A 144,179-nucleotide genomic window follows, 5' to 3' on the forward strand; every position below is an offset into this window, starting at 1 on the left:
GTCGACAACTGCACCCAGAATTCCATGCTTTACTAAGGTTTATGCTAGTCAGACTGTGCCATCAAATATAGGAAAGATGTGCTCAATGAGACAATATAAACCTCTCAAGTTTACATCGGAAACAATAAAATCATGCAAGCTTGTCGCAGTCCCTGTAATGTATTTTAGAGTTTGCATTCGAGATCACTTTGAAGCCATGATGATGAAAAATGCGAGGAAAAACTTGACAAGCTTATATTTTCAAAAGTTGCCGACTGTGATGATAATAGCATTTGATTATATTTTCAAAAGTTGCTGACTGTCAATATAATAGCATTTGGTTATTTCTCATGTTTGGCTCTCTTTATACATCCTGTCCTAACATTTCAATATGGGCATCACATTTTTGTCCATGTGACCTCCAAATTGTCTGATTGGAGTTCTAAACTAGAAGTTAAGGGTGCAAAATGACACATTCCTGCTGTTCGCAGCTAACCTTCAACGGAGCTTTTCAGAACTCATTTTTGTGGCCCTTTAATCATTATAAATAAATACGGTGCAACATTGGTGGAGCAAGCTAATCTCCACACCTTGTGTTCAAAATACATATTGACCTCTACGGGAGATGGCCATTGAAGAGCTTGCAACCCACATTAGGTTATTAGCAGCAGCGTGTTTGCAACTAAACAGATCGGAGAGGAAAAAAGATCAATTATATTAACGTCCTTCGGAGGCCAAACTTGGATGTAAAGGACAAATCAGATACATCATTAATTGCATTCCACTTCAGGCATCGTGCCATGCAAGCTAATAAGACGAAAAAGAAAGCTAAATTTTGAAAACACTCCTATGACTTGTAAGAGTTTAAAATGCACTGAATTTTACAATGAAGAACACCATGTGTGACGTGTAATGTGGTGTAGTGAGAGGGATGTGTATCTATGTTCGGGGCTCGGTGGTGGATTCTTGAATTCTTGCACGCACGCACACTCACGCGCGCGCGCACACACACACACACAGAGGAGAAGAAGAGAGTTTTAACGTCGTAGGAAACTATCCCAGAGACCTTAAAGATCTAGCCGACGAGGAGTTGAACTCAAGACCTGTTATTCAAGAGGGAAATGGCACAACCAATCTACCACACTCGGGTGATAGAAAGGTTATACCATTTTCCTCTTTTTATTAGCGTGCGCACACACCCACCCACACACCCGAGAGAGAGAGAGAGAGAGAGAGAGAGAGAAATAAACATCCATAGCTTGCATACGTACGATCAGAAAAACAAAATCAAATCTCATGTAAAGAATGATGATTACAAAGAATTGTGGAGACGACTGATTGCAAACAAAGAACACCCCTACAGGCTTCCTTGAGAAGCCCAATTTACACAACATGTGATACAAGAGAAGAGGCTTTACATGTGATACACAGCATCCAGTTTCTCACCAATAAGCTCGGAATCAAACCAGCATTCAGTGTTCTAGCACTCCACAATCAGCAATCGTTACTTTCCGAGTGGTTTTCCCTTCTGCGGTGCCACATTCATTGAGAGCATCCAAAACCTCTTTCCCTGCAACAAACAAAAAGTTTTGTTAACGATGTGAACATCAGCTTTGCTTGATGATATGCTAACTTTGCAAAAACAACTGATGACACCACCAACTTGTGGATAGATCATATTGCAAATCAAAATCCAAAGGTCAGAAAAAAGTACGCTTAGGAAAATTGGTTGCAGAGACAAGGGAGCATGGTACCATGTCCACGAGTATAAGAGCAGCCTGCACAAAGGCCGTGAATATGAACACACATGGGTTTTCTCATGTGAATCTTTTGTATCACCCACATGTGAAATGTGCAGCCACAAGCATTCACAATCTCAATCGAAGTTTAAGTATATTATATTAGGCCTTGACTGCACATAATATAAACAGTTTTGAGTAAGGCGAACCCCCGTCCCCCTTCCTTTTGTCCCCAAGAGGCCTTCAGAGCCAACAACTGGTTACAGATGAGCCAGAGCAAGACGACTGCAAACCTCTACCTATTCCTAGCCGACCTTGGGAAAGTGTAGCAATGGACTTCAGTTTTTATCTTCCCAAGACTCAGAGTGGGCATGATGGCATTCATCGACCGATTCACTCACTTCATCCTGGTAAAGATTTTTGACACAGATTAGTACACACAGGATCTCAATACTTCTTTTGCAAAGGTGCGGGAGGCTTTGGAAAAGTCTCAACAAGGCATAAGAAGGCAACAGACAAGCATCGACGTGACTCGCAGTGGAAGGAGGATAATTGGGTGCTTTTACGGTTTGAGAAGGCATGCCTACGAAAATGGAAGGGTTAGGAGTGGCTTTTCCCAAAGCTGGCCCTTTCCAGATTCAAGAGAAGATAAATGATGTATCCTTTAGGCTCAAGTTACCAGATACTTGGAAGATTCACAATGCATTTCATGTGAGTCTATTGAGACCTTTCATAGGTGAAGTGCTAGTGGACAGGGCGCTAGAGGAGCAGCCCGAAGTGGAAGAGACATAGGAGATTCTCATTCCCGAACAGGTCGTGGCTCACAAGGAAAGGAAAGTGAAAAGTAAGCTGACACACCGGTACTTAGTCAAGTTCAGGAACTATCCGGCTTTGGATGCCAAGTGGACGGAGGAGGAGGACACTCCTCAGATATTAGAGCTTTACCTTGAAGCTTTTGGTTTGGCACCGACTATTTCAAGAGTTACCGATAAATCAACAGGTTGAATCTAGTGCGGTGCAGACTGCACAAGAGGGAAGTTACTCCGCTCCTTTGTCACAGGTTACCTCGATGGAATAAAGTCACTGATTTCTTTTGAGATTTCAGGGATATTGATAGGCTAACAGTATTCTGTTGAATGACTTCATATAAAGTACTTTGAAATGAGAATTCCTAAAATGAATCTGTTACATGTGCTCTCTCATGTGTGTATTGTTTGAGTGCATGTTTGAAAGACGAAATGATTGTAGCATTTCTATCTTATTCAACTGAGGGGTGATGTGGATATGATAGTAACGAGATTTAGTCAATCAAGACATCCGTCAGAGAGCAGCGCCGTTTGGATGTGATTGCTAAATAAGTTACAATGATCATGATTCTCATCTAAGATCTCGATAGGGACAGTGATATGAATGTGATTTCATTTCAGTGATTTGTCATCTTCGTGCAAGTGCTGGATATATCTGGTCTAGTACATCGGTACTTAGAGTCAGTGTCTTTTGAACGAGGTTGTCTCTGTTTTGCAGGTGTAATCAAGGGCGATTACAATTCTTTCAAGAGGGAGGTATGTCACAAAGTGATGATGTGGCATGGCATGAAGGACGAAAGGAAGGGCCAAAATCCTACCAAAGAGGCAAAAGATGTTTTACCAACTTACAAAACTCTTTCGAGTTGCCCACAAGGGGTTAGGTTTAAAAGACTTCCCAACTTATGGTACCCCCGTCCAAGGGGCCTAAAACCTTAAAAATAAAGTTGGACACCAAAACTTGCGCGCGAAATAATGACGTGGCAATCTGTACGCAAATCACCCTGACATGCTGACGTGGCGCACCGTACAGACAGCCCAAGAGGGCGCTAGCTTTTGGTCTCCATATGCTTTTAAACTATTGCTTGTCATATATTGCTTTTGGCTAGGGACCTATATAAGAATTGCCAAGGCCTCTCTTCGGAGACAAGCTTGGAAGCACTGTGAAGAGAGCAGACCCTCGGACATTGTACTTGTTGAAGCATAATAATAAAGAAATACCAAGAAGGGGCGCTAGTCTTTGGGGCCAGTACTTCTGGGCGCGGAACTTCGCCGTGACGTGTCGTCTCTCCTTTAGTTTCTCTCGTGTGTGTTGCATTAGATCATTAGCTTGGAGTGTCCAAGTTTATTACATTGCACATAAGCACCACCAGTGTCTGCAGGGTGTAGGCACTTGGGAGTGTTCGCATAATCTAGCATAGTACCAAGCCTAGGTAGTTTCACTCCATAGGAAGCACCTCTTATAAAAGGGTTTTAACTTATTATTAAGTGGCATTAATCTAGCAGTCCCAAGGATTTTCAGCCAACATGCTTGACCCAGCTTTATTTGCCTATATGGGGTCACCGGGGTACCTACAATACAAGTAACGGCAGCACCTCAGTACCTCTAGCGTTTTGCTAGCAATAGACTCCCATAGTGTTTTACTCTCAGCAAGACCAGCATCCTCACCCGGTGTTTTTCTAGCATCAGCACCTTCAACCTCTCCTTGCATTTTTCCACCATGCAACCTCATCGCCATCTCCACCAGAACTTAGCGTTTTCAGCCCTCGGTACCAGATCAGCCCTAGCGACAGAAAATCAGCCAGCGTTTCTACTTTCCAGAACCTAGCCATAGCACAGCAGATCAGCCAGCGTTTTCAGATTTCAGCCCATCTACATCGTCATCATCAGCACCCTCGACATCGTCATTAGCAGATCAGCCCATAGCCTCGTCAAGTTGCACATCCAACCCCTAGCGTTTTGCATATTAAGCCATTATCCTTGCAGAACCAAGCATCAATAGCAAGATCCCATCAGCATCTCAGCATCTAGGACCATTGTATCAACAATAATACAATCTAAAGCAAATACCTCTATAGCGATCGAGGGGGGCCCTTGGAGGAAGGTTTGGGCAGAGTTACCGAGGAACGTGGGTGAAGGGGTTTGGGATGCCGGAACGCATTCCGAGGCTCGGCACTGGCAGGGAACGTCTTCGAACGGACAAGCGTTCCGGCAAGCAAGATCGAACAAGAACGAGCCATCTGGAACAGACCGGAACGAGCAACAGGCAGGCAAACTCGTCAGACTGCCGAATTCAAGTCAAGAGTCATATTTCTGGCCAGCAGTAAAAAAACGGGCAGAGTTTTAAAACGACGGTTTTTTTTGAAAGTGAGCAAGGCCCTATATAATGCAACCCCCCTCACCTCTTCCCTTCACAACTTACAAGTGAATGCATCATTGCGTTGTTCTAGCCTCTTCCCTCTCTCTCGAGTCTCCCTCCCTCCCCCCTCCCCCTATCTCTCGTCTTCCTACCTCTATCTCTCTCGAGCTCTCAAGGCTCAAGCCTATACGACGCACATACACCATTGAAGATTCAAGAAGCTCTCATTGCTACAAGGCCTCTCTCTCTCTCTCTCTCTCTCTCTCTCTCTCTCTCTCTCTCTCTCTCTCTCTCTCTCTCTCTCTCTCTCTCTCTCTCATCCATGGCCTCTTCTACTCATACAACCCCCTCCACCCATGCAAACACTCAAAAGCCGAAGGTATGGTCGTGGTGGGATGAAGTGACTTCGGAGGGCACCTTGTCGGCAGTGGGAGGTGCTCAAGCATGGGCATGCAAGCTATGCTGTCACAAAGTGATGACGTGTCTCCCGAGAGCATGTGGGAAACCCTGACTGCTGCTGGAAACCCTAACCCTAAAATCTGCCAGAAACCCTAAAACCAGCAAAAACCCTAACCCTAACCCTAACCCTAAAAGGGCAGCAGAACAGACTTCCGTGATGCTGACGTCGCAGGATTCCATAAATTGCGGCGCATTTTACGGCAGCCAACGATCAAGCTTTTTCTACGCAATTTGAGATGAGAGAGAGAGAGAGAGAGAGAGAGAGAGAGAGAGACTTTGCTTTATTTTTATTAAAGCTCTAGAGAGAGCTTGTGAGAGAAAAGAGTCTTGCTTTATTTTTAAGCTTTTGGGGCTCTGCTTTTAGCATCCCTTGTAAACTTTAAATAAGTGGTTTGGGCTCCCACTCTACAGAGCATATGGACGCAGAGTCTGAGAGTGAGACCCGAACCACTCTTGTACTTTGAACACTAATTAATACATAACGAAATACCGAACGGGGCGCCAGTCTTTGGGGCCAATATCTCTAGGCACGGAACTCCGCCAGGCCAGTGCAAATCTATTGTGAACTGTGAATTTGTTTTGAAGTGGTTATTTGGTGCTGTCGTGATTGATTCTTGACTTGGAGGGTCCAAGACTGTTACAGTGCTATCAGAGCACAACCGATTTCTCTTCTACGGGAAATCCGATCCCAATTATTTTTTTCTGCGGCACCTATGGCTTCACGCAAGGATCAATCGACTTCCTCTGCATCCGGAGATGCGGGCAGGGATCGCAACGAAGATTCCGGCAGAGAGTATGGCCATCCTCGGCCTACTCAGGCGGAACAACGAGAGATGAAGCGTCGTCAATTGATCGGCGATGCAACAAAGATGATGCTCAATTTTGCGAAGGACCCGAAATTGGCAAAATATATGAGCAAGACTTCTTTTCAGGAAATGCACGAGCAGTGGCAGACAACCACAACACCACCCCCGAAACCCGCTCTCAAGAAACCTTTTGCTCACAAGCAATATTCAGAGAAGGAATTAGAAGAGGTGGTTGATGCACGGATTGCGCAGCTTTCTGACGCGCAGAACAAAGCTAAAAAGCGCGGCAAAAAGCAGAAGAAAGGCACTGACTTCCAGGGTTATTTGGGTCGTCAGTCAACTTTTGATAAGACAAAGAAACAAAAGAAGCGTGTTCAATTTGAAGGAGTACCCAGTTCTTCTTCTTCTTCTACTTCTTCTTCTCACAGTTCTTCTAGCTCTTCAGATTCGAGCGAAGAAGACAAAAAAGGCAAAAAGCGAAGCAAGAAACAACGCTTCGAAAAGGGCAAGAAAAAGGCAAAGAAGTCTAAATCTCGCCCAGTGAGTGACAGTTCTACAGAGGACTCGTCTACGGATAGTTCAGACTTTGATGACGGCAAATTTTATGCGACAAGAAGAATTTTTATAAAGCCAACCAGCATAACTCTCTGGAAGATCAAAGCAAGAAAGTCTGAGAGTTTAAGGTGGACAATTGATCAAATTTGACACTTTTTCAGGATACAAAGATGCTTCGAAGGCTTTGTCTTTTATATAGCAGTTTGACATCGCTTTCGCGGGAGGATGCTACTCAGAGCACTCCAAGATTCGGAGAGCTACCTCTTATTTTAAGGGGAATGCTCGAACTTGGTGGTCCACGCTTCTTTTAAACAAGGCTGCGCCAGTTAAATGGCTGAAATTTAAGAAGCTTTTTATTTCTTCTTGGCTGACGGAAGAGTATGAACGCGATATACGAGCTGCATTGAACCATCTTCGGATGACCAAGAGAGATACAATGGATGCTTATTGCGAGAAATTCTGGAGCTATTTTCTACCCGCCTCTTCATTCAAGAAGATCTCGTTCAGAGAACAGATTGAGCGGTTTACCTTGGGTCTACCTACAGAGATCCGAGATCACTGCTTGGAACAGAAGTCAGCTTCTATTCAGGAGTTGATGAGTCATGCGAAACGGGGCTTTGCCATTCACTCTGGCAATCTGACCTACCCCGCCAACGAGGTCATGACACAACGAGCCCATCAGACTTCAGCGAATGAAAGTAGAAAGAGAAAGAGCAACCCAAAAAAGAAGGATGCACGACCCAAGCTTACTCCGCAAGAGAGAGCTCGCTTCATCAAGGAGGGGAAGTGCTTTGGATGCAGGGAACATGGACATATCTCCGCGAAGTGCCCTAAAAAGGCACAGAAAGAACAGAATGACAAGGACGACGACAAGCTTGAGAGTTCGAGAGCAACTGAGGAACGTGGAAGAAAAGGCAAGATGAAAACAAGACTGGTTCCAGATTGTGTGGGTACCTATCCCAACACCATGGACGAGAGTACAGAACTTTGTTGAGCTTGGGACAAAGTGAAAGACCAAGAAGCCCTGATCTTCTTTGATGGAGGAGCCAACGCCAACTTCATTTCACCAAAATTGGCGGCGCGGCTCGAGATCACTCCCAATCGGATGGGACCACTTGCGGAGGCAGTTCTAGCGGCACCAGCACGGACGTAGCCATTACACCTTTCATTGGCAAAGTTTGGTTACATTGTCAGGGGTATGTGGGACATGAGGACTTTCTCATAATGCCTTTGGAAGGTTGTCATGTTCTCTTAGGGATTCCCTGGTACCACAAGAACAACGCCGTGGTCGATTATCAGGCGAGGAAAGCGAGGCAGAACACGGAGACCATCTGCTTCAGGTCTTTCAGGTATTACGAGATCACAAGTTAGTGATTAATGCAAAGAAAAGTGAATTTTTCCTACCAGAGATACACTTTTTGGGACACATTGTCTCAGCAACAGGAGTGCAAATGGATCCGGCCAAGATAGAGACTATTCGTGATTGGCCCGATTTGAGGAATGTCCATGAAGTTAAAGGCTTCTTGAGACTGTGTTCGTACTATAGGCGGTTCATTCGAAAGTTTGCAGAGGTTGCTTCCCCTTTGCATATCTTGGCACAGAAAGAGTCCCTTTCTCGTGGGGACCCACAGAGGTGACTGCCTTTCAGACATTGAAAGAGAAATTGACTACGGGACCAGTTTTGACTTTGCCGGACTTGCAGAAGTCATTTGAAGTATATTGTGATGCTTGTGGTCGTAGTCTGGGTGTGATCTTAATGCAAGAAGACCATGTCATTGCTTACGAGAGCTAATTGTTCTCAAGGCCGGAGATGACAGCACAGATTTCTGAGAAAGAGCTTTTGGCGGTTATCCATGCTCTTACTCAGTGGCGGCATTACCTACTCGGAGCAGATTTTATTGTCTTTATAGACCATCAAAGTTTGCGCTACTTCTTGTCACAGAAGCAGCTTTCGGAAAACCAGATGCGGTGGGCGAACATCTTGTCATGGTTTCACTTCCAGATTGTCCATGTGCAGGGACAGAAGAATGTGGTGGTAGATGCTTTGTCTCGGAAGCCGTTGGTTCTGGCTATTTCCGCAATACATTATAGGAGCTTCGAGGATATGGTCGACCAGTATGCCACAGATACAGATTTTGCAGACGTTTTCACACGGATATGGGATGGGAAGACAGTAGCGGGATATTCCATTCAGGATGGCTACTTGATGAGAAAAACCATGTTGTGCGTTACACAGCAGTTGAGGAAAAAGGTTATAACTGAATGCCACTGTCCACCTTTTACGGGTCACCGCGGCATTGCTACCACCATGAAAGGGGTAGAGAGATACTTCTTTTGGCCGAGACTCAAGAAGGATGTGGAAGAGTTTGTGCACACTTGCTTAGTATGCCAGAAGGTCAAGTTTGACAGGCATAAAGCACATGGATTGTTACAGCCTTTACCCATACCCGCCCGCCCCTGGGAAGGTATTGTAATGAATTTCATTTTTGATCTCCTGAGAACACAAAGTGGTCACGATGGTATCTGGACTGTTATTGACAGATTTAGCAAACAGGCTCATTTCATTCCAATGAAGAAAACAGTCAAGCCGGATCACTTAGCAAGACTATTTGTGGCCCAGATCTTCAGATTACGTGGCATGCCTGAGACGATTGTCTTCGATAGGGACCCCGGATTTACGAGTTTGTTTTGGAAGGCAATTTGGGAGAACATTGACACGCGGTTGCAGTTCTCGTCATCGTTCCACCCGCAGACTGACGGGCAATCTGAGATTGCCAATTCAGTGGTTTTAAATTTATTGAAGTCTTATATCTCGGATCAGAAGACTCAATGGGAAAAGTACCTACCTTTGGTGGAATTTGCCTACAATAACATGATACACTCTTCGATGGGGAAGGCGCCATTTGAGATTGTTGAAGGTGCTGCGAAGGTTCCACCCTTCCTAAGCACGAAAGATAAGATTTTTGAAGCAGATGAATATACACGAGACTTAGATACGGCTTTTGCCAAGGTTCGCGAGACTTTGCAGAAATCTCAAGAACGACAGAAAAAGGTAGTGGATCGCCATCGTCGCGACTTGAAATTGAAGGAGGATGATTGGGTGCTCTTAAGTTTTGAGAAGGCACGTCTGAGAAAGAAAAAGGGAAAGGAGAGGCTTTTTCCAAAGCTTAGTATGCCATACTACGGACCTTTCCAGATCACTGAAAAGATAAATGATGTCTCCTTCCGACTGAAACTGCCTGATACTTGGAGGATTCACAATGCATTTCATGTGAGTCTCTTGAAACCTTTTAAAGGTGATATGCCCGATGATGGGGAGCCTGATGAGCAACCCGAAGTGGAAGAAAACAAGAAAATCCTTGTTCCTGAACAAATTTTGGCACATGAGGATACGAAGAATAAAGGTAAAGTCCGAAGGCGGTTCTTGGTTAAGTTCAAGAACTATCCTGCATTGGATGAAGTGGATGGAGGAGGAGGACCTAGCAGATACTCCTTGGATTGTGAAACTTTACCTCGATGCTTTTGGTTTAGCATAGTCTACTCCAAATGGAACCCAAAATTCAGCTTGGCCGGAGATCTGGTGCAGTGGAATGCACAAGAGGGGAGTCACTCTGTTCCTTTGTCAACAAATGCCTTGATTTAGATACTAGAGTCACTGATGTCTCTTCGAGCTTCAGGGATACTGAGAGCTGACAGTATCCTACCGTATGACTTTATGAAATGGAATTCCTGATTATGATACTGATTTGTTCTTGACTTCTCTAACGTGCAGGAACTGATACACGAAATGACTGCAGCATTTTGGTCTGATTGATCTCGAATAGACATGGTTGCAATAGGGGTTAGTCAATCGGACATCGATGAGGTCCCAATTGGATCTAGATGCGATTGCTAGCTACATTGCCGATAAATCATGGTCAAAGATCCGAATGAGTGTTGACTGTCATGTGATGTCCTGTGATGTCATGTGATGTGACTGTCGATTGGTACATGTGCTAGATGTGTGTTCCTAGTACATAGGTACTAACAGTCAGTGTCTGCTAAGACAGTTTATGGCCTGTCTGTTTTGCAAGCGTAATCGAGGGCGATTACAATGCTTTCAAGAGGGGCGTATGTCACAAAGTGATGACGTATCTGCCCGATAGCATGTGGAAAACCCTAACCCTAACGGCTGCTGAAAACCCTAATTCTGGAAACCCTAACCCTAACCCTAAAACCCAAAAACCCTAAAATCTGCCAGAAACCCTAAAAGGGGAGCAGAACAGACTTCCATGATGCTAACGTGGCAGGATTCCGTAAACTGCGGCACATTTTACGACAGCCAGTGATCAAGCTTTTTCTACGCAATTTGAGAAGAGAGAGAGAGACTTTGCTTTATTTTTATTAAAGCTCTAGAGAGAGCTTGTGAGAGAAAAGAGTTTTGCTTTATTTTTAAGCTTTTGGGGCTTTGCTTTTGGCATCCCTTGTAAACTTTAGATAAGTGGTTTGGGCTCCCACTCTGCAAAGCTCTAGATGCAGAGTCTGAGAGTGAGACCCGAACCACTCTTGTACTTTGAACACTAATTAATACTAAAGAAATACCGAAAGGGGCGCCAGGCTTTGGGGCCAATATCTCTAGGCACGGAACTCCGTCGTGCCAGTGCAAATCTATTGTGAACTGTAATTGTTTTGAAGTGGTTATTAGGTGTTGTCGTGATTGATTCTTGACTTGGAGGGTCCAAATCTGTTACATATGCTCTTACCATCGGAAAGGGGGCCACGACAAGGTGAGGACACACTTTCTTCGAGTGTCGGGACATGAGGTGAGATTTTGCATCAACGTAAGTGCTGAGAAGCGGAAGGAGCTTGAGGAAAAGGATCGGCAATTCAACACTGAATTCAAGCCCGCATGCAAAGTGGTCGACCCAAAGACCCTCATTTTTCCTTCTTCGACTCTACCCGGTGGGTCTTCATCCCGCCCAATTCGTCACAAAAGACCCTTGTCACCTCTTGGGACCCAAAGAAGAAGGAAGAGGTGGATTATTGGGTGTTTTTTATGCCTCCCGTTCCGCATCATTCCCGTTCTGGACCTCTAGCCGTTCCCCCGTTCCGTGTAACTCTGGGTTTGGGACCACAGTATCTCTCCTCTTTCTTAGTCTTTGCACATCTCTCTCATGAAGTAAAAGGAACCTTGAGTAAGCATTGAGCACTCAGCCTGAGTTACATCACCATAAATCACTTCCGCTACACATTACATTGGTATCAAAGATCTTTGGCAGTGTTCGGTATCATCACTAGAGACAAGACCTAAAGAATCTCTCTCATATTTTTTATCAAAGAAGCTTGGTGCCCTTGCCTCAGACTTAATAGCTAGGTGCCCTTGCCTTACACTTAATAGCCACTTCCACCCTTAGTCCATAGCCGATCGGGCTCGCTCACTTCTTCATCGCTCTATCTTAAGGGCCATTAAGCCATAAAGAACCACATAAAAAAAAATTATTGCACGTAAACTTGGGCATGTCGATCTCTCTAATCTGTGTAGAGTGGGAGGTAGCCCAGAAAAGAAGGGCTTGCGCAACCTCCCCTTCCACATTGCGGCAAGCCAATCGACGTGAGGTGGGAAAACGTAACCTTTGTGTGAGCCCAGGGCCGCCAACCCACAAGAAGGAGTTGAGCTTGGGTAAGAGAAAAGCCTTCTTAAACACAGATTGCAAGCGCTACCAAGAACCCCAAGTATCCAAGTACCCCAATACTCAGTGCATGGTCATCACCAGAAGCGGAATGGATACTTTGTATGAAGGTGATGAGAGTGGAATTGGAGAAGAAGAAATCCCTACACCAAGAGGATCTTCCTCCATCCCCCACATCTACACCATGGATTGCACCAACCTCTATGGAGACTTTGATGAAGTCCATGATGGAGATGAAGCTACAGCAGGAGACTCAGTGGGCCGTTGTCAAAAGGGAAACAATGGCTTTAGAGAGGGAACGCGAAGCTCTACATATAGCTACTAAAGAAAAGAGCGTAGCTATGGAGCAAGAACATGAGGCTCAAAGAGACCAACGCATGCAAGAGTTGGTCTATCAGTTCCTCTCCTAGAGGGTCGATCCTTCCAAAAAGACCGGCAAGTCATCACGTAACCTAGGTAGAGACGACGACTCCAACCACCGAGTAACTAGGAAGTTGACTTTCAGTAAGTATCATGGCTTCTATGATTTATTCTTATCATCAATTTAATGCTTACTTTGCGACCAACAAGAAGAACAATAACAGTAAAGTGTTGAGACCCTACAGATATTTGTCGGGTAATGCCATTAATGGGTATCAAGCATGGCAGGACGCACACATGGTCGCGCATCTTGAGCATGCAAGGGAGGGCGTATGTAATATTTTAGCTACGGCTACAGATATATGAAAATGATCTTTGTGCACACAAAATGAATATATGAATTTATTGGTACCAATTAGTTATGAATGTGTAATTTTCCGGTGCAATGTGCCATCTGGAAAATTATCGGTGTTTGGATAGTATGATAAGTAGAACACTAACCAGATGCAGTGCAAAATAGATCAAAACAAGCGTATGAATAAGATGGCGTAAGGTGCAGCGGAAGTGAATGTTGAACTTTGCTCAAGATAAGTACTCCGAATTGTGCTCAAGGGTTCCTTTTACTTACAAAAAGGAGAGCCTTCCGTTCCTTTAGTGAGAGAGTGCAATGATCACAAACAAAGTGAATGACACTGTGAATGAAGGTGCTGAGACTGAGTGAGAGAGAGAGAGAGAGAGAGAGAGGAATACAACACCAGATGGTTGTCAAACCCTCCTCCAAAGGCCCCCCTCTCTATGGCGAGAGAGGTCTATGCTGCTGATTGCACAAATCTGGTACAATGGTCTAGATGCAATGGACTTGCCGACAATGTTGACGACAATGATGACCACAACAACGACGGACTGAAATCTCAAAACGCCTGCAAATGTTGACTTTCTGTTCAATACTGACACTGTGTCGACGAGGACGGCGATGGCGACGACGCGACGACGATGCGCTGAAAATGCAAATGCTGAAATCTGCAGACAGAGGGCTGAAACTGAAAACGCTAGCTGGTCTGACGGTACGGCGAGGATCTGCTGCGGGTAGGTGAGAGCTGTGAGGCTAGGGACGCCTTGGGACGGGATCTGCTGTGTCTAAGTGCTGAAAACTGAAAAACGCTGATGCAATGGCTGTCTGACATCGGAAAACTGCAAAACGCTAGTAAGGTCTGCAATCTAGAAAACGCCATGCCTGATCTGCAAAAACGTTGGTCTTGATCTACTATCTGCTAACGCCAGGGCTGATCTGGTACTACTGAAAATGCTAGGCTGAAACTGTAGCCAAAAACGCTATCTGTTCTATTGTTGGCTGGAAACGCTAGGCCACCTGGCGGTCTTGCTGAGAAGGTGCACTACCAGTTGCTGGAACTTCTGTTGCCTCTTCTGCTAGAGAGTGCTAGCGCTAGGTTTCTTTTATAGAACTTAGCAAATTTGCCCTACCCAGTTTCCCAACAAAGTAACTTATTAATAATAAAGTGAAAATGGATAAAATAGGAAAAATGGGTTCTGTGCACTGTAAAATGCTCATGATGGATACTGACTGTCATGTTGATGATCATGTTGTGTGCAACCAGAGGATATGCAACTACTCTAAGTGCCTAGACATGCACGGCCTGCGCACGGGCTCACAAAGGTGCAAGAACACTTCCCAAGCTGACCTGAACCCTAGACCTGCACATAGGGTTAGATGTGTACGCGACATCCCCTCCTTTTCAAAGTGAGGTACTGGTACCGAACTGTATGGGGTCGACGGAGAGCGCCAACAATGTCTGCAATCCTAGGAAGGACTCTTCGCTGGCCCACTCTGATGCGTGGGTCGTGCGATACTTGAACTTCATGAAGGTCTGCAATGCTTGCTTCTTTGGGCCGCCGTCGAAAGCGACTGAAAGCAAGGTTGATGTGTCCGTACTGTACGTTCTGTATATGTACGTACTGTACGTTGTTTCGTACAGGAAAATTTTTTATGTACGTAAAAATACGTACCATTGGTAAAAAATAGGACATTCAACACTTTTCTACATTTAAGAGACCTCAAACATTCAAGAACCAAAACAAACCACTTTGCATGTACTAATTTCAAAACACACATCAGATACATCATACTTGACACAAATTATAAATCCGAGCATTGAGCCACAAGCGGCAATACTAAAAGCACATTGTACATATGGCATACTGCGAGAAAAGATGGATCATGGTCCACATACAAAACTGTGTCAACAAAAAAGGCTCATACTAGAGCATACAAGTAACAAATGTCTGATGTCAAGACTCAAAAGTAACAAAGACTAAGCAATAACAAACTGTCTGGAATCCTCATCAGATGAGGATGATGACTCTGCTGAAGAGAGCAAGTCCCCATCTGTCAGGACGTTGCCCTCTTCATCATACTCTGGCTCTGCCATCATACTCTGCTGTCCTGGATCATCATCCTCCCTAGGCTGAATGAGAGAAACAGCCTCATTTGCCCGTCTCCGAGGAGTACGGACAGGAAGCTTTCCTCGCCGAATGGTCTCTCGTCGTACAATCTCTGGATCTGCATCTCGCCCGACTAACGGAAGACTGAGAACTCGTGCACGTGACCTCGTCACACGTCAATCCACACTCTCCAGCTCTCTGTGTAGCATGCGAATAATCTCCTCCTGCTCGTTCCTCACAAGCTGCTGCTGCTGCTGCTCAGTCTCCTCTACACTCTCCTCTGATACCAAGTGCAATTTTGATGGATCTGCCTGTTAAATAACAAAATACAATTCGTATTATTAACAACGTAGAAAGTAGTAATTACGAATATTCGCGTATACAAACGCGTTATGCTAGCCCAAAGTTTCAACTTTCAAACCTGCTTGGGTGTCCCCAAAGCGTGGTAATCTCGCACAAGCTTCATATTTGCTCGGCAATAGACCAATCTCTCTAGTTGTGTAGTGCTGAGTCGATTGCGGATCTTCGTGTGAATAAGCGAATAAGCGCTCCAATTGCGCTCGCATGCACCAGCAGAGCAATCCTGCATGTGGCATGTGTCAATGGTGACAAATTACAATGGACATGGTCATAGACAATGCACAATGAACCATGTACGCAAAATGTAACGAATCACGGTAGAAAACTTTACCTGTGAGAGGAGACGTAAAGCGATACGAGTGAGCTTCGGAAGACCTTGTCTTCCATAACTCTGCCACCATGTAAGAGAGAATTTCGTTGCCTCTGGCCTCAACACCACAGCTCTATTAAATGATGGCCCTAAATTATTCTCATAGCTAGCGATCTCTGCATCAATGTCCAGCTGATCATCTTCCTCAAACATTCTACCAATGTACTCATCCTTGCCTTTTAGCAGACTCCTCTCATTAAAGAGTTCTGGCTTCTTGTAGAAAGAATGAAGCAATGCAGCCATCGCATGAATGGGCCTACTCATAAATGTCCATCGCTTATCTACAATAGCCAAGATCTCTTCTCGGCTGTAACTCAACAATGAACATTAGTTAATAGGCTGAATTTTGAGTCTTGACACTATGGAATCAACAAGGTGCAATACATTATAGTATTACACTATATAGATTAATCATTAATCATTACGAAAACAAGTACAATGTACATAGTAGTAAGTACATACCGATCCAGCGCCAATGATCTACAGCCTCTGATGTGTGTCTTCATCTCATGGAAGAGATGATAGACTAGGCCCATGGTGGAGCCCTCCATGTCTGTGACGCGTAGCAACACATAAACTGGTTGCAATGCTGCGATCAAACCCTGCACCTCCATCCAGAAGGACTCATCAAGCACCCGCCGCTGTATGTATCTAGTGGACGACTCCTGCGCGTGACGCATATCTCTCCACTTCGGGTCCACTACTGTCTGTAGAAGTGGATCCCTCAATGCATAGAGTCTCTGCAACACAAGATACATATATGCAAATCTAGTCTTTGAGGGCCGCACCATCTCAAGTGTACTGTGACTCCTAAAGATAGCCAATGCCTGGTGCTTTTTGCGGAAAAACATAGTCATTTTTGTGGCATCAGAAACAATAGGCGACACCCATGTTAACTTCCCTATGTCCTCCATCAACAAGTCAAGACAATGAGCTGCACATGGAGTCCAGACAATGTTGTTAAACTCGGCCTCAATCATCTCACCCATAGCCTTGCAATTGGAGGCATTGTCAGTAACAACCTGCACCACATTCTCTGGGCCAACCTCAAGTATAGCCTGCCGGATGTGCTTATAGATAAACTCACCTGTAATCCGCTCTCCAGCCTTTCCTGCATCAACAGCACGCAAGAAGTATGTGCCAAGGCAAGACGACACAAGAATATTAATGATGTGTCCCCTACGAATGTCACTCCAGCCATCTGAAATGATGGTGCACCCAAACTGTCCCCAACCTGCCTTCACTGGTACCAATGCCTTATCTATCAATGCTTTCTGCTCATCAAGCATAGTAGTCCACATCTTAGTGTATTCCAATCCCGACCAAGATTCTGTGTGTCCAACCTGGGCTATGGCTCTGACCATCCTCTTCCACTGCTCAGTCCTCAAGACATGAAAGGAGATGTTGCACTCAATGAGAGTGCGAGCAATCTCCATTTCAACCACTTTCTGGCGCTCCTTTACCCAAGAAAGAGAGGCCACTCGAGAAGGCAAGGTAGTCTGACTCTGCCTCGGTGCATGCATCTCTTCATCATCCTGCACATCGACATGAATGGTACGAGCCCTCTTTCTATTGCCAGAGAGCTGCTCCTCCTGAACCTGTGAAGAGGAACCACCCAAGTCTCCCACAAGAGCATCATGGAGAGCATCCTGTGTCTTCTGACTACCTTTCACCTTTTCCGCTGCAAACATTGCTGGAAAACATTCAGCAATCAACTTATCCTTAATGTCCTTTGGTACTTCCTTGCACCCTCCACAGTTATTGGTTGTGCCAATGCTTGTCAAGTGCTTAACCACACGAGAAATGGTACTGGTGAGCTGAAAGTTACAGTACTTGCATTGCCATCATCGCGTACCACTCCCAGCTTGCCCTGGCGTGTTGATGATGCGGATGACATTGGTGTGCTCCTTCCAATACGGGTTGCATGGCTTAGGCATGTTGGCTCCTAAGATTTCTGTCTGCACATTGCAAGTGCGCAATACATATGAAAAAAAATAAGCATAAAGGTCTCGCGTGACGCGGAGAGAGAGAATAGGGAGGGAGAGAGCGAGAGAGAAAGAGAGAGAGGGGTGCTCAGTCTTTACCTTGCGTGTTGCAGCTTACTCCTGCGTTGCTCTGCGTTTTCCTGCTCTCTGTTTTTCGCTCTCTGGAATCGTGTGTTTTTCGCTCTCTGTAATCTGTAATCTTTGGGACTTTAATATTAGCCAAACATCAAATGGCCAGGCCCATCATATAGGCGCCCTAAAAAAATACACTCGTCGGCTGGCGAATTCTCGAAAACCAGGAAAAAAAAAATACTCACGCACGGATTGATCTGTACAGTACGGCCGTACGGTACGGATCGGATCCGTACGTACGTATACATCAACCCTGACTGAAAGTCATCCGTTTCGGCTTCAATGCTCCACCTTCAGCTACGGTCGTGGATCTACCTTCTTCAAGAATCTCCGAGGAGAAAAAGTCATGAAATCACTTCCAACACAAAATCATGAACATACCCATTCCATGTACAGTGACTAGAAAAATACTAGTCTTCCTAAAAGACTGTGTCACATGACACATCGAACCCTATGTGTCCGTGGACAAGCTATAGCATGATCAGGGTTCAATCAGTCCAATCACTCTAGATTAGAAGTGATCTGGCACTTTTGTGAGTCTATTCGTAGACCGTGCATGCCCAGTCACTTAGTGTAGATGCATATCCTCTGGTTGCACACAGCATGATCATAAGCATTCCCATCAGTATCCTTCAAGGGAATTTTCCAATGCATTTAGTCTATTTTTGACATTTTTTACTTATTATTTTTAAGTGACTTTTGTTGGAAAGTAGGTAGGGCAAATTGAGTAAGTTTGTATATAAGCAAACCTAGACTAGCACTAAATGGCAGAAGAGGCAGCAGGAGCTCCACCGCTCAACAGGCAACTTCTCAAGCAACACTCCTAACTCTAGGCGATTCTACCCCCAAGCAGAGTCTCCCAGCGTTTTCCTCAAGAAGCCATCGCTAGACTTCAACCTTGGCGTTTTCCATCAAGCATCATCGCCACCCAGTCCTTGCCCTAGCGTTTTGCATCAGATCTTCACCGCAAGAAGTCTCAGCCCTAGCATTAGTAAAAAGCCTCATCGCCATCAAGTTCTGGCCTAGCGTTTTCAGCAGATACAACCTCAACATGCAGCGTTTTTCAGCAATAAAGAACCTGCAGTTCAGCCCTAAAAGAGTAGCAGGCTCAGCCCAAAGAACATCAGTTTTCAGCCCTACAGTAGATGCAGATTTTCAGCCCTAAAGACCAGCAAAATCAGCGTTTTCCATAGCGTTTTCGGCAACAGCAGATTTCAGCCCATAGCGTTTTTGGACAGCAGATAAAAGATTGCAGATTTCAGTCCTTAGGTCGGTGTCGCCATCCCTGTCGTCATCGTCGACATAACCTAGACTTGCATCAGTCACAAGCATTCACTTTGTACCAGATTGTGCAATCATAAGTAGACCACTCTCGCCGACGAGAGTGGGGCCTTCGGAGAAGGGTTTTACAACAGTCTTTGGTGTCGTATTCTCTTCTCTGTCTATCTCTCAGTCTCATACACTTGCACGCACAGTGTCCATCCACTTTGTCGTGATCATAGCACTCTTCATTAAGAACGGAAGGCTCTCCCTTCCATAAGAACTAAAAGGAACTCTAGCAGGCTACAGTGTCACTTTCACAGGACACTTAGTTTACAGCTGGTCTTTGGTCAGTTGGTCTTTGATCTGGTCGGTTCACACTAGACGGACTCGCTGGGCAGAGACGTGGCAAGGATACGGTGGTCTAGTGGACATCGTGGCCAGGTCACCACCGCCACCCAGTGGGGATAGACTTAGATGATGTTCTTTATGAGCCGTTGGTGGCTCTTCATGATTGGTACATATGAGTAGTCGTGTTGGGCCAGTGGTTTTATCTGGTATGTAGTCGTCTAGAGTGAGTGAGTCCGTACACAGAGCACGTCTTCACCATCCCTGCACATCTGAGCCTCGACACCCCATTGTACCTGTGAGTCCTGGGCTGGAGCTGAGTGCGCTGCCACGCTAGAGTCTGTATCAGTCTTTGAGATAGTCAAGTCATATGTTCTGGTCTGCTGATGCGTCTTTGTGAGCTCTGTTGATGTCTATTGTTTCCTTTCTGTTCAGCCTGTTTGAGTGAGATTCGGTCTGTTTGAGTGAGATTGTCACGCACGTTGCACTGAGGACCACCCACTGTAGAGAGTACGACACATTATCCGCGCTACAAGTGCTCTCATTTTGGCGATCACGGTGGGACCTCAAAGGAAGTCTCACTCTTGTGGAGATACAAATCGTGAAGATAATTGGTTGTTACCTAGCTCCGCACACTTGCTTGCACTGTGTCTGCTGGTCTGGTCCTCTCTCGCCTTGGTTCAACCAGTCCTAGTCCTCGTCCTTGGTCCAATGTCCTGGTCTAGTGCTCGCCCTGTCCAGTCCTCCTCGTCCTGCCAGCTAGGTGGTCTAGTCACTGGTCCTGGACCAGGTGGTCTAGTCACTATCCTCACTTATCCTGTTTTAGACATGTGTTGTTCAGCCCATAGTTAGAGTCTTCTTGCCCAAAGCTTGGTTGGATTGGTGGTCACTGCATGACACATACAAGGCGGTCAGTTGAGCGTCAAAGCGCACTACTAAGCCCTCTAAAGCGACCTGTGGTATCTAGTAGAAGTCCATTAACCTCATCACCCATACCTCCACATACAACATCCCCCATTCCTTCATCCTGCTCCACATCTTCCAGATCACCTTCTCCAGCAAAGCTCTCTCCTATTCTACTACAACAGGCTATTGAGTAACAGGCTCAACAAGGGGCCATGGAGGCGTTGGCTAGTGTGTTGGCCAACGTAAACATCAAGTTTCCCACCTTCAAAGGACTCTCTTCGGAAGATGCTGACGACCATGCACGGAGGTTCGTATCTCTCTGTAGAGGCCGTGGTGTTAACAGAGAAGATGCATATCTGGTACTTTTTCCATCCACCTTGGACGGCTTAGCAGACAAATGGTACAGCCAGTTTGCAGAGAATCATTTTGCAACTTGGGCAGACTTAAGGCAACAGTTTTGTGCAGCTTTCACGCCGGGTGACTACCAAGAGAAAGTGTTGGATGAGTTGGCCAACATGGTGCTCCAGCCAGAGGAGACTTTTGCAAAGCTTATGACCAAAACCAAGTCTCTGGTTGCCAAGCTTCCCCAGCAACCCGGTGAATTCATGGTTAAGAAGTGGGTGGAGAAGGCGCTCCCCAAAACCTCTCAGCAAAAACTCCAAGAGAGCCTCCGACCCGGCGCCACGCTGGAGGAATTCATCGCAGCTGCTACTAGGATAGAGGGGGCTAGGAAGTTGTTCAACAACTCTCCTCACAGAGATACTCCCTCTGTGTTCTCGGAAGGTAGTCCTGCTGATCCATTGACTTCCTTGCGCAGGGAACTTGAAGCCCTCAAGCTACAACGCGCTCTCCAAGAAGAGAAATCAATCTCTCTGAGACAAGAGAAACCATCGCACCTTGAGGCTTTGGATCAAATCAAGAGAGAACTAGAAGAGCTTCGATCTCAACGGGAGACTAAAGCTATGGTATGGTGCAGCTCTTGTCGCTCTCCTGGACATCCTCCACAGGACTGTCCCCTTCGGACTTATTGCCACTTCTGCGAAAAATCTGGGCACGAAGATAAGGATTGTTACTATATCAAAGGATTGCGGCAAATACAGCAAAGTCTGGGTTCCTCTCTCCAACAAGGGCTAGCACCTGCATCCAACATGGTCTCACCCTATGGCCATCAAAACCCGTTGCCCCCTCTGCTGACAACACCCCCAATGCAGCAAGGTATGCACAACAACTTTGCACCCCCCAGTTTTTTTCATGCTAGTACTCCCTTAGTTCCCCAAAGCTTCTACACCTCAGCCTCCAACGCCATGCAACAACAAGAGCAGCGACCACCTCGTCCCCCATTTTGTCCGTCCAATCGGCCAATCTTATGCTACAGATGCGGTGAATATGGGCATTACCAAAGTAAGTGTCCTTTACCTGAAGGGTCTCCTCCTTGCAGACATTGTTCGGAGTCTAAGGACCACTACAGTAAAGATTGTCCCAAACAAAGGGCATCCTCATCTTCAGGCCCGAATCAAAACCAACAAGAGTTTACATTCCCGAAAATCAATCTAATCACAGTGAACACCACCCCTCAGCCAGCACCTGCTACACATACAGTTCGGCCACAACAAGCAGCAAAGCCTACTGGCGTACTCACTTGAGCACAAAGAGCAGCCCTGGGTTTAAGTTTGCCAACGGGACCATCCTGTCCAACCTTTCCGCAACCTGTTCAAAATGTAGAACCCGTAAGTGGTGAAAAGAATAGGCCAATCTCTATGCTTTCGGACATTGATGGAGCCTTCCTGGCAACAGTGGCTGACTTGCAACAGGTCAAAGTTTCCGAGGAGGCCCAGATTGTAGGAGCTAGGCCCACAGCGGAAGCAATCTTGAAGAACACCTTCCAGCAAGTGTCTCTTTATGAAATGCTCCGGCTAGATGCAACCCTTAGAAGTGACACCCTTTCAATAATTCAGTCTTTGTACCCTGGTCCAGGGCCTAGTGGTGGACACCTACCTGTGCAACCCTTGGAGTCTTACATGATTTCATATCCAGCTGCTCCCCTCACCGACTATAAAAGTCCACGTCTTACAGTATCTATTCTTGGGCATCAATTCTCAGGCGTCATAGTGGATGGTGGGTCTGGAATCAATCTAATGCCGGAATTTACCATGTCAGCCTTAGATCTGTAGCCTACCCGCCCTGCTCCATTCACTGTTACATTGGCAGACCAGAGGACAGTCTACCCTGTGGCATAGTAGAGAAGGTGCCTTTGAAGGTACAAGACTTCACATTTAGCTTGGATTTTGTGGTGGTCAGTCTTCCTCAGGTGGAGGGAAGATTCCCTTTGCTGATTGGTAGACCATGGTTGCGGCATACTAAGGCACTTCATGATTGGGAAAACGACGCGATGTGGATACATACTCCTGGCTCCCAAATGCAACCAATCCGGCTCGAAGGAGGGATGGACCCAGTGGCTCGTCACAGCTCATTGTCAGTACAATCCAACCCCGACCCTGACCAGCGCATCCCACCCGACGGGTCTGACGAGGACCTGCTACAGTGGTTAGAAGCTACCACATCGATGCCATGCTACATGGTCTCTATTCAAAACTCAATTGTGCCACCAGTAACACTCTCTCTTCCAACTCCTCAGGAGGACACAGATGTCCAAAGTACTACAGCGGACAATACAACAGTCGAAGAAGTAAGTGTGTCAGCCCCAAATTCTCATGCTTCGAATGACCCGCCGATGGAAGCCCTCGGTCTCGGGGAACCTATAACACATCACCGAAGGGGGAAGAAATCTCCTCTGCAGGAACTCCCCGAAGATTCCCCCCTTCCCGTAGCATCTCCCAAGTCGGACCCCCTTCAAAAGCATTCTGTTATGTCAAGGTCTGAAGATTTACCCTTTGAGGAGCTTCCACCTGGATGGTTACAAGAAGGGTATGCGGAGTTTCCAATCGATCAAACACCTGCACATGATGTCTCGAAGCTCCAGGAGGCAGCTCACCTCTCATCTTCAGAAGCACCCTCTCCTACTACACCCCCTAACCCGGTCAGAGAAGTCAACCTGGGAGATCCTGACAACCCTCAGCACGTACTCTTAGCAGCTTGGTTATGGGAGCATCCCGCAGTACTCAATCAGGTAGTCTCTTTCATACACTCTTTTAAAGATGTTTTTGTTTGGTCCTACAAGGATTTGGAGGGGATCCCACCAGAATTGGGTGTCCACACTATACCTCTGGTTGAAGGGGCTAAGCCTGTAAGAGGCCGAGCTTACAAGCTCAACCCGAAGTATGCTGAGGCGGTCAAGTCAGAGATAGAAAAAATGCAAGAGGCAGGGATCATTGTACCTGTGGAGCACTCTGAGTGGTTATCACCCATGGTGATAGCGCCTAAGAAGCAGTCCAACAAAATCCGTGTGCGCGTAGATTACCGTGCTCTGAATAAGGTAACTATCCCAGATGGTTTCCCAACACCTTTCACTGAGCGTGTGCTCGAAGATGTAGCAGGGCATGTATTGTACAGTTTCATGGATAGGTTTAGTGGGTACAATCATTTGGGAATCCATCCAGGTGACCAACTGAAAACGGCCTTTGTGACTCCCTTGGGTATTTTTATCTACACTAGAATGTCTTTTGGGTTGGAAAATGATCCACCTTCTTTCAATAGGGCGGTATATCTCATCTTCTGTCCTCTGCTTACGGATCATCTTCGCATCTTCATGGACGATTTTTCGACCTTCTCAGGTGCTCAATGTTCAACCCCAGTGGAAAATCTAGACGAACACCTCGTTCAGCTCTCCGCTGTCTTCCTCAGGTGCAGAGAGGCACGCCTAAAGCTAAATCCTAACAAATGTCATTTTTTGGTTACTGAGGGCACACTTCTAGGCCATGTGGTGTCTGCTAAAGGTTTAGCGCCTGACCCAAAGAAGATCGTGGCAATCTTAAGGTTACCACCTCCCATCAACCCAAAAGGGGTGCAAGGCTTTGTAGGCCACACAGGTTATCATCGCAGGTTTATACGCATGTATGCACAGGTAGCTCAACCCCTAACCCGCCTAACCAGTGCTGATGTTCCCTTTCAACGATCAAATGCAGAGGCTGAAGCTTTTGCATACCTTAAAAAACGCCTCACTGAAGCGCCTATCTTAGTAGCTCCCGACTAGTCTCTCACCTTTCATGTGCATACAGATGCCAGTCAACTGGCTGTGGGTGCGGTGCTGACTCAGCCTAGTAAGGAGAACAACCTGGATTGCCCTGTTCACTATGCGAGTCGCCTACTCACCAAGGCAGAGCGCAACTATAGCACCACAAAAAGGGAAGGTTTAGTTATTGTGTATGCTTTGCAAAAATTTCGGCATTACTTATTAGGAGTACACTTCACAATTATTACTGATCACCATGCCCTGCGATATCTGCTCAACAAGCCGCAGGTTGCAGGTAGAGTATGGCGATGGCTACTCTTATTTCAAGAGTTTGATTTTGAAGTGGCACTCAGGCCCGGCAAACATCATGTCCTTGCCGACCACCTTTCTCGCGTTCACACTGGTGAAGAAGCAACAGGGGTTGCTGACGACTTTCTCGATAGCTCTCTTTAAGGTGGATACCACTCCGGAATGGTACGGCGATGTTTTGCATCTGCTTTCTACTGGCCTATACCCAGAGAACGCTTCTCCACTTCAGAAGAGACGCCTGTTGCTCAAGGCTAGGCCATTCACTCTGATTGGGGGCCAGCTATACAAATCAGGGCAAGATGGTGTTCTGAGGCGGTGTGTCTCCCCTCACGAAGTCGAGTATATTTTGGAGGATGCTCACAGTGGTCCCACTGGTGGCCATTACCCTAGTCATATTACTGCACAGAAGATTCTCCAGCGTGGCTTATGGTGGCCCTATATTTTTCGCGATGCAATTGCCTATGTAAAGGTATGCGATGTATGTCAGCGCTGTGACCCTAAACCAAGCAAGCAGTCAAACCGTCCTCTGCAGGTCTCTATGGCATGGCAACCCTTTGAGAGATGTGTAACCGGCCCGTGAGGCGGTAGGCGTTGGCTTTCACCCGAAATTCTTTACTTTAGACACACACAAAGAGCACTTTGCAAAGAGAACGTGCAACGGGAATTAACACTTGAGTACACACACAACTCGGACGCTAGAATGCCTCGAGCAAACGCCGACAACCTGTAGGCCCCAAAATTGGCGCCCCTTTCGGTATTTCTTTATTCTTTGAGAGGGTAAATTACAAAGTAAGGTCCTAGGAATCCTTTACCTGTATAACATTAGATACTACCTGATTTGGCCAAATTTCAGCAACATAGCAGCCCCAAAACTTGCGCGAAACCAATTCCCCAGCTGGAACTCACTTCCACTGGCATAAACCCTCTGATTCCAACTCAAAAAGAGCAATTACAGCTCGCTGGAATTTCTGGTTTTTCACTTGTTTTGAGCCCCAACACTTCCCAGAAGTGTTCTCTGACAATTGGGCACTGTTCCCAATGCATCTGGCCTCCATACGGCTGCAAAACAGTAAATTTCAGACCGCTGTATTTTCTGGTTAGGACCTGTTTTTTACCTAATTTCAGCTGTAACTGTCCCTGCACTGTTCCCAATGCCTTGGACTATGTGCCCCTTGATTCTTGCATGATTCCAACCACAAAACAGTCCCAAAATCAGCAATAAAACAATGCTGATTTTTGTGTGTTTACTTGAGAGGTTATCACCCTCTCGTTTCCCTGCTTTGGAGTAGTAGTTAGCTACTCATGTTCCTGTTCAGGGAGGCTCTTGCCTCGGCAATCGCGCATGAACCCACACAACTGTACATTGGTCAATCTGATGAGCCCACTAGAGAGGCATAACCATAAAGAATAGGGGAGAGAGAGCAGTGAGAGGTGTGCATGTCATGACATCCTGCACCTCACTGTACATAGAGGGTAAGCCAGCACTCCATTGAAGCTCTCCCACCTGTGACAGCACTCAAAAACGAGCTCACAGCTGAAAATCACGTTTTTGCCTTCTCTTTAAGTAGTAAACTGGCCTCAAAGTGCCAAGTGTCACTCATTTGTGCATTTTCCCGCTTTAGACCCTCGGGTCTAAAAATATCTCACCTGCAGCCTCCGTTGACTTGGCCACAGAGTAACAAAATCATCCCCATGTCAAACTGCACGTAATGACGCGAAGACATTTTGCCGTCCAAAAATAGCAGTCCCTAAAATTTAGGAGTTTCTGCCATTACATTCTTCTAGGTCATCTGACCCTCTTTGTACACAGCAGCCACACCCAGAACTGAAATGTAACCTATGTAGCAAAGGATTCCGCTTTGGCTGGCCAATGACCCCACTTTGGCTAACATAGTCTTTGTCCAACCTTGGTGCTCTTTAGCCCTCAGGCCTAGACTCTCTCTGAACAGTTCCACACTGGCTATGCAATGCAAGGCAGTTAGATTTCCAAAGGGGTGTTTCCAAAAGGAAAAACAGACGAAATTCCCCAAAGAAAGAGAAAATAAACAAAAATGGAATTGCCACTGGCTGGTGACATATCCCTCTCTTGAAATCTCAAACGTCCTCGTTTGCACCTATGTCGTACATGCTTACAGTCAGCACTCGGGTGTCCGGACACCGTGTCGACACATGTACGACACATACATGCTCACAGTCAACACCTAGCTGACACATGTATTGCCTGCGTGTGAACCTTGTCCCAATGACATAATGGAAGCGTCACACTCTGCCATTGCTTTGAGTCCATAACTTTCCAATGACAAAATGGAAGCGTCACATTTTGCCACTGTCTTTTAGTACACGTTGGATCCAGTAACGTTTCGAGCATACCCAAACCAACAGTTTAAGAATGCAGTTACACATGTACTCTTCAATAGAAATAATTGTTGTACCCTTGACAAACTGATAAGAAATACTCACTTCTATAGCACTAAACAAACTTTTGGACATTCCATAAGAGCAATTGCCAAACTGACAATCTGTACAGCTCTAACATTCACACTTCATTTGAGCTCACTGTAAGTAACATGTACATCATTTCTTTCAGAAGCCATTGTCACACTGACAATCCATGTAGCTCTGAATCTCAAGGGGTCAAGGTAGGTTGCAAACCAAGGTTTTAAGTTCCCATACTTTTAGTGACTCTGCGAGTTCACTTTTTTCCATCCACTTGACATCCAGAGGTGAATAGCTTTTGAACTTTACCAAACAGCACCTTGCAACCTTGCCTTTTCTTTTCTTTCTTTATGTGCCAAAATCTCTTGCGAGACCAAGATCTCGTCAAGTTCCTCAACTTCCGGATGATCTTCAGCTGGCATATCTTCTGGCACATCACCCATATAGGGTCTGAGAAGACTCACGTGAAACGCATTGTGAATCTTCCAACTCTCAGGCAATTTCAGCCTTTATGCAATATCACTGATTTCCATACTGAGCATCGAAAACAATCTTTCTCTGCTCTTCATCTTGATCTTTGGAGATTAACCTGTGATCTACCCTTATGCTGTCACTTTTATTGGGCGGAGAATTCTCTTTTTGACCCAATTTTGGCAACATGACTGTAGTAGAAACCTTCACAACCAAAAATCCACATATCCAAGTGATTATCCACGCATAATAGAGCACTTTTACAAACCTGTCCTAGAAATTCAGCACGCTAAATACTCTGTTTTTAGCTCCTAAAATGCTCCAAATCACTTGTATTACTGTCCTCTAGCTTCCCCGAAGCTCTTGGGACAAAAAAGCATCAAATAGGGTCAAAACCCTAAATCTGCAAAAAAAATACAGCAAGCTGTATTTTCTTCTTTCGGGCTCTGTTTTGCGTGCCAATCGCACCAATTCGTAGGCTTTGATCTTCTGCATCAGTAGGACTACTTGCCCTTTGATTTACACGAGATTTCTCGCAAGAAATCTTGTTAAATCATCCTGTACCTGTTTTGAATTAGCCTTTAGCTAATTCGATACCTGTATGAAATCATTCCAAGTGGAAGGAGTCTGTCTATTACAAAACGGGAGCATACACGAGCACTTAGAAAATCTGAAAATTATAATACTTTGCAAACATGAGAGAAGGGAGAAGATCGACACAGTATTGGTGACCAGAAGATGGGCTGGTCCCCCCCCCCCGTTAAGAGTATTCTTTTATTCAGGGAGAATTCTTATACAAGCACGAGAACCCGAGGAAACCCCTCCGTTCTATAATCTTAGACCCGAAGGTCATGCTTTCCCGTAAAGGGCTTGGGCACAAGGCCGTTCCTTCCCGTAAGGGACTTAGGCGTGAGGCCGTACTTTCCCGTAAGGGACTTGGGCGTAAAGCCGTACTTTCCCGTAAGATGGGAGGTTCCTGCAAAACAAACCACACAAAGCAACAATTCTCAATGCGTATCAACACTGTATACCTGTCACTCCTTACTCGGAAAAGCGACCTCCGTACTCAGTCGTCACACGAACACTTGCAGTTTCCGTCGCCAGTCTCTCCTCCAGAATCCCAACTCTAGCACTTTCTGCTGCTTCTGGCATGTCTAGAAACTGAACGCTGACTGTCCTTTTATAGGCCCTGGCACCCGGCGGGAATAGGGGCCCAAAAAGCAGAGCCTGGCGCTCCTAGAGAGAGGAGAGAGAAAGATCGCAAATTCACCCCCCCCCCCCCTGCGTAGCTTTTTAGCGCTGCCTTTTTTTGAGGGACTTTCTTTATTTTATTAATAAAGGCCTGGTCACTTAAAAGTGACCGGCCACTTTAATAAAATAAAGTGTGAACCTGTTCAAACTTTAAAAACTCACTTAGTTAATGAAAACAATGCTGCACGGACACGTTCCAGGCGTCCCCGGGTGCAGGACACGACACAAATGCAATGCAGAAACAGACTCCTCGCGGGAAAACATCTGTCCTCCCGCGACTGTTCCTGCTTTTCGCAAAAAGCTTCATTGAACCCATCTTTATTCTTGTGCTTGCGTTCTTACGCGTATTTTCTTAGTCAGTTCGGATTTCCTCCTTAGCCTACGGGATGCCCCCTTACTGATGCACCCGTCACCCATCATGTGACGCATCAAGGGCACTCGTAACCCGGCCCTTTCCACCGAACTTACGGAAACTCCTTCGCGATGTTTACCGTCACCCATCAAATGACACATCAGAGTTTGTCCGTTCTTGATGGCAATTCCTGTAGCTACAATCTTTTAACAGTTCTTAGTGCACATAATAAAATATCCTAAAAAGAGATTAATCATTAAAAAATAAGAACATAGTCCAATTAGCAACATCCCTCTCGCTTCTAAACAGTTGACCTCAACTGTAGTGCTTGGATGTATACCTCCAGTATCTCGGGATAAGCTGCTAATTCCTCCTGCGTCATCCACTGAGCATCTAGATTCGAATAGTTCTTAAACTTAACCAAATACTTGCGTGTTATCTTTCCGGATTTGAGAGACCGCTCCTGATGATTTACTATCTGCTCCGGTTGGAGTATTTCTTCTGTTTCCTCAACCTCAGGAGGTTCCTCAGCACTAGGCTGGCTTGGAGGCGGTCCCACATACGGCCGGAGTAAACTGACATGGAAAGCATTATGGATCCTCCAATAAGGCGGTAGCTCTAATCGGAAAGTGACATCATTCACTCGCTCAATGATCTTAAACGGCCCATAATAACGGGTAGAAAGTTTTACCACTTTCCACTTATGAGACGCTTGTTTCTTAAGTCTTGCCTTCTCAAACTTGAGTAAGACTAACTGCCGACTGTTAAGTCGAGATTCCTCCTGTGCTTGTCTGCAACTTTCTTATGCTTTTCCTGAGAGCGTAGAATAGCTCTCCTAACTTGCCCGTAGGCGGTGTCCAAATCCCGGACAAATTCATCTGCTGCAAAGATCTTATCCTTAGTTAAAAGGATCGGTGGAAGCAAAGGCTTACCATAGAGAATCTCAAAAGGTGCTTTCCCTATCGATGAGTGTATGGTATTGTTATACGCATACTCGACAAGAGGCAAATATTTCTCCCAGTCAAATTGCCGGTCTGACACATAAGCTTTTAACATATCCAATACTGTGGAATTGGCTACCTCACTTTGCCCGTCTGTTTGAGGATGGTAGGCAAATGAAAAATTCAGCGTTGTACCAAGATTATCCATCAAGGCATGCCAAAAATTTCCTGTCATGCGAGGATCTCGATCGCTCACAATAGACTTAGGCATTCCGTGATGCTTAAAGATCTGTGCTAGAAAGACCCTAGCCATATGATCTGCTTTGATCGTTTTCTTGACTGGTATAAAGTGTGCTTGCTCGCTAAACCTGTCCACAACGGTCCACATCGCGTCATTTCCAGTCTGAGTTCTAGGGAGGTCCATGATAAAGTCCATGGCAATACTTTCCCAAGGTTCATTAGGCACAGGCAATGGTTGTAGCAACCCAGGCGTCTTATGCCGATCATACTTCACTTTTTGGCAAACCAAGCATTCCCTAACATACTTATCAATGTCTGCTCTAAGGTTAGGCCAAAAGAAGTATCTTTCCATTGCTAAGGTCATAGGGAGAGGGAGAATACCCCGATGACCCGCATAAGACGAAGCATGTGCTTCATCCATGATCTTCTTTCTTAATGGTTCCGCCACACTTATGGCCTGATGGTGGTAGAGATAACCGTCCCGAATGGAGTAGGGAAACTCATTCTCTCCATGATGTAGCTTTCCCCAAATGGTGGAGAAATCTGGATCATTCGGATACAAATCCGGTAGTGCTTCTAATTCTTGGTGATACACCGAAGTGATAGCGTTCACCCTTGGCCGCCTAGACAATGCGTCCGCGACCACGTTCTTACTCCCAGCCGTGTGAAGGATCTGGAAGTGGAACATAGAAAAAAGTTTGCCCATCTCATCTGCTTTTCAGATAGTTTCCTTTGCGTAAGAAAATACCGCAAACTTTGGTGACCAATCTTGATCACAAAATCCGCTCCTAGAAGATAGTGCTTCCAGTTGGATAAGGCGTGAATCACAGCCGTGAGTTCCTTTTCGTAAATTGATGCATGCAACTCTCCATCCTTAAGCCGTCTGCTTTCGTAGGCCACTGCATGGCCTTCTTGGTTTAACACTGCTCCGATGCAATCGCCTGAAGCATCGCAGTGAACCTCAAATGGTTTCCTTAAGTCAGGCACTATCAAAATAGGTCCATGGCTTAGTAAGTACTTGAGCCGATAAAAAGCTCCTTGTTGTCTCGATCCCCATCTGAAAGGAATCTTCTTCTTTGTCAAATCATGAAGTGGTCCTGCTACATGGGCAAATCCTCGGACAAACCTTCGATAATACGAACATAATCCTAGGAAGCTACGTACATCATGTACCGTAGTGGAATAGGCCAATCTTCTACCACTCAGATCTTGGCAGGATCCATACTCACTTGATTGTGAGAGACTATATGGCCGAGATAGTGTATCTCTGAGAGAAAGAACTCGCTCTTCTTTGCATTCACATGCAACTCATGCTTTCGCAATTCTTTAAACACTAGGTCCAAGTGTTTCCGATGTTCCTCTTCTGACTTAGAGAAGATGAGTATGTCGTCAAAGAATACTCCCATAAAAGCTCGATACAGGCTGAAAATGCGGTCCATCATGCGATTGAACGTCGCAGGACCATTGGTCAAGCCGAAAGGCATTACCAAAAATTCATATAGTCCAAAGGTTGTGCGGAAAGCAGTCTTATGGACATCCTCAGGGGCGATCCGTATCTGATGATACCCACTCTTTAAGTCTATGCGACTAAAGACACTTGCACCCTGCAACTTATCAAGTATATCATCAATCCGAGGGATCGGAAAGCAATTCGTGATCGTGATCTTGTTTAAAGACCTGCAGTCTATGCACATTCGAAACATGCCATCTTTCTTCTACACCAGTAAAACTGGAGAGCAGTCGGGTGAAGCACTTGGCCATACTAACCCTTTCTCTAGCAGCTCGTTGACTTGCTTCAAAATTTCCTATTGTTGAGCAAGACTCACCCGATAAGGGGGTTGATTGGGAGACGAGCTACCCGGTATGAGATCTATGCGGTGATCTTCCGGGCGTACCGGAGATAGTTCATCAGGGAGTGTTTCCGTGAAACAATCTTCGTACTTTTCAATAAATTGAAAACGCTTAATTTCCAGACTAGAGAGTGAATCCCCACTAGTTTTATCCTTCTCACGTGCAAAAATCAAGTAAGCAAAAACACACTTCTTCATTTCTTTCTTAATGAAGATATGACTTACAATTGGGAACTGCCAATCTCCTGCATCAGCTTGAATCTTTATTTTCCTACCCCCATGATCAAAAGTGAGGGTCTTTTCCACATAATCGGGAATAGGTGTCATGTGGAAGTGCCATGGCATACCCAAGATGATATGACATCCCTCGATGGGTGCCATCAAAAATGATTCGCGGTCCTTGTACTCGCCAATCCGAAGATTGAGTTGTCCTTGCACGGGAGTTGCATTGGTTGTCAACCCCTTGAATGCCGATCCGGATGTAACCGGTGTGCCAAGTTGAGCCGGTGTGAGGCACAATCGTTCCGCAGTATCCAGGGAGATGGAGTTATCTGTGGATCCTGGATCATAAAGAATCAGTACTCGCTGGTTGTTCAAAGACCCCCAGCCCTCCAAAAGTTGACACTTCCCTTTCTCAGATTCTGTGTTTCCTTGAACATCTGGGATTGAGTTCGAGCTTGGCGGTGCGGGTTCCTTCCTTGCTTTCTCTTGCCTCGTAGAGGCTTGTTCTTGTCGTTGCTGCTTTAGCGCGCAATCCGGTTTCATATGTCCTTTCTCGCCACAATAGAAGCATCTTCCTTCCTCTCTGAAAGTTTGAAGTTGAGTAGGAGAAAGATACTTAGTTCGCTTGCCATTGCCCTCTGGCTTCTTAGAATGGTCATCGTCCCTAGATGGAGGTTCTTCCTTGGCCCCCTTGGTCATCGTAGACCCCTCTTTGTCTTGCACGGTAAGTGCTATGCTCCATTTTTCTGGGCGTCCCAGTTGAGTGCAAATCCTCAGCAATGATTGCTGACTCCATCATCCTCTAAAGAGTGTCATGCGGATACACTTTCATACTCTTTCGAAGCTGCGGTTGGAGACCCGCTTCGAACTTTCTTTTCTTTTCCTCGTCGGCAATCTTCATGAAGGGAGTGACCTTCAGAAGAACCGACCAATACTTGTCCACATAAGTCGTTACTCTTTCATGTTCCTTCTGGGCAAGCCAGTCCCATTCCTTCCGTATGTCCTGCTCGAAGTCGGGTGGAAGAAATTGTTCATAAAATTCAGATTCGAAGCTCTCCCAAGTTCTGGCCTGAGAACCTTCCACAATCTTGGCTAACCACCAATTACTAACCGCTTCCTTGAGGTGCATCCCCACATGGCGTAATTTGGATCTTTCTGTGAAGTGCCCATTGGTAAAGGCGACCTCAAACTGTCTGATGAAGGACACTGCTTTGGAGATGTCTCTCCATCCGTTGTAGGTTTCGAACTTCATGTCCTTGTCGCCCGATTTGAAGACTCTCATGCAATGTTGAGACTTGCAACCATGCTTCTTGAATCGAGGCTTATATTTAGGTTGATGTAGGGTAGTGGCAGTAGTAGCGGCTTCCTTCTTCTAACGAGATGATCGAGAAGTAGAAGTATAATCAGGAGAGTAAGATGGAGATGAGATAGAGATGTCCTTGCTCTCGTCTAGCAAAGAGAGCGCTTTTTCCTGGCCTTTCCTTGAAGTAGGCAGTTCATTCCGATCCGAAGATCCTTTGTGCACCTCGGCACGCTCTTCTTCTCTTGCCTCCTGTGGTCTCACGCCAACAGTGTTGTCTGGATGCTTCGCTGCATCAATTCCATTCGTTTTCTTCATTCCGCCCAAAAGCTTTTGGACGTCTGGCAACAGTAAGATTTGTTGCAGCTCCGCAAGCTGAGCTTGCACTTGTTGAAGCTCCTCTTCAACGCTTCTCCCTTGGCTCGACATGGTTCTTCCTGTTCTTCCCGGAATCGTCCTTCTTTGCAGAGAAAGAGAGGAGTCCGAGCTCTGATACCACTATCAGGAAACAGGAGCGTACACGAGCACTTAGAAAATCTGAAAATTATAATACTTTGCAAACATAAGAGAAGGGAGAAGATCGACACAGTATTGGGGACGAGAAGATGGGGGACCCCGTTAAGAGTATTCTTTTATTCAGGGAGAATTCTTATACAAGCACGAGAACCCGAGGAAACCCCTCCGTTCTGTAATCTTAGACCCGAAGGTCGTGCTTTCCCGTAAAGGGCTTGGGCACAAGGCCGTTCCTTCCCGTAAGGGACTTAGGCGCGAGGCCGTACTTTCCCGTAAGGGACTTGGGCGTAAAGCCGTACTTTCCCGTAAGATGGGAGGTTCCTGCAAAACAAACCACACAAAGCAACAATTCTCAATGCGTATCAACACTGTATACCGGTCGCTCCTTACTCGGAAAAGCGACCTCCGTACTCAGTCGTCACACGAACACTTGCAGTTTCCGTCGCCAGTCTCTGCTCCAGAATCCCAGCGCTAGCACTTTCTGCTGCTTCCGGCATGTCTAGAAACTGAACGTTGACTGTCCTTTTATAGGCCCTGCACCCGGCGGGAATAGGGGCCCAAAAAGCAGAGCTTGGCGCTCCTAGAGAGAGGAGAGAGAAAGATCGCAAATTCACCCCCCCCCCCTCCCTGCGTAGCTTTTTAGCGCTGCCTTTTTTTGAGGGACTTGCTTTATTTTATTAATAAAGGCCTGGTCACTTAAAAGTGACCAGCCACTTAAATAAAATAAAGTGTGAACCTGTTCAAACTTTAAAAACTCATTTAGTTAATGAAAACAATGCTACACGGACACGTTCCAGGCGTCCCCGGGTGCAGGACACGACACAGATGCAATGCAGACACAGACTCCTCACGGGAAAACATCTGTCCTCCCACGACTGTTCCTGCTTTTCGTAAAAAGCTTCATTGAACCCATCTTTATTCTTGTGCTTGCGTTCTTACGCGTATTTTCTTACTCAGTTCGGATTTCCTCCTTAGCCTACGGGATGCCCCCTTACTGATGCACCCGTCACCCATCATGTGACGCATCAAGGGCACTCGTAACCCGGCCCTTTCCACCGAACTTACAGAAACTCCTTCGCGATGTTTACCGTCACCCATCAATTGACACATCAGAGTTTGTCCGTTCTTGATGGCAGTTCCTGTAGCTACAATCTTTTAACAGTTCTTAGTGCACATAATAAAATATCCTAAAAAGAGATTAATCATTAAAAAATAAGAACATAGTCCAATTAGCAACACTATCCTTGTAACAACAGTGTATTCCACCACTGACCTGCATTTTTTTTCAAAAAAGTGGCAGCTTTCCTGACTTTAAATGCTCCTTCCAACAAATGCTTTGTCAAAATGTTCGAGGAAAGAGAAAACCTTTGTCCTCTCATCAAAGCCATTGAATGTGTCAATGGACTCACTGATCATCTTCTTCTTTGTATGGCTTTAGCTTATCTATTGACTCTAAATTGTCAAAAGAGACTGTTTGCATAATGGGTACAGCTGTGGGAGCCATCTGTACTCCCTGGCCAGTAAATGTTGATGTCCAGGTGTCATATTCACTGATGGGATTGAAAAACCAGCCATACCCAAGTTGCCTTGTGACACCCCAAACTGACCTTGTGTGCCCTGAAATCCTGGGTGCAAACCAATGTTTGCATACATCGGGTTGGGCACCATGCCTTGCATACCCCTAAACACTGTTCCTGGCATGCCAAAACTGCCTTGAACTTGATGTGCTATTGATGAAGATTGTATGAACTCCATAAATCTTGGATTCTCCATCAATTGTTTGAACATGGTCACAGCAGTAACAACCTGCGAAGCTTTCTCTGCTTGGCCCGAGCTCTCGCCAATTTCATGTGCACTTGGAATAGGCTGTCTATCCTCTAAAGAGAAACCCTCTTCCTCGTTGCCATCCATCCCGTATCCAAAGAAAGACTCGTAGCCTTTCTCACCTATATCCAAAGAAAGACTCTCGTAGCCTTTCTCACCTGTAAATCCAAAGAAAGACACGTAGCTTTTCTCACTTGTATCCAAAGAAAGACTCTCGTAGCCTTTCTCACCTGTAAATCCACTCGATCTACTTTCAAACTCTCTGTGTTTTCAAGGTCATCCCAAACTCTCTCTGTGTCTTTAACCCAAACTGACCAAGGCTCACATTTTGAGGAAAAAGTGATTTTTGAGGAAAAAGTGATTTAATCCCGTCGATGGAACCATGTAACCGGCCTGTTAACTTCAAAAAGGGCGGTAGACTTTACTTCAAACCTTGATTTAGCTTTCACCCATTATTAGTCGTCTATTCTACCTGTGTTATAATGACACAAGAGAGGGGAATGGGATACAGATGCTAGAATGCATCTGTATGCGAGTCAGACACTATATTGGCCCCTAAATAGGCGCCCCTTTCGGTATTTCTTTATTCTTCAACAGAGGGAATAAAAGCTGCGGTTCCCTACAAGCTGCCCCGCACAACCTTGGCTGAATTTCAATTGTTCTGGCCCGATTTCGGCAGCATAACTGTACTAGGACCCTTCACAGTCAATATTCCCACGCATTAGATGACTTTCCCGATGCATACGGACACTCTGCAAAACCTGGCGAGAATCTGCAGCACGCTGAATTCTCTGTTTTCTGCCCTGAAAATGCGCCAGATCACTTGTACAGCGGTCCCCTCGCGTCCCCAACCTCCTGGGGGTATTAGGGTCCGTTCAGGGGCAAAACCCTAAACCTGCAAAAATACACAGCAGGCTGTAATTCACTGTTTCGGGCTCCGTTTCGCGTGCCGGTCACATCCATAGCAAGTCCTCGAGCTCCTGCACCTATAGGGCTACTTGCCCTTTGAATCGGACGAGATTTCGCACGTGAAACCTCTCCGAATTACCTGTACCTGCGGGGGATTAGCCGCTAGCTAATCCAGTACCTGTGCAAGAGGCTCTTGCCTCGCCAATCATGCATGAACCCACACAACTGTACATTGGTCAATCTGATGAGCCCACTAGAGGGACATAACCATAAAGAATAGGGGGGAGAGAGAGCAGTGAGAGGTGTGCAGGTCATGACATCCTGCACCTCACTGTACATAGAGGGTAAGCCAGCACTCCATTGAAGCTCTCCCACCTGTGACAGCACTCAAAAACGAGCTCACAGCTGAAAATCACGTTTTTGCCTTCTCTTTAAGTAGTAAACTGGCCTCAGAGTGCCAAGTGTCACTCATTTGTGCATTTTCCCGCTTTAGACCCTCGGGTCTAAAATATCTCACCTGCAACCTCCTGTCACGATTGTGACTAATGTTGCAGTATTACTTCTCTTCCTAGTTGCAGATACGCGAAGTGCCATGCCAAGCAGGACCCCTACGCTTGGATGGTCACACCCCTTCGCCCAAAGGACGTGTCACTTCGCCAAAAGCCACACTCCTTCGACAAATGGTCACGACTCACACCCCTTCGCTCTACGGGTGCGACTCTTCGCCCAATGGTTGCAGCTCTTCGCCGAAAGGATGTGTCTTTACGTCTAAAGTCATGTCTCTTCACCAGGAGACGTGCCTTTTCATTTATGTCTCTTCGTCTTCTATATAAGGAGCCCTTGTATCACACATTCAATCAATAAAACACAGAGTCTTCTAAGTCTTGTTCTAAGTAGAGTACAAGTTTCTTAAGTCTTAATCATGAGTTTTACTTAATTAAGGATTAGCACCTAGAATCCTTACAGTGGTGTCAGAGCAAATTTTTTCCCGGGACCCGAAGGTTGTGAGCCTCTCACCCTCGCCGGTACTCTCCTCCCCCCTTCCCGGAGCTACATGGAAGCAGAAGAACGGTGGTACGCATGTGCATACGAGCATATGAGGTAACCTAAACCTTATTTCTCAATTCTGTAAACAGAAAACAGAACACAGATGTGTGTGCGCGCGCACGTACCCGTGAATGGTGATGCTGGTGGCCAAACTGTTTTCCGTGCGAGGGATGTACCCTTTGGCTGCCCCTTTGTGTTCGCACCCTTTCCCGCCGGCGTGCCTCTACGTGCTCGCACCCCTTGGCATATGATCTGCTGGCTGCCGTGCCCCTTAACATATAACCTGCTGGCTGCCTCACCTTTTCGACATACCTCCTCCCCAAGCGCTGGCTGCAGCCTGCGAATCATCACAAAACGCTGGCTGAAAACTCTTCGCTGGCCTGAAATTCTGAAACGCTGGACTGAAAAATTCCCAAGCGGCAACACTTTCTCCAAGCGGCAAAAATTTCTCACGCTGGAATTCTTTTACGCTGGGCAGATTTTAACGATGGCAGCTTTCTTTTATGCTGGGCAAATTTAACTATCCTAAAGTTTAAGTGACCGGCCAAATCTCATAATTAAAAGGCCCATGTGAAAGCACCTTTTGATTTTTATTTTTTTTTAAACAAAAGGACAAACCACCAGATTACGATGGCTGAAAGCCATCGTTTATAGCAAGCGTCTCACTCTCTATCCATCTCCCTCAACGCTGGCACACTTTCCGCCACCACTTTGCGCGTTCGATGGCAGACAAATTATTCGATGGATCCTTGCCGTATCTCTCGTATGTAAACGAGGTTCCAGAAGAAGACTTGCCGGGGAATCCTTGTCCTTCACAAGAGATCATTGTCATTCCAGACACTCCAGAGAAAGCCCGAACTCGAGCCAGAGATTATCATTATTCTCGATTCCCCGACTCCAAAGCCGAAACCCGTTCCAGACGCAGTTTCCGCTCCCAGCTTATTCAGAGAAACGGTTACTTTCGCTCAACAGTCGGCATGGCCGAATCACAAGTTGGCGACGATAATATTTTACCCGAGAACCCGATAGCAATTTTCAAAAAGCAGATGACAACAATTTCATCAAGCCTCGCATCGATTCACACTCGCTTGGATCAGATGCAAATACAAACCTCTGCTTCCAACAGATCATCAACAATATCAAGATGGGCTTACTTAGTGGCACATATATCCGACCCTAGTCAAGTACTCGATCGTGAACGCCGCGACGCTGGACAAGTTCCCCCTCGCGAGCCATGCCCTACATTTAAGTCTTTCTTATCTAATGGTGGTAAAGTTGAAGATTTACTGATCCTTTCCTTGTGCAAGAGGATCCTTCAGAGGTCTAAGAGGCAACAACTCCCTCGACCTCCCCCTTCTCAATTGGAAGCCTTAATACCCGCTGAGAAAGCTGAAGATTCAGAAGATTTCGATTCTTGTGTGACAACAGACAAGCATATAAACCCTTCTTTGGCCGTGATTCAGGGAGGAAAATTCGCCTCGTCACCGCCCTTGCAGAATACAGTCTTTGTCTCTAAACAGATACCAAATGCTATGGTGAATGATAATTCTTCAAACTTGAAGACTCCAGTCCTTGCCTTCAGTGGTGCAAAGGATAAAACGGATACAAACTCTTGCAGCACGACTTCAGTCGTTGCACTTGAATCTTTGGACACAACTTGTTCTATTGATAAACCTTTACAGATAGAAATACCTCCAAAAACTACTCTGTCTCAGTCTACGACATCCCTTCAAAAGGAGTTTATTGCATAGTGACAGGGAATGGCCATTTTCAAGTCCCCGGTCCCCGTTCCCATCCCAATTTCCCGTTCCAGATCCTCGTTCCGTGTTTCAAACGTGAGCAACCGAAACAGGGAATGGCATTTCATGCATGTTGCCGTTCCGATTTCCCGTTCCGAGTAACTATGGTTTATTGTTCCAGACAAACCAATGGAATACTTTACAGATTTCCAACTAGTGGTCATCACTCAAAAGAAAACTCAAGTCAATTTACCAATAATTTCACTCGAAGCAGATACAGATTCAATCTTTTATTGGACAAAGCTCGAAGTTATAAATGACTTTGACAAAGGCAATAATCAAGTTGCAGATGTGATACTCATACTTTTGACAAAGATGAGACAAGTTGCAGATATGATTAGATTTCAATTTGGCAAAATAATCATGGTCAATAACACTGCCATGACATGGGACTTAACAGAAAGTGCTTTGGATGCAAAAGCACTACAACAATACATTTCCTTCTCCCGGAGTTTTCTTCAATTACCCTGGGTTTTATTTAAAGAGGGAGGGAAAGTCACGATTGTGACAAATGTTGCAGTATTACTTCTCTTCCTAGTTGCAGATACGCGAAGGGCCATGCCAAGCAGGACCCCTACGCTTGGATGGTCACACCCCTTCGCCCAAAGGACGTGTCACTTCGCCAAAAGTCACACTCCTTCGACGACTGGTCACACCTCTTCGCTCTACGGGTGCGACTCTTCGCCCAATGGTTGCAGCTCTTCGCCGAAAGGTGTGTCTTTACGTCTAAAGTCATGTCTCTTCACCAGGAGACGTGCCTTTTCATTTATGTCTCTTTGTCTTCTATATAAGGAGCCCTTGTATCACACATTCAATCAATAAAACACAGAGTCTTCTAAGTCTTGTTCTAAGTACAGTACAAGTTTCTTAAGTCTTAATCATGAGTTTAAGTACTTAATTAAGGATTAGCACCTAGAATCCTTACACCTCCGTTGACTTGGCCACAGAGTAACAAAATGATCCCCATGTCAAACTGCACGTAATGATGCGAAGACATTTTGCCGTCCAAAAATAGCAGTCCCCAAACTTTAGGAGTTTCTGCCATTACATTCTTCTAGGTCATCTGACCCTCTTTGTACACAGCAGCCACACCCAGAACTGAAATGTAGCCTATGTAGCAAAGGATTCCGCTTTGGCTGGCCAATGACCCCACTTTGGCTAACATAGTCCTTGTCCAACCTTAGTGCTCTTTAGCCCTCAGGCCTGGACTCTCTCTGAACAGTTCCACACTAGCTATGCAATGCAGGGCAGTTAGATTTCCAGAGGGGTGTTTCCAAAAGGTAAACAAACGAAATTCCCCAAAGAAAGAGAAAATAAACAAAAATGGAATTGCCACTGGCTGGTGACAAGATGGGGCATAGATTTTGTAGGTCCAATTACTCCCTCTACCCAACCCGGCAATCGGAAGTATCTCTTGGTGGCTACAGATTACGCAACAAAGTGGGCAGAGGTACTGGCAACAACGAACTGCACTGTCACTACGGTAGCCAAGTTTCTCTACGAAGATATTTTGTGCAAGTTTGGATGTCCCTTGGAAATCACCAGTGACAGGGGTAGTCGCTTTGTGAATGAAACAATTTCTACCTTGCTTGCCAACTACAAGATTTTTCACCGAAAATCTTGTTCCTATTACCCTAGAGCAAACGGGCAGGCAGAAAGCACTAATAAGGTTCTGATAGCACTCCTGCGGAAAGCATGTCATCTTCATCCCTCGACTTGGATCCACGGTACACTTTGGACATATCGAACTTCTTTCAAAGCCACAACCAATCACACCCCATTTCAATTGGCTTTCGGTTTGTAAGCGACAGCACCTTTCGAATTCAACTCAGGATCTCCGCAAGTGGGCAGTCTTCGTGCCAATGGAGATTTGGGGTCGGCATCTGTCTCTCGTCTTTTCCTTTTGGATGAAAGCCGAAGTTTGGCTTCACTGGCTCTGGAAGCAGAGCAGCTTCATCGTAAAGCCTGGCATGATCGCCATCTCAGAAAGCCGCAAATAACGCAAGGAGCACTGGTGCTACTTTATCAAGCCAAGTTTCTGAAAAAAGCAAAGAAGTTGGTCCTAGCATGGCAAGGACCATATAAGGTGATGGAGATTCTACCCCACGGAGCTGTACAATTAGCCACTCTCAAAGGAGTTCTCTGCCGTTAGTCAAGGGATCTCGGATCAAATGCTATCATGCTTAAGCTGCAGCTCAAGGGTCTAACCGGTCTACAATCATGTGTTGAGCTTGTCGATTCCTGAACCTTTAAATCATAGTTACCCGGAACGGGAAATTGGAACGGGGAACGGGGAACGGCAACATGCATGAAATGCCATTCCCTGTATCGGATACTCATGTTTGAAACACGAACGAGGATCCGGAACGGGAAATTGGGATGGGAACGGGGAACGGGGAACGGGGAACTGAAAATGGCCATTCCCTGTTACTATGCTTTAAATAACTTCAGAATCACTATCTTCGGCATCCTTGCTGTTCCTTTTCATCTTATTTCATACACCCTCTCCTTAAACCGCTCTCCTTCTGCAGACTCTGTTAAGCTCAATGGGTTTGATTCCGGAATTGGATCAACTCTACCCTTCACTCTCTATCTTCAATCTCTGCCCTGTGTAAATCCCTTGTGTTGGGTGTGTAGGAATGATTCTAGTTTGGGGCATAACCTATTCTCCTTAACCCCGACTCAGTCCTTTTTCAAAGCACAGAATTCTTTGATCTATAGCGTCTCATGTGAAACTCGGTTCTCTTACTATGCATAAATGCATGAGTATTCTTGAGTGGGGTATTTATGAAGGTTGCTGTTGTACTTGTACCTGCTGTGTATTGCTTCTGCTGTCCTCTCACTCCTTCCCTTTGCTTTCTTCTTCTTTTGCTTTGTGAGTGCCTTGAAAATACCATTAACCCCTCACCTAACCTAACCCTGATGAATTGTTGCGTAACGGTCTTTCTATAACCAAGTGGGGAAGATTGGCTATGCCGTTTCCTTTTCCTCTTCAATAGCACCCTCTTCAATAGCAAGTCTTGCGTTCAACTCCTCGGCGTGATCTTTATGATCTCTGAATAGTTTCCTGCACGTTAAAACTCTCTTCTTCTTCCTCTACCACCCTCTGTTTTCACCCCTAACCCTCCCCTTTCCCTCGCCCTAACTTAACCCCTATTCCCTCGCCACTCGCCCTCTCCCATTCCCTCGCCCCTCGCCCCTCGCCCTCGCCCTCGCCCTCGCCCTCGCCCTCGCCCTCGCCCCCTTATCCCCTATAGCCCTCGCTACCCTTATCCCCTTCCCCTCGCCCTCGACCCTCCACCTCGCCCTCGCCCCTAAAGCCCCTCAAGTCCCTCGCCCTCCTCAGCCCTCGCCCTCGCCCTCGGCTCTCTCCCTTTCCCTCCCCTCGCCCTCGCCCTAGCCCTCACCTAACCCCTCGCCCTCGCCCCTAAAGCCCCTCAAGTCCCTCGCCCTCCCAGCACCCTCGCCTCTTGGCTGCTGCGCCAAACGCAATCAAAAAAAAAGACCAGAAAAGCACATTAAAAAATAAAAATAAAAAAACATCTAGAAAGCGAAAGCTTACTTACCTGGCTTTAGCTTCAATTTAAACGTAAATCAACCTCAATTCTTCATATCAAAGGCGCCAAGCGTACTCCTGACTCCAACCTCTTCCCATAGCTAGGGTGCCTCCCAAGCTCCGTCACCCTGCTACCCAAGTTTCTCAGTGGAAGTCACCAAGTTTCTCAAGTTTCTCAGTGGAGGTCCTCGGCACAGTTTATAAAGATGGTTCGTACTCGGAATAAAGAAAAGCATCTCCAATAAGAGGAAGAGTCCTCTGCCTCTGGGGATAGCTCTGACAGTAAATCAGACTATACTCCTAGTTCACAGGAATCTTCAGAGGAAGATTCATCACAATCAGTCACTGCTGACAAGGTCACCACTCTCCAGGTGCCTTGCCCGTGTGGTGCCCTCTCCAAGGTACCTTTACTAATGATATATCATTTACAGGCGCCCAACCCGGCACTCAAGGATGTGTTCTCTCAGCAGCAAATGATACACTTGGGCCTTCAAAATTTGTCTCAAGCCGATTTGTCCTACAATATCTCTACTGCCAAGCTAAGTTCCCTCTTCCAAAGCTGAATAGTACTACGCTTACAATGGAGGATATCGGACAAGCTATGGGAATATTGAATGTGCTGACACCTCTGCAGGTAACCAAAACCTTCTCGAATCTCTCACCAGAAGAAACTGCAAATGCTTGCCAGGAACTTTTCCTGGACTCCCATCCAGATTATCACAGGAGTCAGCAATTCTATTCAGTGTTACAGTATTATTTTTTACTGCGCGCACCGGACAGAACAGGGGTTCCATCTTCTCCAAGTTCTCCAGCAATATGCGATGCTTTTTTTTTGTCTGTACCACTGCCTGCCGTATCCATTTCACCATCTGCTGTTTAAAGCACTACAGGACAGGGCAAAGCGTTTTCGGACTCAACGTAAAGGGAAAGCGGAAAGGTTCAATTCCTATGCAGCCCCTATTATGTATTGGGTAGTGCAAATTATGCAGCAAAAGGGAGATGCAACAGCTGTTCTCACCCTGCAAGATGATCCAAAAGAACAAGACCGTTCCAAAATGACCAAAGGAAAAGGCATCTTACGCAAGAGGGCAAAGGTACAAAAAGATTCGTTTGAGCAACTAGCAACACTACCCTTCTCCGAATCACGGGTCAAAATCTCTGACGTCCATACTACAACACCAACAGTGCATATGTCTACTTCTGTGGCCACCTCAACTTTCACACCACCTCTTGTGAGTAGTGTTGTAGTCACTAAAACACAACCTCCAGTTGTGTTGCCAGCACCACGTACTACTCCTAGTGTAGGGGTACTGCAGGGGCATCTAGCTCTGGGACACCTACATCTGAAAAGCATGACATATATGAGAATTTTGCACCTCAGGCGGACAGACTTTTAGATGCGGACAGAAGAGCCATTGCGACGATTATGAATGTAGCCCTCTCATTGCAAGGTAACAACGGTCTGCATCGGGCTTGCTATGACAATATGCAAAAGGAAGTGCAAGCTCATCTTCAACGAGCGATGGATAGGGACAATTTAATTGCTACGGCTCAAGATCGCATAAAAATCTTAACTCAACAGGTAGTGGACCTCAAACATATCGTCCACACTCAGCAAAAACAGTTAAAAGAGGCAAATGATATGGCCGCAGCAATTCAGGACCTCTCTCCTGTGGTACATACACTATGTCCCTCATCTGCAAAATACCAGACAGTTCCAGCTACAGCTACAACTACAACTACAACCCCCGTTTCTACGCAAGTTCCTACTATGGCAACACAGATACAGACAGACGTTTCCAAAGCCCATTCAGGGGATTCTCAAACAGCAAAGAAGGCAAATCCCACCAATATGGAGTCTAAGCCAACAGGATCGGTCTCATCACAATTTCATGCACCCTCTATGGCCTCCCCCTCCTAGTCCCCATCCTTTCCTCAACACTTCTACGGCTTCCCTGGATTCCAACAACCTGTTCCACCCTCTCAGCCTAGCCAGTCTTTTCCTGGGTTTCCACCAGCTCCACCTACTCACCCTACGCAGCCTGCTGCTCCTCATGGGGTGGCTACTCCATACCCGATGTACCCTCCTCATGGCCACTACCCCTCACCATACACTTGGCCTCCATCTCCTTTACGCACCTTTCTATCAGCCTCCTCCTCCTCCTCCATCATCCGACCACCAACAGTAGATCGCCGATATTTCAGTTCTTCAGTTCCGCTCTCCGGAACAGGCAACGGTCTTCTTGTGGGCAACCTGTAGCAGGCTACAGTCACTTTCACAGGACAGTTAGTTTACAGTTGGTCTTTGGTCAGTTGGTCTTTAGTCTGGTCGGTTCACACTAGACAGACTCGCTGGGCAGAGACGTGGCAGGGATACGGTGGTCTAATGGACATCGTGGCCAGGTCACCACCGCCACCCAGTGGGGATAGACTTAGATGATGTTCTTTATGAGCCGTTGGTGGCTCTTCATGATTGGTACATATGAGTAGTCGTGTTGGGCCAGTGGTTTTATCTGGAATGTAGTCGTCTAGAGTGAGTGAGTCCGTACACAGAGCACGTCTTCACCATCCCTGCACATCTGAGCCTCGACACCCCATTGTACCTGTGAGTCCTGGGCTGGAGCTGAGTGCGCTGCCACGCTAGAGTCTTTATCAGTCTTTGAGATAGTCGAGTCATATGTTCTGGTCTGCTGTTGCGTCTTGTGAGCTCTGTTGATGTCTATTGTTTCCTTTCTGTTCAGCCTGTTTGAGTGAGATTCAGTCTGTTTGAGTGAGATTGTCACGCACATTGCATTGAGGACCACCCACTGTAGAGAGCACGACACGTTATCCGCACTACAAGAACCTTGAGCAAAATATGGAACACTCATCTTGAGATAGAACAACATTCATTCCGCTGCACCTAACATTGGTATCAGAGCTTTGGAAGTGTTCTGTATCACTCAAGGAAAGAACCACAAGAATCACAAGGATTTTTTGCTTGTTGCGGTCGCACGAATCCAAGTTCGCTTGGGCGTGTCGATTCCTAATCGTGTTTTGAAGAGTGACAAGAATCCTAGGAAAGAAGGGCTTGTCCAGCCTCCCCTTGTGCCTCTTTTCACTCATTGAGAGCAGACCGTGCACTTAGCGGCCGACCAATCGACGTGAGGTGGGAAAAAGCAACCTTGGTGTGAGCGCAAGGCCGCCAAGGGGTGCGTCCGCGGAAAAGAGTAGAACTCGGGTGAAGAGAAGATCCTTCTCAAACACAAATTGCAAGCGAAAGAAAACCTCAAGACCCTCAAGAACCCAAGTTCCTCGTGAACTTAACTCGAAGCGGAATGGATACTTCGCATACAGGTGATGAGCATGAGAGAGGCGACGAAGAGTTCTCCCCACCAAGAGATTTTTCCGACCCTCCCCCTTCGCCATCTACGCCTCGAGTTGTACCAACTTTCATGGAGGCGATGGTCAAGTCGATGTTGGACATGATGGCCCAACAACAAGAAGCGACTCGCGAAGCGACTCGCCTTGCGCTGGCACAACAAGAAGCGAATCGAATTGCGCTGGCACAACAAGAAGAGACTCGCATTGCTTTGGAACGCGAGCGCGAAGAACGAAATGAAAGAAATGCCATGAAACAAGCAACAGATCGCATTGCTTTAGAACGCAAGCGCGATGAACAAAACGAAAGAAAAGCACAAAGAAAGGAGGAACGGGAAGCTCAAAGAGCGGCCTTGGAGGCCGAGCGTGAGGCTCAAAGAGACCTCCTCACTCAAGAATTGGTTCGACAAGTACTTGCCTCGAAGTCCGAACCAGCCAAAGATCATGGGAGTTCCTCAAACGGCGCAAGCCACGATGCAAACTCCAACAATCCAGTCACAGAGAAGTTGACTTTCAGTAAGTATGATGGTAAGATGGATGCTACGATTATTCATTCTTGGTTGCATCAATTTAATGCTTATTTTGCGACAACTAAGAAGACAGGGAATAGCAAGGTTTTGATGGTAGCCATGTACCTTGCAGGTGATGCCATCAATTGGTACCACGCATGGCAAGAGGCATAGTTAGCCGTGCACCTAGAGGAAGCCGACGAATTCACGCCCCTTTCCTTCAATTGGGCTGATTTCTAAGACAAGCTGAAGGCGCGGTTTATGCCACCTCAATACCTCGCACAATTGAAGGACGATTGGCGCGCTCTCAAGCAAAATGGTATGCCAGTTATGTCTTTTTCTAATCGTGTTTTGTAGCTAGGTACCCAATTACGCAAGTCGGATGATGAACGCAAAGAGGCATTCCTTTATGGATTGGACGAGTATATCAAGTACGATGTCGAGGTGCTCGATCCAATCGATCTCAATAAGGCGGTAGCGATTGCTCTCGCACTGGAGATGAAGCACAACAAGGGCAAGCCTAAGGAGAACAAGACTTCCACAAGAACCTCTCAGACTTCTCAGAACCCTCTGAACGGTAAGAACGGTAAGAATGGTAACTCTTCTAACCAATCTTCCAACAGTCTCTTTGAAAAGAATTCTTCCAATGAACCTAAGGGTAAGGCTAACACAATTGCTAAACCTAAGCTCATTCCAGATGAAAAGGTAGCACAAGGAATTGTAGGAGGATACATCACGTCGGAAGAGCAAAGCACTTATTCTAAGGAAGGTCGTTGTTTTCATTGTCACATTAAGGATCACATAAAAAGAACATGTCCTAAGCTTGAATCGAATGAATCTAAAGATTCCACAGAACCCACTTCCACTGTCAATGCAATTACTGATAACACGACTGTGTCCCAAGTTTCTCTTGACCCTCCCATTGATGATTCTCTCATTAAATGTTATGGTCATATGTCGGGACAGCATTGTTATATTGTTTGACCAAGGTAGTATGCATGATGTGATCAGTCCCTCTCTTGTTGAGAGAGCCCACCTAGAAGTTAGTCAGAAATCTCCTCTCGAGGTCTCTGGCTTTGTTCCCGGTATGGACTCTCTCATCACACAAGAGTGCCTTGGTGTGTTGTTTACAATTCAACAAGCTGCTTTCAGTAGAAGATTTTTTGTATCTCCTCTCTCAACATGTGATATGATTTTGGGCATTCGATGGTTTCGTGAGCTTCACCCTCTCATTGATTGGGAGGCTAACACTTCCACTCTCTATGCCAAAAGTGACTCTCCCATTGTCATTCGTGGAGAGGAAGTTGTTCATTCTCCCTCTCTCATTGCTAATGTGCAGGACAAGATTGAACGGATTCAGGAGAAGGAGACTCTCTCAGTCTCTTCTTCTCCAAAGCATGACCCACAAGATTTGCATGATTATGAGAAGCATGATGAATTGGATGATAATGATGAGCATGATGATTTAGATGACATTGACAAGCATGATGATTTGCATGATCAAAATGTGATTTCTCACAAGCATGATGAGTTGCATGAAGATGTGATTGTTCACAAGAAGGATGAGTTAGTTTATGCTTTTTCTAGCGAAGCTAACCTCGTTGCAGATTCAATCAATCACGAAGGATCAATCTTGGCTCTCGAGCCTAGGTCCAAAGAACCCCTTCAGGAAGAACCGATCTTGGCTCTCAAGCCTCGGTCCAAAGAACCCTCACAGGAAGTATTATGTGTTCGCATGATTGATACACACGCATTGTTCGAGTGTTTCATTCGTGATCGTTTCCTGTATTTTGGTCAGCGTCTTTATGTGATCCCTTTTACTAGGCATGACATATTGTACGTTGAGCACGTTTCACTCATGAATGAGCACGAATGTATGCCGATTGTTCATGAAAAGCTGAAAAGTATGTATGTAAGGAAGTCACATTCCATGTCTCTTCCTTGGCATGACACATTCGTAGAACAAGCACATGAAAGTATGAGCACCACGCATAGGCATTTCCGTTGTGAATTGCCACAGTTGATTGCTTTAGCTTAATAGAGAAAGATTCGATCTCATTGTTTGCATGTGTTTGATGAACGGTTTGTCACTTCGTCTCTATGTTCATCTACATTGCATACACAGTCTTTAGCGAAGACAAGATTTTTTCCATTCACTTTACATGGAATAGGTATGTTCATGGTTTTGTGTTGGAAGTGGTTTCAGGAATTTTCAGCCATGGAGATTCTTGAAGAAGGACGAAGAATGACTCACGACGAAGTTGAAGCATGAACGAAGGAGCCACAAAGATTTTGTCGCTTTCGACGCGGCCCAAAGAAGAAGGCATTGCAGACCTTTATGAAGTTCAAGTACCGCACGACCCACACATCAGAGTGGGCCGGCGAAGAGTCCCTTCCACGATTCCGGATGCTTCTGGCGATCTCCCTCGACACCATACACTTCAGTACCAGTACCTCACTTTGAAAAGGAGGGGATGTCACGTGACACATCCAACCCTATGTGTCCATGGACAAGCTACAGCATGTCAGGGTTCAGTCAATCCAGTCAGTCTAGATTAAAAGTGATCTGGCACTTTTGTGAGTCTATTCGTAGACCGTGCATGCCCAGTCACTTAGTGTAGATGCATATCCTTTGGTTGCACACAGCATGATCATAAGCATTCCCATCAGAATCCATTAGAATCCTTCAGAGGAATTTTCCAATGCATTTAGCCTATTTTAACTATTTTTAATATTTTTTACTTATTCTTTTTAAGTGACTTTTGTTGGAAAGTAGGTAGGGCAAATTGAGTAAGTTTGTATATAAGTAAACCTAGACTAGCACTAAATGGCAGAAGAGGCAGCAGGAGCTCCACCGCTCAACAGGCAACTTCTCAAGCAAGACTCCTAACCCTAGGCGATTCTACCCCCAAGCAGAGTCTCCTAGCGTTTTCCTCAAGAAGCCATCGCCACACTTCAGCCTTGGCGTTTTCCATCAAGCATCATCGCCACCCAATCCTTGCCCTAGCACTTTGCATCAGATCTTCACCGCAAGAAGTCTCAGCCCTAGCGTTAGTAAAAAGCCTCATCGCCATCAAGTTCTAGCCTAGCATTTTCAGCAGATACAACCTCAGCATGCAACGTTTTTCAACAATAAAGAACGTGCAGTTTCAGCCCTAAAAGAGTAGCAGATTCAGCCCAAAGAACATCAGTTTTCAGCCCTACAATAGATGCAGATTTTCAGCCCTAAAGACCAGCAAAATCAGCGTTTTCCATAGCGTTTTCGGCAATAGCAGATTTCAGCCCATAGCGTTTTTGGACAGCAAATAAAAGATTGCAGATTTCAGCCCTTAGGTCAGTGTCGCCATCCCCATCGTCATCGTCGACATAACCTAGACTTGCATCAATCACAGGCATTCACTTTGTACCAGATTGTGCAATCATAAGTATACCACTCTCGCCGACGAGAGTGGGGCCTTCGGAGAAGGGTTTTACAACAGTCTCTGGTGTCGTATTCTCTTCTCTGTCTATCTCTCAGTCTCATACACTTGCACGCACAGTGTCCATCCACTATGTCGTGATCATAGCACTCTTCATTAAGAACGGAAGGCTCTCCCTTCCATAAGAACTAAAAGGAACTGTAGCAGGCTACAGTGTCACTTTCACAGGACAGTTAGTTTACAGTTGGTCTTTGGTTAGTTGGTCTTTGGTCTGGTCGGTTCACACTAGACAGACTCGCTAGGCAGAGAGACGTGGCAGGGATACGGTGGTCTAGTGGACATCGTGGCCAGATCACCACCGCCACCCAGTGGGGATAGACATAGATGATGTTCTTTATGAGCCGTTCTTTATGTTCTTTATGAACCCTAAACCTTTCGACTTAAACCTATCAACTGTGGCAAATCCCAACGGAAATGCCGATGCTTGATGTAAGGTGCAACAGAAGTGAATGTTGAACTTTGCTCAAGATGAGTGCTCCGAACTGTGCTCAAGGGTTCCTTTTGCTTACGGAAGGGAGAGCCTTCCGTTCCTTTAGTGAGAGAGTGCAAATGATCACAACAAAGTGGAGAAACACTGTGATTGAAGGTGCTAAGACTAAGAGAGAGAGAGAGAGAGATAGAGAGAGAGAGAGAGAATACGACACCAGAATGTTGTCAAACCCTCCTTCAAGGGCCCCACTCTCTATGGCGAGAGAGGTCTATGCTATTGATTGCACAAATCTAGTACAATGGTCTAGATGCAATGGACTTGCAGACGATGTCGACGACAATGATGACGGCGACGAGACAGACTGAAATAATCTGAAAAGGCTAGGGACTGAAATCTGCAAATCTGGTATCTGCTAAATTCTGACACTGTGTCAGTGAGGACGGCAATGACAACGACGCAACGAGGATGCGCTGAAAACGCAGATGCTCAAATCTGCGAACAGTCGGTTGGAACTGAAAACACCGGCTGATCTGACCGTGCGGCGAGGATTTGTAACAGACTTGGACACTTCAAGTCAAGAATCTACCGCGACAGCACCAAATAATCACTTCAAAACAGTTCACAGTTCACAATTTATTCGACACTAGCCCGACGGAGTTCCATGCCTAGAGATATTGGCCCCAAAGACTGGCGCCCCTTTCGGTATTTCTTTTTGTATTAATCTAAGTTCAAAGTACAAGAGTGTGAGCAGTCGCTCACACTCAGACTCTGCGTCCAGATGCTCTAAGTTGTGAGTGGCCTACCCAAATATTTAAAGAGTACAAGGGATGCCAAAAGCAGAGCCCCAAAAGCTAAAAATCAAAAGCCCAAATAAAGCAAAGGCTCTTTCTCTCTCTTGCTTGTAAAAATAAAGCAAGTCCCAAAAAGTTGTCCATAATTAGCTTTTAAAAATAAAGTAGAAAAGCTCTCTCTCAAGCTCTTTTGGATAAAAGCAAAAGAGTTTCTGTCACAAAGTGATGACGTGTCTGCCCGAGAGCATGCGAGAAACCCTAGCCCTCACTGCTGCTGAAAACCCTATGCTACAAACCCTAACCCTAAAATCTGCAAACCCTAAAATCTGCCAAAAACCCTAACCATAACCCTAAAAACTGTCCTAAACCCTAACCCTAACCCTAGCAGCAGGCTGAAAATCCAAAAAATGGCGCTCGCTGAATTTGCGGCAGTTTTTCTGTTGCTTTTGCGTCAACTTTTGCTTTATTCCTCCACGCAAATTATGTGTGTGTGTGTGTGTGTGTGTGTGTGTGTGTGTGTGAGAGAGAGAGAGAGAGAGAGAGAGAGAGAGAGAGAGAATTTTGCTTTTGGAACTGAAGCTTTTGGGGCTTTGTTTTTGGCATCTCTTGTAAACAATAAATAAGCGGTTTGGGCTTATACTGTGCAGAGCATCGGGACGTAGAGTCTGAGAGTGAAACCCTAACCGCTCTCTTGTACTTTGATCATTGATTAATACATAAAGAAATACCGAAAGGGGCGCCAGTCTTTGGGGCCAATATCTCTAGGCACGGAACTCCGCCGGGCCAGTGCAAATCTATTGTGATCTGTGAATTGTTTTGAAGTGGTTATTTGGTGCTGTTGTGATTGATTCTTGACTTTGAGTGTCCAAGTGTGTTAGAGTGGTATCAAAGCACGGCCAATTTCTCTTCTACAGGAAATCCGATCCCTAATTTTTTTTCCGCGGCACCTATGGCTTCACGCAAGGATCAATCGACTCCCTCTGCATCCGGAGATGCGGACAAGGATCACAACGAAGATTTCGGCAGAGTATGGCCCGCCTCGGCCTACTCAGGCGGAGCGAAAAGAGATGAAGCGTCATCAATTGATAAGCGATGCAACAAAGATGATGCTCAGTTTTGCGAAGGATCCAAAATTGGCAAAATATATGAGCGAGACTTCTTTTCAGGAAGTGCATGCGCAGTGGCAGAAAACCACTACACCACCCCCGGAACCCGCTCTCAAGAAACCTTCTGATCACAAGCAATATTCAAAGAAGGAATTAGAAGAGGTGGTTGATGCACGGATTATTCAGCTTTTTGACGCGCAGAAGAAAGCCAAAAAGCACGGCAAAGAAACAGAAGAAGCGTATTCGATTTGAAGGAGTACCCAGTTCTTCTTCTTCTTCTTCTTCTTCTCACAGTTCTTCTAGCTCTTCAAATTCGAGCGAAGAAGACAAAAAAGGCAAAAAGCGAAGCAAGAAACAACGCTTCGGAAAGGGCAAGAAAAAGGCAAAGAAGTCTAAATCTCGCTCAGTGAGTGACAGTTCTACAGAGGACTCATCTACAGACAGTTCAGACTCTGATGACGGCAACTTTTATGAGATTGTTGAAAGTGCTGCGAAGGTTCCACCCTTCCTAAGCACGAAAGATAAGACTTTTGAAGCGGATGAATATACGTGAGACCTAGATACGACTTTTGCCAAGGTTCGCGAGACTTTGCAAAAATCTCAAGAACGACAAGAAAAGGCAACGGATCGCCATCCTCGTGACTTGAAATTGAAGGAGGATGATTGGGTGCTCTTACGTTTGGAGAAGGCACTTCTAAGAAAGAAAAAGGAAAAGGAGGGGAAAGGAGAGGCTTTTTCCAAAGTTTAGTATGCCATACTACGGACCTTTCCGGATCACTGAAAAGATAAATGATCTCTCCTTCCTATTGAAACTACCTGATACTTGGAGGATTCACAATGCATTTCATGTGAGTCTCTTGAAACCTTTTAAAGGTGATGTGCCTGATGATGGGGAGCTTGATGAGCAACCCGAAGTGGAAGAAAACGAGGAGATCCTTGTTCCTGAACAGATTTTGGCACATAAGGATACGAAGAAAGGCAAAGTCCGAAGGCGGTTCTTGGTTAAGTTCAAGAACTATCCTGCATTTAATGCAAAGTGGATGGAGGAGGAGGACCTAGCAGATACTCCTCGGATTGTGAAACTTTACCTCGATGTTTTTGGTTTAGCATGGTCTACTCTAAATAGAACCCACAATTCAGCTTGGCCGGAGATCTGGTGCAGTGGGATGCACAAGAGGGGAGTTACTCCGCTCCTTTGTCAATAGATGCCTCGATTTTGATACTAAAGTCACTGATGTCTCTTTGAGCTTCAGGGATACTGAGAGCTGACAGTTTCTGTTGGATGACTTTATGAAATGGAATTCCTGATTTTGATACTGATTTGTTCTTGACTTCTTTTGAGTGCAGGAACCGATAGACGAAATGACTGCAGCATTTTGGTCTGATTGATCTTGAATAGACATGGTTGCAATAGGGATTAGTCAATCGGACATCGATGAGGTCCCGATTGGATTTAGATGGGATTGCTAGCTACATTGCCGATAAATCATGGTCTAAGATCCGAATGAATGTTGAACGTCATGTGATGTCTTGTGATTTCTAGTGATGTCGTGTGACGTGACTGTCGATTGGTACATGTGCTAGATGTGTGTTCCTAGTACATAGGTACTAACAGTCAGTGTCTGCTAAGACGGTTTATGACTTCTGTTTGTTTTGCAAGCGTAATCAAGGGCGAATACAATGCTTTCAAGAGGGGGGGTATGTCACAAAGTGATGACGTGTCTGCCCGAGAGCATGTGGGAAACCCTAGCCCTGACTGCTGCTGAAAACCCAATTCTGCAAACCCTAACCCTAAAACATGCAAACCCTAAAATCTGCCAAAAACCCTAACCCTAACCCTAAAAAATGTCCTAAACCCTAACCCTAACCCTAGCAACATGCTGAAAATCCGAAAATGGCGCTGGCTGAATTTGCGGCAGTTTTTCTTTTGCTTTTGCGTCAACTTTTGCTTTATTCCTCCACGCAAATTGTGTGTGTGTGTGTGTGTGTGTGTGTGTGTGTGTGTGTGTGTGTGTGTGTGTGTGTGTGTGTGTGAGAGAGAGAGAGAGAGAGAGATTATTTGCTTTATTTTATTAAAACTCTCTTGTGTGAGAGAGAGAGAGAATTTTGCTTTTGGAACTGAAGCTTTTGGGGCTCTGCTTTTGGCATCACTTTTAAACAATAAATAAGTGGTTTGGGCTTTACACTCTGCAGAGCATCTGGACGTAAAGTCTGAGAGTGAAACCCTAACCGCTCTCTTGTACTTTGATCATTGATTAATACATAAAGAAATACAGAAAGGGGCGCCAGCCTTTCGGGCCAATATCTCAAGGCACGAAACTCCGCCGGGCCAGTGCAAATATATTGTGATCTATGAATTGTTTTGAAGTGGTTATTTGGTGGTGTTGTGATTGATTCTTGACTTGGAGTGTCCAAGTCTGTTACAGTTTCTCTCTATTGCGTAGAAAAAACAAATCCCATGCGTAGCAAAAAGCTGCCCACGCAACAATGCTTTTCTCGCATGCTGCTGCGACGTCATCAGTCCGCAAATCACGGAGGTGTCCGTACAGCTGCCACGTGTCAGCAGCTCCAGCCATCAAATTAGGGTTTCATCAGCTAGCAAATTAGGGCTACGATTAGGGTTTCAGCAAAATTAGGGTTTTTGATTTTAGGGTTAGGGTTTCCTGCGGAGCGGGCAGCCACGTCATCACTTTGTGACATAGCCCCCTCTTGAAAAAATTGTAGTCGCCCTCGATTACGCCTACAAAACAGACAGGCCATAAACCGTCTTAGCGAACACTGGTTGTTAGTACCTACGTACTAGGAACACACATCTAGCACATGTACCAATTGACAGTCACATCACACGACATCACAGGACATCACATGACTGTAGCAGCCTTGGATACTCCAAGTCAAGAATCTACCGTGACAGCACCAAATAACCACTTCAAAACAGTTCACAGTTCACAATTTATTCGACACTCGCCCGGCGGAGTTCCGTGCCTAGAGATATTGGCCCCAAAGACAGGCCCCCCTTTCGGTATTTCTTTTTGTATTAATCTGAGTTCAAAGTACAAGAGTGCAGGCAGGCGCTCACACTCAGACTCTGCGTCCAGATGCTCTGATACCACTGTAACAGACTTGGACACTCCAAGTCAAGAATCTACCGCGACAGCACCAAATAACCACTTCAAAACACTTCATAGTTCACAATTTATTCGACACTGGCTGGCGGAGTTCCGTGCCTAGAGATATTGGCCCCAAAGACTGGCACCCCTTTCGGTATTCCTTTTTGTATTAATCTGAGTTCAAAGTACAAGAGTGCGGGCAGGCGCTCACACTCAAACTCTACGTCCAGATGCTCTGAGTTGTGAGAGGCCTACCCACATATTTAAAGAGTACAAGGGATGCCAAAAGCAGAGCCCCAAAAGCTGAAAATCAAAAGCCCAAATAAAGCAAAGGCTCCTTCTCTCTCTTGCTTGTAAAAATAAAGCAAGTCCCAAAAAGTTGTCCATAATTAGCTTTTAATAATAAAGCAGAAAGCTCTCTCTCAAGCTCTTTTGGATAAAAGCAAGAGTTTCTTCTATTGCGTAGAAAAAGCAAATCCCATGCGTAGCCAAAAGTTGCCCACGCAACAGTGCTTTTCTCGCCTGCTGCTACCACATCATCAGTCCGCAAATCACGGAGGCGTCCGTACAACTGCCACGTGTCGGTAGCTCCGGCCATCAAATTAGGGTTTCAAAGCCAGCAAATTAGGGTTAGGGTTAGGGTTTCAGCAAAATTAGGGTTTTTGCTTTTAGGGTTAGGGTTTCTTGCAGAGCGGACAACCATGTCATCACTTTGTGACAGGATCTGCTACGGGAAGGTGAGATCTGCGAGGTTTGGGGTTGCTGTTGCAAAGTCTAAGTGCTGAAAATTGAAAACGCTGAGGTAATGGTTGATCCTGTCGCCGAGAATCTGCAAACGTTGATGGGAATCTGCAAGTGCAAAAACACCAAGCAGTTCTGGAATCTGTTAAAACGCTAGTGTTGATCTGATGATGTTGAAAACACCTGGGCTGATCTGCTGTAGATAAACGCCAAGGCTGATCTCAAGAGAAAAACGATGGCTGGTCTTGGTGGCCGAAAACGCTAGGGATTCCTTCCGGTCTTGTTGAGAAGGTGCACTGCCAGATGTTGGGTATCTGCTGCCTCTTCTGCCAGAGAGTGCTAGCGCTAGCTTTCTTATATGTCACCTTAGCCAATTTGCCCTACCCAGTTTTCCAACAGTCACTTATTAATAATAAGTGAAAAATGGCTAAAATAGGGAAAATGAGTTCTATGCACTGTAAAGTGCTTATGATGGCTACTGACTGTAATTCTGATGATCATGTTGTGTGCAACCAGATAATGCAACTACTAGTGCCTGGACATGCAAGGCTTGCGCATAGGCTCACAAAGGTGCCAAAACACTTCCTAATGACCTGAACCCTGGACCTGAAGTAGCTTGTTGTTCTGAAGGAAGAGGACTCTGGGAGCACAGTCGGAAAAAGAGTTGCAGGGATACCATACCCTGAGTCTAGAAAGTAAGATCCAGAGGCGAGAAATTTGGTTCTCGAGGATACGGAATAAGGAACGTTCGTTCCTTGGAATAGGGTTTCGCCCTAGAAATAGGAAGCTGAAGCTTCCGGGAACCATCAAGTCTTATTCTAGAACGAACGTGGTAATACGTTCGGTTCAAGTGCTTGTATAGACTTCTCCTCAGTAATAAAGATACTATTGCGGGGGGGGAGACAGCCCATCTTCTGGTCCCCAATACTGTGTTAATCTTCTCTCTCAATCTCTCTTGCTCTCTCTGTCTCTATATATATCCTCTGGCTTCAGTAATAAGTGATAAATCCTATTCATCCGAATATATTTTTTATTGCTATGCACTCCCGTTTGTGACACTAGCATGAAGAAGAAGAAGAAATCCCTTCGCCAAATTACTCTTTCATGAAAAACCTGGATAATATCATTCCTGATGAAGAACTTGAGTTACCCCCAGACGAGACTGTAGACCAACCACCAAACATAGAAAAGCAAGACAAGGATCATAGTAGGAAGAGTCGATACAGAATTCTTGTGGACAAGGATTCCAAAGCTATCTCCAAGAAGCGGTCCTGACACCACAAGAAGAAGAAGAAGACATTCAAAGCTGGAGATAAAGATGCTAAATTTGAATGTCATGATGGAAAGAGGATTGATATGAAGGCTCTCGCTTTTATTCGACAATTTGAGGTGGCCTTTGCACAAGGTAATTTCTCAGAGCGCTCAAAATTATGCCATGTGAGCATGTATCTGAAAGATACGGCTAGCAATTGATGGCTTACCACAATTCTTGAAATACGCAAACCCAAAGACTGGGAAGAGTTCGAAAAGGAGTTCAACGCTCCCCCGACTTTGTCAACGATGTGAAGAAAGAATGGGATTGGCTCTCCCAAAGAGAGAATGAAGTTGTGTCCGACTACGTCACCAAATTCTGGGTGGTCCTCCTAAAAGTTACTCCCTTTATGATTTCTAATGAAGAGACGATGCGTAAGTTTGAAGCTGGACTCCAGCTAATGCTTCAGAAAAGTATGAAGCTGTACCCCCGAAACACTCTTCAAATTATGATGCAGTCTGCTCTCATAGCCGGAAATTTGCATTCGAAAGGAACTAGCAAGAGTTTGATACCTTACTGCAAAGAAGAAAGCTCTCACTATTGAGGCAAAAACTACCACTCGAAAGTAACCTTCAGATCAGCCCAAAGGCCAAGAAAAGAAGGTAAAAGGAGCAAAGAAAAAGCAAATTCCTCACTCCCTCTCAGTTGAAGGCGTACATAGAAGAGGGAAAACGTTTCTATTGTGGCGAGAAAGGCCAGTACAAGGCTACGACGTTATTTTGGGAATGCCTTGGCATTATAGAATTCATCCTCTCCCATATTATGTAAATAAAAAACTCTCCTTTATTTTCAAAGGGCAGCAATATGATGTAGATGCAAGTGCTAGTGATTGGCCTATACCTATGGTCAATCACATCACTGTTAACAAGAAATAAAGAAATGCCTTTCTACTTACTTGATTTTTGTCAAAGAGAGAGAAATGAGTACTGAAAAATGTCTTGTCCAATTTAGATAAGGATCGTTTTACTGACACTCATCCAGATGACTAACCTCCTGAAAGACCGGAAGATCATTGTATTGATCTAATTCCGGCCAGTTCGCCCCCAAATTAGCCACCTTATCGAGTTAGTCTATTACAACAAGAAGAAATCCTTAAACAAGTAGATGAACTTCTTGAGAAGGGTCTTGTTCGACCTGGTACTTCTCCTCACTGTTCACCAGTCTTGCTTGTTCAAAAGAAAGACGGCATGATTTGAATGTGCATCGATTATCATATCTCACAACAAGCACCCTACATGATCTCACAAACAAAAATATCAAGTTTGTATGGGGATCCAGACAACAACAAGCCCTTCAAAGGCTTAAGTATCACTTGAAACATGGACCTGTACTAGTTCCCAAAGGCATCACTACTTTGGCACTCATACATGTGTGAGAACTATCTAAAGTCTTTGAAATTGCTGGTGTCTAGGAGAGCTCATGCATGGTCTACATGTAACTTGTGTCAGATTATAGGTGCTCTCTTTGGACTTAAAAATGTCCGGCCTTGTGCCAAAGGAAAGTGCAAGATGGAAATATCAACACGTAATGGCCCATCCATCAAGGGTGTATGAGGAAACCTCCACGGGCCAAGAGCATAGGAGTGGGCTGGCAATCACATGAATAATGGAGCATCTGAAGGTGTGAGCCCATTGAAGAATCAAACTCCTCTACTAAATGAGGAAAATACGCATGTGCAGAGAAAGAAAGAACATCTGCGATATGCCAAACTGGTCTATAAGACAAATCTGAATGTGCAGAACGGCCTCCGTGTGTCATGGAAGAGCAACAAAGTGTAGAGAGAAGAAGAGAGAGAGAGAGAGAGAGCCCTGTACCATTTATGACTTTACCAAAAACAACATGTTTCCCATCTAGTTGAGAGCATTCACCGAGAGAGATAAAGAACTGTGAGCCTACATAAAAGAAAATGAGGATCATCGCACCGCAAAAATCATCTTTTTAGTGCAAAAGGTTGCAAAGCATTCAATTCATCGTATGACGCAAAAAGGAGTACCATTAGTGTGGGCGCCATTATTTGCCATAGACAGGATGCCTTTGCCCTTGTGCAAAAGCTTGAAATTCTCATCATCGAACTTCTTCCCATAAATGGATTTTCCACAATCACCTCCCTGCATACACCATTTCAAATGAAGGACCCTTCACATTCCGGTATCAACACCAAAAAAAATGAGACTTCTTTTGTGTCAAAGAATGCAGCTCTTTGCCAAAAACTCTAGCTTAAATAAAGTAAATCTGCCCGTATGCCCCAGCAGCATAGTCACATGGTCGTTGGAATGCTATTTCATGGCGTTAGGAAGAGGGATCTACCTGTGCAATAAATCCCGGCACAATTCTGTTAATAGTTGACCCTTTGTATGTGCTGCCATCTTGCCCAGTGCAAAGGCTGCAAAAGTTCTCCGCTGTTATTGGAACGACATCTCTGCGCACTTCAACAATAAGACGGCCTATTGACCTGCCATCCACTGCTATTTCTAGAAAACATTTAGGGTTCGCTTGCTGCTTTCCTATGGCACAACCCATAAGTGTGATCAATCTGTCCAATTAACGTTCTCCTGTTGAAACAAATTGCAGAACCATAAAAAAATAACCAGCAGTGTATAAGAATTCTTGTACATTAAACAAAAACCTCACATGATTACATTAGCGATCCACTAATATGACCCTGAAAAAATAGTTAGAGTTTAAAAATTGTTTTGAGAAAAGCTTAAATGATGTTTTTTCAGATATCATTCTGAATATTTAACCACAACAGTGGAATATCCATGGGTGAAATATCCCAAAACTATGACAGTAGGATTTCAAACCGTGCAAACGACAATTGCTTGCTCTCAAGATTTAAAGCAGAAGTGCAAGTGTCTCTGCATAAAAGGCAAGGATTCTCATAAATGAGGGTTTCCATGGTTGAATGTAAGGTTGGGAGTAAACAGAAAGCTGGTAATGTGAATAAAAACCAAGATAATCTGCTGAGTATCGCATAAACCTCAGATGTTGGGCATTTATTTGTCAGTAGAATGCAATGTACTGTCAATTAGAAGCAATTGTTTGCCAAAAATTATTGCCTCGCAAGTGCCATTTGTATACATCGTGATGAACGTAGGAAATTCCAAATTCACCTTAAGAGGAGATTGAAAAATAATGTCATCTGCAAATCAACATTCACATGATGCTCTTCATATAAAGTAAAATTTGCTGCTTGTGCCTTGAACGAATGCAGTGTGTGGGGACTTTCCATGATATTTTCCTATCCTCATTGCACTTGGATATGATTTGATTAGTGGATGCTTGATGGTCTAAACTCATGTATGTCCTTTCTTGGATGTCGGTCCATAAAGGCCATCTTATTGAACAGAGATGCATGCATGTGCGTATGCGCAATGACTGCTTATCTGGTTAGCTTAGAATTAGTGCGTGGTTTCAAGCTCTGGTTGTTTCAGCACATAGTTGCCAAGGTAAGCTACTTCCGATGTACACAGAAAAAGGAAAAAAAAATACCTTCAGCGAGCTGTGAATCAAAGAGGGGCAGAGCAGCCGGAGACGGAGGTGCAAATCCCAGAAGCACATGAGCTCTAACAGTACAATCGACCTGTCAACTCGTTACTACGAATTTCAAGTGGTAAAAGTCGCGAGGGTCCAGGAAAATGACAGTCGACCCCCCTAAAGGTCCGGGAATCATTGGCTTTCTTAAACAACCCTAGCTAGTTTACTTGACCCCCCCGACCTGGGTCATGGGTTCGAGCGCGGCCAAGCCACCCCCGGTAGCGCTCATGGACGCCCATTGCATCACCACACACTGGAAGTGCGATCTGCTACAAAAAGAGAAAGGAGTTTAGGTAATTTGTACAGAAATTTGAGTGGTTGAGCTGAAAACTACCCCGCTTGGAGTGATGGCAAAAGGAATGTCCTCTTTTGGTCTACTTTTAGTGACTTGCCAAACTTATCACTTGGAAAATCGTTTGTTGATGGCATCATATAAAGGTTTTTTAATGTCAATGGAGTTTTCTTGTCTTCCAAAGGCTTGGAAAGATTTCCATGGTTGGTATCGGAGACTTGATGCATTGTTTAATCAATGCCTTTGATGTTTAGTTTCCTCTATAAATCCTGTTGTCTTTCAACGATAAAACTAACATTGGATCAGCTTAAATTGTACCGCATGACTACATTACTTACCCATCCATCTCCATCCTTAAAGTGGGCAATACAACAACCCTTTACATGTAAAACTAAGCTTGCATAAAATTCTATTTTAACTTTTCTAGAAATGGAAATTGGCCCTAACTACATGTAGGGATTAGCCCACAAGTCCGAGTGGTATGGTTATGGTTTTCAATCTTTGATGTACCATCCTAGTACTGCACACATAAAACAACCAGTCATGCAAAAAAAAAAAATGATGAATTGGGGTCGTCCCACATGCTTAACACATGCATCTTATGGCCTTTTCAAGAAGTTTAGCCTATCTATTTGTTCTTGTGTGCATTCCAACACAAACATTAAAAAGCTAAATCTTCCTAACAACAACTACCAACATAATCAAGAAATGAATAAGCTCTCTCTCTCTCTCTCTCTCTCTCTCTCTCTCTCTCTCTCTCTCTCTCAAATTAGGCATACATTTGATGTGACTTGTTGATTAATTGAAAAAAAAATCATTTTAGTTTATTAAAGAGTCATTTCGTTTAACAGCCACACATGGGTCCATTTCATATAAATTGTTTTAAAATGGCAACTTGAATGTGGCCTGTTTTAATCCATTTTTTTAGTTTGTAAATAGGTCCCTTCCTAATGATGATTTCCTTTCACCTTTATGTTGTAAAAAGACTTATTTAAATTTTAAATGGTCCTTTCATGAGGCTTCCTTCTCAATTTTCATTTTTAGATGTACCCACACATGGACACTGTGGAAAGACAAGCTGAAGTCTTCACGCGTGCCTTCAAAAGGCAAGAAAGTGACTATTGAGGGGCCATGAGAGTTAAAAATCTATTTTAAAAAGGTAAAAACTTAGCCTCTCACTTGCAATTGAAAGCCAAGCATTGCTGATATGTACTCAAACTGTCAGATTCTGTTATTTTCAACACCTGTGGAAAGCCAGGAACCGTCGGATTTTTAAGAATGACACCATGCAGCTAGTTTCAAGGACATTATCCACGAAAGCAATGAGATGATTATTGCCATGGGAAAAAAGAAGAATTGGGGTGAGTGGAGCTAGGCATCTCTATTGGTCATGACCTCTTGCAACGAGTAAGGGTGCGTGGGTAATGGCTCGTCTTTAGTTGGCGTTGTGTAAGCCTTTTGATATCTCAAACGGCCCCACAAGGCTCGATATAAGCTTGAGGCTACTGTACATTTTTTAATGTTTAATGCAATACGTCTACTCACAATTGTGAGTTTGGCCAAAAAACAATTAAAAAAAAGTAAAAGGATCACGGTGGCTTTCTAAAACAATAACAAAGTGATAAAATTATTAGGTTGAGTTTAACTAGAATTATATAAGGTGAAGCATTGTTTGAGAATGTCTCTTTTATTAAGCGACTGAGTTTCCTCCTTGCAAAGAAGTAAACTGGCAAATATTAGCAAAAATTTGGAAATTTGCTATAAGGTGAAGCATTCTTCGAGAATGTCTCTTTTATTAAGCGACTGAGTTTCCTCCTTGCAAAGAAGCAAACCGGCAAATATTAGCAAAAACTTTGAAATTTGCAAGAAATTTGAACTAAGTTCTTACATATTTCATAGGTTTTTCTTCCCTTTACCATGGTTTGCTCATTATGTGTGTGTATGTGTGTGTGTGTGTGTGTGTGTGTGTGTGTGTGTGTCTGTGTGTGCGTGAGCGTACGTGTGTGTGTTTGAAATGAAAAATCTAACATTAGTTTCATTATACAAACTATTGAACCATACAATGGAGTAGATTAAGCTAGACATATGTACAAGGGTAATGACAAATGGACAATAATAATGACATTACATAGAAAGGTAAGTAGATGTATATAACACCATGTCACTTGCTTATCTTATTTGTTTACAATAGCTTGAAATACCAATGAAAAATTTGTTTGATGTAGAACTTCCTTTCTTCAAGTATTACTATTGTTGTGTTCCACTTAGAAGATATCCATTCCATAGAGAAAAACCTCCATCAATCCTACAAGGAGAAGGATCCAACTATTACCTGCATCCATACAAAAGCATTCAGTGAGAACTGGCTATACGTGCACATATTACAAGTGTCAAAACTAGGTTTAGTTGTTATCCATGTCACACCCGATGCAGCTATGGGGGATGCCAGCGGTTGGGTGCAGGACTCATGGCGAGCAGACTTGCAGAGAAAGATAGCAAGAGAAAGAGAGAGAGAGAGAGAGAGAGAGAGAGAGAGAGAGATCAAAACAACAAGGGAAAAGCAAAAAACACGTTGTTGTATTTTTTGTAAAACTATTACATATATACTTTGAATATGCAATTGCTATGCACACTCCAAGAGGTTTGCATGCCTTTAAAACTTGTTCTCACCCACGGGCTTAGACACTATATGAACCCGGGCTTGCATACCCAACAACCCCCCCCCCTCAAGCCCAAATCACTGACAATGGACTTGATATAGACCATGGCAGAGTCCAATCACCGGAAAACCATGAGTAAAAGTCCCCCCCTTGACAATAACATAGGTGTGTGTGTGTACTTCCCTCAAACAACCATTAGCGTGAGACATACCAGAACCCGACCAAACAACAAAGGGGTGGTCTTACCACTTTTTATGTGGCAGTGTCTATAACCCGTACAATTTTTGACGTGATGGCAACTGACAAGCATGACAATAACTGACAACAAGGCTTTGACTAAAAACATTTGATTGTTTTTTGACAATAGACTAAAGCTGAAAAATCTATGACACTAAACTGGCAAAAGAATAGTTTATGTAATCTTGTACTGCAATCTCAAAGTAGATCTTCATGTGCAGCATTTGTTGATGGACTAGTGCTTGAAGCGAATCTTCATGGTCTGCATCACTTGCCTCATTGCTAGCTGTATCCGAACCACTAAACTGACATATTTGGCATACACGTTCAAGAGAGACGTTGCACGTAAATTAAGATGCAAAATGCCCATGTAATCTAAAACATCTTGGTCCTTCAAATTATCACCTTCAATTGGTCAAAAATACTTCGAATCAGTCGCCATATGGTCTTTCCAATTGAGTCCCATGTATCCAAAGGCCTCTTCTAAAAGATCTTGCTTTGTATCATGAGTTGGTTGAGCTTCATTTATAAATTGTTGCTTCTTTGAAGGTGGTTCAAGAACCCAAAAATTATTATGGCCCGATATAAATGCCACAGAGGGAACGTGTCTTAATGTGACACAAAGGTCTGCTTCCTGAATATGCACAAAAAAGCTCTCGAGATTTCCAACTGCAATCAAAAATTTTGAACAATCGAATGCTGATGGCCACTCTCTTTCTACTGCAGCACACCATATGAGTGAGAACCTCCTCTTGAATGGAAAGAGGGCCAACACTATAATGGGCGGACAAAGCCTAAAAATGAAAAACAAACTTTGTGGTTGATAGCTGATGGAAAACTCGTTGCAGATGACAGCGTCGAAGGCAATTCGCTTCTGCACAGCCAGTAGAGGCCGAACGGAGGTGATTGTCTGCTGTCGTGTTTTAGGCCAGGGCGAAGCTGATGATGGTGGCTGTGATGATTAAATCCGTGCAGGTCGAGGTCAACGAGCTCCCTATCCTTTCAACAAGTGGCAAGTCCTGCAGCCTTTAAGGCTCTGATACCAGTTGATGCAACTATGGGGGATGCCAGCGGTTGGGTGTAGGACTCATGGCGAGCAGACTTGCCGAGAAAGATAGAGAGAGAGAGAGAGAGAGAGAGAGAGAGAGAGAGAGAGAAAGAGAGAGATCGACACAGCAAGGGAAAAGAAAAAAACCACGTTGTTGTATTGTTTGCAAAACTATTACATATATACTTTGAACATGCAATTTCCATGCACATTCCAAGAGGTCTGCATGCCTTTAAGACTTGTTCTCACGGGCTTAGACACTATTGAACCCAGGCTTGCATACCCAACAACACCTACATATTTAGCTTATAGTCTAACCTACGGACTATCATTTTTTTCTCACCATATACCAAAGTAAACATACGTCTAGTGTATCACTAGAATCAAGAAGTAGCCTTCTTTGCCGAAATTGGACAACATCTTGTTTGTATTTTTAAGAAATTGTAAAAAAAAACGCATAATTTTCATCTCTATGGAGACCCTACAGGAGGATTGAGGCTTTTTAAATTAAATTGACAATTTTAAACATTCAAATAATCATTATTTTCTAGCTTATTCAATGCCAATCATTGTGTAAAAATCCAAGTAACATGTCTAAACTTCCACAAGAGCAGGATATATTCTATGATCCACTTGTTCGAGTGTAGACATCCCATAGTTGAAATGTAACTTCTTGTTTTCTACAAAGACGGTAAAATCATCCATATAATCTAAATAGTATGAGCACTTTAACAATTTTGTAGTTTTTATAAATGCCAAAAATAACCTTTATATAAGTTCCCTTCATCACGTGGGTAGGTTCCTTGAGTGTAATCTAGCCACCAAGGGCAATACTCAATTTCCCAAGCAATCAAACCATAATCTCTCATCCATAGTGGATACATACACTCCTCACAAGAGAGGTCCCTCCAACTTTCAACAGCAATTGGCAACTTCTCCAACAAAGTTTGATCGTAAAGCTGAATTAGCCATCTACATAAAATGCAGTTAACTTTATTTGAGCTCCTTTCCTAAGTGACTTATTTATTATACAAACTCTAAGTAAAAAATAGAATAACAACCATAAAGATATCAATTGTATTACCTGAATAATAATGAAGCCAATGACCTCCAAATAAGGAGTTTTCTTTCTTACAATAACTGAATTTAGATTGGCGCATCATGTTATGACAAAAAGGTAGAAGCTTCAATCTCGGAATAGAGCAACCATTATCATCCATTATCCCAAAAAAACCTTAACAAGCAAACACACTAGCTCAACAAGTAAACCAACACTCAATGATCAGGGAAATCTGTCTATGTCCTTTTACATTGCTCTAGGTCATCATGCCATTTCGGCACTCGAACGGACTCAAAATGCAACGAAACTTTAGGAGGAGGTCTAGGACACCTAGGGGCACTAACCTACCAAGTCCAGTTGCAATCCAACAAGGTACCAAAATCACGATCCATCATGAAAAAGGTCCTAAAAACTGCAACAGAACTATCCAAAAATGTTGCCCTATGGTCTAAGAACACTCTCCTATGGTCAAAACGACTAAAAACGGTGATTTAAGCTCAAATCTGCAATTACAGCTCACAGACACGTAGTCATGAACCACAGCAAAATTGACAATGCTTACACTGTATTGAAAGACCAAAGAAAGAGGAACACAATGCAAGTCTCAAAACTGAAAATGGATTACCCAATCATTAGCTGCGATGATTACAAGTTGGAGCAGCTCGTAGCTTGAGGGTACATACAACAAATCTCTTTTCTTCTTCTAAAGATAAGTCTCCTTTCACATTAAGGTTATTGACCTTTATACCTAGGGCATTCTAAATGGCCAGTGGCCGGTTCACATGGACCTTTACAATTGTCATGACAGAATTACAACTCAAGGAATTGACTGCTACTCTGGAAGTAGGATTTACACAGAGTATCACTACACTAGCTCGACAAAATAATAAACTACAAATATGGTATCCGGCTATGTGCCCGACCAATTGGGCGCCCGTTCGATTTGTCCTCAAACATTCCCCCCTTCCTAATTCGTGTTGTCCCTTGACACAACCTTGTACAGTCTTGTCATAGGGTTGTCTTCAGCTTTTTCTTCAAAGTTGGACTTCACCTTGACAAGTTCTTTGTTGTTGATGGCGCTTCCCCCTTCCTTGAGTGATTCATATCTGTCATGTTCTTTTTGATGCATGTGTTGGACTTCAATTGTCGAGGGAATTTTGTATCTGTTGCTCATTCTTCTTGTTGGTGTCTTTTTGGCCGTGAAGATTTCTCGTGATGTGTCTGCCTTTGTGGTTGACTTGAAATACTTCATTAGCTGCAACATTGTTGATCTCCTTATGGTTTGTTGTGAAGAGATCTCTTGCTGATGTCATCATTGCTTGGCATTGTAGGCCATTCGTTAGTTAGCCATTTTTTAATGGAGCTTTGTTGTCGCCCTTCAAGATAATAGATGCTCTCGATAAGCATATGGAGACCTGCAATTTTTGCTCTAAATCGTTATCGATTGATTTGGGTAGCCATTTCTTTATTGCTGATGTAGAAGGAATATATACAAGAAGATGATGTGATTCTAAATTGGGATCTAAAACCTGGATGATCAAAGTAAAAAAACCCGGTGGGAAAAAAGTGCCTTTGGTATACGCTCGTATTGGAGTTGAGCATTTGGACTTGAAGTACCTGTCATGCAAGGTGAGTGCTTGGAAGAAACAAAGGAAGAGTGCCTAATGCAAGTTCCAATTATGCGACACTCTATATGCATACGAGAAATTTGTCGAACAAAAGCATGTAGTGTAAGAGATGGAGAGGATGGGTACTTCAAGGAACAAATGTAACACATGTGACATCAAAGGACGTCTGAATAGCTTCCACGTTTCTAAGAAGGGTTTTCAATGTAGAAGCTTCTCCACTCAATCCTCATTGTGTTAAGTGCATGAGTGTCATTTGGACTTCCTTCTTCACTTACCACTATACTTCAATGACTTCGGCTCTTATGCTCACCAGTACCAGCATGAGCGATACAACGTAATTATGCTAAACTCTTCCAACTTGAGCAGTACCTAGAATAACTAAGATGCTTAGACCACAGAGAATATTACATGAAGGTTTGGGACTGACGCCTCGCTGATTAAGTGGCTTAGCTATCCGACTCTGACTTTTATACCATGTATTTTTAATGGCGACTTGGACTCAAGGCCAGAAACCCAATTCCATAAGTTTTGGAAATTTGGGCCTTTTCCATTGTGCTGATCTTTGGATGCCACCATTTTCTCGAGTAGGTTGGCATATTTTGGCTCCTCTTGACTTGCATGTTGTATGTTCACACTACTTTGTGAAACAAGTCCTTCAGCTCTGGTAGGGACTGATGTAGCATTTCTATTATCTTCCATGAGAAGCGGTTGTCAGGAGGTGTGGGTTCTTTGTGATTGAGTTTCTAATAGCAATTGTGGAACCCACCTTGTCTTTGGTCCGTGTGTGATTGTCTTTGGAATTTTGTCTGCTTCTTTGGCTTGATTGACACTAGGCTTTGGTATTCATATCTGATGATTTCCTTTGTAGAAGCCTTGATTTTGGAGTTGATAATGAGGTATTCATCTAGAGTTCTTAGCACTATCAGCGGTGACTGGTTGTTAGTTCTTCCTGTTGATTGTGTGCCTTTGGATGGAGCCTTGTGCTTCTTGATTGATCTTTGTTGTTCCAGGTTGAGCTACAATTTTTGGTAACCATATTTGTGTGTTACCTTTATAAAATCCTTGTGCTTCGAGTAGCCTGACTGGAATCATCCGCTGTTTCACCTGTCTTTCTTGGGTAATTTGACTAGCGATTGACTTTGGTACCCAAACTTGTCGTATTATTTGCTTCTTTGATCTTCTCTTTTGATGCCTTCTGTTGTTGTTCTTTCTTCATCTTGAGTTTCTTGCATTGTGTTGATAGTGTGTCTTGTTCTTTGTAGAACTCACTGGTTGAGGTGGGTAGGTCCAGGCTATTACTTTAGGCTTTTTGGCCCAAACATTAGCGTTTCCTTGGAAGCAGCCCTGAGCAATGATTGACTCCTTTGATGCTACCCACCCTATCACCTTTTGTTGTTGTGGTTGAACTTGTGTTTCATGTATCCAAACTGGGTCTTTGACATGGATGTGCTCTTTGGATACTAGCACTCGATTGACATTCTTCGGCTTCTTCTAAATGCTTTTTTGTGATGGAAACTTTGGTTGATGGACTTTTTGTTTTGGTTTCCATTGCATTGATGATGGTGTGGCTCTTGATGTAGAGGCTTCTTTGGAAGTTTGATGTAGGCTCGTTGAAGGTAAAGTCGTCTTGCAAGGTTGATATACTTCAGTGTTTACCTTTGCTTTACCTTTTCCCGCAATGGCTAACGATTTCTTCTCCGCATGGATTTGAGAAGCTTCATGGACTCTTATAGTTGTTGTTGTTGAAAGAAGATGTTCCTCCAGCTTTCTGTAAGGATCAAACTCTTTTTGATATGATGGGATTCAATTATGTGGAAAGTATCCTTGTACTTCCCAATACTCAACTTCAGTATGGCTTCTGCCATGCCAAAGCTAGGAATCGGCATTTTTGAAATAGTGTACACGATGTCCTCTAGCTCTTTGATTGGTGGCTTTCCCATCCACGTTCCATAAGTCATTAGATTCTCTGTCGCTTTTGGATCTATCATAGCTGAACATGTGATTTTGAGTCCCGTTTCTTTGCATATGCTAAATTTGATCATTGTAGGAGACAGCCGATCTTCTTCTTTCTCCCTGTTCTTCTTTTGATATTTCATTTGCTGAACATTTGCCGTTGAACTTGGAAACTTTTTTCCTTCATCTACTTTCATTTGCACTTTTTCTAGAGTGGACTTCTTTGAAACAATTCTTGTCGATTCTTTAGGTATGTCAATGATGACATATTCTCGTGGTTGCTCTGCTTCCTTTTTTTTGCACCTTGGAACCATGCTCCAAGACATATCTATCTGTCTCACCTTTTTTGCTTTCACACTCACAAACTTCATTAGCTTCCTTCAACACCTTTATCGTAAATAAGGGAGTTATATCATATCCATCTTCATCGCAAAATTTAGTCAGGGTCACCTCATTCACACACACATCAAGAGTGGCCAGTATTTGATCCCATCCAAAGGGTTCAAATAACTCCTTGGAAATGGCTCTGGTACATATGCCTCATCTTCTACTGAACGCTCTAGGATGCAATCTTCCTTTCTAAGACTTCCACTCTCAGGAGCTCCGTACATCCAAATATGCGCTTTGCTTTTGAAATCAGTTGTGGAGTTTACTTCTTCCCCTGGGGTTCATTCTACATCTCTATAACTATGATCTTTGACACTAATCTTCGTAGTGACATCCTTGTTTCTTAGGTAGATATAGTCATAATCCCAATCTTGTACCATTTTGAGCTGACGCATAAATGGTATGCCAAATATGATATCAAAATTACTGCTCTCATTGAAATTCATAATAGAGCGAATGTGTGTTCGTATGCAATTTCGCAAGAGGTTACTACGATTTGCTCCAAAATGCCAATAAGTCTCTCCAGGTACCCATCCGCTAGTTGAAGTTTCATTCTAGTTTTCCTTAGAGCAAGTTCTCTCCATTTTTTCCATATGTCTTTGGTTGCAATGGCAATTCCTACCCCACTATCTAATATAGCAATCGTCTTTACTCTTTCGTACTCAAGTGGTAAGGTAGTGTTTCCTTCTTCTCCTTCAAAGTAGTCACCCACCTTATTTACTGGTATTGGCTTTGTTTGTGAATTCTTAGGCAAGGTGTCATCCATGTTTTTGTCTGCAAGTTGGTCATGTGAAGGGATTTTCAATCCCATATTTTCTAGGTTTTTGCCCATTTGACCCCATAGATGCGGTCTAATTTTTAGTAGCTCTGAGAGATAAAGTGTGCATTGTATAGGAGAAGACATCAATTTGTGCAAGCTCTTGGTATCCATCATTTTTTGTGTGGCTTTCCACCACTGAGAAGGTACCATTTTAACCTCCGGATTTCTTTTGATTTCTCCTATGAAAGATGGCAAAGTCTTTAGAGAGCGTGGTTTACTCTATTCGGATGCGATAGACCCTACATCCCCGTATAGAGATCATATATCCCCTGGGAAGAATTCGTGATCCATGTTTATCTCAGGGATAGGTGCTGACTTTAAAGTAGCACTACCATCTTTTTGGTTTTTGATCGATTCCCATAAGGACTGTGGCCACGGTTCTTCTACCTCCGGAATTGGCATTACTGCTTGTGAACCCACCCCATCTGTGGTATTGGCTACTTCCCTTGTATCTAAAGGTGCCTCAACTCCTGGATCTTCCTCTTTGTTTACAACACCACAACTTTCCAATTCCTGGACTTTATCGCTTGCAGATTACCACCTCCATTTTTGGAGCATCTGGAACATGTGGTTCAATAAGAGCTTGGGTCTTTTGGATGCACTCCTTGCACATTTGCAACCTCTCTTTTTCATACCCTGGATGAGGATACGTCAGCCATCTATCTTCTTGGGTTTGATTGGTTTTTAACCTAGCTAAGCTTTCAAGATCGCATCCAAAGGTTCAAAGACTTTGTCGACCAAGACTGAACCTCCCGAGTTAGTCTTTGACTCTTTAGGTCCCTTTGCATTCTTCTTGCTTTCTTGCTCATGTTTAAGCTGTTCTTTGGTTTGGTGTAGTTTAGTTTCCAAAGCAGCTTTCTTCTGCAGCGTCTTTGCTTTCATTTTGTCCCTTTTGGCTTTCCACGATTTTCTTCCTGTTCTCACCGATATGTTCTCAATTCCTAATTGAACAGGCAATGTGGCTTCCTCGTCAATGATTGCATTTTTAGCAGCTTCTCGAGCTTGAGCTCGAGTCATCATGTTTAAAGGAATGGCGGGTTCTATCTCAGATCCGCTTGAAGGAGGCATCACGCCTACAACATTCATCGTTGTTTTCCCTTTGTAGTCTAGATTTTTAGCATAGTGTTGGCGTAGATGTTCTCTCCCACAACGTTCACATAATACAAATTATTCAATTTCTGGACCCTTTTTTGGACAACTTCATGCCCAATGATCACCTCCACACTCATAGGACCTTCTTGTTTCATAGCTGGTGATCCAGCCAATGGTTGTTCTTGCCTTGTGAGGATGTTCTTTGAACCATACTCTTGATTGGTTATGAAATGAGCATATTCGCATCCATGGAGTACTGGTTTTTCACGGGTTGTGGCACATACGTTGGTTGAGAGTAGCTGACTACTACTCTACCATCATTCAAAAGAGGTGCTTGCTGCCCTAGCATTTGTTGTGTCTTTGGTTGAGTGTTACACCATGGAGTGGGATGATCCCCTCCACAAGTATTATATCTCCTTAATTGAGGTTTTCACACATTTAGGTCCCGTTTGTAGCCTTGTTTTATTCTTCTAAATACCCCCTCAACCGCTTGATCAATGATTGGTTCCCAAGGAGTTTGAACATCTCTATTTGTTTTTGATTGACTCTTCGAAGATGAGGCACTACTAGTCGCATTGTCTGTATCTTCAGTCACCTCTCTGTAGGCCTTGCAATTGTCAACTAGATAAAGAGCTTCTCTAGTGACTTGCTCAAACGACGTGCATCCTTTCAAATGTACGTCCTTTTTTAGAGTTTCATTCCTCAAGCCCTCTATGAAGGGAGCTGATAATCTCTCATCTTGTGGTAGCTCTCTCACAAGACATCTATCTATGTAATGTTTAAAGCGAAGCAAAGCTTCCTTCACTCTTTCATCCTTTTTTTGTTTGAAAGCGTAGATTTGGGCCATTGTGTTGTGTTTGATCCCCCTTTTTGAAAACTCCTCTACAAACTCTTGTAAGAGTTGTGCTATGTTTAAGAAATCATCTCTATTTAGTGGTTGGAACCAAGCCAAGGCGGTTCGTTCCAATGTTAATCCGAATCCCTCATACTGAGTATGAAAATCCGCAATCTGTTCAGCTCTCAAAACTTGTTCGAAGAGTGAGACATGAGCATATAGATCCGCTGACCCACTGTACTTTGTCTTGACACATTGAGCCACTTGATATGGTCTTAATCGTTTGTGTTCAGCCACCAATCTAACCAATTCGTGGTCTTGTGGAAAGACGTCTCTCGTCCTCTCCTCTCGTCTTGGAGAAAATCTTGGTGGAATCCTCTCTGATATGTGTTCTTGCATCGTTATTGGCTGAAAGTAAGTAGAGATCGGAGTACCCTTGTACATGTATCTTAGTCAATGGGATTGACAAGTTTGTACTATCTTCCATACTCATCTATCATCAAAACTTGCACTCAATGGACATTTGTATATGTGAAGGCATAAAGATTCTTATGGGTGGTCAACTCTCTAGCATAGGGCTCTACACACTTGTAGAAGATATATGGATCTCCATTTGTGAATCTATATAAGCCCTCATAAGTGTAATCCATAAGGACTCACATGGCTTCATTGGTTCTAATGAATCTCACGTTTGGTTTGTTGATCAAAGGATGCCTCTCCTCTAGGTATTCTCCCAATCCCACTGTTGAAGGCATTGCAGTGTTTGTTGCATTTCTCATGTCTCTGAGTGGAGTAGAAAACCCTGGTGGTGGATGATTTATCATGGTTAAGGCTCTCTCAAAATTCTCAAGATAGTCCTTGACAATCCCACTTTGGCTTAGTGCAACTTATCCCTTGCTGCCCTTGATCAGGTCTCTCAAAAGTCAAGAATTTGTGACTTTTTTGGATTTTGAAAACTAGTCTTGAGATACCCTAAAAGTTTGGATTTAGAAAACGCTCTATGTGTGTGCTATGGCCTGCAAGCTTTCTTCTTGGCTATACATGACTCTGAGTGGAGTAGAAAACCCTGGTGGTGGATGATTTATCATGGTTAAGGCTCTCTCAAAATTCTCAAGATAGTCCTTGACAATCCCACTTTGGCTTAGTGCAACTTATCCCTTGCTGCCCTTGATCAGGTCTCTCAAAAGTCAAGAATTTGTGACTTTTTTGGATTTTGAAAACTAGTCTTGAGATACCCTAAAAGTTTGGATTTAGAAAACGCTCTGTGTGTGCTATGGCCTGCAAGCTTTCTTCTTGGCTATACATGACTCAATTTGGAGTTGTCTATCAAAAGTTAGAGCAATTTTAGTGAACTATACTTGAAACAGCACTCAAAACAATTCTAGGACCAGAAAAAGGAACTTTGGCTTGAATTTTGGTCTCCATAAGGTATTTTCAGCTCAAACTTGAGATTTGGGACGTTCTCAAGTATGTCTACAAGATCATCAACTCAGATACCCCCACTATGCTGAGATACGTGGATCGCGATCCATGTTTCTCTGTCAAATTTTTTTCTCCAAATTTTGATTGTGTGTAGATAAGGTCATATGCAAGCTATGTACCAATTTTCATAAAATTTTGAGGTTGAGGTACATGGATCGCGATCCATGTTCGACCACATCTGGACTTGATCTCTTGGCAGCTTGTTGCACTCTATGTCCACAAGCTAAATCTCAAATGTTTTTGGCTTTGGACTTGGTTTGACAGGTCAAATGCCTAGTACAAGGTCTACACAATGGTTTTCAGTTTGTCACCTGTTTTGCTCCCTTTTGACCCAAATTTGCTCAATTTTTTTCAAAACTGGACTTGGGGATATATTTCCTTGTGTATGTACTACTGATTTTGAAAGTTCTAGGTCAAGCTATTAGTATGGGTACATGGATCGTGATCCATGTTTGGAGCCCAAATTGACTTTTTTTGGTACCATCAGATTTAGCATGATTAATTGGTTTTATGGTATCATTTTTTTTGCAAATGGACCTCTGGATTAAAAGTTGGGTCAATTCTAGCACTTGCTCAGAATACTTGGCAGTTCAGGGCTTTTGGTCTACTTTTTTATATCCAAATTCAGTTTTGAAAAGACCGCTAGACTCCTTGTGATGTCCCCTAGCTATGGTGCAAATTTGATATCAGTCTGTGCAAAGGAACATGGATCGCGAGCCATGTACCTATGCGTCAGATGGTAATGAAACTTGGCACACAACTTTCCCTTGGTCCACTGATCCCTGCTATATGGGTTTTGTGTGAATTGGACTTGTTTAGGTCTGGCAAAATTCAATTCACAGGTCTGTTTTAGGGTTTTCCTATTTGCATTGTTTTTTGCTCTTTTCATCCACTTTTTGAACTTTTTTGACAAAAAATCTTTGAGGACTTTTGTTCACAATGATCTCTGCTATAGGCTGAAAAAGTTTTTTTCAAAAATTTCTCAGGGGTACATGCATCACGATCCATGTTCCACCACTTTTGGATTTGAATTTTTGGTGTGTTGATAGCTTATGATGTTTGTAGCCTACCCCATAAATCTTTTTGAATTTGAATCAGTTTTGCCCAACCAAAACTGACTTCTACAGTCTGTTGTGGCTGACAATATATGTTTTTTGCTCTTTTGACCACTTTTTACAACTTATTTGCATATGGTTCATTAGGGAAAAGTGTTTAAACGTCTATGTCTCAGCTACCTACTGCTCAAATCTCAGCAAAAAAAAAATCATTTTTTTTCATAAGATACATGGATCGCGATCCATGTTTGACCTCATTTTGACATGAAACTTGGTCAACTTGTAGTCCATGTTATGGTGATACTCTTCCCCAAATCTTTTTGAATTTGACCAACTTTTTCCTAGTTAAAAGTGAGGTGCCCAACGATTTTTGAATAGTTTCTGTATTTGGCTATTTTGACCAACTTTTTTCAAAAAATTTACATGCTCCCTTTTGGCAAAGTTGTTCCACTAGTTATCAGAAATGTACTTGTCAAATATTAGCCCCAAATGTCAAAAAGGTACATGGATCGCGATCCATGTTTGGCATCATTTTTTCATGAATTTTGTTTTGTTGGTTCTCTATGTCCTGTAGAAGCCAATTTGGATCCCAAAATCTCAAGATTTGTCCAATTTTGTTTCTGAATCCTTGTTTTTGCTGTTTTTACCCTAACATTCAATTTTGATGTGATTTTTGGTTTTTTGTTTCAAGCAAACTTGATCAGAGCAGTTTCTTAATGATGTACACTGTAATTGGTCACTTTTCACCAAAAATGGTCTCTGGGGTACATGGATCGCGATCAATGTTCCTCCACAACTTCTGGCCAAACTTTCCAGATTGCCTCTAAAGAGTTTGTTGATGCCTACGATCCACAAATTTTTGAATTTAGATCAACTTTTGAGGTCTCTACCATCAAATTTTAAGAATTTCAGAGCTATGGTCATTGCGGCCAAAATATGGTTTCACTCTTTTTTTCCTCAATCTTTTAGCCCAAATTTAATGGTGGAAGTTTCTATTTACAGTGTAGCGGGTCCCATTTATAGCTCTTAGGAGTTACTTCAATAACTGCCTACGGTAATTACTGCCAGTGTAGTTGTTCCCGCTTCCCGTTGGTCGGCTTTCTAAGGGGCAGTTCCTGCCTGCTGGGAGTGTTCTCGCCTTCTACATCCTTCCCTCCTTTCTTGAATTTTGGTATGACTCCAAAATTTCTGGGAAAAAAAATCCACCGTCTGATTCTGATTTGGTGTTGCGAAAACCATCTGGTTTTCTGATTTGGCCGATATTCCTCATGATAGTACTCTTTCAGTATTGCCAGCTTTATACCATACTTCATGCTTGTTGAGTGCTTGGCACCCCTATAGTTGTAATTCCAAGGGTGCCCAACCAAGGAGATTCAGTGCCTAACTGGGAAAATCCACTTTCTAATTTTGAGATGGAACTACCCAATATTATTCCACTGAACCCGCTTCCTCTTGCCCTTCTTTTGTGTTGCTGCCTCAGAAGTCCCAAAGCCAGCATTGTCCTTCTGGATAATTCTGTAAATGGACTCCTGCTCAAGCTGATTCCACCTTTTAGTGGACATCTCAAATTCATAAGGCGTGAGGGCATTGTAGGTTTTGGTGTCGGGATCATACAAACTGTGTTTGCCCTTTGTCAAATGAGTTGTGTCCAATTTATGACAATGCAAGGCTGTGTGGATCCATCCCTGCAGAAGAGGCTTATTTGTCTTAATTCTAGCTTCAAAGAGAATCTCATCCATCTCTCTCTATTGTGGTCCTAGTCCTGGTTTGGCAGTGATATCCTTTTCGGGAATCTTAGAAGACTCCACAGTCAGTTGAAGTAACTGATTTGTGATCTTTGTTAATCTGCCTTGCCATTTCATCAAGCTTCCTGGACCAAAATCCTTTCTTAGCCTTGTCCTTGCTTTTTTCATCTGAGCTGTTGTCAGAGCTGTTGGAGGTCTCACTAGAATTGGAATTCTCAGCAGAAGAACTGCTACTGCTAGACCTCCGCTTCTTGTGGCTTTTCTCCTTCTTAGCTTGTTGTTCAAGCTTCAAAGCTCTCTGCACCAAATCCTTAAACTTCTTTGTTTGTGCAGGTACCTCTTGCTCTCTCAGCTTCTTGCTGCGGAACCCATTCAGAAACCATGCGCGTAGCTTTTTTTTTGAAGGTGGCTCGTGCAACTGCCTGGTAAACTCCTTGATCTTTTCAACATAACTTCTCACAAACAATTTCCCTTGTCTGATCTTGTCCAGCTCACAGAGGATGTCTTCATCACCTCTGTTGTCTAAGTACTCAAGTTTGAAAGCCTTGAGCAATTTATTGTAAGACATGAGCTGATAGGCTGGATAATGGTAATACCTTGCCATATCCTTCAGTGTCTGAGGAAAATATTCTCCCCAGTCATCTTCATCAGTAGTCTTTAGCTCGGCATATTGCTCAAAAGCTTGAATGTGAACATCAGGGTCATCTTTCTTTTCGCCTTTGAACACAGGAAAAGAGATCTTTGATGAAGAAGTATAATCATGCCAGTCGGCATCATCTCTGCTTCTTCTGACCTTGGAAGCCTGACTGCGTCTTGAGGACTTCATGTAGTGATCACTGTCAGTATCCCATTTACCTTCCTCTTTAGTTTTAGTCTCTGTCTCTTCTTTGGCTTTCCTGTTGGAACTGTGATGACTACCCTTGTTTCCCTTGGCCTCAACTGCCTTGTGTGTGGACCGTGAACTCTTGGTTTTGCATTCCTCACGCTCAGCCCTTCTTCTCCTTGAGTGACTGGACTCCTCCTGAGCCTCGTTCTCACTCTCAGGGTCCTTGTTAGTATCAGACTCTCTTTTTGACACTTCAGGAATAGGGTCGACGTGGGTGGAATCAGTGCCCAACCGGGTTGACGCGGTTTGCGACCACGACTGACTTTGGGCAGCATGTTTGTAGTTGAGAATTCTAATTCGGAGATAGAGTTCTCTGGTTGAAGAGCGATCAGTTCTAACCACCGTGATCACCAAAATGGAATGGAAGTTGGTCTCTTCAGATAGCTTATTCCAGTGCTAGAATTCAGAGCTACTAATTATCTCGTCAGATTAGTTAGTGAGAACTGAAACAGAGTACTGGACTGAAATAGAGAACTGAAATGGAATGACATACTAGAATGAAAGATAGAACTAGAAGACTGGAAATGGTATTTGCAAATTCAGAATAATAGCTCAAGGATAACCAGTACAGTGTACAACAGGCTTAAGCTAAGATGATTACAGGAGTAAATGATTACAGGGTGAATCTAGAAGCTAAGAGCTCATAAACCAAAAGTGTTTAGAAAGCCAAAATCCGGTTACAGTGTAGAGGGTCTTATTTATAGCTCTTAGGAGTTACTTCAGTAATTGCCTGCGATAAGGTCTGCTCATATTTTTTATTTGGGCTCATTTTGGCCTCCGTTTCCACTACAGGCAGTACTGCACATGCTATTTTGTCATTTTGTGCAATTTTTTTGTCAGTGCCATTTTCTGAGGTTCTGATAGTCTTCTACGGCTTGTGCTATAGCACGTGTTGTTCCCATTCTATTTCTCCTCTTTTCGAGCAATTTTCACATGAGGTGCAACATTCGCCATGGCTGACAACAACACAGATATGTTCAAGATGTTTGCTACTGAGGATAGGCTGGATGGGGACGATTACCCTATGTGGGCTTACATGATGCAACATGTCTTTGTGTCAAAGGGCGTTTGGAACATTTTACAGGGCATTGATGTACGTCCTGGTTGTTTTGAGGATGTAGGCGATGTTGAGGATGTTGCAAGTTTTGGTGGCAGGGTTGCTACTGCCAGAGCTGTTTTGCCTACTGCTGAGCAAGCTTGTTGGGATGTAAAAGATGCGCAGGCTCATACATATATTGTGTTGTCTGTGAAGCGCACTATTACTTCTCACATTCGTTCAATGAAATCTGCAAAACAGGCTTGGGATATTCTAGATAGTCTTTATGCAAGTCGCAATGAGACAAAAATTGCATTGCTACGTAAAGAGCTGGAGTCAAAGATTATACATGAGGCAGATGACATGGACACTTTCCTTGCTGGTGTCAAGCATATCAATGAGCAACTTATTTCTGCAGGTGAAGTCATTTCAAACAGTTCCCTTGTGTAGACTGTTCTTGATGCCTTGCCAGATTCTTACCATACTTTTGCTAATACTTGGAGACTTATGACCCAAGGAAATCCTGAAGTTGTCAAGTTTGATGCATTATCCACATTGCTGTTGCAAGAGTCACTTTCCAAAAAAAATAGGACTAGACAACGTGCAGTTGAACATGCCTTTATTGTGTTGCTCAAAGATGCTGGTAGCAATTCGTCTGGGAATTCTGATGATAAGGGAAAAAAGAAGATGTGTTGCCATTATTGTAAAGCTAATGATCATTTGATCAAGCAGTGTCCTAAGTTGAAGTCCAAAGAGGCTAAGAAGAAAGAGGCTGGTTCCACTACTAATGCTGGTTCCACTAAAAATGCAGCTATTGTTGAGTCTTCTATGAAAGGACACTGTGATGTTGATGTTGATGCAGAATGGGCTTTTAGTGCAGAGTTCACTTATGATCCTTCTGTCCATGACGCATGTTTGTCAGTTGTTGCAGATGCTCAAGTGTGGTACTTTGATAGTGGTGCTACAAAGAACATTACCTCTCATCGTGACTTGTTTACCTCTCTTGAGGATGTCCCTCATGTGAATTCAGTCACTTGCGCCAACAATGCCTCTGTTAAGGCGGTTACGCCGCTAGCGGAAGCTAAATAGCGAGAACTCAACCAACAACAGAATTTGTCAGACGAGGACGAAGCTTGACCCGCAGGCGCATGGAAACAACTAGGTGGGTGTCAAATCACCTACTCGACCTTCTAATGACAATCACTACTAAGGAAATCAAATCTAAGTTCTAAAATACGCAAGTGACTGAAATCCGTACTACGAACGAATGCTATACGAAACAGGATCTAGAATCATTGAATCGATCTCAAACTCAAGAGGAAGTCTATACACTAGGTAAGAACAACACCCTAAAGACTTGAACTGCAAAATCAACCTATAACCACTCCGTGCGGTAAACGCGTATGAAGACAGGCCGAAAAATACAGGTGACCGAAACTTGACCCCGATGGTACTAATGTGTAGCTCTACTCGTTGTGGTTCTATAGATATGCTGCACGCTCTATTCCGACACACGAGTTGGAAGAAAACTCACACCGAAGCTCGTAGGAACTTACCACACATAGAAGCCGATAGCGCGCACTCTTGGTATCTGTGCGTAGCTCTCGCCGTTGCTAACACAATGGCGGTGTCGCTTCTCCAATGGCGGCTCCGTAGCTCGCGTAGCAAGAAGATAAGACTCTCTCTCTCTCTCTCTCTCTCTCTCTCTCTCTCTCTCTCTCAGACACAGTCACGGCGCTCCAAAACTCACTTTGATTAATAATTGAATCTCTTTAGGTTACAAAGACTTTGGCTTATATACCTCAGCCTTGGAGGTAAGAACATCTCTAACTAATTACATCAGCAAGTGAAATTACTTCCGAATTACAAGCTGGAAACTCAATTGAGTCCCGTTACTTAATGAATGGCTCAAATCAAAATTAATGTCGGAAAGACATTTATTACAATCAATGGTTACAAAACGATGGGTGTGAGCAAAAATGTGGGTGTGATCCTCTGCTGGCTCAACAGCCTCTTATCCGGTCAAGGGAGATGGAAAAATTGTGCTTACTGCTGCAAATGGTAGTTCTTTCACACTTGTTGATGCATTGTATGTACCTGGGATCAAGAAGAATCTTTCTACACTTGCTAGACTTGGTCTTGTAGTCAAATTTGTGGATGATGGATGTACAATACATGATCTCAGTTCCAGTGATGAAATTGTTGCATCTGGCATTTTATGATGTGGGTTGTATAAGCTCTCTTTATACGACAAGTAATGTTGTTGTGGATTCTAAGGCCATTTCAAATGCAAAACTTTGGCATGCACGTTTTGGGCATCTGAATTTTACCAGTTTGTTGCGTTTGCAGTAATCTGATATTGCTTCTTTTTTGCCTTGTAGAAGGTGAGGGCAGTCCCAGCAGGCGGGAACTGCCCCTTAGAAAACAGAAGAGAGTTGATCTGTTAACCCTCACGGCTCACGGACACCCCATCACCTACGACGGACGTGTATTATGTATTTGGTAGAGTTAGGTACCGGGCTTGTCGGACCAATAGGAAAAGGGTAAGAGTGATCGTCGATGAGAGGCGCACTCTAACTGGGACATTCAAGGGATTAGTTGGCTAAGCATGGGTGCCCAAGTGTAAATGGGGTGAGCTCATATAAAAGCCAACTAAACCTAAAATTCACTCATTCTCTCATTTGTGCAATAGAAGAGTGCTCTTGCTCCATCTCCATCTCCATCTTCTTCTTCTTCACCTCCTTGTGTGTGTGTGTGTATGTGTGTGTGTGTGTGTGTGTGTGTGTGTGTGAGAGAGAGAGAGAGAGAGAGCGATCGAGCATTGCGGCGGCACGACGGCGGTGAAGCGGTTGAGCGCGACGTAGTGGCGTCTCCTTCTTCTTCGCGGGGAGGAATCCTCCACGGCAGGAGCATAGAGCGGTGAGTGACACACCATTGCCCTCTTTTGAGCTTACTAGTTAAGCTAGTTGTGTGCTTGGAGCCGTCTATGGCTCGCACACAGTGTTAGGCAAGGCCCTTGCTTTGACAGTGCGGCAAGGAGCGCACATTTTTGGCGCTGTTGTCGGGGAATCGCCCTGCACTAAGCCCAAGAGGCACTTTGTGCTTCTCCTATGAGTTGTTTGTAGTAGGAAAGAAGAGGAAGAGGAATGAGTTGTTTTTCTGCAAGTTGTTAATTTCTGTATTGTCTGCAAGTTCTGTGATTTCTGCATAATGTTGTGTTTTCTGTTTGCACACAGTCTTTGCACAATTAGTAGTCGTTAGCTTGTTTGCAGTGAATGAATAAGTAGGAAGGCAGTTAGCAATTTCTGTTTGCACACAGTCTGCACACAGTTTTCTGTCAAGGTTTGCCTGCACACAGTCTTTTCACAGTAAGGTAGTGAGAGAGGAAGTAGGTGGACAGTTAGCTCACTGTCAGTAAGCAGTTAGCAGAGTGGTTAACAGATTAGTTAGTGGTTAGCAGCACTGTTAGTAAGTAGATAAGGTAGTGAGCTGTCTGTGAGCTGTGAGCTGTTGACAGAGAGGTTAGGTAGGTGTTGACAGTGTGTGTGGCCAAGAAAGGGTCACCTAAACCGCGCACGGTCGTCGCCTTTAAAAAAATAAAAATAAAAAAAATAAAAATAAATTAAAAAAAAAAACCAAAAAATATTTAAGCGTGAGTGACTGGGGGGCTACACTAAAATTCTGATCGGGATCGGGATCATTTCCCCAAGCCCAAGCCCAAGCCCTCAGTCTTATGATATATACTAGACTCACTCTTATATATATACCCTACCCCCTCAAGAGGGAATGAGAGCATGTGGGGCAAGTCCTCCACTCTCCTCCCTTCTCTTCTCACTTGCACCCTTAGACTTTCTAATTTGGGCCTAGTTCCCTACTAGAAATTGACGGTTTTAGGGATTTCGAGGGCATAAAGTGACCAAACGGAGGGCTGTAAAGCACGGCACGTCCCTCTGACCGAGACGCTCATTTTGAGCTATCATATGTTCTATTCTATATCTGGGTTTAAAAAAAGGACCAAAAAATCAAAAAATAATTTTTTTTAAAAGAAAAGACTTGGGTTGCAAAACACCCAAAAAGACTAGGTGAGAAGCCTTCACGAGCACTCACTGACACTTCTAGGGGATCCAAGTCATATGAACCTACGCTCTGGACGAGTGTTAGAGCACGAGCATATTGGTAGTGCCTTCATTTACGCGGGCACCCATTATTCCTCCACCCTAGGTTTTGGACCTTCGGCCGAGACTCAAGGTAGCGCGACTCAAGATCCTCATATCGCGTCTAGTGATTCTTCCTCTGACTACGAAGTCATGGAGGGGTATCCTACACCAAACCCTGATAGTTCAAGTCAAGACATGCATGCCATGGGCCCACGGCCCGGGTCCAGCGTGTTTAGCCGCTTAAAAGAGACCCTTAGTAGAGCTACTCGCTCCGAACATGTGGTTAATGAAATAAATGAAGGGAGTGGGGAAGTAAATTCGTCATTCATGCCTAAAATAGACCCTATGCTTCTTGAGAGTGTGCATGTGAATGTTCCATCCACTGCACCTCCTGATCCTTTAGGACTATCTCCCTCTGAGGTTTTACTACCCGATGGTAGGAGTCTTGCCGAAGTACAAGAGATCGAATGCTATATGCAAGCAACAAGGGAGAGGGAAATTGAGAACCTACGAAGGCTAGAACAAAGTCAAGCCCTTAAAGCAAAGGCTCCTATGACAACAATCATGCCAGCCGAGCAACCGAGTGCTCCCAAGGTAGCAGTCACGGAGGGGCAAGCGATGGGGAGCAATAATGCTTCCACTTCGAGGGAAACCTCCAGCACGCCAGGCCTAGATGGGATATTCCTAAACGAAAATTGGGAATATGACCTACAAGCAGAAGCTTTAACTGATCGGTACACAGGACACACCTATCATGTGGGTTGGTTAGATGTTCTACAATCCACATCGGGTGCTACTAGCATAGATGAGCAACAACAGAAAGTCTGTGATGTCCTCCATAGGATTGTCGAGTTAGAAAGACAAAACACATGGATCAACATGCCTTCAATAGGCCTAATGAGATTCTTGGATACGGGAAAGGCCAACCAACCAACCCTATCACAAATGGAGACTCCCTCAGTGAGCCCCATTGATCCTCCATATGTTGTTTCGCCAGGGGCCTCATTACAATCTGAGCCCACAAGTGGCAGCTTTACCTTCTCAGAACTAGCTCATCTTTCTCTTAATGACACTACGGCTACCATGCATATCCCAGTGGTGAGCATGACAAGAAATACACCATGGAGTTCATTTGTTAACACTGCGCCGATGCCTAGTAGCACAGTGCCCCCAACTATACCTACATGTATGTATCAATCATGTGCACCTGTCGTACCTCAGCCTCATGTAGCTCCTACACCTCCGATTATTCCAAGAGCTTACAATCCACAATGGAATTATCTAAGCTCTTATACAAGTGGAGCCATGCCATTTAATAATAACATGCCATATCAGGCACCCCCTATGCCTAGGGCCACGCCTGTAAACTTTGGACCACCGTCTGGTACACCACCATACGAAATATGGGACCCAAGAGCCGCGTGTATGCCAAGGCCAAGGCCAACTGCCATCTCACATGTGGTTCCAGGAGCACATACACCCATTATACCTGCTCAAATAGGTGATTTGGCAGCATTTGCTCAAACTATCGGTCGCTCTATTGCGGAAAACATGCGTAGTGCATCTGATAGAGACCTAGGAGCAAGGCAGTTCAAGTACCTAAGCTCACACAGAAATTCAGTAGAGACGGAGATGCTAGAAAGCATATGGAAGTCTTTGAACATGTGTGCGATTCCTTGGAAGAGCACAATGAGCTACATAAGTGTAAGTCTTTGAGTTTGACCCTAAGCGGAAAGGTTGGAGATTTGTATAGAACCTTAAGAGTAGAAGAGAAAACGATCTACTCTACTCTTAGGAGACTGTTCTTAAAAGAATACATACGAGTGGGAGTACTTTGGGGTGTAGCCTCTCAGCTCCAGAAAGCCTAACGAGAAGAAGGTGAATCCGTGAGAGACTTCATTAGTCGCCTAAAGAATTTGAATTCTCGATGCAATCGAAACGAGCGATTCAACAACAACCAATTGCTCGATAGATTCATTAGGGGACTACGACATGAAAGTATCTATAATGGCCTAGTCATTAGAGGTATCACTACTTGGAAAGCAGTCACCATGAATGCAATCCAATTGGAGGATAATTTAATGATTGCAGGAGAAAGAGTGTCTGTCGAGCCGAAGTCTAGTAGCTCGCAAGCATCAGGGCATGAGCCAATGAAGATAAAGCCAATCGTGAAAGAGCAAACGATATCTGAGATGACTTTGGCAGATCTCACCAAGGCCATCCAAGAAAGCCTTAGGGGTAATCGTGCTCCACAAAACACTCATATGTATCCAAGAAGGGAGCAACAATGGTGCTCAATTTGCTTGGGCCCACATACTACGAGTGAATGCCCTACTTTCAGAGTAAAGTTTAATGGGACTTGTAACGTGTGTGGTAGGTATGGCCATCAAGTGAAGGATTGCCTAATGCTTAAACGCATCATGGAAAATAGACCGCCTATAGCTTGGGCAGACTCACCTCGAGTTCCTGCATTGATGCCTACCCCACCCATGGAGCAACAGTTGCCATTACAGCACATGGTCCCTAGAACCCAAAATGTGGTCCAAACCACACCGTTGCCACCTCCAGTGCTAGGACCGCAACCCCCTCATCCAAGAGTTACACCTATGAACCAAATAGGTTGCGAGCCATCTAGTACTTATGTAGATTGCGAAGAGGACATAGACTCTAGTATCACCTATGGAGTCGACATGCTTGAGGAGTGTCCCATGTACTATATGGAAGACCATTGGGGACAAATCAAACCGGTATATCAAGCTACTGCGCTAGCAGCAAGAGGCCAAAACATTAATAGTTTTGCCAGGAGACCACCTCTTCAGTGCTACGAATGTGGTGGACCACATTGAGTAGCTGAGTGCCCCATTAGAATGCAAAAGAATGTTGCACTAATGCAAACAAGTCAAGGGAGTGCATTGGCAATGCCAATACTCACTTGTAATCGTTGTGGCAGATCATTTGATCGCACAGTGTCCTAACAATCCAAACGCACCGAAAATCACACCATTGAACATAATAGAGATTGTTGATGGGACACCACCAACTATAAACATAGCACCAGTGAATGCACTCACACGGTCGATGCTCCAAAAGCAAAATTACATCCTCGAAGATAGAGATGCTGCATCCATTGGCCGAGCGAGAAAGAAGAAAACACGAAGAAAGAAATCCCTTAATGCTTCTAGCTCAAAACCTAGTTCAAAGACTAACATAGGGACAGGAGAGGATCCCGTGTATATGAATGACCCTGACGATGACTCAGATTCGATAGAGACCACGGAGACCAAAACTGTTACTACAAAGGAAAAAGCCAGTGAGGAGGATCACGAGGGGAAATTATGACGAACACCAAAAGAGTATTCAAAGTTAAACCACCCAGTTGCGAACTCCCAAGATAAGCCACGAGAGACAAAAAATGAGGATTGCAAGAGAAAGATTGGAACTTATCCAAACCCAACAGTGGGAATTGAACGAGTCCAACAACTGAGGGGTTTGGTGGAAGAAACTCAACGAACATTAGAACCTGAACCCAAACATATCCAGATGTCGGACACAGTGTTTCCCACACAAGTTCAACCTCACAAGAACTACACGCCGTTAGCTATACCCAGTATCATTCGGGAAGAGAGTGAGGGTAGGACATCTGAAAGTGGACACAGACCTTTCCTACTAGAGAGAATGTTTGGTGAGGGAATGCCCGACCCCCTTGAGGAAGTGGAGATTCCATCTTCAACATTCTCTTGTCAGGGTCCTACGTCCCACAAGATGCCATTAAATGTTGCCAAATTGATGGATTTCATGTCTTTAGAAGTTAGAACCACCATCATGTCCAAACTATATAAAGACCCCGAGCTAGTCTCAGCTTTTCGAGCCTTCCTCAATGGAGAATTACAGGCCGGATTACCACAGTTTGCACATATGAACAAACCTGACTCGGTAATGAATGATGAGGAACATTTAGCACCACCATCTGACCTAGCGGGACATGAATCTGTAATTGAAGTACCCGTTAACAAGTTGGGGCAATACTTTGAAGGTGATGAATCTAATGCTACTCTACCAATCACTACTAAAGGATTAACTGTAAAGGGGGTCCTTGACGGTGGTGCGGGAGTCAGCATGGTGACAAAGAGTTGTTGGGAGTCTATGGGGCGACCTCACCTTGAAGCCACAAGTGTAGTGGTAAAAATGGCTAATGGATCTATTGTTACGCCTATTGGAATGCTAAAGGATCTCAGAATCAAGGTCTTGGGACACAAGGTAAGTCAGACTTTCATTGTTATGGATTTTTCCAAGCATCCTATGTCATTTGAGATGATCTTAGGGCGTCCATTCATGAGGGAAGCAAAAATGGTGCATGACTGGTCCAAAAACCACGTCTACTTACAGTTCCAAGACTCTGTCATTCAAGTTGATCTTTGAAGTGGTCGAATGCATCCTCTAGGAAATAAATTCATCATTGATAATCTATCAGACACAACAATTCACTCAGCTCCGTTACAGTATTGTTACACGTGTAACGAAGACACGGATATTGGGGAGAACTCTCCTTATATGGATATACTACCCGGAATGGCTGAGTCAGACAATGTCGATTGGGTGCACCTAGCGGCAACTATAGATACATGGGGAGCTAGAGGAACAACCTGGGTAACACCAAATGGGGAAGAGATACCACACATTGCACCAGTAAACATGTTAGGTGTAGCGCATGTAACATCCGATGATAAGAAAGAGGCACACCTACCTGAGAGTGAAACCGATGATTCCTCAAAGGCTTCAGGCCAATACACATCAGAAACGGAATCTCAGGGAGAAATGGATTCAGAACATGAGGAAACATCAAGTGAGCCAAGTATAGAAACTAAACACTCAAGGCCTAGTACGACCATCTATGGTAATTTATATGAGAGTGAAGAAGATACAAGCGAAGACCTATCAAGCGAGTCGAGTTCAAACATTTACCAAAATCAAAACCTTAACAAGAAACAAAGGTCGTATAAGAGACGACGATATCGAGCAAATGTGAGAGCTAGGATAAACAAGGAAAGATCTACTGCAAAATGGCTTAGCTATCTAGGGGCATGTGATGCTCATCGAAAGCTAGTAGACAATTGGGGTAAACATCTCCAGAGTGTCATGTGGTGCAGCCCGCGACCCATTGACCTCGCTCAATTGGAGGTTACAAAGCCGAAATTGAGTCGAACTATAAGAAGACGTCAAAACCGAGAGTTAGCACAACAACAAAAGGAGGCAGAACTAAAAGAAAGGTCTCCGTCAGGACAAGAGCCTGCTGACTTACATACGGCTCCTGAACATTTTAAATCTTATACCACGGGGGAGCGAAAGGTTGTGTATGCCAAAGCCCAACGAATACCTACCAATGGAAGCAGTGGAGTCTATGATGGTCCAACGGTAGTTAAAGAGATAGAATTAGTAGAACCAGGTGAGGAGTCTAAACCAGTTTTTATTGCTCAAGACCTTACCGAAACTGAAGAGGTTGTACTTAAGGAGCTCCTCAAGGAATACAAGGATATCTTTGCTTGGACATATCATGACATGAAGGGCGTTCCACCTTCTGTGGTGCAACATACAATTCCCATGATCAACACTGCTAAACCCGCCCAGCAACGACCCTATCCAATGAATCCTAAGTACGCCAAAATTGTACAAGAGGAGATTGAAAAATTTATCCAATGTGGATTCATATACCCTATTGAGCACTCAGAATGGGTTTCTCCAATAGTCATTGTGCCAAAAAAGAATGGGAAACTAAGAGTGTGCGTGGACCTCAAGAAAGTTAATGCAGCTACTAGGAGAGATCATTATCCCTTGCCATATTCAGAACATGTGCTTGAAAGAGTTGCGGGCAAGGAAGCTTATAGCTTTTTAGATGGGTACTCTGGTTACAATCAAATCACAATTGCATTAGAGGACCAAGCTAAAACTTCTTTTATCACAGAGTTTGGAGTGTTTGCATTTCGTGTTATGGCTTTTGTCTTAACAAATGCCCCTGCTACATTCCAACGATTAATAAACACTGCGTTTAAAGAATTTCTAAGGGAGTTTTGTGAAGCTTTCCTAGACGACCTTTGTGTTTATTCTTCTTGGGAGAAGCATTTGTTATATCTACGAAAAATATTTGAAAGGTGTAGATTTTATCGCATCTCATTGAACCCTTTCAAATGCCAATTTTGGGTTAAGCATGGAGTCATTCTAGGGCATATAGTGTCCAAGAACGGGATATCCACAGATGAGAGTAAGGTTAAAGCCATTGCCGATTTGCCACCACCTACGAACTATAAAGGAGTTCAAAGATTTATGGGCCATGTTGGTTATTATATAAGGTTTATTTTAAACTTTGCCGAGATAGCGCGTCCATTGTACAAGCTTCTTATCGAGTTTCACTGGACGGAAGAATGTCATCAATCTTATGAGTTATTAAAGAAGGCCCTAACAAGTTCTCCAATCCTGCGAACACCTGATTGGAATGTACCTTTTCATGTGCATATTGATGCATCAAATTTTGCTATTGGGTGTGTTCTAACTCAACCAGGAGAACATAAATTGGACTACCCTATTAGCTTTGCAAATCGCCAATTAAATGATGCCGAGATGAACTAAACTACTACAGAGCGCGAAGGTCTAGCTATGATTTACGTAGTAAAGAAATTTTGCTATTACCTTCTTGCTACCAAGTTTGTGTTTTATGTTGATCATCAAGCATTGCTATATTTGGTAAACAAGCCGTGTTCCACAGGTCGAATTACACGATGGTTGTTAATTCTTCTTGAGTTTGACTTCACCGTTGTTGTGAGGCCTGGGAGGAAACATGTCATGGAGGATCATTTATCTCGTATCCCTAATGGCGAAGCTCCTACGGGGGTTGATGATGAATTGCCTGATACTCCTTTGTTCATTGTTGAGACAATGCCTGAATGGAGTGAAAAGATTGTTAACTTCTTAGTTAATGGTTTTCCACCCAAAGAGCTGCGAAAAGATATAGCTCGAAAATTAATCAAGGAATGCGAGCCCTGTTGCTTACTGGCTGGAACTCTCTATAAGAGAGGAAAAGATGATGTTCTTAGACGCTGTACCCGTGAGGATGAGTATTTATATATTCTACAAGAGGCACACATGGGCGTAGCTGGTGGTCACTTTTCAGGAAAGTTGACTGCCCGAAAGATCTTACAGTCAGGCTATTGGTGGCCCACTCTGTTTAAGGATGCATCACTTTTTGCAAAGGGATGTGATGAATGCCAACGCTTCAACAAGCCACAAAGAAGGGATAGGATGCCTCTACATCCCATCAAGGTAACCCAACCATTTGAAAAGTGGGGCTTAGACTTTGTAGGACCGATTAGTCCTGCTGCACGTAACACGCAATCACGATATATCATTGTGGCTACCGACTATGTAACCAAATGGACTGAAGCAAAAGCAACACGAAAGGCGGATGCAAAAACAACAGCTAAGTTCCTCTTTGAGAACATTATCACACGTTTTGGATGCCCCTTTGAACTTGTGAGTGACAATGGAACTCATTTTATAAATGAAGTAATAAAAGAACTCACATCAAACTTCATGATATCTCACCACAAGTCTACACCCTATTATCCCCAAGCAAATGGCCAAGCTGAGAGTACCAACAAAACTCTCATCTCCACTTTGACAAAGACAGTCGAGGCTCATCGCACTGATTGGAACCTAAAGCTTACATCAGCTTTATGGGCTTATCGTACTGCGTATAAAGTTGCTATTAATTGCACACCGTTTAAGATGGTGTACGGCCAAGAAGCAGTTATGCCATGGGAGTTTGTCATTCTTAGTCTTCGAGTAGCTTCTCAAGAAGGTTGGGATGGTAACCCCTTAGTGGAGCGATTATATATCCTAGAAAGGCTAGATGAAGAGAGGCAATTAGCTGTGCGAAATGCTCTAGTGGAGAAGGATAGGAGAAAGAAGTGGTTTGATAGCCATTTAAAGGATAAAGACATCAAGGTTGGTGATAAAGTTCTTATGTACGGGGTACGTAGTGAAAAGAAGAAATTGAAATACGCTGGTAAGGGACCATATCGAGTGTGTGAAATTACCCCGCAAGGTACCATTCGTGTGGAGACTCTAGATGGAGTTGAAACCATTGGATTCCTTAATGGGAGTAAATTCAAAAGATATTATGATCCTCTAAGCCAGGAAGAGTTGCAAGCCATCCATCAAAAGAAGGCTGCCAAGGAACAAGCAGAGCTTTAAAAAATCCAAGCAAGAGTTGAGGCTCGAGAACGACAACAACGTCTTAGACGCCAACGAGAGGCTAATCTGGGAATCACGCAAGCATTTTTCGAGGACACAGATGACGACTCATTAGAATCTGAGCCACGCCTACGATACCCAATTGAGCTAAGTAGCCCCTATGGGAAAGTACGATACAATGCCTTATTAGATACGGGAGCTAAACACAATTTGTTGTCCTATGGAGTTTGGTGTCAATTAGGGAAACCGACCCTATCCCCGAGTACGATGCAAGTCAAGGGCATTAATAAAAAGAAAACTGCTATTCTTGGAGTCCTTCAGACCCCTATTGTCTATGACAATGGAAGCATAGTGCAGAGGTTTCTAGTCATGCCCGCGGGAGCTATGGAAGGCAACGTAAACCTGGGACGCACGTGGATGTTGGCAACCAAATGCACTATTGATTGGGATACTGGTAGTGTCACGACGCGACCACCGACTCTTACCCCTATCATTCAAGCAAAGTCACCTACGTTGCAAACTCTAGCAAAGTTGAAGGATAGCCAACATTCACAAGCCAAGGTGGTTAACTCGTCTTTGCCGGCTACCCATGAACCTAGCACTTCAACACTTGTAGTTGCAGCAAGCAGTAATATTGCAAGTACTCAACCTGCACGACCTAAGAGTACATACCAATGGGTCCCCAAGGCCTTACTTCCAACTGTCTCAACCCTCCCATCCATTCCAAGAAAAAATTTCCCCGGAAAACCAAGAGCGCGCCCTAGGAGAGTCAAGACCAAATCACGATGGATTCCAAAGCAACTATTAGAAGCCCAAGGCTACTATGATGGAAATGAGCAAATTTGGGTACCTAAACGTAAAATGTGTCCTTCCCTATCGACAACAAACACATATGAGTCAAACAGTGTAACGCTAAAGCCAATGGCAAACCGTGGGAAGGGAAAGATCACAGAATGCTACACACCTAGTCCAGAGCTAGTTTGGGCTCCAAGGCAAAACCAATTTATTCCACCTAGCTCAGGAAGGGGGGAGTTCCATGAAGCTTCTAGCTCCTCATGTAATACATCCATAGAAGTAAAAGCTTCTACACAGCTTCCGTCTATAGTAGTGGACCTCCATGAAGCTACAAAAGAATCCACACCTCCCAGTGTTCAAAAATCACCTGATGAACCACTTCAAGTTCGATCCTGGGAGAGTACCTTACCACCCTTGCAACTTGACGAGGCACCTAGGGTAATAGAAAACTACTGGCAAAAATCCTCACCTATTACCAACTGGAACAATTGGTTTCAAAGGGTGACGACATCATTTCAAACGGTATGATCTATCCAAGGAAGGGGGGAGTGTTTGTGGACATCCATTATTCACTTGCTTCCCTCTCAACCTTTCTCCCTAACCTCTTAATCTCCAATCTTAGGGAATGTATATATAAAGCCTTATACTCACAAAAACAAGATAAAAAAGTAAAAGAGCAAGAGCCATAACACAAATCATAAAAACAAATTATGCACAAGAACACGACCCTTGTAATATTTGCACTCTAACCATCATCTATTTGCGTGTACAGATATGGCTAGTACGCTAGAGTCATCCACTCCTGCCTTGGGTGAGAGGTACCCTCGTTACTTTTCACAAATATTTCACATGGTCTTTCCAGTGCTTGCATGTGAATGGGATTTGATAGGTACGCTAGCATGTGAGAGGAATTTTGAGGAGTTAGAATGGCTGATACGTCTCTTGACCACGTCTGATCCATACTTAGTAGAGAGCGTTTCTCCCATTGCACAAGCCTACCCTTTTGACCAAGATGACTATAGGCGTCTAGTGAACTTCTTAGTAAACATGGGCACCTATGATGAAGAAGAAAATTTACAGGACTACACGGATGGCACATATGGTCTCATGGATGATGACTTTGTTTATCTCGATGACGAGGATAGGGGTTTAGCCTTAGGGTTTCCCCCCAACCTCTACAATATCCTATTCCCTTGACTCTCTAGGGGGAGTGCGAATAATTAGGTTAGGGTTCCTTATGTTTTTTGTTGTGTTCAATAAGTGTTGGTACCTTTTCCCACTAATGTGCCTCCTGGAGGTATTCCATTTGTTTCCTAGTGTGTACAGGAGCCTGTTGCTATTGATAGGATTTGGACCTTCATGGAATCTTTATCTCGACTCACTCTTCAAATCAAGCGCGACCATCGACACAAACAGGTGTTTCTTGTCCATTAGCATTGCCCCTTATCTTTTTTGCATCTATGATTGTCTACTTTAATTGTGATTGGTAGCCTAATATTCACCGCATTTGCTTAGTATCAAACATTTAATTCAATGTAATTTTTTGTCATAATCACTTGTCTAGGTTTAAAAATCAAGCAGTCCGACTAAGCTAGTTTGACCAAGTTAGGTGTTAGAAATCTTCTGTTAATACCATGGGGAATGCCTTCCTAATAATCAATGGTTACTTAGGTTCTTAATCCAATTTAGGCAGCATTGTGTGAAATGTACTAGGGCTTTCTAGTGGGCTTGACCCACCCTATTGACCTTTCGCTTAAGTATTATAAAGGGAGTTTACTAGTGTGATGAGCCTGAGGAGGTGTATCAGTATTATATGACCCCCCAAAGTTATAAAATTAAAATGCTGAAAATGCACAAACAAAAAATCAAAGTGCCACACTGTAAAATCTTAAGCTGGAAGAGAAATCTCAGCTTGATTTGGTACTTCACTCACATGTATTGCCTATGGTACTAGAGCCCTAGAGGTTCCCAGTATGGGCGCTTTTCCTTGAAAAGCAAAAAACCCAAGGCATACAAAATAAGCACACACATCAAATTGAATCACTGTGAAAACACTTTGGGGGGTCAAAGAAAAGGTAATCAGTCAGGCGATGATTTCATGAGAAATTCCTTTTATCGTAGCTTAACTACAAGGTCCTCTAAGTATAGCCTCTAGTCAGCCCTCGAACATGAAATACTTGGCTCTCGCGATTAAACAACTTAATTGACCAGAGAAAATTAAGAAGCTTACCCATGGTATTAATATTCGATCTCTAGTGCCTTTCGACCGTCAAATTAGCGACCCCAGACTTGTTTAATTTTTTACCTTTACATATGTTTATGCATTTGATTACATTGCAATTTAATGTTCATTGCTGACAAATTGTTTGAAATTCTTTTACTAATCAATTTGTCTACCTAAAACTGCATATGCTTTTTAATCACTTATGAAAATGCAATTACTGTGCCAATGTTGTTTGATTTTGCAGTGACTGAAGACCCCTAAGGACATTCATCTCAAATGCTCTTCCACCTCGACGAACGAGCTTCAACTCAATAGCTTCCGAGGACGGAATCTACATCAGGAAGGGGGGCATGTTAACCCTCACGGCTCACGGACACCCCATCACCTACGATGGACGTGTATTATGTATTTGGTAGAGTCAGGTACCGGGCTTGTCGGACCAATAGGAAAAGGGTAAGAGTGATCGCCGATGAGAGGCGCACTCTAACTGGGACATTCAAGGGATTAGTTGGCTAAGCATGGGCGCCCAAGTGTAAATGGGGTGAGCTCATATAAAAGCCAACTAAACCTAAAATTCACTCATTCTCTCATTTGTGCAATAGAAGAGTGCTCTTGCTCCATCTCCATCTCCATCTTCTTCTTCTTCACCTCCTTGTGTGTGTGTGTGTATGTGTGTGTGTGTGTGTGTGTGTGTGTGTGTGTGTGTGTGTGTGTGTGTGTGAGAGAGAGAGAGAGAGAGAGAGAGAGAGAGAGAGAGAGAGAGAGAGAGAGCGATCGAGCATTGCGGCGGCACGACGGCGGTGAAGCGGTTGAGCGCGACGTAGCGGCGTCTCCTTCTTCTTCGCGGCGAGGAATCCTCCACGGCAGGAGCATAGAGCGGTGAGTGACACACCATTGCCCTCTTTTGAGCTTACTAGTTAAGCTAGTTGTGTTCTTGGAGCCGTCTATGGCTCGCACACAGTGTTAGGCGAGGCCCTTGCTTCGACAGTGCGGCAAGGAGCGCACATGATTTTACGCATATGTTAGAGAGCGTCAGTGACTACATCGTATCATCCTTATGATACATGAGCTTTGCATTATACCCCTAAAGAATCTTAGCCCACCTAGCCTTTCAAACCTTTAAATTAGATTGTTGTGTAAACCATATAATAATTTCATGGTCAACACTATTTCAAACTAAGAACCATACAAATAATGTCTCTACTTTTCTATAGCATACATTATTGCATGTAGCTCCCTTTCATAAGCAGAATAATTCTATTGTGTAGAATCAACTTTACTGCTTTCAAAAGCAATTGGCCTTTTCTCTTGGAATAAGAACTACTCCAATAGCTTGATTGTTAGCATCTGTCTCAAGCACAAATGGTTTCATTGGATCCACAATAGCTAATGTATGTGCAATAGCTAGAGCAACCTTAAGTGCTTTAAAACTTTGATGTTGATCCTCTAGCCAAAGAAATGCTTTGCCCTTGGTTTTTAATTAGTTTGTCATAGGAATTGCAATTCTTGAATAGTTTTAATACCCCTACGAAAAAAGTGTTCAAATCCTAGAAAATTTGGAGCTCTTTCAAATTTTGAGGAGAAGGCCATTTACGGATAGTTTACACTTAGGATTGATCCATACAAAGGCTTGCATCAGACAAATAGTGAGTCGATGTCTTCAATAAATCATACATAAACTTTTTAGTATATAATGTATTGCCTAAGGAGATTAAACACCTATTTCAAAAGTTGTAAGCACTCTTCCTCAGATGCACTATATTGAATGTCATCCAAGAAACACAGTGAAAAACTTGCCCATATATAGTTTCAAAAAACTATTTATGAATGTCATGAAAGTAGCTAAAGTGTTGGTTAAACCAAAAGTGTTATGAGATTGGCCACCCTCATGTTGTATATGGTTAACTATAAATGGGATAGCTAGCATGTAATGGTTAATTATTATGTTGTCTTTCTATTTTTACTAACAAAGAGTTGATGTTGTGTAGATTGGAACTCTGGGAGTTGAAGAGGAGGCGTCGGCAATAATTTTTGTTGAAACTTCCCAGATCTTCTCCACACATTTCATCACTCAAGGTCTAGTTGATTCTCTATTGATCAATTGAGGATAGTTGATATCCCTGGTGGGAGGGATGTTATGAGATTGGGCACCCTCTTGTTGTATGCAGTTAACTACAATTGGGATAGCTGGCGTGTAATGGTTAATTGCTATGCTGTCTTTCTATTTTTACTAACAGTGAGTTGATGTTGTATAGATTGGAACTCTGGGAGTTGAGGAGAAGGCGTCAACAATAAATTATTTAGTCAATTTTTATTTACATAGTGTTACAATTTATTATATTTGAGCAATGTCTTATGTTGCACCATAGAACACTCATCCCATGCTATCATGTTTCTATCCTTATTATATGAAGAAATTGTTTTCAACACATATTCTCAAAGAAGCCCATGTGCTTGGTACGATGCCCTTCTCCTTGAGAGACATCCACCATTTATAAGATTTTCCTTCCAATGTTAAGCTAGTCTTCAATGCCTTGATCGCATCTGGAGCTCGACAAAGTTGGTGAATCCCTTCCCATTTACCAAGGAAAATATATACCGTATGTTTTTTTGTGTTCTTTCTTCTTCTCCCAAAAGACTGGTGATTTTGTGTTTTACAATAGCTCATCCACCTCTTTTTGAGTAAGATTTTGCAATAGATCCAGATTGGGGCCTTGCTTCAGCATGTCATGGGTATGATTTTCAAGCCTCAACCTGGGAAAATTATTGGGTGACTCACTAGCAATGCACTTCGCTTGTTGATTCATAAACTGCACTTCTAGATCGGAAAATTTTGGTGGAATTCTCATTCAAATGCACAAAATTTGATTCTAAAATGGTCATGTGTGATTGCAATGCATAAAATCCTAAAGGTCAAGTAATGGTTGTTGTGAAGGTATTCTCCATGAGAGTATTTTGTTGCAGGGCAACGATAGGCCTAACAGGCGATGCATGATCAAAATGGAAAGAATGATGCATAATTACGTTTCCATGGTGTAGTGTCACTATTAACAAAAAATAAAATACCTCATGAAAAATACACTTTGCAAAATCGCCTCATAAACTTGTGTCAGCAACTTGGAAAATCCTTTAGAAACTAGCTTCAAATTTGCAAACATGGAAGTCCTTGAGGTTTGATGTTGCAACTCAAAATGGCATGTGAGTTCAAAGTTCTAATATAAAACCTTCACACTTGCATGCACTGCTTTTGATAAAAAGGAAGAGCTATAGCTCCACTTGCTTCAATTGCCAAGGCTTACGACTTTGTGAGACATGAAGGGTCAAATATCCTCCAAGTGACAAGCCTCGGGAGACCTTGAGAAATTGGAAGCCTTGAGGGCTTTGATTCCAAATGTTTGAAGAGGCTTCAATGTTAAATTTTTGAAGTTTTGAGGGTGTCAATTACAAACTTGCAAAGTTGTGAGAGCTTCAAAAGGGTTGTGAGTCCAAACCTTGAGGACTAGGTGGTGTGGGAAGCACTTAAGGATGAATCTCATAGGTCTGTGTTGTGGGTAGGGTAAGAATCCACCCTTGTGGACTTAAAAGGCCAAGTTTGCCTTGGGCCTTTTGGCTGGCCTTAGGTGTGTAACCCATGCACCCAAGCTATGGAGGTGGTGATAGAGTGCTGATGCGAGAGAGAGAGAGAGAGAGAGAGAGAGAGAGAGAGAGAGAGAGAGAGAGAGAGAGAGAGAGAGAGAGAGTTGCCCATGTGATGCCCTGCATAGTCTGCTACATTGACGAGTTTTGGAACTCTCAAAGGCTCACATCCATGGATCCCGACCAAGCTTGGTTTGTAGCAAGGCAACCTCGCTTAGATGTGTGTGGTAGAGGGCATGTCCGTGGTTCTATTGATGTCCCTCTTTATTGTCCCCTACACGGTTCTTTGTATGAGGATGCAAAGAGACTGCTAAAATAAGCTCCACAACTTGTGGATCTGATACCAATATGAGGACAAGAGGATAGGAATCTCTTGCTCCACCCAACCATGCCTCTCTCTCTCTCTCTCTATATATATATATATATAGAGGGACCCTTGATTCCCATTGGGCCGTGCCTGGGCCCTTGGCCTCACAACATGTCATGTTCTCTCTTCTCTCTTGCTCTCTTCCTCTTTCCATTCGTGTGCTTCATAGGTAGCATGCCTTGCAAGTGATAGTCAGTACAAGTATGAAGTGTGGTTTCCTCTATTACATGTGATGCTAATATGTTTTTGTTGGGTCACCTCGTATCCATCTACTACAATGTTATTAGAGCACAAAATACATTCTTGGAGATATGATAATATAGATGGAGAATTGAAATGAAACTACAAGAACTTTAGGGTGATTTGTAGATGTCAATAATAAGGACTACAAAAAGTGTGAATTCTTTTCTTTTTAGGATTTTTTTTTTGGTTGTTATGTTGTTCATGAATCATAAGAGTTTTTATCTTCAATTCGCAATCTTTGGTGCGAGAGGATAACCTTACATCATGTTCTATTATAATCACAAAAATTAGAAAGAGATTAAGAAAAAGATGAAAGCTTAGTTCCATATAACGCTAGGGTAACATGATGGTAGTTACACAAAAGAGAGAGAGAGAGAGAGAGAGAGAGAGAGAGAGAGAGATAGAGATTTCAGGATATTGAAGTAGAAAGAAAACCTCTGCATGTAGAATGTTGACCTTAGTTGAGAGATATTGGTAGCCTCTCTCACTTCCTTACAACTTAAAAGCATTGATTTTGTTACAACCTATGCTCACAGCATGTGAAAAAAATAACTTTGATATTTTGAGAAAAGCTTGAACTTCTCTTGCAGTCCTTATCATAGAGGCCCATGAGAAAATCTTCTCTTGAATTCCCATTTTGTGTTAACCTAGGCTTGTTATCATTAGCTCGTTATCCATTGCTAACTTGAGCCACGCTATCACTCGCTATTTTTAAAAGTGCTCGCATGCACCCCTAATATTATGTGCTACACCTAGCTATCTTTTTTTAGCAAGAAGAAGGACTAGCAACACCTATTAAAGCTTCCCATAACTTACTTATCCCTATTGTGATCCAATACCTATCCAGAGCCTCAGTCTTGCCACCTTGGTCCCTCATCTTATAGCCCCAACACAACAATAGTTACAACCCTAGTGTTAAATATATCCTTCTGAGAGAATGTTGTCATGCCATGACAATTAGAAAATGTGAAATCAAAATTTTCACCTCAATTTTTATGCTTTTTGATATGTGGCGCAAATGCTACAATGTACATAGTGTCATAAGTGCGAAAGCGGTTGCTACGGTTGCAGTAATGTATATACCTAACTAGGAAGTTGTGGCCATGGGCATGGATTGTTGCATAGTTTCTCACTTTAGAGCATGCCTAATTTTTTTCAATACTATACATATGTACAAGTGCATCACCGTGACACACTTCTTTCACCTAGAAAGTTCAATGCGAGAAAACATTGTCCAAAAATAGCAGTTGGTGTGCACAACTGTCAATTATGTGATTAAAGCTCGTGAAAAGTGTTAAAATGAGGTTCACCATGAAAATTGAGATCGAGGGGATTTCCCACAATTTTAGGGATTTTTCCAACTCGTTTTGGGAATTTTACAATTAAAAAAGTCAATAAAATGGCCTAAAAATACCCATTTTGGGTCAAATGTGGGCAAAAAGTCAATGTCTCCACGCTCCTATGACAATCCAAGCTAGGGGTGTGCTTGTGAAGTTAAAATATTATTAGTTCTTCCCTCTTTGAAGAGGAATATAGAGGGTTCTCTCTTAATGCACTAGTGTTGTTCCGCCTTGCTCTGACCTTGTCTCGAGTGTGTGAGGGACCTAATGAGGGTTTTTTCTCTTCAAAAGTTGTGTGGGCTTATCTATGGAGGTTCTCAAGCTTCCATGAAATTTCTTTGATGAAAAAAATAAGAGAATAAGCTAGGGTTTTCTACAAAGCAAATAGGCACTGTATTTGTGCAATTGGGGTTGAGGCTATGCAAAATTATCACATACACGTCTTATTGAGTTGATATTATCCTTGTGTATGAGTGGAGCTTCCATGGTTGGATTTAAGTTATTCTTCTTTTTTTTAATCTTTTGAATAAGTGGATTTTATCATCGATTAATCAACAAACTCTAGAAGTTAGAGACGCGGTGCCTTCCTAGCTGTACTACAACCTATCCGACATAATTTTGGTGAACCCAGCCTGAAACAAGCTAGGGTGAGAGTTCAAAATCCTCTTTAAAAGTCTCAATACAAACCTTATAATACATAGGTCAACAAGAACATTGAGGTATGCACTTTGATCAAGGTAGCATGCAAATGTTTCAAGCATTTGTTGTGTTTATGCAACAACAACAAGCTGAAAAGAAGGGAGGTGTTAAAAACCAAATCCCTTCAATATATTTCAAATAAAATGGATCAATTTGAAGGGAAAGATGTCACAAAGTATCTTCATGGTTATGTGAAGGATATGGAGTTACAACAAGTACCAAATGCGGAGATGATTGGAAGATCTGAGCTTGATGTCATATGTGAGATTAGAGACCATGAAAGGGGAATTAGGATGGAGCATGGAAGATATTGGGAGCAATTTAAAGTAGCCTTAGTGGAGGAATACTTCATGGAATGCATTGCAAATCCAAAAGACAAGCTTTCTATCACTTATTGTTGAGGCAGTTTGAGTGACATTATACTCAATTGTCATGAATAGAGAAAAATATTTTGGATAGTGAAAGGGATAAGTTTTTTCTTCTACCTGCAAGTCTCAAACTCCAAGAAAAGCTAGATTTATTATTAGAAGGAAAGAATACAAAAAAAGGTGTAAAGGCCAAGTGGAAAGACATTGAGGATGCGATCTCATTGCTTGCTAAGAGGCAACGATGTAGAGACAAGATGGTGGTGAATAGTTCTAGTCCTACCTCTAGCATGCTTGACATTCCAGCAAAACCTACTATTGTGATTCCATAAGGTGAAACTTCTGTGCTTGATGAGTTTGTTAAGGGCATGCAAGAAATGATATTAAAGCTGGCCAGGCTTGAAAAGAAAGGGCAAGGTTTTGGATAGAAACCCCAAAGTCACTAGATATATGTGGTGCAATAGCAAACATAATGGTAGAAGAGATTGTATTAGCTTCAATGATGCTTGAAAACAAGATCTTGTGTTTTTCAGGATGGGAAGATCAATCTGCATGAGACAAGTATGCCATTGGGAGCGAACTTTGGAAGAGAAGGTATACAAAAGCTAGTGGAGGATATGAAAATTATTCATGCCATCCTTACAGTGGAAGCACTACCTTTGGTGCAAAGATAGAGCCCATTCTAAAGAAAGTATAAAAGCCTATTGAAGATCTTTTTGTTGAGGTATGTGGCTTGTGGCCAAGTGTAGTGGCATCTTTCGAGAAAAGAAAAGTAACTAAAGAGGTGCTACATCAAGTTGGTGATTGCATACACCACACAATAGGTTGGGATGATCATTTGGACTCTTTTTCAATGCATGTATATCTTTCCAAATGTCATAGTAATGAATTGTAGAAGAGAAGCATACGCATGGAAATGGGGATGTAGGGAGTTGGAGGAAGGAAGGATACATGGCCCTCTCATGAGGCTTCACCGCGCGTGCCTCCTCCTCTTAAGAATCCTATGGAGGAAGCATCTATAGGAAAGAAGAAAGAGCAAGGAAAATCTAAAGCAAATAGCCCTACCTACAGGCTACAATCTGACATTGAAGCTACTACAAATTTGAAGAATGTAATGGAAGAGAGAATTTTGAACAACAAGGTTGAGTTTAATTTGGGTGAAGTTCTTGGCATAGCCAAGCATGAGTTCCAAGAGTAGATTATAGATATCATAAAGGGGCAGGATGAGACTTTAGTTGGGTATATTCCTCCACAATCATAGGTGAAGGGGAGACAATGAAGACACAAGGGATACATGTACAAGAGAAGGAATGTACAACATTGTGGTAGGATGCAACCGATTGTTCAAAAGAGAAAAACATGTTAGATTTATGGATGATGATGATAAAGATGAAGCCACACACAAAAGCCCCTACTCTTAAAATCATTGAGCAAGAGCTACATCGAAAATTTTAGTCAAGATGGGTGATCATGAGGATCCATACCTTGCATTGATAGATCATGGCTCCAAAATCAATCTTACGTCCAAGAGTATTCACGTGAAGGTCAAGTGGCCGATAGAGGTGGGTCATGGTTAGATTATTAGAGCCACCAACAACTCATCAAGAGATCTATATGGGGCTTATTCAAATGTGAAAGTGACTATTGGAAATGTTAAGGATGAGCAAAACTTATTTGTGCATGTGATGTCTACATATCCTTTTATCCTTGGGCAATTATATACAAATCCATTTATTTAGAAATAAAGGTCTTTGATGATGGTTGTACTTATGCTAACTAGTCTTTGGAGATGAGGGGTTTTGGCCATGTACCATTCCAAAGTGAGATTGCAATGGTGCAAAAAGAAAAAGGTTCTTGCATGATCCAAATGGGAAGCAAGATTTTTCAATAGATTTTCAAGGGGTAAACAGAGCATGGTTTAGTATGTTTCATGAAGCTTGAAGATATTACATAAAGAGATGAGGAAAAATGGATTCATAGAGGATAATGAATGTATTTTAGGTTTCTTTAGTAGATAGTATGTATGAGCTTGAGGCCATAATGGGTTCTAATATGCAAGATGAAAGCCAAGTTGTGGAAGTGTGCACTTTGAAAATGTATGAAGTGATTGAGGCTTTTGAAAATGAGGAGGATTTGTTGAGCATTTACAGATGTTCGACCTTGTCGAGCATCTTCAGCTGAAATTTGCTATTAGTGTCACCACGTAGTAAGTATTTTCCGCCATGAACAATGTCAAATAAACGGCCATGCCGAGAAACTTTGAACCTTTCATGAAGTCTAGCAGCAGGTCATGCCGATCTCCTTGAAAGTCTAAGGAATTGTTGTTTTGCATTGCCTTTGCATCAAAATGTAACCTCTGATGAGCATGCAGTATCGAAGTATTAACGAAGTATTAACGCGAATCCATGCTTTTGATCAAGACTTTTTTGTACTCAAGTCGTGCTTGACTATGGTTGTCAAACCAACCTTGGTTCTTTGCGAGCAATGTTTTTAACAAGATTTGATGCTTATGCCATGCCTGTGTGCTCTGACTACATAGAGTGCACACATTTTCGTTGCATGCCATATCTCAACGAAAAATGAAAAATTGACTACGTACCTTATGAATTCCTTATGCCGTTTTATCCTGCCGTTGGAAAAACAAATCGTGCTTGTACAACTTTGATTGTGGCACTTTGCTTGGCCCTGCCTCATGCAATTTTCCTTGCTAATTCATAAGGAAATGTCCCTTGAGAATTTTTTGCATCTTGTAACCTTGCGATCTTCACATATTGTTCTTTGCATGGTCCGTGCATGCGGCCCTAAGGACCTACTTTTTTGAGTTTGTTGAGGTTGCAAAAATTTTGCAACAATGTGCCTTGAAAACCTTGTCGAATCATCCAAGAAGATGATGGGGGGGGGGGGGGGGGACCGGCCCGTGGGCACCCTCCCTTGCTCCATCTTTGTTTTTGAATTCTAAGGGCCAAACCTTAGGTTGGACGCCCCAAGTATGGAGTCAAGCTCCTCTGTAGCACAAAACAAAGGCCGCCTCTGCGCGATGAAGAAGGACTCACTCTGTGAGCTATGTTGCTCACCTGGCACCGGCCCTGTGATGGGAAAACCCCAACAGACCACCAAGAATGCAAAGAGAGAGAGAGAGTGCTTGATTTTGTGCAGTTCGATGCCGCTCCACTCCCTTGCTAAGCTGGACTTCCCATGGTCTTCTTCTCCAATGTTGGCTCTATAGGGGCGGCGTCCCATCACCAGAGAGAGAGAGAGAGAGAGAGAGAGAGAGAGAGAGAGAGAGAGAGAGAGAGAGAGAGAGAGAGAGAGAGAGAGAGAGAGAGAGAGAGAGAGAGAGAGAGAGAGAGAGAGAGAGAGATCATGTAACCATGCATGCAAAATACATGCAAGGCTCCCCCCTCCTCCATAGCTCCTCCCTCCCCCTAAGCTCTATTATCAATATATAACCTAGGAGACTGAGATGTCATATCCACCACCCTACCTCCGTATATTTAGGTCAGCTCCTTGCCCGAGCCAAAGTTTGGATCCCCAGCCCACACTGGTCCAGTCCGAGCCCCTGGCTCAAGTCCCTGACCCCCTAGGTCGAGCTTTGCTCCTTAGAATCCTTGTCCTGACAATCCCGATTCAAAATAATCTAGAATAGCCGAATCAATATACAAGTTCACAGGTTGCCCATATGAGATCGTGTACGATCTTTGAATTTCATAGATTTTGCTCGTTGGGCTGTAAGCTTACCACTGACAAATGACCTCAAAATCCTTGCACTGCTCTCCATAACAAACCTCAACACACCAATAAGGAGCTTGTAGCGGAGAGATTTGGCTTGCACGATTGCACATGAGGGCCTAACAGGCAAAGACGATGCATAGCTTGTCGGCTACTCTCTCTCTCTCTCTACCTGTTTTTGGTCTATATATATATATATATATATATATATATATATATAGAGAGAGAGAGAGAGAGAGAGAGAGAGAGAGAGAGATATTTTAGATAGATAGATAGATTTTATTATCGTCCTTAGAGGTCAAATATGACCTATGGGACCAAAGTTACATGTGATATAGTATGTGTATGGCTGATGAGTGACTCTCGATGCTCCAAAATTGTGGTGATGAGAGTCACAATAAAGAGCCCACACTGTGGCTGGGAGAGGAAAGTGTGTAGGTCTAAGTCATGGCTGAAAATGTGAGAGAAGCAAGTTCGGATGTGACCAAAAGCTGAGCACTCTAGTAGTGTGTGGTACTCAAACTCTGGAACTTGCAATGAGCATAATGTGCACAATCGATTTGACTCTTCTCCATTGCCCCAACGCCATGTCCCGCATTGAAGGAAATGGGAGCTAAGCCGAATGGTTGCGATAGTGCGTATCGCCGACAAGGGGATAGGCTCAAGGATGTAATGTGAGTACGGTTTCCTCTTTCAATGAAGAACATGGTTATGTAGTTGGGGGCAATATGGGTAGTGTAATATATGAAGCGTGACCCATCGAATTTCTCCCAAGCCATAATACATCGGCATTGTAGAAAAGCTTCATTCACTTGGGAGTCAATTGAAGCATCATGTAGCAAGTGTAATGCATCCCATCTCCCAAACCACTTCTTTATGTATTGCATCCATCCCGTGCTCAAGATCTTGCTTTTATGCGTCTTTAGAACTTTTTTGCTTGCTTCCCATGCAATTGTAGGAAGTTGATGTGAGGGGTTTTGACGCATCTTTATTATGTACTCCACAACCCTTTCCATGGCCATAACCTTAATTGGAAGAGATCCCGACTCAAGAAGTAGGAGCATATATGGTGTTTGTGGATTAACTTGGAGAAAGTTTGTAAGAAAACACTTTTGGACATTCTCAAACTCTTTCCAAGTAGAGTTTGAGATGCTCCCGCCCCACACTTCAACTCCATAATGAAGAACCGGTGTCACCAGTGCATCAAAAAGTTACTTCTTGAGAACCCAACACTTGATGTTTCCTGCATTACACGTGTTCTCAAATGCATAATATGCTCTCTTTCCCGCTTCCAAATGACGCATAGCACATTCATGCCACTTGTGATTGGGCAGAACCTCTTGGGCCAAGGTACTTAAAGCTCTCAACATCTTCAAGTGTCTCATTGTTGTACACAATGCATGGCTTCTCCTTATGGTTGGTTTTCACAAGCATAACCTTTGTTTTGGATTCATTCACAATCAGCCTAATAGGCAAGCAAAAGTTCTCAAGGACAACCATAAGCTTTTGTGCATCTTCTAAAGTGTGTGCTAAAAGCAGTACATCATCCGCATACAACAAAAGCATGATTACCGCATTGCAAATAATGACCTCCTCAATGCCTTCTTCTTACATAAATTCAAGCACCATTTGTTCCAATTGATCGATGCATAGACCAAAGAGAGTTGGTGACAATGTCCTTGTTTAACCCCAATGGTGCCTACAAAAATTTCTGAAATTCCTCTTCCCATGCGTAATTGAAAAATTACCTTCTCATAGATTCGAGAAAACGCAAGCATAAACTCACTTGGCACTTGGAGCTCTTCCATCCTTCTCCAAAAATTGTTACATGGAGTCATATCAAAGGCTTTCTTAAAGTCCACAAAACAACAATACAGTCGCTTGCCTTTCAACTAGCTTTCCTCCACGAGAACACAAAGAGTAACAAGATGATCAATGGTGCTATGGCATTAATGAAAATCCACTTGTCCTTTTGCACGCTTGTCATTCTCTTCAGCCCAATCACTCAATTTCATCTCCATTATGCACCCAAATAACTTTGCCATAAGAGACCCAATCATTATAGTCCGGTAGTTGTTTATATTTTTTACATCCACTCCTTTATGCAAAGGCTTAACCCAATTAGTACTCCAATCATAAGGCATATGTTGAAGTGCAAGGCTGAACATATCACACATCCACTCATGGGTAAAATCTCCCATCCATTTGATCATCTCCGGCTTGATACCTTGAAGATCTCCTGCTTTGTGAGTGGCCAACTTTTCAAGCCCACCGCATACATCCTCAATAGTAAAAAAAAGAGGGTCTACATGGGAGTAAAACAATAAAATGGTAATTTTTTGACATTTGCTTGCTCATATAATTGCCTACAATGTATGAACATATCCACAAGACTGAAGTTACCAAAATTCTCAACCCGCTTGCCCCTCAAGTTTCTCCAAAATCTTCCACATGCATGTGCCTTTTCTTGGACTTGAAAAAGTTGTTGCTTTACTTCCCATCTTCTTCTCTTCTTTTGAATCAATGCCTTGTATGTATGCAAATGACTTCGATAGTCGTCTTTGTCCATAGTTGCATCAAGCTTTATCAAGGATTTTCGAGCATCTTGACATTTTTTATCAAACCACCTTTTGTGTGATCTATCTTTGTTGATACCATGGAGATGCTTTATGGCAAAGCATTCTTCGGCACAAGAACAAATAACTTTCTTGAAAGCTTCCCATTTAGTTTCCAATGGTGTGTCATATTGAAGATTTGTTATCAATAACTTTTGCTTAACCATTTCAATGTACATTGGTGCCTGTTTGAAATCCTCACATAGTCATAATTTCTCTTCCCTTTGTCAGAGAGAGAGAGAGAGAGAGAGAGAGAGAGAGAGAGAGAGAGAGAGAGAGAGAGAGAGAGAGAGAGAGAGAGGAGCATTGGCATTGTAGCCACCTCCAATTGGGGAAATAAATTGCAACTACAAACAAAAGCCAAAATGCAAGGGATCGAGCAATGTTGATTGCCATTGACAAAGATACTATAGATAGGAGATGTAACAATATGAGAAGTAGTGATAGCCAACTACTAATTACATAACCAAAGCTTATATAGCACTCAACTCAGGTATAGAGATGAGAGAGAGAGAGAGAGAGAGAGAGAGAGAGAGAGAGAGAGAGAAAAGAAGAAGAAGAAGAAAAAGAAAAAAAGAAGAGAGAATCAACATGGTAGCCACCGCAGCCACCTCCAAAAAGCTTCCAAAAACAAACAAAAACCTCTTGAAACAATCTGCACTGATGCGGATACTTCAAGAGATCTTTTTATTTTTGGTAGACAGAGAGTACCATCTCCAATCTACTTGTGTGGCTTGACTACCATTCCAGGCCTCTATGGCCAAGATAGAAAAACCTCAGAGGCTCAACTTTTACTTGTCAGAAAGGGATTCAAAGTTTCTTTGAGGCAATTAATGATGTCGATGGGCGTAGTGCTGATTACGGCATTGTGGGGTGGAGGGGTGAGAGAGAGAGAGAGAGAGAGAGAGAGAGAGAGAGGTTCCTTTTTGCTCTAGTTGTATGGGATGTCCAACTTCGCAGGGAGTTCCAATGGTGCCCAAATCAAGGTAAAGCGCGACTTCAGTGCAGAAGCTGAGCAGAAGGCACAAAAGTAGGTTAAGGCAATTCAAAAGCCGGCTCAGAATAAGCTCGTTGTGTAGAGAGAGAGAGAGAGAGAGAGAGAGAGAGAGAGAGAGAGAGAGAGAGAGAGAGAGAGAGATTCGGCATTGTAGCCACCTAAATGCCTCCAAAAACACGCAAAAATATCCAGAAACAATCCGTGTCGACGTGGACTATTTGAGGAGTTTTTTTTTTGGTAGAGAGAAGATAGCACGACTATATCTATAAGCCATTGCTGACATTCCACGTTTGAGCATGTACCTTTAGTTTGATTTGGATACATGCATGGCATGTCATTATATCTAGATTAAGGAACAACACTCCATAAAGGGATACTTGAGAACTTGCATCCTCCTCAATGGGCAAGTACAAGCAAGACTTGTCACTTGTAAGTAAATGTATTCGGAAGGGCTGACTATTGATGGCAATTCCAGAATCTTGGAAATATCCCTTTTGGGATTTAAATTTTGGCTAGGGCATGGCTCTTCGGCAACATGCTTTTGCACTTAAGTGATGGGCTTGTGATCGTTGTATATGTATACAACGGCCGGCACTTCAGATCTTTGGCACTATGCACAAGGTGCAGCCAGTAAAATTTATGTTTCATGAGGGTAGGTAGTAGGCATGGCCTCGCTCTCAGGCTCGTCATTCATGGAAAGACCTGAATAGATTAAGAGATCCTTCACGCAGGTAATCATCTCTCTTCATGGAGGAAGAAGCTTCCTTCATGACTTAGTTGTGAATAAGATTCCAGTTGAAGAAGATCTACTGCTTAGTTGCAGCATTGGTTATAAATCTAGGAGTGGTATTTTCAGGGTATGACCCAATTAATACACAATCCCTCCATAGGTGTTGAGAGTCATGATTTGACCTCATCACAATTGTACTTTCAAGGAAAGAAGTTTGCAAACTGCCAAGAGTAGTAGACAAGTCGGGTATGTCGGGCTTGAGAGTTTTCTCCCCGTACAGAGGAGACTCTATCGGATTTTTCCCACGAATCCATTTTATGTGTTCCTGGCACTTCTAGTTGTCTTACACAATGATTTTACTACTTTTGGTTTGAGTTTTCGCTATTATTCTAGGGGAAACTCTGCCAAAATTATCCTAGGCAATTCGCCATAAAGTTTGGCTACATTCTCTCGAGTCATGGCTGCGAGTAGTACTTCCAAAAGAGAAGATTACTACATCAAAAAGTTTGATGGCACGAGGATGGCACAAACTTTTCTATTTGGTGGCAGCGTATGCAAGATGTTTTGATCAACAAAGATTTGATAGCACTCTTGCATGAAAGAAGAGAGAATGTGTACACTGATGAAAAGTGGGAAGACTTGCATGAGCGTGCTATGGCGACCATTCACCTGCACCTTGGTGAATCCATTTACTTTACCATAATGGAAAAGACCAGTGCCAAAGATTTATGGGATGCTCTATGTGCAATATGGGATGACAACAATACCTCGCACAAGGTTTTCTTGATGAAGAAGCTTATGCGCATGAATATGAAAGAGGACACTAATGTTAGTTCTCAGTTGAATGAATTCATATTTTCACAGATTACTTCAAAAGGTCTCAATTTTGGTGATAAAATGAAGGTTATTTTCTTGCTATGTTTGCTACCATTGTCATGGGATACCTTCAATACGCCCATAAGCAATTTTGCACCTAATGACAAGGTGGTTTTTAGTGCTGTTGCTAGTGTGTTGCTCACTGAGGAGATTCGACGTTGATCTCTTGATGCAAGTAGGCATGGTGATGCACATGTGGCTAGTGTCAATCGTGACAAGCAAAGGCAGCATGGTCATAGCCGCGATTGTTCTCAAGATCGCGGGCAAGGTTGTAGCAAGAGTTGCGGCAAAGACATGCAAAATGTTGAGTGTTACTTCTACCATAAAAAGGGACACTTGAAGAAAGATTGTTGCAATTGCAGAGTGATAAAGGCAAGGAGAAGGCAAAGTCTGACAAACCTAAAAGCAACGTGAAAATTGAAAAGCTTAATGTGGTTGAGTCTCCAGCCATTGAGACAGTTTTTGACGTGCCAAATGATGTGTTGAATTTCACATTGAATTTGAGTCTTGATGCATTGTTAGCTCTTTATGAGTGTTATGCACAAAATTGGATTGTGGACTTAGGTGCTAGTTTTCATGTGACTCCTAACAAGGACTGGTTTTCTACATACACTGTCACATATGGCATGATGAAGCTAGACAATTCTTATGAGCTTGATATATGCGGTGTGGGCAGCCCCGGGGGATTCACTCTATATACAAAACAGAATGCCACCTGCGAGCGGACAACTTTGATAAAACCCCTATATACGACTCATATTAGGGAATATGACCCCCCTTTCTACGCTTATACGAAAATCAATGAAGAAAACTATCATACCCCTATCTTACATATAAAGATTAGGTTTGACATTATCTAATTAGAGTAAAACTAGTCAAAGAGTGTGTAGCATAGTGATTGGCAGCGTACTAAGGAACCACTTCTGTTGATAACTAGATGTATCCTCAATATGTCATAGTTTGACTTTCAAACTATGTGCCCGATCAGTCTGTACTCTAGCTACTCGTCCACTATTGATCCATCCAAAGCAGGTGTAAATTAACCCTTGACCTTCTCCAAATCAGTCCTTATCTCTATGACCGGCTTGATGAAAAATTTGATGTGTGACCTGATTAAAAAATTTCCCTAAATTCATCCGAGTTCTAGTGCATGTTGGTGACCAATTGCTACAAGCAATCAATTGGGGTCATGTTCCCCCCTCCCCCCCCCCCCCCCCCCCCCCCCCCCCCCCTAAATATGATACCCCCCTCCCTTATTTTTAAAATTGGGAAATAAATTATTCGGGGCCTACCTCTAACTTATACGCTTATGTAACTTGTAAAAAATAACCCCTCCCTACACTTACGTGGTGTGATAAGTTTTCCATGCTGAATCCCCCGGGTGGGCAGCATCAAGTTTTCTATGCGAAATGGCACTGAGTTTATGCTGCATAATGTCATACATGTACCCAAATAAGTGACAAAGATTTTGATGTCAATTGGACAGCTAGATGATTTGGGCTACACTACCATATTTACTCATGGTTCTTGGACTATCAAGAAGGAAAATCTGGTCATGCTTAAAGGCCAGAATTTTGGCTCATTGTACTCACTTTATGTCTCTCCCGTGAAAGAGAATTCCATTTGTGTAGTGGAGCTGCCTACAGAGTTGTGGCATAGCCGGCTAGGACATATGAGTCAAAAGGGAATGAAAGTCTTACATTGTTTTGGTTATATCCATGTGTTAGAATACTCTAACTTCTCTTTATGTGAGCATTGCATCTATGGCAACTATACTAGGATGACATCAACACCTTTGGACGAAGAGTTTGGGAGTCCTCTAGTTCTTATTCATAGCGACTTGTGCGGACCTATGCCAGTCAAGTCTTTAGGGGGAGTGTTATACTTTCTGACATTCATAGATGACTCTACTAGAAAGGTGTGGGTTTATCTCTTGAAGCAGAAGAGTGACGTCTTTAGCGTCTTTCAAAGGTTCTTAGCATTGGTAGAGAACCAATTGGGTAGAAAGCTTAAAGCTTTGCACAGTGACAATGGAGACGAGTACATCTCCTCCGAGCTCAAGGACTTTTGCAATAAAAGAGGCATTAGAAAACAATTTACCGTGCACACCTTACACACCTACCCCAAACGGTGTGGTTGAGAGGATGAATAGAACCATTCAACAACAAGGCACCTCTATGTTGTCCATGGCCAACTTACCTCAAGAATTTTGGGGAGAATCTGTTACGACGGCTGCTTATTTGATCAATCAGTCACTAGTACACCACTAAGGTACAAGGTTCCATAGGAGATGTGGATGGACAAAGAGCCCACTTATGACAGATTACGTGTATTTGGGTGTGAGGCATTCTCACATGTGCCAAAAGAGCTAAGACAAAAGCTGGACCCCAAATCACACAAGTGCATCTTCATTGGATATGGTGTAGACGGAGAGACGGGATATCGTCTTTGACACTCGAAATCTGAGAAGGTTATATGCAGCTCACAAGTGATATTCAACGAGTCTAAGATGCATAGAAAGCCAGTGAAAGACATTGAGTATTGCAAAGTACGGTTTGAGGATGTTAACTCACCACCAATTACACAGAATGTTGGACATGTTAGTGATGCACCTTCCACTAGTACATACACAAATGTTGCTCGAGAGAGAGAAAAATCTAGCAGTCATGCACTTTAGAGATCTACTCATACATCTGAGCATTTTGAGCCAGGATTGGACTACTTGCTAGTCACTGAGTACGGTGAACCTACTTGCTACAAAGAGGCCATTCAAATGGATGATAGCGTGAAGTGGGAACATGCTATGCAATTTGAGTATAACTCAATCTTAGCAAATGAAACTTGGGAATTGACAGACTTACTAGCAGGTAAACAGGCATTGCCATACAAATGGGTGTACAAGAAGAAGTATATCACAGATGATCCCGAGCCTAAGTATAAGTCAAGATTGGTTGCTAAAGGCTTCAAGCAAACAAAAGGCGTGGATTTTGATGAAATCTTTTCTCCCGTGGTCAAGATGACCACATTGCATCTTGTGCTTGGTCTACTAGCCATCAAGAACATGGAATTGGTCCAAATGGATGTGAAGAGAATGTTTCTTCATGGGGATCTTAAAGATGATGCCTACATGAAACAGCCATAAGGTTTTGCAATGAAGGCTGAGAAGTCAACATAGGCAGAACTGGTGTGTAGCCTCAAGAAAGCTTTGTATGGATTAAAGCAAGGCTCATGGCAATGGTACATCAAGTTTGACAAGTACATTCAGTCCCGGGGTTACGTACGGAGCCAAGAGGATTGTACACAAAGAGGTTGAATGATAGTTCCCTTATCATTTTGATTTTGTATGTGGATGATATGCTTATAGCTTGGAAGTCAAAAGATGAGATTGCACTTCTCAAGCATGCCTTAAGCAAGCAGTTTGCTATGAAAGATTTGGGTGATGCACATCATTTTCTTGGTATGCGTATCAAGGGAGATCACAAACGTGGTATACTTGAACTTTCACAGGAAGAGTATATTCACAAGGTCTTGCAACGGTTTAATATGCAAGGGGGGAACTCATTGAGTATCCCAATGGCTGCATACAAAAAACTTAGCAAGCATGATTGTCCCAAATTGAATGCTAAAAAGGTAGATGATGGCAAAGGTTCCGTATTCTTTGGCAATTGGCAGTCTCATGTTCGCCATGGTTAGCACATGGCGAGACATTGCATATGCAGTGGGAGTGGTCAGTGGGTTTATGGAAAATCCAGGAAGAAAGCATTGGGAAGCAGTGAAGCACATATTGAGATACATCAAGGGCTCAATTAGCAAGTGCTTATGCTTTAGGAACAGTGATGCATCCATAGTTGGATACACTGATTCAGATTATGCGGGTTGTGTGGATACTAGGCAATCCACATCTAGCTATGTTTTCTTGTTCGTTGGAGCGGCAATTTTTTGGAGATCATGTATCTAGAATTGCACTTCTTCTTCCACCATGAGGCAAAGTATGTTGTAGTTTCCAGTTCTAGTAAGGAAGCTGTGTGTTTATCTCTTCTAGTGGGAGACCTTGGTATACACGAGACTCCAATGCTACATTGGCAACAATCAAAGTGCGATTGCGTTACAAAGAACCCTGTGTTTCGCTCCAAGTCAAAACACATAGAGGTCAGGTATCATGTGGTCCATTATATTTTGGCTAGCAAACGCATTGAGTTATTCAAAGTTCACACGGATGAAAACCCAGTGGATGCTCTAACGAAGGGCTTAGCCTTAGAGCGGTTTGCACATTGCATAGAGATGATGGACGTAGGGTGAAGCTATGGTCATGCTTCATGCTTTGTACAATTGTACATAATAGCCCCTGTATTCTTTAGCCACTTGAACCACGTTGTCCTTCAAGTGGGAGATTGTAAGGGTTTTAGGCCAAGTGGTCGCCTAAAGGCAATGGCTGGCCGCCCATACTCTTATCCATTGTTATAATGTCAATAAGGAGATAGAGAGAGATACTCTCTAGAGCTCCACCAAAAAAAGCATGTGTGTTCTTCTCCTTCCCTCTCTTGCACCCGCACGATGCTTCCATCACTAATAACAAAGCTCAATGTTTGTGAGAAAGTTGCTTGATTTTTCTTTTCTCAAGAATGTTCGTCATTTTGGTAAGATTCATTTAAGGAATATCTAAGACAATTCTTACAAATCTACATGGATGACTTATGTGTGCATTCTCTCCTAAGAAACAAACACATAGAGCATTTGAAAAAGATATTTGAAAAGTGCCAAAACTATCGTATGTGCTTGAATCCAGAGAAATGTGCCTTCATGGTAAGACAAGGAAAATTCCAGGACACATTGTGTCCAAAAATGGCACGGAGCTTGAGAAGATTCAAGTGATTGTTTCTCTACCAAAACCAGTAAAAGTTAGGGAGGTACAAGCCTTCATGGGACATTGAGGCTACTATAGAAGATTCAGCTATATGTATGCAATCATTGACAAACCTCTCTACTCTCTTATCACAAAAATTGAGTGGACCAATGAATGTAAAGAAGCATTCAAGTTATCGTAGAAAAAATTGATATTTGCTCCAATTCTAAAAGCTCTTGATTGTACAAAGATCTTCCATTCCACGTCAATGCATCAGCTTATGCTATAGGATGCATTTTAGCATAGCCTAGAGAAAACAACATGGGTTTTTCCATCTGTTACTACATAATAAAAAGGTCACTAGTACAAAAAGAATCACACGGCCAGAGAGAGAGAGAGAGAGAGAGAGAGAGAGAGAGAGAGAGAGAGAGAGAGAGAGAGAGAGAGAGAGAGAGAGAAGGACTAGGAATGGTCTATGTTGTAAAGAATTTTAAACACTACCTTCTCACGAACAAGTTTGTGTTCTTTTGGAATCATCGTGTACGATGATACTTGGTGAACAAACCCTGCAATACAAGAAGTATTGTTTGAGGATCCATCGTATTGCTTGAGTTTGATTTCACAATGGTGGTAAAAAAAGGAACCACACATCAGAGACCCAACCATTTGTCTAGATTGACTCATGGAGGGGCACCCATTGGAGTCAATGATGACTTGCCAGATTGTTATCTATTCAATATTGAGATACTGCCAAGGTGGAGCGAACATGCCATACCTGTACTCACAATTGGATCACTACAAATTGAAAGATAACTATCATCATTGAGGCAACTTGAACGCTAATGCTAATAGCTGGAAGGCTATACAAGCAAGGAAAAGAAAATATATTGAGGCTATGTATAGATCCAACTGAGAGAAACGTGTACTTGAGCCAAGCTCCTATGCAAAACATGGGAATTCACAATGGGAAAGCACAAACATTTCAGAGATTGATCAGACCTGGTGTATACCGGCCTAGAATGTAGAGGAGAATTCATGACTACATTAGTTCATGTGACATTTGTGTAACTAAGGCAGTTGTAGAGCATGCGGTATTGCTCAAAGTAATGGCTGCACCTAAGTGGAGTTTACACATTGTGGATTACCTGGCAAAAGGAACCTTACTAGAGGGGTTGAGTAGAGCAAGAATGAAATCCATTCAGATTGAAGGTTGAAAGGTATATGTTGATTGACGATCACATCTATGAGAGAGGGAAGGACAGCAAATTGCAGATGTGTGCCATAGAAGGTGAATACATTATGTTTTTTAAGCAAGATCCCTATGGACAAGCAAATGTAAATTTTTCTACTGGCAAAATCATGGAATCAATTCTTGTTGTAGGAATTTGGTGGCCGACCTTGTTCATGGATGCTAAAGCATACATGGAAAGAAGTGATGAATGCTAATGAAAGAAAGTACCTATGCGGAGAGACAAAATGCCTTTACGACCAATGATGTGGACAAGGGCTTTTGCCAAGTGGGACATAGACTTTCTAGGGCCGATAGCACCTCTCCCATATTGTACGCATGCTCAATATATTATAATGGCCACAAAATATCTAACCAAATGGATTGAAGCCAAAAACAATGGTGCAACTCTTGTATGAGAATGTCTTTATGAGATGTGGACTACCAAGGTCAAGATAGTCAGCAATAGATGGTGGACTCATTTTCTAAAGGAAGTGATTAAATTCTTGTTGGATGAGTTCATGGTCATTGCAAATCAGCACCATATCACCCTGAAGCTAATGGACAAGCAAAGAGCATGAAAAAAATCCATGTACTGCTCTCACAAAGATAGTGAGTAAGTCAAGGATAGATTGGGATCAAAGCCACATTCAGCTCTTTGAGCATATCGAGTAGCTTACAAATCAGCAATTCGAAGACACACCTTTTGGCTTGGTGTTTGAACTTAATGCCATAGTGCCCATAGAATTCTTGATTCCCACACTTTGAGTAGCCAAGGACTTAGAACGAACATGCCACGAGCTATTAGAAATATTATATGTTCTCGAGAAGTTAGACGAGGCACATTTATGAGTTGTCGCACACATTTATGTGCAAAAACAATGAATTAAGGAATTTCACCATCAACATGTAATCAACGAGGAGTTCAAAAAGGGTGACTATGTAGTCTATACCTTAAAACAACTCTCCAAAAAGATTGAAAAAGCGAGGAAATGGCCCATTCATGATTAACAACATATCATCATGTGGCACTATCAAACTTACAACATTAGAGGGAGAAGAGATGCCCAATTGGATTAGTGGTTGCAGGTTAAAGAAATATTATTTACCACTAACCATGGCAATGCTGGAGAAGATCCACAAGGTAGAAAAAATAAAGAAGCAAGCCCAAGCTAATCAAACACAAGGTCAAGATGAAGCTAAGTTGTAGATTTTAAAGCGTAAAGAACGACAACACAATGTACAAATTCTACCACGACCTGCACAATCGTCCTCAAATTGAAGCAATTCAAACATAGAAAAATTGGCTTGGAGGTATGGATGTACACATCCGCATACAACTTCTAGATGGATTGATTGAACAAGTGCTTGTAGACACTGGAGCTAAAGCCAATTCCATGCAATACTCCACATGCAGGAACTTGTTTGACAACAAATTAGATAGAGCTCAAAGCTACAAATTGAGGCAAGATGGTCAGCTCTCTATGTAGCATGTTTGACACAAGGCAATACCACCATCACACTCCTTAAACTGTATGCCCAAGTAATGATGCAAAAGCCTCAAGTCTTTCATTTTGAAAATAGCATTCAAATCAGCCTTAAATTCAGCAATATGTGTCTCATTTGGGTTAGCAATAAGCAAATCATCCACATATAGAACAATGATGAGAAATACATCACCTCACGCTTTACATACAAAGTGCTTGTGGTTGGTGGACTGTTACAAAATCCTCACTTAACCAAATGAGTGCTTTCTCATACCAATCATGAGGAGATTGCTTCAACCCATACAAAGCTTTCTTACATTTGCAGACTTTTTCTTCTTGTCCTTTTATGACAAAACCATGAGGCTATGTTACATAAACTTCCTCAAATATATCACCATTCAAGAAAGCAGTAACAATATCTGATTGATGTACATCTCATCCAAAAGAGTTGTTAATGCACATAGAAAACAAACAGTAGTCTTATGACAAGTGGGAGAAAAAGTCTCTTCATAATCTATGCCTTTCTCCTGTGCACAACCTTTTGCAACAAATTGAGCCTTGTAGCGATTAATTTTCATCATCCGGCTTAGCCTTTTTTCCAGGAGGCAAATTGCATATAATCCATGTGTCATTTTTTATATGTGCATCATATTTTGACTGCATGGTAGCCATCCAATTTTTTGAATCATGTGCTTCATCAAAAGATAGAGGTTCCTCCACATCACATAAACTAGAAACAGCCAAAGTATAACAATCTAATGCATAAGATGCATGGCAAGAACCTGAATGAGTGAAACTAGACACAGGTGCATCCAATTTACTATCACGCAAAGTATGCACCAACCATTTTGGCATACCTCTAGCCTGCTCATTCTCAACCCTTTTGACATCAAGTACATCATTACATCTGTATTAGAAATAGGCTGATCCATAGCATTTTCAAAAAACCCCTTAGGTTGTACATTTGCCTCATTGGAATTTCCATTCAAGTATGTGCCATAAAAGGAGGCAACAAACTGTCATAAATATCATGTGAGCTTACATTATTATCTCTAGTACAAGAAAACAAAGGCTGAATAGAATCTTCTACAAACACAACATCTAGTGAAACCAAGATACATTTCATTTGTGGATCGTGTAACCTGTAACCTTTGCTTTCAGTACTATAACCAACAAAAATGCATTTAACAACCTTATCATCCAATTTTCTACGTTGTATTTATGGCATTAAAGCATAAGCTAAACAACCAAAAACATGCATGTGATTAATAAATGGCTTCTTATCATGCCATGTGTAATAAGGAGTCATTGACTACAAAGATTTCGTAGGACACTTGTTAAGTACATAAGTAGCACACATGATAGCCTCAAGCCGGAACGAATTTGGAAAAGCTCGTGACCATACATTATGCCATCTCTGTAAGTGACGTGTTTTTCCTTTGAACAATACCATTTTGTTGAGGTGTATACGGCATTGTACATTGGTGTTTTATCCCATGATTAGCCAGAAATGCATTAAACTCATGAGACATATACTCCCCCCCTCAATCTGAATGGAAGGTGCCCATCGTACATTCAGAGACATTTTCAGCCATAGCCAAAAATTTCTTGAAGCACATAAACACTTCGGACTTAGCTTTAAGCGGGATACAACCATGCATGGCTAGAGTAATCATCAATGAAAGTCACGAAGTATAGGCAATTGCCTAAGGACGGAGTTTGCATAGGCCCACAAACATCACTATACACAAGTTGCAATCTGCATGTAGCCCTAATTGAACCATCCTTTGGAAACTTTGAATGTTGCATCTTACCCAAAATACAACCTTCACAAACATGCTTCACATGTGCTTCAAGAGGTTGCAAAGAAGCAACCATATCACATTTCCATAAACGCAGCAAACTGGAAGAATTCAGATGCCTAAAACGTGCATGCCAAAGTTTTGCATCTAAAATAGCCTTCGAATCCACAATTGCAATTGCAAAACTTGTCCATACTTATCATATAAAGTGAGCTTATATAGCCCATCGCACAAAATTCTAGATGCAACAATTTCATCACCAAAACTAAGATTATGAACTATATATCTATCATCCACAAATTTCACAACAAGACCAAGTCTAGCAATTGTAGATACAGACAAAAGGTTCTTTTTTATCCTAGGTATATAGAGTGCATCAACAAGTGTGAAAGAATTGCCATTCACAGTAGTCAGCACAAACTTTCCAACTCCCTTGACCGGATAAGAGGCATTTTTGGCACAAGTGATAGGGACAGACTCAAGAGAGGTAAACAAGTCACGATGTAGGGTAATGTGCTTTGTAGCACCACTTCAAAGTATGACACATGTGAATGTGTAGAAATTGACATACGTGCATCATGAACAGAAGGATCATAAGTGCACTCTGCACTAAATTCCCATTCCGCACCTACATCAATATCACAATCTCCTTTCACATAAGATTCTACAATAGCTGCACTTGTAGTGGAACCAACCTCTTTCTTCTTGGCCTCTTTTGCCTTCAATTTAGGACGTTGCTTGATCAAGTGATCATTAGCTTTACAGTAATGGAAATGCATCTTCTTCTTTCTCTTTTCACCAAAATTCCCAGACGAGGTGTTGCCAGTAGAAGCATTGGAAAGAGATGATTTCCATTCGTTGAAGAACCATGATAAGTGGCTAGATGGTTGTTACCACCTTTTCTTTGAGCAACAATAAAAGCCCATTCAAATGCATGTTGTTTAGCCTTGTTCTAGTGACTCTTGCAACACAAATGTGCATCATGCATCAAACTTGACAACATCTGGATTTCCTTGGGTCATAAGTCTCCAAGCACTATCAAAAATCTGATAAGAATTTGGCAATGCATCAAGAATAGTATGCACAAGTGAACATTCAGAGATGACTTTGCCTACAAAAATGAGTTGCTCATTAATATCCTTGATACCAGCAAGGAAAGTGTCCATGTCATCTTCCTCATGCATAATCTTCAATTCCAACTTGACAAGTGCCCAATTTGCCTTCTCCTCCCTAAGTCTCTTCAACTCATTCTAGGCCTGTTGTTGCAGTTCTAGTTGCAATGTGGCATTGGTACTGGAGATGGAGGTTTGAGCTCCCATCATTTGTCCAATAGCATTGACGATTGTATTCCAGCCCAATTGATTTATTGTCGTGCAATCCTAAGTGATTACCTGTGGCCTCTGTTTCATAAGCATAAACTTGTTAACTGTTGTGTGTTCTAGCACCGTCACTAGAATACCTTGAGCCCCATCTTTTTGTTTCTTTCTGGCATGATTGTCTTCTTTCAAATACTGGCTGACCTCTTCAGCAGTCGCTTGTATGGCTTTTAGTCATTGGGAAGTTTGAAATTTGAGCTAATTCACCAGTAGTAAGTTCTAATGTGTGGCACTGAATTACTACAATGCTTTTTCCAGCCTTACGTGTTGAGTACCTACTACGTGAATTGCCTTTTGAAAGGAAGTGTTGCAGCTTCCCTAATCAACTCTAGGCCCCATGACTTGAGCAATTTTTGCTTTCTTCCTTGGAACACATACTTCGCTATCTTGTTGTGGGGTATGCTATCTAGTGACTCCTTAAGGCTCTTTGTTTGAGATTGCATCATGTCCATAGATTCCTTCATATACTGTGACATTTTCTTTATGTCCATGCACGATTCAGATGAAGAGGTATTGGTTGAAGAACACTTACTTGTTGTGGATGTCGTGAATAAGTCGTTGAATGAGTAGTGTAGCCTGTCGGGTATGGTTATGGTTGAAGGAGTAGTGTGGCATGTCGGGTATGGTTATGGTTGAAGGAGTTAGGCTCTGCATAGGCGAAGCAGGTTGTGGTGGGTTGGACACACTATCTCCACGTAGAGGAGCAAGTCGCACCAAAGGTTGTAAGTAAATTATAGATGGGCAAACCCGTCGCATAGTTATATGTATTCTTGCCATGAATGCTCCACTAGCTAGCCACCCTTGATCTCTACGCTCTACTTGTGATGTGTCAAACATACATTGGCTTGTCCGCTTAATCATTACTAGAGAGATTTTCTTCGGGATTTGGTTCATTCTCCACTTGCAACTGGCAGGATTTTTAAATGGTTTGTTTGTTCCAGACTGGACTGGTTGGGTAATTGGTGTTGGTTTAGGAATGGATTGGTGACTCACTGCTACTAGTACTGGTACTACATGGAACAAGTCCAGTAGTTCCCCTTCTGGGTCTAGGTCTGGAACACCTTCTGTTCTTGAATAGTAGAGCTTGATCTTGGCCCTATTATACACTCTTGGCAATAGTAGACCAGATAAATCCCTAAGTCTCACTGTTCCATTTGAAAATACCCAATCCACCTCGTAGGGTCTTGACCACGCTATTTTTAGATTCGGTTTCTTTGGTCCCAATTTGGACTGGTAGAGTATAATTAAGTCCCCTCTCTGGAATTTTCTCACCTTGATTCTACTGTCATGCCAATTATTTCTCCTTTGTTGTACCACTTCTTGTTCCAGCATAGCCCTCTGTTGGATCTCATCCAGGCATAACAGATCATCCAGTTGTTGCTTCAGGTTCTTATTGAAATCCATCCCATATTCAACTGCCAGTCTTAAACTTGGAACCACAAATTCCATAGGTACAACTGCTTCTGTGCCATAAACCAATTTAAATGGAGCCATGCTCGTTGTGACTTTGTAAGCAGTTCACTAGGCCCATAATGTTGTATGAAGTCTGGTATCCTAGCAGGGTGGCTCCTTCTGAACTATATTTGTAAAATTATTCTTGATAGTTTTGTTACTGCTTTCAGCCTGACCATTACATCTGGGATAATATGGTGTCGACTTCCTGTGTTTGATTGACAACGTTCCCATGAGAATCTCCATCGTATCATTAATGAAGTAAGTGCCCTGGTCTGACAACATTCCCATGAGAATCTCAATGGGACAACCATATCAACACATGACGTTCTCATAAAGGAATGAAGCAATTGACTTATCGATGTTTTTTTGTAAAGCTTTTGCCTACACCCATTTGCTTACATAGCAAGTAGTCATAATGATGTACTTATTCTTTGTGGGAGTGATCTTTTTGAATGGTCCCATGAAATCAAGCCCCCATTTCATAAGATTCCTAATGGAATAACTAAAGTTAGTGGTGTCATGTTAGTTGTTGTGGGTCTACCCATCCTTTGTCAGATATCACAAGTCTTACAAAATGTTCTAACATCAGCCATTATTGATTGCCACCATAATCCTGCTTGAAGGATTTTCTTATATGTGGTGTCAATTGAAAATGTCCTCTAGCATAACCATTATGTGCTTCAATAATGACTTGCATGCATCCTTTTAAAGGTACACAATGCCGAAGCACTCCATCAATTCCCAATTTGTTAAGCACTTCTCCAATAATGGTGAATTTCAAACTTCAAATGACTAGCATTTTTTTCTTATTTCGAGGCCAATCTTCAGAGAATTTGCCCAGCTGAAGGAAATCATACACTTCTTGCCATTCTGGGTCTAGTTCTTCCTCAGCTGTGCTTTGAAATAGTTGAGTGTGTACTGGTTCGTCCCTCATGGATGTTTCAGAGTACCCTTCAGTGCTTCTTGAAAGAAATTCTGCTCCGCAATGTGACTTTCCTGGTTTGTGAAAAATCTTGAATTAGAATTCCATTAAGAACATCATCCATCTGATCAATCTTCCCTGTATGATCACTTTATTGATCAGAAACAATAGAGCCTGATGATCCACATAAAAGTGAAATAGCTTCCTCAGTAGGTAAAGCCCGAACTGAGTTGCACTAAACACCATTCATAGTGCCTCTCTTTCTATTGTTGAATACCCTTGTTCCATTGAACTGAACCCGTTTGAGTGGCGAAGTAGACTAGGTAGTCAGTCTTCCCATCAGGCTGAGCCAGTATAGCCCCCATCGCCATCCTGAAGCATCAACATGTACATGAAAGATAATATCCCAGCTGGGTTGGCAAAGAATTGGCTTCTTGCTAATCGCATATTTCAAGCATTGAAAGCTTTTCTCACATTCGTCAGCCCAAATGTATTTAGTTTCTTTCTTTGTGAGCTCATAAAGGGGTAAGGCTTTAGCTACAAACATATTGACAATCTTTGATAAAATTTTATGTACCCCAAGAATGAACTCAATTTTGAAACCGTAGTTGGTGCTCTCGCTTGCCGAATACTCTTGAACTTGTCCTCAGCCATCTCAATGCCATTTCTCAAAACAATGTGTCCCAGTAATTGTCCCTTCCATACCATAAACACTGACTTGAATGGGTTTAAGCTTTTCTTTTCTCCCTGCACCTTCAAAAACCCTCCAGAAATAATATGTGCATCTCTTTAGTGGAAAGCATAGTGAAATCATCCACGAAGATGGCTAAAAATTTATGTAGAAACTCTTTGAAGATTTCTATCATGCACCTCTGAAATGTAGCTGGAGCATTACAAAATTCGAATGGAATTACTAGATACATAAATGCTCCCCACTCGATTATGAATGTTGCTTTTTCTCTGTCTTCTGGGCTTATCTTTCACATAGGTATTGGATAACTAAGGGTGGTTTTTCACACCAATTGTTGGTGTTTAGGCCAAAGGCCACAAAACCCAACAATCCTCCCCTTTGACTTTGGACTAGGACAATACACTGTAGATTCTTATGTTCACTAAGAATGACACAATATCAACACAAGATGTCAATACATATCCGCTAAGGATGATAGGTCCACAAAGGATGACAAACAAATCTCCCCTTGGTCGTAGTAGACCAGATAGTCTTGCCTTGGTCTTTGTCTTCTTCTTTGTACTCCTCCACTACATGAGCTAATCCTCTAACAGGTTTCTTGCCTCTATAGTTTTTGTTGTTGTTGTTGCTACTACCACTGTTGCTACATGTTTTGAAACTCCAGCAATCCTTTGAATGTTTGTGCTTGTAGCAGTCCTTTGGATCTTGCAAGACTAAATGTAGAAGGTTATAGACATTATAGCCATCCATAAAGCTATTCATTTCGTGGCCTACAATTTCATCCAGCATCATATGTGAAAATGGCAGTGGAAAAGGGTCTTCAATGGTCTGAGCATTGAGTTTCCAATAGTCAACACAAAATCTGAGCTTGCCGTTTTTCTTTGGAATTACCATTATAGGAAATAACCAATTGTTGCTACCTCTGTAATGAATCTTGCCTTGAGCAAATTATCAATATCTTCTTTGACTTTCTTTGCATAATTGGGATTCATTCTGTATCTCTGTAGTCTTACTGGTCTAGCATTAGGTTTCAGTGGCATACTTTTGGATCCACTCCCTTCAGATCTGTAGGTTCCCAAGCAAATACATCTTTATACATTTGGAACAATGCTTTGGCTTTTTCCTTGATCTCTGGCTTCAGATGTTTGTTGATTTTAATCATTCTTGGTTCTTCCGCTGAGCATAGATTCCATTCTTCAAGTTCTTGGTCGTCCAAAAGTAGCCATTTTGGTCCACCTCCTTTTCTCTTAGCCAATGATTCAGCTTCTTTGTTTGTTCGAATGCCCACACCATAATCATAAACTTCCAAAAGATGATTCTGAAGATCCTGTTGTGGTTCTAATGGGATCCTTCATTTGCCTCTGAATGATCCTATGAACTGGTTTCTGCTTTCTCGTTGAGCTTTTGAGGTATAGACTGGTATGGTTCCCGACCATCTATCTAGACTAATCTTTCACCAACGTTTTCTTCAGTAAACTAGTCTGGGTATTGTTGTTTTTGTTGCTCCACTTGTTGTTTGTCCATTAGCACCGCACTGAGGTCAATCTCTGTTAGAGGAAAAATAATCATAGAGGCTAACATCCTCTCAATCTTTTTGGTACCATATTTCTTACAAAGCTCTTCCGACCTTCATGCCTTTCTCCATGACCTTGTGTTATCTGTCTTGACCTAGATTCTCCTGCTAGAGCCTTGGATGGTTAATGATTGGTTTGCATAATCATGCATTGCCCAACGGTTTTAACCATGGCCTTCCTAATAACATTCCATAAGCCTCTTGGACATCCAACACCAAGAAACTAGTTTTGAATTTCTCTTTTCCCACCCTTTTTTGCATGTTTTCAATAAGACTAGTGGCTTGCACTACCCTGTGATTTGCCATCCTTATTTTTTTGGATCTAGCTTCATCTCAATTATTCCTAGCCTTTGTCGAAGATGCTCACCGAGAATATTCACTCCTGCTCCCCCATCCAAAATAACATTAGATAGCAATTCCCATTATTTTTGGAGCTTATAGTCTATTTTGGATTACTGGAACCTCATCATCTCTGATGGTCTCTAAATCCATTGTTCTAGCCTCTGCTTCACCTTTCCCTATTTTGTCTGATAAAATTATTCGCCTCAAGCAATGTGTGCCGAATGTCATCCAACTCTACAGTTACTTTTTGAATTCAATCATAGACTTTGATAGATATCTCATCCTGCTCATTATCCGAGCTCCCACTATCCGAACTAGAAGACTTCTCCTGAGAATATTCACAATTCCACTTCATTGGTTCTCTTGTAGTTGCTAGTTGGCTTTGTGATGAATGCATCTGATTCTTTCCCATTCTAGTAATTACAGCCTTGATCAAGTCTGCTCTGACGACCAAACCATAAGACTTCTCCTGAGAATCTTCACAGTTCCCCTTCATTGGTTCTCTTGTAGTTGCTGGTTGGCTCTGTGATGAATCCACCCGATTCTTTCCCAATGCAGTAATTCCAGCCTCGGTCAAGTCTTCTTTGACTTGCCTTGATTCTTCTCTTAGACTCTATACTACTGTAGCAATCATAGACTTTTGCAAGAGAGAGAATTTAGAGAACATGACAACAATTGAGGACCGGATTTATGTGGAGCTGGTCCCCCCTCCAATAGGCATTTGTATTATGATTTCTCCCATTAAGAGAGACTTGTTACAATACAATCTTTGTGTTCCTTGTGACCTCGGTGATGCAATGAAGATGGAAAGCTTCATGCATCACAAGCATAACATAAACTTGAAGAAATCTTTAACTACCCCAAGCCTCAGTCCCAAGACCTCAAACACCTTCGAAGGTGGAGAGAGCTAGCACGGAATGAGGGTAGGGAAGAGGAAGAAGAAACATTTCACAAGAGAAAGAATTAGTTCCTCACTTATCATAACTCTTCTTGCTAGCATACATAATAGCATAGTAATGAAGAAGAAGGAGATGGCAAGCTTAAGCATTGAAGCATGGCTCTTGGTTGGGTTTGCACTCCATAGCCAAGAGTATTGGTGTAGGCTCTCAACCTCTACTTGCTTGGAGAAGGAGAGGGAGCTCTTGCACTTTGCATAGCATACAATGAGAGTGTTTGTGAGTGTGTGTGGGTGAGTATACCCCCTAAGCAACCCCCTAGCTTGCTTGGGTTGACCCCCCCTTGTAGCTCATGCTTGAAGCTCATTGGACCCCTCCAGGCCTAGCCAGTCACAAGCAGGAGGCATTACAAGCAACAAGGGTAGCCTTGGGACAAGTGTCCCCCGTTCCCCTTTGAGAGAGAGGACTTGATAAATGCAAAATCAATTAATTAAATCTCCTAAATTATCATTGGACCCCTTGGGTGTCCAACCAATAGGCTTCATGCACACCATGAGGGCAACATGAGGAGGAACTTGACAAGTGTCCCTTCTGCTTTCTTTGTACCATGCATGCCTTGTGTGAGTGTGTGGGTGTTCTCTCTCATCCCCCCTCATGTAGGGCTCACCCCCTCTTTGTAGGGATTGGATGTTTGACTTTTTGACACCTCAAGCCCCTCGTGCATAGGCCCAGTTCCCACCACCAGCTTGGCCCTTAAGCACTTTAAGCTTCGGCTAGGTTCTCACCTCAAGTACAACCCTAGCATCTCAAGCATGTCAAGCACCTCAAGCATCTCAATCATCAAGGACCTCAAGCATCTCAAGCGCCTCAATTATCAAGCACCTTAGTCATCAAGCATGACAAGCACTTTGAGATGGGTCGGGTTCCTGCCTCAAGCTCTTACCTAAGGTCAAAGGACTTTTACACACATTATTGGAGGTCTTCAATGAAGCTAACCCTAAGGTCTTATGCTCCATTGGTTAGCCTTGCTCTTTGATAGACCATCTCTCATTTGGGCCCCTTTTCTATTGGCCCTGTGTTGAGATAGATCTATAAGCACATCTCAATATCTTAACCCTTGTTCATGTTTATTCTCCCACATTAAGTGATCAATTTAATAATAGAAAATCATTTGGGTTGGATAGATGATAGTTTTTATGACATTACCTCTCTCTTGAAATCATAGTCGTCCTCGACTATGAGGTATAAGAGATAAAGCCATAGTCATTAGTCAATTTTACTTAGCTTGTTGTCGTACATGATGGCGTGTACGCAACTCATGGTAATCCATAACACGTTCAGGTTTATGCGGTAACGTAGGAGGTTCAATGTAATCGACCAAAACCTGTTGGTCAATGACGTTGGCGTCCCCATGTAGCCGCTTTCGTAGACGGCTTACATGAAACACCGGATGAATGCGAGAGTGTGATGGTAGGAGTAGTTTGTAGGCATGATCACCAACTCGCTTGAGTATTTTGAAAGGCCCACAATATCGGGGAGATAATTTGGGTGTCGGTCCAGTTTTCAGACTTTCTGAATGTTCTGGCAACCGTAAAAATACTTCCTCCCCTTCTTCGAAGGTAACTTGCCGACGTTTCTCATCAGCGTATTTCTTATACCGATTTTGTGCTTGTCGGACATTTTGACGAGCAAGTTTCAGCATATCCATGTGGTCTTGGAGGAAATCCTTAACCTGTTTGAGTTTTTCGGTTGCCAACCCCACCGTAATTGGTGACCTAGGTTGAAACCCGTACATGAGCATGGAAGGACTGAAGCCTGTTGTGACATGCTTAGAACTGTTATAGGCAAACTCGAGAATAGGTAAGTATTCTTCCCAGTCTGTCTGTTTTTTGCTAACGTATGCTCTAAGCATATCCTCTAGCACCTGGTTAACCCGTTCCGTTTGACCATCTGTTTCTGAATGGTCAGCTGTACTGAGGTTGAGTTGTGTACCCAATCGTTTAAATACAACTCTCCAAAAGTGGCTGTTAAACTTTGGGTCACGGTCACTAACAATATTACTTGGCAACCCATACAGTTTGTATAGATTGTCCACAAATAATCTTGCTAGTTCTGGTGTCTTAACCGTGGATTTGGTCGGAATAAACTTACATAGTTTAGTTAACCTGTCAACGACCACCCATACTGAGTCATGACCTCGTATAGTGGTTGGTAAACCTACTATGAAATCCATGGAGATACTTTCCCATTTTCCATTGGGAATTTCCAAAGGATGTAAGAGTCCTCCTGCTTTCAGGCGCTCTGCTTTGTTAACTTGACATTTTTGGCAATGCAAGACATACGCTTGAACAAAGCCATGTAGGCCTGGCCAGTAAAACTGTCGTCTTACGAGAGAATAAGTTTTTCTAATCCCCGGGTGCCCTGCACTTGGACTATCGTGACATTCATAAAGAATTTAGCGCCGAATGTCTGTGTCCGTCGGTACACAAACTCTCCCCTTGTGAAGTAGGTACCCATTGTCGATGGTAAAATGCTTCCATCGCTGTAGTTCATCACTTGATAAAGGAGAACTAGGTGTGGAGGTTAACTGTACACTACCTGCATTGGAGTGAGAAGGATCCCTCTTTTGAACATGGCTCCACACTTTGGAATATGTTTCATTTTGCTCATATTTGCCCTTGAGAGATTCTAAAAATTCACTACGAAGTTCCGTGAACAAGAGAGAATTGATCTCTGGCATTCGATTGAGAGCATCTGCCACTATATTGTATCGACCTTTGCGATACCTTAACTTGGCATCATATTCTTGAAGGATCTCGGCCCACCTGGCTTTTTGACCCTTTAAATATGTTTGTTGTGTAGACCATTTGATACTTTCATGGTCAAACACAATCTCGAACTGAGCACCATACAAATAGTGACGCCATGTCTTTAAGGCAGACACTATTGCATAGAGTTCACGTTCGTAAGCAGAATAATTCTGCTAAGCTGCATCCAGCTTCTTACTTTCAAATGCAATTGGCCGTCCGTCTTGTAACAGACTGCTCCAATAGCACGGTTACTGGCATCCGTTTCCAAAACGAATGGTTTCGAAGGATCTACAATAGCCCGTATAGGAGCTGTAGCTAATGCATCTTTGAGTGTGTCAAAACTTTGCTGTTGAGCGGATCCCCACTGAAAAGCCTTACCTTTTCCTTTTAGTTGGTCCGTCATAGGTACAACAAGGTGAGCATAGTTTTTAACGAACCTTCGGTAAAAACCTGCGAAGCCTAAAAAGATATGTAATTCTTCCATATTTTTAAGAGGTGGCCATTTCCGGATGATATCCACTTTGGATTGATCCATGTATAGGCCATTAGCTGAAATGACATGCCCTAAATAATGAATTTCTTCCTTGAGAAAATCACATTTAGATTCCTTGGCATATAACTTGTTTGCACGTAACAACTCAAACACCTGCTTGAGATGTTGTAAGTGCTCTTCTTCGGAAGCACTATAAACTAGAATGTCATCGAGGAACACAATGACAAATTTGCCCAAATATGGTTTCAAGACACTATCCATAAGTGTCATGAATGTCGCGGGCACATTGATTAACCCAAAGGGCATCACCAAAAACTCATAATGTCCAAACCGTGTTCGGAATGCAGTCTTAGGTATATCAGCAAGCCGAATACGGACTTGGTGATATCCTGACCGCAAATCAATTTTTGAAAAAAATTGTTTATGAGTTAGCTTATCAAATAACTCATCGACCCTTGGCAATCGGTATTTGTTCTTTATTGTAACCGCATTTAAGCCCCGGTAGTCTACGCATATGCGCATAATGCCGTCCTTTTTCTTCACCAAAAGTATAGGCGAAGCCCATGGTGAAGAACTGGGTTGTATAAACCCTCTGCTAAGGTAGTTAGCAAGCTGACGTTCCACCTCAGCAGCCTCTGAGTAACTCATACGGTAAGGTGGTTTACTAATAGGTTTACGGCCTGCAGTCACGTCAATGCCATGTTGCACTGAGCGTGTCGATGGTAAACCTGATGGCAAATCATCAAGAAAAACATCTTGAAATTCCTTTAACAATTTTTGTAACTGATTAACAATGTTTGCTTGTGTAGAATTAGAAATTGGTGGAATAGAGGAGAGAGAAGCATGCGGCGTTGAGGAATGTTCAACAAACTCAATGTTAGAAAGAAAATGAGACAGTGAGTAACACAAGAAAACCTGTTCTGTTTCATTATCAGAAACGAGCTGCACCAGCTTGACAGTACAAATCAGTGGTGATGATGGTATATCCATTTCTCCTAACAACAACACATGTGTGCCATGGGAATCGAACATCGAAACTGTTGTGCTCATAGCTACGCTTTAGTGATGGTCCTAGGCTATGCAACCACTCCCTACCAAGAACCACATCAGCCCTTTCCATGTTCATAACTTGAAAATCCAAACAAGTAGAGTACCCTTGTACTTCCAATGGAACAGCACGACATTGAGTATCCCATACTTCACTATCATGTGCATTCAACATTGCTACCTTGTAGCGGTGGGTACTCGGAGTTCGAGGCAGTTTGAGCTTTTTCACCAATCCATAATTGATGAAATTGTGCATAGCACCGTCATCTACCAAGATGCGCACCTTGTGCCCTTGCATATATCCGTGCATATGTACTAACTCATGTGGTCCAAAGGTTTGTTTCCACATGGAAGCTGTGAGACAGCATTCATGCACCACCTTAGTGTGTGTTACTTCCACTGTAGAGAACTTTGAGGAAGACTCGAGAGGCAGTAGTTGCACCGTGTGCACTGCTTTCTCCTTCCCCTGGGCAGCAGATTTCCCCTTGGGACAATCCTTTTTGCCATGGCCTCTTCCTAAGCATTGAAAACATAGCTTCTCTTTCTTGGCCTTATCAAAATCCTCAGGGGAGAGAGGACCCCTGGACCCCTTCGGTTTTTTAGATGCATCTGAATTAGCAACTAAATTTTATTTTATTGTGCCCGTACTGAGTGCGTGTGTTATTATGTGTACTAGCAGGCATGTTACTGTTATGTGCCCGTACTGAGTGCGTGTGTTATTATGTGTACTAGCAGGCATGTTACTGTTATGTGTTTTCTTATCATCAGGGTCATCATAAATATGTGCTTTCACTATGGCTTCCTCAAGTGTTTTAGGGTCCTGGGATTTGACATACTTCTTAAGTTCTGGAGGACCTCGTATGAATCCTCGTACTTGTTGAAAGGTATCCAATCCTTCCAACTTGAGGATGACGTCCCTATAGTGAGAGATATATTCAAGGAGTGACGGAAATTGGCGCATGGAACATGTGTCCCAAGCGGTCCAATTCCGATCGGCCTCGTTTGTAGGCAAAAATTCCTTGCTAAACATTGATTCAAAGGCTTTCCAACTCTGTGGTATGATGTTCTTCTCCTTGAGAGACATCCACCATTTGTAGGCCTTGCCTTCCAGAGTTAATCTTGTTTGCAGACCTCCTACTGCATCCGGAGTTCGCCGTAAGGTGTGAATTCCATCCCATTTACTGAGAAAGATGTTCACTTCATCCTTATTGCGATCCCGGTCTTTGCCTTTGAAAACTGGTGGTTTGAAATTCTTCAACAAATCATCTACCTCTTTGGCAGTGAGAGTATGCAGTGTTTCATTAATTGGGCCTTGCCCTTGTGTTGCAACGTGCTCATGCATGTGGGTGTCAGCCGGACTCTTAGTCTGCTATTGCATCAATTGACTAAAGTGGAAAGTTTAGTAACATTTTCATTTAAAGCCTTAAAATTTTCGTCCATGACTGTCATGCGTGTCTGAAATGCACGAAATTCTTGAATATCGAGCAATTCATAAGTATCTTCTCCTGCCGTAGCGTCGCGGGTACTCTCCTTGAGAGTATCCGATCGCGAGCCGTCATTGGCAGGGTCGGGAGTACTTTGCTCAAAATCGAATGTCATGTTGATATCCGAATCCATGGCTACACCGTGTAGTGAAGTACTCAGAAAAAATACCTGATGTTGGTAGCACTTGCAAAGTATAGCGAACTCCGCGTCGTAGCAGTGAATCGTCTCAGCACTTAGTCGAACTAATGATGTCTTCTGAACTGAACGCCTAAGTTGAAGTCGGATTGTAAATCCCAAGCCACCACGAAATCAGCAATTGATTTGCAATAGAGGATGCCTTTGCAAACACAGATTTATGCATAGTAGCCGATAATTGGATTTGCATCTGATGTAAACAGAAAATCGGTTCTTTTTTGTGGTGTGCGAAACTGCCAATTTGGTTTGCAGCCGGTTCGGAATGATGAGGTATGCCTGCTCCACAAAGAGGTGCGGATTTTTTGCCTTCCACCGGACCACCCGAACTCAGTGGAGGATTTCCGGCACACGAGGGGCTGCCTTGCCTGTGGGAAGGGCCACTACTAGTGGCCAAGTTGAAGGGCCATGGACAATAGGCCTCACAATGGGAAACATGCGATTTTTTTGGGCAAAAAAAAACGCCAACAACGTGCTCTGCACAACACGAGCTGCTGAGGATTAAAGAGAAGCGAGCCGATGCCGGGGTTTGCCGAGAGATGCTGGCGCCCTGCTCTATTGCTCCATGGCGCTCCCTCCAAGCCAAGAACCTCTCCGTTTCATGCACCACACACCTCGTGTAACAAGTCTCTCTTAATGGGAGAAATTATAATACAAATGCCTATTGGAGGGGGAACCAGCTCCACATAAATCTGGTCTTCAAATGTTGTCATGTTTTCTAAATTCTCTCTCTTGCAAAAGTATTGTTCATGCCAAGTTAACTCATTGCTATGATTATGTTGCTATCTTCAATTATGTTCACCCGCTATGCTCACAAAGTCATTTCTCAACCGTACTCTCATTAATTTTCGCTACTCTCAAGTTAAATAGGCCAATTCCATTACACTTTAATTGCTTTCTTGGTTCCCTTGTGTGTGGAGTGATGAGTTCTTCGGTTTCTATTACTCTCATCAGTCTTTTGTTGACTTTTGGATCCTTGAGTCCTATTCCATCTAGCTGCTCTTTCAACTCGTCGACACCTAGACTGACTGGAATGTTGCAAATCTCTTTATTCCTCAGTAGTACCCCGTTCTGGAGCAACCTCAGTTTCATTCCGAGGTTGTGGATCAATTTTAGAGCCTACTTCAGTCTCTTATGGAATTAACTGACCCTTTCTTGATTTTCCATAAAGTGAATTGTTGGTCTACGACCTCTGGTGCTTGTTTTGGTGGCATTGTGGACATACAATAGCTCTAGTACCAGCTAGGAGATAGTTCGTCTGTCTAAGAGCCTTTAGCTCAAACTATTGTGATTGCCAAAATGGAATGAGCTGGATGTATTGAGACAGTTTTCCAGGTTGGTACTTAGAACTAAAGATGTCAGAATCAAAGATTTGACAATTACTTGAAAACAAGACTGGAACTGGACTAGAAAACACCAGAATCGAAAGGTGAAATACTAGAACTGAAAGACAAGACACTGTAAAGAGAGCTGAAATTGAAACTGGGATTGTATTTCATATATACAAAGTACACTGGAGCATTTGATATTTCAGAAGTTGGCTTTGTCATAAAGAAGAGAGCTTACCAAAATGATTGCAAGAGCACAAGTAGCTTGGACATAGACTAGCGTAGATTCTAAAGAGTCAAAAGCTATACAAAACGAGTAATGGATCCTATTTATAGGCTGTCGGATTGGTGTCTGATTGACTGTGCACTATCAATTACTATGGTAACTCAACGGTTACTGCTTTTAGGAACTTCCTTCGTCCGCCAATCCATCTTGGGGTTGGTTCCCGCCTTCTACAAGAGCTAAGGCAAAGATCAACACATCTGATGTCTTCGTCACATCAGGAACAATCTCAACAGTTGGAGACTGAACAAAATTAAGTTCTTCTATCTTCATGGTGCTCTTAGGTGCGATAGACTTCACTTTTTCTTTGCCTTTTTCACGCTGTAAGGCACGAAAATCCTTCTTTAAATGTCCATTTTTTATGGCAATGATAGTATTCAACGTTTTTCATGTCTCTTCCATGACTCTCGCTAAGATTGTTCATGCAATCCTTAGAAAAACCACGACTATGACCTGGCTACCTTGTCTTGTCATGGCTACCACTAGCCATATACACATCAGCATGTCCACTCGCAATAAACACATCGTGCATACACTGCTTCCAGATTGCAAAGTTTGTGCCATCAAAGTACTTAATGTAGTTGTCGTCCTTGTCCAAAGCACTAAAAGCAGCCATATTTCAAGAGAATGTGGCCAAAAGACTTATGAAAAAATTGCTAAGAGAATTTCAACAGAGTTTGCCTTGTATAACAGGAGCAAAGCCTCAAAACAATATGCAACAAAATTGTTGTGTGAACAATCAAGCGTGCCAAGAATGCGTACGGACGACTCTCGAGAAAAATACGGCAGCGTCCCCTCTATTCGGAGATTAAAATCTCAACCCAAAATGAATGTAAAACAACGCATAAACAAAATTACATGCTCTCAAAGCATGTACTGGCATAAAATGGCAGCATAAACCACTGATAGAGCATGGATGACCACCAACTCGGCGTCAAAAGCACCCATACCCGTCTATACATAACCTATGGTGAGTCCACGAAAGGAGATCTCCAAGAATCTAATCCACCTCACACTGGGTAACATAGGCCCTAGTGCTCGGCTTAGAAAAACCACATGCAACGACCCTCCCAAAAGGCTATGCAAACTCAATGACTAGCCACAGTTTCAGAAAGAGCTCTTCCGGACCGAGTCTCAAAAGTGGCCGAGTAATTGCCAAAATATCAAGCCAAAGATGGCTCCACAACGTCATACGATGGCAATATCTGCAACTCAATGTACATGTAACGATAGTCACTGCCGGTGTAGCAAGATCTATGCACAATATGGTGCCAAAAAAGTGCAAGCAAGTCTGAGCTCATACCTCTCCATGTGGAGAGTGAAAAAGCCGTTCTCAAGCACTCGCAAGGTGCTTACACACATGAAACAACACACAAATGTTCCACTAGAGCAAGAATCTATCAACCGTAGCCAACTAGGCTAAGCATGTAACCACATATGCCATACATGTGCCAAAATGGGTATGGTAGTAACAAGCTCTTTGAAAATTGAAGAGAAAAGTGTGAAACACCTATAGCAAATAAACACCTATGAACCTATCTCCACATGTACCTATGAGCTGACACGACCATGTTGAAACTCAAACAAAACCATCTTTGAACCACATAGGGCATGCATCACTATGCACTCCTGTGTGTGTCAAAACACTTCTCGTCAAAGATGCTGATGCCGAGTTGAAAGCGGTGAAAGAGAGCCGATGTCATGAAAGTCGATGCCAAAAGCACCAAAAGCTGAAAATTGACATGTGTGTGTGTGTGTTGTGTAGAGCCTTGTTTTGCACACGCCCGGTTTATGCACAATGCCGAGAGAGGCCGGCCGAGGGCTTCCCTTACTCTTCTCTTGTTTCTCCTTCCTTGCTCAAAGTGTGTGTGTGTGTGTGTGTGTGTGTATCATTGCGTGTGTGCGCGCACACACACACACACGCTTTGGTGCTTGCACACATTCGAGAGCTCACTCACTCTCTCTCTCTCTCTCTCTCTCTCTCTCTCTCTCTCTCTCTCCGCGTAGTGCTGCTCAAATCTGCTCAGCACATAGCGCTATTGCAAAAGTCTGCTAGTGCTATGTTTATTTGTTGATAGCGCTACTGCTTTTCCAACACTACCTGTGACTTGCAAAACTCCAACGATTTGCTTCAAATAAACACTAGCACTATGTATAATAGTTCTCAACAATGCCTTCTGCTTTGTTTTTAGCAGTGCTATGAGCATTCGACCCAAGCTGGGAAGCTTTTTGTCTGTAGACATTGCACAATCGAGCTCCACTACACTCACCTGTACTTTCTTGCACACCAAGGTCCAAAACCTTAGCTTGTCTCAAAGTTTGTGCACGCGTCAGAAACGAATTGTAACTCTGATAACATTGATGGGTGCGTGGTTCGAAGCATGCAAGTGTGCGATTGGAGTGCAATGCAACAAGAGACAAGATATGGTGGAGCTCTCAGTGAGAAGGATATCTCACCATTCCTTATTCTTCATTATATCCAAGAATAGGGTTAGTGGTTAGTGATGGGTGGCTGGCCAGTTGGCCTATACCATTACACCTACCACTCCACAACAATCATCTTGGCTTGTGAATTTTTTTGCAGCGGTGTCGTGCTGTGACACGTACATAGTGGGAACGCATGCTACAAGATCTATCTTGTAACTTTTTAGATACATAATTATCTTTCCTATAATGTACATATGCATATTTAAGTATAATAATAAGCCTTCTATCTCATCCTATTATTTTTCTCAAGGGTAACCTATCCTTACTTTACCATCAGAAAATACTATGGAAAAAGCTCAATAGCTCCGCCTCTTTAACTTGGGGCAAAAAGCATTGATTCTTTATTTCTACTATCTCATTATCATCTCACACCCTAGCTAGATCCTATATCTAGGGTAAACTCCAATATATATATATTCTATGTATTTTTTATACTTTTCTTATATTTCTTTTTAAATAGCTACTAGGAGGGAATCAAATCCTAGTGGGACATTAGGTGGCATGATTTCAAAGATACACTTATTTTAATGCATTATTGCAAGCATGATTACAAAACTTTGTCAAGGAGCAATGTCATGCTTTCATATGGCATGAGGTGTCCTTTGGAATTAAATGAAAGTCTAGGCTAAGGGGACCACGGGAAGACTTTTGCTGCCAGAAATGGACCCTATTTTGATGAATTTTTTACACAAGGTTCCAATCCGAATTGGAAAATGATTTTAAAATGAAAATCGTAGCTAATGAGCTGAAGTTTCTGCCCATATTTTTACTTTTTTATTTGGAGCTACGATTGAGGAGATATGATCAAAATACTGGACCCTAGTCTGCCCACATCATGCAGGGACAGCTCATTTCCAACTTTTCCAATTCCTGTTCACACTGGCTTCTCTCTTCTTGTGTAAACCCTTGGGGGTTCCCTTCACCTATAAAAGGAGACCTCTTCTTCCTTGAGAGGAACTCAAGCATTCAAGCCATTGATGAGAGGAATTCTTGAGGGAGTGAGTAGTAATGTCTAATTGTACTTAGCCCCATTAACATAAGCCCAAGCCTACACTTTCTCCTAGAGGGAGACTAGCCATTCTTGTACGCTATCCTTGGAAGATCAACTCTAATCAAAGAAGGTGTTGTACTTGGCGTATCAATCAACGTTGAATTCTCCCCTCTTCTTCTCTCTCCCATCAATAATGGTGCCGGAGGGTTTCAAGTAAGATGTGTTCTACACTGATGTTTTCTTGATTTCTTGTTGTTTTCATTTTCATCTCTAATCCAACATATATATATGTATCTAATCTCATCTCCTTAACCAAACCTATCTCTCTCATTCTTAGTAATTCATCCTCTCTAGGTTCTCTTTGCTACAGGTACATCTCTCCCCGCAGTATCCTTATTGCCTACGGGCAAGAATAGGGCTTGGGAGGGAAACTTCTCATCTCTTCACTTCTCTCATTTCTACATTTCTCACATACTATCCTAGATGAATAACCCACATGATGATCATTTCTATCGCTTTCACTCTGTACGATCTATTAGAATTAACGTATGGATTAGCCGTAAAATACACTTTCAACAACGTATAGTGTTTCTCTTCGGCCCTGAAAGGCTCAATGAAATACTTCTATCACCGGATCCCATCATACTACCTCTCATAGACTATAATTTTTCTTTTGATGTAAGCGTAGTTATCTTGCTATGAACCAAGAGGATTTGTACACACAATTAATCCCAATCACTAAACGAAATATATATATTATGGTAAGCACAAAACTACAATTCCAAAGAACAATTCGTAGCCTATTTGGTCAACCAAGATTGAATGCCATTAACTCATCCATTAACCCTTTCATATTACCCATGATACGATATGACCATAGCCTTGATGTTTTCATCTTCGTAGTGTTTTGACATTCTCTTTTGTGTTCTTTCTTTGTGTGTGTGAGTGCAAGAGAGAAAGAGTGAGTCTTCTTTGATTGCACTTCTTTCCAAACCCTAGTCTTCATGGCATCTATGGTTTAACTCCTTCATATAGTTTTTGTTGAGTTCTCTCACAAATTCTCACAGCCATAAGCCTGGTGCTTTCCTGGCAAGACCGCAAATTTCTCGACAGTGGCATCCAAGGATGTGTCCCCTTTTTGTAGTGTCCCAGATGCCTTATGCAAGCTAAAACACTAAATGGAAGCTTGGAATGGAGATAAGAGTTGCACAGCGGTTGACAAAATTTCATTTTAACGATATTTTCTTTGTATATTTTTGCAATGTGCTGTGTAAAATGTCAATTGGGCTCTTGAAGAGTTCCAAGTTCATAAAGGAAATTTGTAAAATGTGAACTCTCTTTGAAGGTGAGGAGAACTAACGAAGCTTCATAGCTTGATGATGGACTCTTTCATCTGCTTCTCCCTTTTACTCTTTTTCTAAGTAAAATGTAATTGGATCCCTCTTGGAAGCTCATGAACACTCTCATGGGCAGGCTTGTACATAAAGGTGTTTACACATTGAGCGCCGTATTTTGGCACTTAGGTTTGTGTGCGATCATGGCAATTAGTTGCAAGATAATCGATAGCTTCGTTGGGGGGGGGGACACTTTAAGTATTAGATAGTTCCAATCCCTCATCCAAAAGCCAAAAGCACTGCCCAATGATACCCATAGGGTTGAAACGTGGAACAAGTCACCCGACAGACCAAATCATTTGTGTTGATGGTACGTTTACGTTTCTAAGATATGATGATAGAAGCGAGTGACCTATGTGTAAAGCCATCTTGTCCATCTCTATTAGGCGATGGTGGGTGTCCTTTTACTGTTTAAACAACCTAAGAACTTGAACAAAGATGTCCAGTGGTTGCATGAACTTCCCCATTTAGATTTAAGACCTAGACGAGGTCATATAGTTAACCTTCATAGATTGACTTGCAAATACGTATTCATCTATTGTTTCAAATTACTCAATTAATCTGACTGAAATTTAAGACCTAGGCTAATTGATATAGATATACCTTGCAAGTACTCATCTACTCTCATTGTTGGATAACCTTCTTAGATTCACCTTGCAAGTACTCATCTAATCCCACGTATTTAGTGGGCGGCCGTTTTAGTTCATAGTATAGAAACTCGAGTGCCCTTGTCGTTCTGTCCTCCTCCCTCCCTCTGTTTCCTCTCTGCGTGATCGCGAGCTCCACATGGAAAGCTTTGGGCACCTTCTCGTGCTCAACCGAGCTGCGCTCAAGTAGTGCCACAGTCTCTTCGTCGCTGCTTCGGCCTGTTTCTTGGGAAGGACGTGCTTTTTTGCGCTCATATTGCGGATGACTCCTTAGCAGCGGCAAGTCACAGGTTAATCATCGACTCCTCAGTCGCTATGGACGACGAAGCCCAGAAGCGCAACACTGATTGTGTCTACTTCTTAGCGTCGCCTCTCACATGCAAGAAGGTGCCTCCTCCTCATCTCTGCACTTTCTGGCACTACCGTCTTTTCTGCTTCCTTTTGATTAGCAAAGAAGGAGGGTTGTTGGTGCTCAAATTCAGGCTTTGAATCTTGGAGGAGATTTGGAGAGTATTCTCCATTTTGGAAGCTTCTGATTTGCAGAAGAGGATCATTGGAGACTGTAGTAGGGAAATTGGACTTAGTACCCCTTTTCTGCACAGTTCGCAGATGTGTTTGGATCACGTTTTGGCTGAAATGAGCAGCATTATAGTGTTGTAGGGCACATTTCTAATGATGGTGATACCTTATCGTGTGGTGAACATCTTAGAGTGCCTAATCACAAAGAAGGCCTATCCAAGCGTTGGCCTCAACTTGGTGAGTATGCATTTGAGCACCCACAGTTACACACTTGGCGAGTATGCATTTGAGCGCCCACAGTTACACACTGCTGAGAGGGTGTTTTGCACAGCTAGAAATTGGAGCACGAATCTGAGTGGAACACGCTAGTGCCGCAGAAGCTGATTGTTTGCAGCTTCTTCTGCCATGTTTGGGTGGCCTCGAGATGCCGTCCAAAACCCTCGCAGTGTTGGGCGTGTGCTGTCTTCCAGGTAGGATATGGTGCTGAGCTCTAGGTGGCACTATGTAAGGTGAGGCGGCACCCGAATCGATGTGCAGACTTGTATCTGCCTTGGTGTTTGACATATAGCGAGTGACGGGGCAATGTGGCTGTAGAAGGACAAGGATGTCTGCAATTGCACCCTGTCACATGTAACTTTAGAGAAGAAGAATTTCAAGTAGTGATAATAATGACATTAGCCCTTTGTTGACAGCTGCTTCTGCCAGTTTTGAGAGCTACAACATAGCAGAAAACTTGTTTATGTTTAGCACTTAGGAATTTTGACCTTTGTATCCATTTCATGTGAGCTGGTCCTAATCTCTTGAATCTCTTTGCAGGGCAATAATTGCGAGTTCAGACACAGCGAAGCTGCTAGGATGAATCCTCGTGATTGTTGGTATTGGATTCATAGTACCTGTCGGAATCCCAACTGTTCTTTTCGCCACCCGGTTAGTTTCAAGGCGTGGTCTCCTGCAAAGGGATATTTTGGACATATTTCTGTCTGTGAATTTAAAATTCTTTAGCACCAAGAGAAGTTTAGTCTTTTGTTTGTGTTTTGATTTCCTTATATTGATTGATATGCAGCCCCTCGAAGGAAAGCAAACATCATCCGTGCCACCTCAATCTGCTCCCACAGCCCCCGTTGTGCCAACAACAGCAATGCCAGCTGCTGCGTTGGCAAGTAAGTCGAAGACACCCTGCTATTTCTTTTCGCAGGGTAACTGTGTAAAAGGCGACAAATGCCCTTTCATGCATGGTCCGGCATTGTCCACGAGTGTGGACACTGCAAATCAGCAAAAGCCTCCCTCCAAAGCACTTCAGAGCGAAGCAACACAAGCTATCAACAAGCCCGTAGTCGTGCTCCAGTCTGTTGCTTCGAATGTCACAAAAGCAACACCTCCTGAGAACCTTGAGAGGCGTTCCCTTGGACAAAATGATTTCCGGCCTGTAAGTTCCAAAGCTCCTGCAGTTTTTGCACAAGAAAAGCCTCAAACAACAGCAAAGGATTCAGAACGAGCTAAGGTTTTGGGAAGCTCGGTGACTACTAATCCATACAGAATGGAAACATTGTCTGCAGGTAGGAAGTCGCGGGTAACTTTGTTCTCAGACACGCCTGATGAATATTTGAACTCAACTGAAGGGCCTCATGACATACATGGCCCTGCTGACAGCAGACAGGGCCATCCTGGAAGAAAGCAGCAACAGTTGTCGCACTATGAACACGAGCATTCTAATTCTTACCAGGGAGCTGATCACAGGTATCAAAATGGCTCCAAAGGCGATACTTGGTGGAAGAACGAAACTTCCAGCTTTGATGGTGATGGTTCAGACCAGTCTATTCAAAGAGAGGATGGTGAGTACTCCCCACATTTGGGAAGCAGAGGAAGACCCAAGGTGCTCGATGATACGACCAGCCGAGTGTATAAGGGATCTCAAAGCCATGGTAGAGAAGGATTTGACAGTGTATCTGCTCAGCATAGGCAGCTCCGTCACCAACATTATCGAGAGCAGAAAATGCAACACGAGTCTGATCAAAATGGAACCTCTGACCATATGAGGCAGCATGGTTTTTCTTCAGGTACTAGGATTAGTGTTAGAGATGGTCAGAGAATGGTTTCAGAAGGTCCCACGTCGAGTATTGATCTCCGCAATCATCTATTGAAACGTAGGAGGGATGACAGAGGCCATCACCCAAGAAATGAAAGCCTCTCAAGAAGAGGTCCCTCCGAAATGGCAGATACCGCTCACCTAAACCAAAGGCGTGATGATGGCTTCAATCAGAGGGATCAACAGGGCAGATTGCCTTTGAGGGGGGTAGATCATAGGGGCGTCAAAAGGCTACGTCATGACGGAGGTGCCAGCCCTGATGGCCGGTCTTCAAGGACATCACCCATGCGGCGTCTTGGACCAGGTAGAAGTCCTGACAGAGCCTTGTCTGTGGTTTCACCCAGCAGACATTCTGGACTTGATCATTCAAGAAGCGAAGCAAGAGAGAGGGGGAGAGATAGGTATGCCTCGAAAACAGCCCTGGTTGCTGACGTGAGAAGCCATTCGACAACCAAAAGTATGAAATCAGAGTATGCAAAAGACGATGCTGGTTT

At 43.1% G+C, this 144,179-nt stretch overlaps 3 protein-coding genes across 4 annotated transcripts in view; 1 reads left to right on the top strand and 2 right to left on the bottom strand.

Moving 5' to 3' along the window:
* Positions 1-1,218: 1,218 nt before the first annotated feature.
* Positions 1,219-62,288, bottom strand: LOC147434152 (uncharacterized). 2 transcript variants are annotated; one of them, XM_086490732.1, is made up of 6 exons: positions 62,031-62,288; positions 60,846-61,090; positions 60,532-60,646; positions 60,353-60,430; positions 1,694-1,757; positions 1,219-1,549 (listed from the first exon to the last, which is right to left on the bottom strand). In XM_086490732.1, the coding sequence occupies exons 2-5, from the start codon at positions 61,056-61,058 to the stop codon at positions 1,696-1,698; spliced, it is 468 nt and encodes a 155-aa protein (XP_086346858.1). In that variant the 5' UTR covers positions 61,059-61,090; positions 62,031-62,288; the 3' UTR covers positions 1,219-1,549; positions 1,694-1,695. The 2 variants fall into 2 exon arrangements, with proteins under 2 accessions (XP_086346858.1, XP_086346857.1); XM_086490731.1 differs by lacking the exon at positions 1,694-1,757 and having other exon boundaries at positions 62,031-62,282.
* Positions 15,188-16,251, bottom strand: LOC147434153 (uncharacterized). The gene is made up of 3 exons (XM_086489897.1): positions 15,882-16,251; positions 15,612-15,773; positions 15,188-15,501 (listed from the first exon to the last, which is right to left on the bottom strand). Exons 1-3 carry the CDS (start codon positions 16,182-16,184, stop codon positions 15,367-15,369), a joined length of 600 nt encoding a protein of 199 aa, XP_086346023.1. The 5' UTR covers positions 16,185-16,251; the 3' UTR covers positions 15,188-15,366.
* A 78,844-nt stretch (positions 62,289-141,132) lies between the features above and the next one.
* LOC147434154 (uncharacterized) overlaps positions 141,133-144,179 on the top strand; it is a 4,369-nt gene continuing 1,322 nt past the window's right edge. Inside the window, exons 1-3 of the mRNA XM_086490733.1 lie at positions 141,133-141,467; positions 142,416-142,526; positions 142,663-144,179. The exon at positions 142,663-144,179 is cut by the window's right edge and continues 683 nt beyond it. Of these exons, the coding sequence (XP_086346859.1) occupies positions 141,396-141,467; positions 142,416-142,526; positions 142,663-144,179 (1,700 nt within the window). The 5' untranslated portion in view covers positions 141,133-141,395. The remainder of the gene's footprint in view (positions 141,468-142,415; positions 142,527-142,662) is intronic.

The sequence above is a fragment of the Adiantum capillus-veneris genome, chromosome 19 (genome assembly GCF_014529385.1).
Source record: "Adiantum capillus-veneris isolate H3 chromosome 19, ASM1452938v2, whole genome shotgun sequence".
Classification (NCBI taxonomy): Eukaryota; Viridiplantae; Streptophyta; class Polypodiopsida; order Polypodiales; family Pteridaceae; genus Adiantum; species Adiantum capillus-veneris.

What these genes read in the sequence shown, in the direction of transcription:
- LOC147434153 (XM_086489897.1), bottom strand. Translation starts at nt 16,184, where the DNA reads ATGAGTAGGCCCATTCATGCGATGGCTGCATTGCTTCATTCTTTCTAC. An exon ending in CTTTACGTCTCCTCTCACAG is followed by an intron (nt 15,774 to 15,881) that starts GTAAAGTTTTCT and finishes TGCCACATGCAG; the next exon opens with GATTGCTCTGCTGGTGCATG. An exon ending in CTTTGGGGACACCCAAGCAG is followed by an intron (nt 15,502 to 15,611) that starts GTTTGAAAGTTG and finishes GTTATTTAACAG; the next exon opens with GCAGATCCATCAAAATTGCA.
- LOC147434152 (XM_086490731.1), bottom strand. Translation starts at nt 61,058, where the DNA reads ATGGGTTGTGCCATAGGAAAGCAGCAAGCGAACCCTAAATGTTTTCTA. An exon ending in TGCCGGGATTTATTGCACAG is followed by an intron (nt 60,647 to 60,845) that starts GTAGATCCCTCT and finishes TGGTGTATGCAG; the next exon opens with GGAGGTGATTGTGGAAAATC. An exon ending in TAATGGCGCCCACACTAATG is followed by an intron (nt 60,431 to 60,531) that starts GTACTCCTTTTT and finishes TCTTTTATGTAG; the next exon opens with GCTCACAGTTCTTTATCTCT.